Source organism: Spermophilus citellus, assembly GCF_964194105.1.
Source record: "Spermophilus citellus genome assembly, chromosome: 5".
NCBI lineage: Eukaryota > Metazoa > Chordata > Mammalia > Rodentia > Sciuridae > Spermophilus > Spermophilus citellus.
Genome location: NC_138186.1, coordinates 130,153,951 through 130,298,129, shown reverse-complemented (window position 1 = coordinate 130,298,129; position 144,179 = coordinate 130,153,951). Strand labels below are relative to the sequence as shown.

The 144,179-nt window shown below is 34.9% G+C and overlaps 1 protein-coding gene across 1 annotated transcript; it reads right to left on the bottom strand.

The window, feature by feature from the left end:
- Positions 1–65,721: 65,721 nt before the first annotated feature.
- Positions 65,722–134,602, bottom strand: CLVS2 (clavesin 2; the record flags this gene model as incomplete). Its single annotated transcript, XM_081294743.1, has 5 exons — positions 134,032–134,602; positions 120,267–120,441; positions 81,537–81,647; positions 72,672–72,892; positions 65,722–65,809 (listed from the first exon to the last, which is right to left on the bottom strand). Exons 1-5 carry the CDS (start codon positions 134,418–134,420, stop codon positions 65,722–65,724), a joined length of 984 nt encoding a protein of 327 aa, XP_081150869.1. The 5' UTR covers positions 134,421–134,602.
- Between the last annotated feature and the right edge of the window lie 9,577 nt (positions 134,603–144,179).

Sequence of the window (144,179 nt, the reverse complement as noted above, 5' to 3'; positions counted from 1 at the left end):
AAGGAAAGAATTTGTATGGTCAAAAGCATATTGTTTCAAGAAATTAAAATTTTAAGACCAAAGGTGGCCTTTAAGTACCATCATGTAAATAACATTTTTCAGCCAGAAATTTTTCCTTAAAATAGACAATAATATCAAGATTAGAATGCTTGAGAAGTGCTTTTTACATGCTTATCACTAAACAAATGTTTGTTGAAAATCAAATTCACTAAATGAGCATCTATTCTAGGTGATGTCATCAGTCTTCAAATTACAATACTTTGAATAAGCACTGTTCAACAGCCAAATGTAATTAAAGGACAATTCCATTTTCACTAAAATCTCATCCAGATCATTAGAGGAATACAAATCTACAGCATTATTCTTCCTGTTCTGTGAAGTTGCAAACTGAGTCTCTAAATGTCAGTGGCATAACAAGTCACTCTATTATGCACACAGATTCTGTGGGTTAGAAATTCAGATAGGATGAAATAAAGATGACAGTATATGACTTTATCATAATCTGGTTTGGGGCTAGAATCACCTAGAAGCTTCTCATATCTAAAACCTGAATTGCAATGTCCCAAAGATGGGGCCAAGCGGAGACTGTTGGCTGTGGTCCCCCGTTGCTTTGGTTGGCTTCTCATAGTATGACAACTGGGTTCTGAGAGGCAGCAGTTGAAGTCTAAGCAGAGGTTCCAAGAGGAACAGGTGGGAGCTGCCTAGCATCTTCTGTCTTAGCCACAGAGATTGTGTAGCATCCCTTCTACTCTATTGGTGACAGCAGCACAAATTTGTCCAGATTCAGAGGAGTAAACTCATCTCCTCCTCTTGATGGGGTAATGTCAACCCAATATTGCAGAACAGCACCGGGGATGAACAGTTGCAACCATCTTGGAAAATAGTGATTGCAACAATACCAAATTCTCCTTCCTCTCCCAGCTATTTTCCCCAGATTCTTTTATTTTATTAGTTACACTGACAGTACAATGATTTTGACATATCATACATTTGAATAAAATGGGGTATAATTTCTCATTTTTCTGAGTGTACAGGTTGCAGAATCACATTGGTCATACAGTCATATATATATACATACAGCAATACTAGTGTCTATTTTATTCTGCTGCCCTTCCTATCCCCCCTTCCTTCCCCTCCCCTCCCATCACTTCCCAGATTATTTAGTTACTCTATTCCTGTATTAATAGTGAAAGGGTCTCCTAAATTCCTCTTAGTTTGCCTATCTCTTATCTTAATTGCTTTGCTCTTTCTCAGCACTTGATTGTTTGTATCAATGTAATCTCTAAGTTTAGTGCTTACTCAGTTATCTGTTCAGAGTCATGAATGTTTTTCTCCATTTTTTTTTTCAATCTGCAGCATCAAAAATCAAAGAATCCAGCTAACAAAGTAAATGTTATTCTATTCAGTGATTGAAGGTAGGGAAAGAAGTAACTGAATATTCAAAGATCAAATCCCCCCTAGCATACAGGGAAACAGATATTTTAGAGAAGTCATTGCCAGCACTTGTCCTTGCCTGAATAAGACATCAGTGTTGTCAGTAATGCACTGACGTCATTCTTTATCACACCTGAATAAAATACTGTGGCAGCTTCTAAATTTCTCTCTGCTGCCCTCAGTAGACTACTGAACTAAAGCATGATCCCTTACACACCTGGCTTTGGACTTATTACCCACCCCCCAAGTTCTGGTCATTTACTGCCCTGTCATATCTTCATTCTAGAATCTTCCTTTTGGCCTTTGATTCTGACAGTAACTTTGAGATCATGTGCTTTTAAAGTCACAAGTAAACATGGATATTTCTCTGAACCTGACCCTTACATCACTAATGTGACGTGCCCTAAACCCAATTCAACTTTCTTATATCTACAATTTTACATAGCACTTTCTAAAAATATGTTAGGATTTTGGTAAGAATTAACTTATTCCAGTGGTTTTAAAGCCAAATGAATTGTGTGAGTCCCACCCAAAGCCAAATTCTTAGGGTTGGCCTGTAAATCTGAATAAAAATTTAGAATTCATCCAAGGAAATCAAACATCAGCTCCTTTTCTCTGTGCAAAAATGACTTCAGTATTTCAGGAAAGGACAATATGAACATTTCCTCAATGCAGAAAGGATTGGATTAATTAAACTAATTTTTCAGCTGATGATGTTAAGAATATGTGTTTTGGTCCTATTTGATTACTTACCCAGCGCTGCATAGATTTAACCCTCCTGACATTACATCCATTTCTAAGCAGTGCATTTTCCTAGAACTGACAATTTTCTGTCCTTGGTATCATTTTCACATTGATTTTTTTTTTTTTTGTCTCAGCATATACATTAGAATGGCCGTGATGGTTCAAGTTTGATTAACCTTTGCCTCCTGGCACCATCGTTCCCTCACAGAGGCAGTCATATGAAAATGGGTTCATGTGTTTCTGTTAGGTTCAGAATTCTAGATAAGATCCCTCAAATCTATATTTCTCAAAATAAGTTTTTTGAAGGCATGTTTGAAAAAACAAATATAATGTAGTGAAATTTCCTTTATTATCCATAGGGTTCAAAACAATAAAAGAGATACAAATACACTGAGAATATTTCCTTTCTTATTTTACTCATTTTTTCACATCCTACAGATGCCCTCCAGATCTCTATTCAAAGACACTGTAAAATCTCATTTATCACTACCAGCCTTCTCTATTTCCTACTTCTTTCATAGTCCTTTATGTAGATCAATTTAGCCTGTAGGTCTTATTTCCTCCCCCAATTAACCCTGCTCTGGGCCTTGCACCTATCATTTTGTCTACATCTTTTCATTTCATCAATTTGCCCATGAAAACATGAAGAACCAGCTTATGAGATCTTCAATGGTGTGTAAAAAAAAATAAAGGCAGGTAAGGAGCAGATTTCTTTTTATTCTAAGGTGGTTGGTGGACCTGTTCATTAGTAATTTTTGACCCATCTCCCAAATAAGTTTTCTTTGTTATTCACCACACTGTGCTATGCATTTATTATAGTTTTTAATCACAATGTGTTTTGTACATGCTTGCATAAGTTACATGAAGGTTGTGATAATTTTCTTTTTTGCCTTCATAACTTCAATGCTCTGGCAGAGAAGAGAATGAGAGAGAGAGAGAGAGATGGAGATGGCGGGAGGGAGGGAGGGAGGGAGAGTGAGAAAGAACAACTATACCCCACAAAACTTTTGCCCCAAGAAAATCACTTCAAATGCTATAATACATATATATTTTTTTAAAATATAACTTAAAACATGTATTCTTCAGGGAAGTCATAGCCCATCTGACTTTCCTTTGGATTTAACTGATAGAAATCTGTGAACACCCAGATGCTCACACTCTGCACCAATCCTGCAAGATATAAGGAGAAATATCTGATGGTAAAGTCTTATGATCAATCATGTTGGGAAAGTTATTGAGCAGGTGTTTAGGAAGCAGCAACATAGTTATAAAGAATGTAGAGTTTGATGTAATATTTATGGTTGGCCATTTCAGTTGTTTTGATCATGAATGATAATTCTTTCCAAGGATTTTACTGTTTTTCTAATGTTTTTAAATACAAACATGAACAACATATTAAGAAGAAAATAATTAAAATTAAGCACTATTTTTAAAGAACAGAAAAACATAGAAAAAACATTTTACATTCAAACTCCTTAGAGGAAAAGTTAGTTTATACTAGTTGAGTTTATTTCTTGTTCTTCAAGATTCCAACTTCTCATATCACCTACTCTTAAATTTCCAATTGTCACATATAAATGATTTTTTAATCTGTTCTCCTGAGCTCAAACTCACTCATCATTTCCATTTAGGCTTTCTAACAAGGCCTTATGAGCAAAAGGATATCCACCATTGAAGTTCCTTATTCCCTGGGAAATGACTTCACTATCTCTTAATTCAAAATTTAACCTGTTACATACCTTCAACTGATCCAGGCAACCCTGCTATGGAGAGCTTTGCCATTCCTGTTATGACACATGGCACATTATATTACTATGTTTATTTAGGTGGTGTTGGTCATTATATGAGAAGAAAATCATGAATTTTGCTTTAATTCCAGAACCTATTCTAGAATGTTTTTTTAAAAGTTAATGAGTAAGTAGATAATCAAATTAATTCTACTTATTAGAAAATAAGAAAATCCATTCCATTTATAACCACTCTGGGTATAAATGTGTAAATAAAGAAACAAATTTTAAATCCATATACAAAAAGTGTATATATTTATGGGGTGCCATATGATGTTTCTATGAACATATACATCATATAACATTTAAATTCAGGTAAACATGTAAATCTCCTAAGACATAAATTGTGGTTTTTTCATGAAAACATTAGAAAAATCTTTCTTTTAGTTTTTTAAAAAAGTCTACGATATATTATTGTTATCTATAGTATCCTAGCATATCACAATAGCATATCACAATTTATTTCCTCAATCTAACTATAACTTAGTACTAATTAATGAACTTTCCGCCATTCCTCCCACCTTTCTACTTCAACAGCTGTTAACCACCATTCTACTCTCAACTGCTAGTTACCAGAAGTAGGAAGTAAAGAAGAAACAAATAATAGTGAAATAGAGATGACTCTTTGTGCCCAGGGGGTACCTGAATTTAATATATGATTTGAGGTTTTCATACTGAGGCAGAGATAAAAATTTAACCTTCAGGTCCAGGATGAGGCAGGGAACAATTCACATATGCTGGTGACTAAGATTCACTGTCATAGACGGAAAGCATTGTTTATAAAGAACCTTAGACCTAAGGCCAAATAATTATTAAGTAATTGAGTCCACATTTCCACCAACTCAAAAGTGTGTGAATGCCAAATGAAACTTTAAAAAGCTTTTTTTTTTTTTCCTTTTAAATCAGCAATGCACTGGGGTACTCTCAGAGGGAGGTTTCCACAACATACTTCAAGAGAAAGTTATGGTTGAAGATTAATTGCTGGACAAAAATTTTGCAGCATATTAGGAAATTTGACAATAGGAAAATCAGTCCAAGATCTAAAAACCTTGTTAAATTTCGCTTTTGATACTCTAGAATAGAAAATAAGGAAGAGACTTTAAAAGAATATACATATTAAAATGAAATCAACCTGAAATCCTAAAAGTAAAATTGTACATTTTCATTGAATTAAAAAGTTAGAAATGGTTTTAAAAATAGACTGAAAATAAAATTAATGTGTTGAAAGATTAATAAGAACACAGTGCAGTAACAAAAGTAAATGAAAAATGTAAATGAAAAACAAAAATAAAAGTAAAGTACTTTCCAAATGAAAATATGGAAAAACAAGCATGAAAAATTGATTGAGATGATCTGGATGAAAACAGAATGCAATAGAATAGAGTGCAATAAAAGCAGTACATTAAAAAAAAAAGTTATTTCCAGCAGCTTGGGAGCCTGAGACAGGAGGATGATGAATGAGTTCAAGGCGAGCCTCAGCAAGGGTAAGGTGCAAAGCTACTCTGTGAGACCCTGTCTCTAAATGAAATACAAAATAGGTCTGGGGATATGGCTCAGTGATTGAGTGCCCCTGAGTTCAACCCCTGGTAGCAAAAAAAAAAAAAAAAAAAAAAAAGAAAAGAAAATTAAGTAAAACACGGTCACACAGGAATGAATGACTATATATCAACTCAGGTACTCTTGAAATTACAGAATATAATTCTGTAAGAGGAATGAGGAAATCTTAAACTCTACCAGAAAGAGGGGCTGAAGAGAGACTGAGAATGGTTATATCAATAGACTTGTAACCTCTGACTGAGGACAGCTGAAGACTGAAATAGTACCTCCAAGTCCTGAAGGAAAACAACTACCCATTGAATATTCTATACCCATCTAAAGACAATTTCAGACAAATATATTGTGGAAGAGGTGACCATCTAAAAACACTCGCTGGAAGGATGACTCTGCAAAATCAAACATTAATCTGGAAGGTGTGTGTAGCAGCCATGATGAGCAAAGTCTGTACCAAGGGTAACATGTGTAATTTAACTGTTAACAACAATGTGTGATAATAACCATTATTGTAAAATTTTATGCTAAATAAAATCATAACAATACGTCTCTACAAAAAAATTGTCAAGGAAGATACAAAGAGCTCTGTATTTGGAAACAAAATTTTATAAGATATTTCTCTTGAGTAACTTTTGTTAGGTAAAAGTAGTTCAATAAGTGTCCCAAATGACAATTATCATTTGGCAAATTTAGAGCATATACTAGTATGGAAATCATTTAATCCACTAAAGCTTACCTCAAGTAAGATAACCATGATATGTTCTGGAAAAAAAGTATGAATTCTATTTAAATAAGAAAAACAACAGCAAAAGATAACTGTATTCACTTATAATTTTAAAATTTGAATCTATATCTCAAATAAAAATTCAGTTTAAGGAAACGAGGCCTAAGACACATATTAGCCAATTTCAGTATGTTATACTGTAGACTATATGAATTCTGCTCTGATCTGTGTGTGTGTGTGTGTGTGTGTGTGTGTGTGAGAGAGAGAGAGAGAGAGAGAGAGAGAGAGAGAGAGAGAGAGAGTTGAAATAATCAGAGACTTTTGAAATTTACCACATATTTTATGAAAAAAAAATTATAACTTTTCTGTATGTTAATAATAAGGCTTTCAGAGCCTTTAAGTTGTAGTGATGGTCATGTATTAAATTATGTCTTGTGTTTGCCTCAAAATAAAGGAGAGAGAGGAAGTATGTAAGTGAGCCAGGTTGATTCTGTGAGATGTGTTTATTATTTATGTATCTTCATTATGCTACTTTTTCTAATTTCATTCATATTTTTTGAAATTTCCATAATTAAAAGTAAAAACCAATTAGACCTAGCATTTTATAGTGAATATATTTCATGTATTTTATGAAATTTAAGAGCATTCAGTCAGAAAACAACACTTAAAAAGGAATTAAAATTATAGTGAAATTATACTGAGAGTAGTATTCATTTAAAAATTATAAGAGTAAATACTAGAAATGTAAAAATAGTTATGAAGTAAGGAAGGAAAAATAACAAAAGGGAAAAATTATTGCATAAAAAGCCCATAGTAGGCTGGGATGGAAAGGGAGAGAATATTAAGGAAAATGTGGGACAAATTAAAAAAAAAAACACATAAAGGGTATAAAGGTCTAAATATATTTGTAATCACAGCAAATATAAATGTACTTAATATGCCAGTTTAAAAACAGCAATCACACTCTAGATTTTAAAGTTAGTCACAAGTTGAGAACAAGAAGCACACCAAAAACACGAGTTTCAAAAGCATTTAAAAAGATGTATGAGGTAAACACAGTGAAAGAAAACTGGGATAGCTATATTGGTGAATGGCTATTTAATATTATATAATATTAAAAATGCAATTGAATGTAGCACTCTTAAGGATAAAAGAGTATCTGTATGACATGTAAACACTCCATATATAACTATTAAAAACTTTTGTGATGTAGTAATAGCTTGAACTTAGATATGGTTAAAAAATTAGACAATGTAAAAGTTATTAGAACAAAAACAATAAACAAACTTTATTATGAGAAATTTTGACCCTCTTTTTTTTATTGCTAGGAAAGGAACACATTATTGAGTAGAGATTAGAAGTTTCAAATTAACCACATTAACAAACTTGATTTAGTGGACATATAATGAACTCTGAATAAAACCCTTGGCATGCTACAAATAATTTCAAATCTGAACATGTGCTTGGATGCAATGCTAGAGAATCAAATGCACTGTGATATTTCAAGACTAGATTAATTTTGAATAATTCATATTATGCAGACCAGGTTCTCAGATCACAACACAATTAAGTTAGAAACCTAATTTGCCAAGCATAAATAGAATTTCTACTGATGGGAATTTAAAATATATATTTACTGGCAATTGGCATACCAAAGAACTGAGAATGATGAAAATTTAAATACTTAGAAATGAATTTGTAAGAGATACTACATATTAAAATATGTGGAAAATAACACAATGTCAACCAGAGAGAACAGAACAATGTAGAATTTAAAGTTGACTCCACTTTTGTCGCATATAGTTGTGAAAGCTGTGCCTAGCCCAGGTCTAAGTGGCTAAAGAAGCAAACGTGTCTGAAATACAACCACACTAAGCTAGCCTACCATGTTGACTGGATGAGAGATGTCTTTTCTAATTTTTTTGAAATAAAGGTTTCTAGACACCCTGGGGGGCGGGGAGAAGAAGAAGAAGAAAAAAAAAATGACCAGGATAACCTCTCAGTTTCAGGGATCTGTCAAACGATAATAAAAAATTCAATATTGATTTCAATGGTATCAAAGATTGACAGGGGCGAGATAATAAAAATAGCTGAGGAAAACTTTGAGAATTGAATACCATGATACTGAGAGGGAATTAGACTTAGGAGAATTAGCCAGGTATTGGTGTAGAGGCTGGAGGATGAACTTGAGATTACTATAAGTTTAAGAATTCTGATTTGATCATTGTATTTATCCATTTTGCATTAACAAACTATCTGAGGCTGCATTACTTTGTAAAGAAAAGATGTTTATTTTAGCTCATGATTCTAGTGGTCAGAGGTTGAAGGTCTGCACCTTGTGATAACCTTGGCAGGGTCCTGAAGGAGTGCAGAGCATCACTTGACGACAGGAAGCACACCCCTATGACTTTATCTCTCTCATAAAGCTACCAGGGTTCAATCACTATGATTTAGCCCTGATGAATTGCTCTGATCCTAATCATCTCCCAAGGAACTCTTCTCTAAATACCATAGTCAAAGGTAGTTTCTACCCTCTTAGTACATCATAATGCAGGACTAAATTTCAACCCATGAGTTCTTGGATGACACACTCAAATCGTATACAAATCATAGCAGTCACCATTCATTTCTGTCCCACCAAGTGGAAGTGCAAAGAAACGCAGAAGAATGACAGTGTAGTAGCTCCATCTGGAAGAAAACATTTAATTAGGAGATTGACCTTTGAAACCTTTGTTCATGTAACTGTTGCTTCTGGTTTCCAATGCATGAATCTAATGTGGAAATATTTTCAAATAATTTTCCTAAAATAGTTTGGGGTATATAAAACCTTAGGAGAATAAGCCTCATTAACATTGAAACCCACATTGAAAAATCTATTAATTTGCAAAATGTTTAACAAAAACAAAACAAAAATGAAACAACAAATAAGCCAAATCCCCTATGAGCCATAAGATCATTATTGGTGAGTAGAATATAGGCATACTATGGCTCCTGATTAGCCCACATTATACATCAAGATAATAATAATAAAAAAGCTATGGACCCTTTCAAAAGGTTTCTAATATTACCTTATGGTAGGATAAAAATCAGATATTTTAACTAACTAAAAAGTACAGATTTCAGTTTATAAACCCAGTGAAACACAGCAGTTGCTCATTAATGGAAAATTAGTACCTTGAGAGAAATTCTGATCACTAATTATAGAGTACTAAATTCATGAAATTACCTCCCTTGGTAAAATTAAGTTGAAATAATTGTGTCCAACAGAAGAAAATGAGACCACCCTTGCTGTTGAAAATACCACTTTACAAGCTTACTCTCCTTCACCTGTTTTTATTTTCCTAAGTACCTGTGACTGCTAAGCTCATTCTGCCAAAAAAGAAAATTCTACTTAAGAAAATACATTTTAATTTTTTTCATTTTTTATGATTGTGAGAGAACTTTCATATTATTATGAAGTTACTCTCTGATAGAAAGTAGACTCTTTTGCAAGTACCTATAAGAAAGGAGTTATTTCATATTCCTTTTGGTAGTGCAATATAAATCATAGCATGATTAAAAGTGTGAGCTTTAGAATTACACAAAATCTGAGTTAGAAATTGATCTTTGACCTTGGGAAATTGATATCAATTCTTTGGGACTTATTTTAAAATTGGTGGTAAGTGACTTACATATAGGATCATTGCACAGATTAAAAACTCAATATGTCACAATACCTAGTTCATGGTGCTAAATAATGGACACAATGGCAGTAGAGATTGGTCCATTATCCTGGATACACAGTTTCAATAACAAATTGATGTTTAGTATATAAAACATATACATAAGGGAAAATCAACACATGGATATTTTTAAATGGTAATATTTTAAAAGTTTAAAGTATGAAAAAGAAAACTGTTTTAAATGTATTATAACACCATGTTTACTGAAGTGTGGTATATGCATTCTAGAGTTTAATAGAACCACATTTCTTAGTTTATATATTTATCTTGTGCATTTCAATTTTATGAATTTTAATTCTTGCTCTTTCTACATATCTCTCACAATATATGAATATAGATATATTAGAGTGACAAACCACGTATAAAAATTTTGGAATGCTGGAGATTGAACCCATGCCCTTGGGCATGCTAGGCAAGCATACAATCACTGCATATATATATGCACAAACACACATACACATGTATTTTATATATATGTACACATAAACACACATATACATATATTATATATATGTATATAATATAAAATCAATGTATACAAATTATTTTATACTATTTTACAAATATATTAATGTAAATATATATGTACATTACTGCAGATTAAATTATTCATATATATTTATATTCTTATATGTATAGAAATAGTTTTATTTAAGCAATGTGTAAGTATATCTATATTTATAAAATTTCATATAAATCATTTATGTCTTAATCCCTAATGTGAGTATTTGTAAAGAAATTACATCAATTTAAAATAAAATTAGAGGATATATATGGTGAATTCAATGAGTGCTGACTGTCTTAGACAATTTAATGTAGAAAAATTTATAGCAAAGCAAAGTGCACTTTCCATAGCCTAGTTGTGTGAGGGCAATGGAATAAGTTGCTGAGAGACAAAAGAAGACACCTGGAGATGGGATGTGAGGCACAGGGTTTATTGAAAACTCCTTATAGTGAAGGTCCCATGGCAACAGGCTTAAAAAGTAGCTCCTCCGTTTCTCCCAGTGACTTCAATGCTTCTCTAGAAAGTAGTGCCTCTGTCCCTCATGATGCTTTGTCCAGTGACAGCCAGCTGGATGAGCACTCATCTTTCCCACAGTTCATGGCTCCACACTGGTCACTACTAGGAGAGCGATCTTATAGGTGAGGTCACAGAAACAGTGACATCATTAGCTGAGCTTGCTTTGTCCCATTGTTTGACCAGCATCCCAAGGAAAATAGTATGGATGCAAGAGACTGCTTTCCACAGATAATGATAACTTGTTCTAATTTTATATGAGAGAAAGCTGGTGTCCTTCAAGATAATATTTACCTGAACATTTCAGCCCAGACTAACTCTCATTCTTCTCCTAATTTAGCTAAATTCTTGGAGACAGAGAGGGGCATTTCAGGGACATGGTGCTTTACCCTCCTCCTTTTCTCCAAGAATAACATACAAGATTCTTGGCACGATGTTTCTTTACCAGGAGAGCATCTCTTCTGTACAAAGTAGGAGCACTGTAAGAGTGAAAGCTCTGACTTCATACCAAGGAAAGGACAGAATCTGCCCTCTCTGTCTTTTATGTAAATACAGGAATGGTACCCTCTTAGATATATACTGTTCTTCCCTATATGTCAAAATACACTCTACTGTCATGTGTATTGAAAAAGAACAAATAAAAAATGAAATGAAATTTTAAAAATATATGCTATGGGAAAGACAATTAAAAAAAAAAACTTGTAAGTTTAAGCATGAGGAAGTTTAAGCCTGAAGAATCCCTAAGCCAAACTCTGAAGTATATCAAGTTGTCATTTCCTCTTCTGCCTTCTTTCCTTTCCCTTTACTTGAGGCACATTTCTTTCTAAATCCAGTAAGGTGTGCTCGTTTAACATTCACTAATTGAGAAAGCCAGATAATTTCCCTTAACATGTCAACTGCTCAATTGTAATGTCTCACAAGAGTGATATAAATATTCTTCCTACCCCCAAAAAATTCCATTTCTAAAGAAAAACAATTCTAAAAGTGCAATTTAGTATTTTTATCAGTGCTTATATACACATTTTTGGACAGATAAACTTTTTTAGTTTCACTGAAACACTATTTTACAGATACAGTTTATTGATAAAGCCTACTCTAATAATAGCGCTTTTCATAGGTTTTGCTTATTGTTATGTTTTGGATATGGAATGTCCCCCCAAAACTTTATGGGTTGAAAGCCTAATCCCAGTGAAGCAAGGTTCAGAGGTAGGGCTATAGGCAACAATTGGATCATGATGGCTCTGACCAACTGAGGGGACTGTTGGGAGGTGGGAACAAGTCAGGATGGCGCCTGGCATTTTGCAGAGGGAGTGGTTTGTGAAGTAACGCCAGCGAGCCATTAAGGGTGGAGATTCCATATTGGTTGACTGCTGTATCTATTTTATGTTAATTAAGATAAGCTGTGTGGAATGTATAAATACCTCTGTTGTCCTACAATAAACGGCTCCTACTCCTGCTGTATCAATGTACACAAGTTGTTCGTCACCCCCGGGGTTATTTTGCCCAGCCAGCCGGGCTGTGGCACTTCCCTACTTCTGAAATAAATACAGTGGAAGAGATTTGTTCTACTGGGACTGTTCTGGAAGTTTTAGGAAGAGAAAACTCTCAAAAGGTTTTTTTTCTTTAGTGTTTGTGGGTGGGGGGAACAGTGATAATTCAATTTTGGATATAAAACTGTCACCTTCATCTTTAATCTATACTTAAATTTTCCATCAAAGCTTCTCCTCTGAGCCATTCTCTTTATGCTCAGAATACCACACAATTTATTCTTGAGAGAAGATAAAAACCTTTTGATGGAGGACAAGTACTTGTTGTATAGCTGACACTACTCTTTGTTCACATTGATGTTTTCTTCAAAGGCATTCATGACCAATACAGCCAGTTGTATAGCACCACTCTTAAAACCATTCTGTTACCACCACTCTTCTAAGAAGTCAAAATAATTTTTTAATCAAAGATTTCCTGAGGGCAAGAAAATAAATCTTGGTCTATCAGTAGGTTCATCTGAAGGAACACACTATAAAAACAAGGGAAAACTGGAAATAGATCAACACACACACACACACACACACACACACACACACGGCCAGAATTTAATCACTTCAATCTAAGATTTGAATAATGTGATCTTCTAACTTTCTGTGAATCAGTAAAGACTCTATTTACAATAATAATCAATTATTAACAATCAATAAGATTTTATAAAGAAAACCAAGTTAAGAAAATGAGAAAGTAAATAGACATCAGAATAAGGGTCAAAAGTGATATACATTTAGAGCAAACACAAACTTAAATGTATCTAACATGCTCAATTAAAAAGATAATCAAATGGAAATTTTCATCAGGAATTGGAAATCTGTAAATATTATTCAATTAAACTCTAAAATTTAAAAATGCAATAACAAAAATGAGTAGATGTTTAATATCTTGTTGACTGTGTGTTACTGAGTTGGAAAACATGTCAAGAGAAAACATTCATAGTGAAGCATGAATTAAAAAACAATGAAATACATACGAGAGACCTTAGTGACTTACAAGATTGCATGAATAATAACTCTCAAATCAGGGTAGTTAACTTTTGTATCTAAAATGATTTTTTAAGTTTTGGTTAACAAGCAATAATTGTACATACTTGTAAGATATAGTGTGCTATTTTAATTCATGTATATAATATGAACTTATTAAGTCAGGGTAATTAACATTTCCATACCATTGTCATTACTTGTGTTTAGAGTCTTTCAGTTCCTCTTTTCTAGATAGCTATAAAATATATAAAGTAATGATAATTGGAAGTCTGAAGCAAAAGGGTCACAAGTTCAAGTTCAACCTGGGCAACTGAGTGAGACCCTGTCTTGAAATAAAATTTTTAAGAAGAGTTGTAGTAGATATAGCCCAGTAGTACTTACTAATCATGCATGAGGTCCTGGGTTAAATCTACCATACTGAAAAAACAGTGCAATAATAAAAAGTAAAGATGAATATTTGAAGAGATAAATCTGTTTAACCTGATTTAAATACTACACAATATATACATGCATCAAAACATCACATGATTCTCCATTAGTATGTTCCACTTTAATGTTTTTATCAGTCTAAAGTTAATGTTATTTAAGAAACAATAAATAAACCAAGTATACAAAATAGGTTATTGTGAACTACAGTCACCCCACTTTATTGTGGGTAGAACAGTAAAACTTATTCTGGATTGTGATTATCATTACCTAACCTTCTTTTATCCTCCTTCCATGCTATTTAGTTTCTAAGTTATCACTATTATATATTTACATAGAATTTTTAAAATATCCATATATGAGAGAGAACATATGGTACCTGTCTCTTTTTTGTCTTATTTTCCTTAGCTTGTCCTCCAATTACATCAATTTTGCTGCAAGTGACATCATTCTTTTTATGGCAGAATATTTAATTGTGTATGTATACCACATTGTCTTATCTTGGCTATTGCAAAAAGTGCAACAATAAACAGGTGTTAAGATGTCTGAAGAGCACACTTTTTGTAACCAAGTTTTATATTTATCTATCTATATCTATCTATCTATCTATCTATATATATATAAAGAGATATAAGGTGATTCTTAGAACTATCATACGCAATATGCAACTGAAGCTATGGGACTTGACAGAAAACATGCAAATTAATGCCAATTATTAGAACTATTTAAATTATAGGAGAAATTTCAAATAGTCTGAAAGGGGAGAGGAAGGCCCTGCTGGCCATGGTGAAGCACTTCAAGAAGCAAGGTAAGAACTATATTAAGCAAGATTCTCCAAAGAAACAGAACCAATAAAATGTGGTGTGTGTGTGTACAGAGAGTGAGAGAGAAACACTGAAGAAAATGGGACTTTCTCCACATACCTAGCATGCCATGCATCAACAGAGTAGGCGTGGGCTGAGTGATGGTGGCCAGCTGGGGCTATAGCTGCTGCTCTTGGCACTGTTCCTTCCCACACAAATCTTTTCAAATCAGACAGCAGTTGTTAAACTTACAAATAATTCCTCCCAGAAGACCTCAGCTGACACAAATTCAACTAGTGTCACCACCAAGGTGGATGGGCTTGCCCTGCAGTCAACACCCAGTCTCTTGAGTTGCTCCACTGTGGCCCACTGTGGGCTCTCTTCCCCATCTCTACTGTGAAAGAGACTCAGGCCAATAAACATCTGCACCACCTCATCTTCTAACACCCCACCCAAAGGGCAACTGGTGTGGCAAGGAACACCAGGTCTCCATAGAATCTACACCTTATTTAATTGGCCCAGTAAAGATTGAAAATTCCAAATTGGATTGGTTTGAAAAACATGTGGCGGATTTGACCAAATAAGCATAAATATTAAATCTGCTGGAGTTTAATGTACAAGATGAAGACACATCCAAAATTAAGACATGATGTCCTTGAATTTGATTTAAAAATATGCAGTTGTAGCTTAGTGGTAGAGCACTGGCCTAGTATGTGTAAGATACTGGGTTCAAACTTGGGCACCACATTAAAAAAATAAATAGATAGATAGATAGATAGATGTATTGAATCTATCTACAACTAAAAATGTTTTAAGAATAAAAAAACATAAAAATATGGACACATAACTTTACCTTGAATATATAAATAGATTTTTTTTTTTTTGGTATCTTACCTAGAGATAAAGGGTGAGATGTGAAATGGAGATTATTTTCCTTTGGGTCATTAAATCTACAGGGCCATATAACAGGTAATGTAAAAATCTTCCATGATTCTATTTATATGTATGTTACAAGAGAGTTCCAGATGCTACTATAAATCCTTAATGTACTGTTTCAGCAATTTTTCTTTATTATTTTACATCATTAAACATTGTTCTCTTGGGAACTGAGCTCTTTTTCCTCTGAAGCTTTAGATTTGACATTACTTTTGACCTTTTATGTAGTAATTGGTTTGGTATGTGCCAGGGTCCTATCAGATTGGAATCTATTCCAAATCTAGAATCATGAGTACATCTTGTTTATACTACAAAATCAATGGTAGGAATCTGTCATCACTTATCCTCATTCAACAAGAGTGACAGAGTCAAAAAGAAGAATTTTATAGGTTATCACCTGATTTCAAAATATTGCATTCATGATTGCTGGCCATAGTAGAGCAGTCTGAGAATTAAGGTAGGAACTGTATTAAGCAGAGTTCTCCAAAAGAAACAGAAACAATAAAATGTGTGTGTGTGTGTGTGTGTGTGTTTATTCTTCATTGTTAAACTCTTTTCATAAGTTAAAATATTACCTATTTTGAAGGTAAAATTACAAATCTTGAAATTAAAAGTAAAATGTATGAAGAAAGCAAAACCATAAACCAAGAATTTTGGAAATAAACATTAGAAACTAGCTTGCATTAAGTTCACAAAACCTCCCACCCCCAACCTCTGTGCTGGTAATTGAACCCAGGGTCTCACATATACTAGATGAGCATTCCACCACTGAGTCATGTCTCTAAATACCACAAAAATTGTTTACACTGTTTCTATAAGTACTTTTTAAAATATATGGATCAAAATAGCCACATTTGAAATATTTAAAATTTTATGTCTATATTTTTAGGTAGTTAAAACTTGATTCAATTATTAAAAGTATGTTTTGGAATAAACTTTTTACAACTGCCTTGATACACAGAAACCTTTTTTAAAAAATGAATGCTCTGAAAACTTTTGTTTACATGCTCAAACACTGATGTTAATATTAATATTTTCCAGTATCTAATAGGATCACAGTAGTCTTGATAACCCATACCATTTTTTTTCCATCCAAAACAATGGAATAACTAAATAGAACCGATGTGAAGCTATAGTGTGTGTGAATGAGCACTCTTTTTCACTTCATAACTGAATACTAGGCATCTATCTAAATTTAAGTTTGCATATTATGCTTTGGGGAGGGGACTTGTTTTTTTTTTTTTTTTTTTTGGCAACACAGATTGAACCCAGGGGTGTTTAACCACTGAGCAACATCTCCAGCCTTTTTTACTTTATATTTTGACACAGGATCTCACTAAGTCATTTAGGGCCTCGCTAAGTTTCTGAGGCTGGCTTTGAACTTGCAATTCTCCTACTTCAGCCTCCTGAGCCACTGGGATTAAAGCCATGTGCACTATGCCCAGTGATTTACAGTGACTTTTTACATTACAGAATGTATTTACATTGACCTTCAATTGTAAATAAAAAGAAATAAATGTCTGAAAGAGAAACAAATAAATAAATGTTTCATGTAATTGTGGCAATTAAAAAGTTCAAAATCTGCAAGTAGACCAGCAGATTTGAGGCCAAGGGAAAGCTGTAGTTGGAGTTCAAAGGCAGTCTGCTAGCAGAGTTCTCTATATTTCCCTGGAGGGCAGTCATTTTCCTATGAAAGTCTTCATCTGATTGGAGGAAGGAAATCTGCTTTGCTTAAGGACTACTGAGTTATTCTCTTCTATTAAACATCTACACAAGAACATCTAGAATAACATTTGATCAAATATCTGAGTACCATGAACTAAGTTGATACATAAAATTGAACAACACAGGGACCAAAGGCAGAATCTTTGCTATGAGGAGGATTGCCAAAGTAGAACAGAAAATTTTAACTTTGTTTGTTTGTTTTGTTTTGTTTTGAAGAAAGCTTGGATGGGAATGGAAGGGAAAACCAAGCAGGAAATAGATAACTACAAAACAATTGTGTGCGATGTATTCTTAATATATGTGTTTTTTATAATATGAAGACTTGTCATATTTATATTCTTGGATGCTATTCAGTAGAGAGGAAGCTTAATAGTGACACAGCAGTGGGTTGGCGTCTAAAGACCAGACCTATTAAGTACAGGAGAGACCCTGAAACTATCAGGTTAATCCATTTTGCACAGAAAATTAGCATAATTCTTCAGAATTCAAATATATAGTTTATATTTTTTAACATAAAAACAATATACTTAAGCATTAATGGGTTGTTTTGGAATATGTTATTTATTTACTGTATAAGAAATTCAATGATGTTTAGATACAAAGGAAAACAATAAAATAACATTTTATTATTATTTTAGTGGGAGTAGTCTTATTTCAGAACTATATAGGAAAGGCCAAAAAATGGGTTTCCCAAAGGAAACATATTAGGTTGCTCATAAAAACAAATTGAAGCTATCCCAGAAAGAAGAAAATGAGAGATATGGGAATGATGAAATATATCATCATGATAACTTTTGAGTCCCAAAAGGAGTTTTGTTCAGTTGTGTTAAAAGGAAAACTAATGCCATCAAAATAACAATGCAAATTCAAATTTTCATAAAGACTGCTGGCTCTTATATTTTGTGTATTGTTCTTTTAAAATAAAGATTTATGGATTTATTTTAGCATAGAAAAACACATATATTTGTAATAACTATTTTTTTTTTTTAGAATTTTTAATATTTATTTTTTAGTTCTCGGCGGACACAACATCTTTGTTGGTATGTGGTGCTGAGGATCGAACCCGGGCCGCACGCATGCCAGGCGAGCGCGCTACCACTTGAGCCACATCCCCAGCCCTGTAATAACTATTTTAATAATAAATTCAAAAAAAGTAGATAGAATTTTGTTCAATAATTATTTATTGAGCTTTTATTATGTATCTAGAAATGATGATATTCAAAAGATATTTTACATAATCCAAAAAGATTTGACAAAATTTTAGACCTTAAGAAACTTGTAATACTATTGAAAATTCAGGGAACATACTATATATGATTATATTCCATCCAAAATCTACATTAAGTTTTCAAAAAAATATAAAAAGGAAAAAAGATTTTCTTCCTTAAGTGTATGCCATCTAAGAAGAAATAAAAGACAAAAAAAAAAATGAGGTACTAAAGGTCACTATGGTATTCAATGGAAGTAGAAACTTTCACAGGGAAGATGGAGAGGGTTTTATAAGGAAGAATGCCATTTCAAATGAACCTTAAGGATTCAGTAGAATATCAAAAGGGAGAATTCTGTCATTCCACCTGCAGAGGAGAAGACAAAAAAATGACATGGATTAGAGAACAGGAACATTAAAGTTGATGCGGAATTGCACAGGGGCTGAAAGAATCTCCATAAAGGAGTAGTGAATAATAGAGCTAGAATGTTCCCTTGGACTCACATCAACAGCAGCACCAACGGTGTCCAAAGGAGAATATTTTCCTTAATGTGATTGATGATAACAGCCTTCAAATACTTTTTAGGCAAAAGGGTGAATTTGAGTTAGAAGAGGTAGAAGTTTGTAAATGTCCAGTTAGACATTAGGCAGTACAACAGGATAGAATTCAGCCTCATTTCAGAGAGGTGGAAAGGGATAGGGAATAAGAAAGTCAAAAATGTCTACGCCAGTTTGGGAGATTTTTTTTTTTTTTTTTGGTGCTGGCTTTATTTTTCCTTTATTTTATTATTAGTTCATTTTTAGTTATACAGACAGTAGAATGTATTTTGGCATATTATACAAACATGGAGTAAAACTAATTCTAATTAGGATCCTATTCTTGTGGTTGTATGTGACGTGGAGTTACCCTGGTTGTGTATTCAAATATGAACATAGGACAATTATGTCTGATTCATTCTACTGTTCTTCCTATCCCCTCCCTGTCCTCTTTCCTTTTCTCCCCTTTGTCTAATCCAATGGACTTCTATTCTTCCCTTCCCCACCCTCCCTTGTTGTGTGTTAGCATCCACATATCAGAGAGAACATTCAGCCTTTGGTTCCTAGGGACTGGTTTATTTCACTTAGCGTGATAGTCTCCAGATTCATCCATTTACGGGCAAATGTCATAATTTCATTCTTCTTTATGGATGAGTAATATTCAATTGTGTATACATACCATGTTTGCTTTATCCATTTATCTGTTGAAGAGCACCTAGGTTGGTTTTGTAACGCAGCTATTGTGAATTAAGGGGCTATAAACATTGATGTAGCTGTGTCACTATAGTATGTTGATTTTAAGTCCTGTGGGTTTAAACTGCAGAGTGGGATAACTGGATCAAATGGTGATTCCATTCCAAGTTTTCTAAAGAATCTCCATACTGCTTTCCATAGTGGATGCACCAATCTTCAATAGTTTGGGAGATTTTTGTTTTATAATGGGGAAATAGCACTGGATTACCAAAACTCTATTTGAAAGGACATTTAAAAAGTATATTCTGCTATAACCATGTGACCTGCTCTGCAGATAATATTGTCCACTCAGTGGTGCTTGGAATATCTCTATTAAATGACTGAATCATTAGGCAAGACTAACCATGTGATTATTCATTTAATCTATAATTTATGTTTATGGTTTACACTGCTCTCTTCCAGGCTCTGTAATGAATACTGCAACAAACAAAACAGTCACTGTCCTTTTGGAGTTTATATTTTAGTACAGTGGGGCAGACATTTTAAAATAAATGTAAAATAGGCTATGAAAAAAAAAAAGCTTTGTATAAGAATCTCCTGGAACTTTGTTTTAAAAGGATCACTGTGAACAACATTAGAATTTCCCTCTGCACTAGTAGAAAAGGGGAGAATATTTGGCACAAGAGGTGATGGTGGCAGGGACTGGAGACAAAGCCCTGCAAATGATGAGAAATTCCAGATCAGGTTTCAAAGTAGAGTTGACAAGTTTTGCTGATGGGTTGCGTATAAGGGTGAAAGGAAGAAATGAAGGTTGAGGCTTTGGATTGGATAGTTCTTTGTTTTAGAAGATGATCTTGAAATTATAGATACTAGTAGCGTAAATCTCCTTCTTGAGACACAAGAAATGTCTCCAGACATTGCCTGTGTACTTTAGGGGACAAGTTTATCCCCAGAATCACTTTTTTAGATTCAAGGGGGAATTGATTTGAGAGGAAGTTTCAAGAATTTGTTAATAGAAACTGAAAAAAAAAAAAACAGAAAATTCTTTAAGAGGGATTTCTTTAGAAGAGAGAAAAGAAATGGTTATAGCTAGAAAGGAATGTGAAATCAAGGAAGAATTTTGTTGGTTTTGCTTTAAAGAAAGGCAGCATATATTTTTGCTGATGTGAATGAGTCCAGGGAGAGGAAAAGATGATGATTCAAGAAGGAGTGAAGCCCCTGAGTAGGGTGATAGAGGCCAAGATCTAAAGCACATGTGAAAATATAGGAAGGGTATTTATGGTATGATCTAGAGATACCAGGAATAAGTAAGTTCTCCAGAGCAGAAGTTAGGGTCAGAGAGCCCACCCCACAGGGGTGACTTCAGAGGTTTATCACCTGAGTTTGGTTACCAAATAGTGAGCTCTTGGCTTAAAGTAACCAACGATATTTTTCTAAACCCCACCATGAGAGAAGGAGGGCTTCTGTAGATACAGAGTCTTACATTGATCTAGGTACACATTTGAACATCTCAATTGGTGAAAGGATAGTTACTAATATTTTCTAGGTAACATTTTACTTGCAAAAGTTCAGCTACTATTTATATGCATAAATCATTCTTTACTTATTTCTCATATGTATTATATAAAATAAGACCCATATGTGGTAGATTCCACATCTCTTAAATTCTGTTTTATATTCTGTACTTAAAATTATTCTTCATGGCCTAGTACCTGTGTAGTACTCTCAAGAGGGTAAAATGGAATTGTTGTGACCTTGAAAAAAATGAAGAATAAAAGTGCAGTTGGCTCTATTTTGCAGACATATTTGTGTATGTATACACATATTTTATCTCCACTTAAAATTTCATTTTTTTAAAAGTACACAAGATTGCAGCATAATAATGACTATAAAGATAATGTCTTAAGAGATTATTTACAAAATAATTTTAATGAATTTTGTATATACACAAATTGAACAACTGTGGATGTGCTTTACTCTTTTTTGTACATTGTCACTGATTCTGCAGATAGTAGGAGAGATCATCTTTGATTGCATTAATACATTTAGAAGGAAGGAATTTACCAAATGCATACTGTTAATTTTGTTGTATGGTTCAGGTTCACTTGAGTTCATTTCTCCCCTAAGAATAGTTTGTTGAAATGATTCCCTACAGCTATGAACAATTCAGATTATAAAATCTTACAATGTCCTTGCTTGTAATTACAAAGTTAAATTTTTGACACTCTTGAACCTTTAGAATATATACTACGTATAACCAATCTATTTCCATCCTGCTCTTGAATTCATTTGGTGTATTCTACTAAAGGTCAGGAATGTAATACTAATTGGATCAAATTCCCTTAAGCAAATTCTCATCTCCTTCTGATGTATAACAAAATAAAATAGCTTTCATTTTAGACATAATAGAAGTCTAAAAAAATGAAATAAGGACAATGACATTGGATATTTCTAAAATGCTAGAATGATCCTCCTACAGAGATGCTTCTTGTGGCTTTTTTCTTTTCTTTGTGTATGTAAATACCTCTTATCACTTTAAGGCATTTATTATTTTGAGAGAGGACATAGAATTTTCTATTTTATATCTGTATTTACCACCCCTTAATAGTGAATTATAAGATAGGTATAACTGTCTGCTTTTAAATAATGCTTATATCATTTCTACGAAAAGGACAAAAACAAATGCAGAACTTAATTCACCTACCAGAATTTTCCTTTCCTGTTCTTGTTTCTGAATAAAACAGTTAGGAGCAATTGGGATTTCATTCCCTTTTAACATATTTATTGTTACTAAACCTAAAATGAAATTAAAATAGTATGTACACACATGAGTGCATTGCGTGCACGCACACACACACACACACACATGCACATGCACAAATACCCTAAACTAATACACTGACACACTGAAATACATAAGCTTTCCATGAGATATTTGGATTTGATTCAGTCCATACACCCTTGTAATTTTAACACACAGAAATTACATAATGGTTGGTGATGGGATTACATATTAATGCCAAAACATATGGTATTGTCATTTACTCACATACACAAGTCATCCCTAAGGAAGGAAAATCATTCTATAATGAACAGCCACTGTGCTAAGCATCTTATTAGTATTTTTCTGCTTACTTCTCACAATAAAACTAGAGGTTATAAATAGCTCCATATTGTAAATGATGAAATTAAGGCTCGGAATTGATAAACAATTTGTCAGAGATCAATTTCCTAGTTGGTGAATCAAAATTTTAACCCAGGCTTACCTTGCTCAGGAAGTTCACAATATTCTGATTTATTAAAGTACTTCACAAATATTCACTAATTACATATTATGTATCACACATTGTACTAAATTCTGAAATATAAGTGAATAAACCTGATATAATCCAGGTCCTCATAAACATATACTCTACAAGGATAAAAATGTATATTTTAAAAGAAACACGATAGCAAAAATAGTCACTTAGTTCAAATTTTCAAAGTAGTAGTGCAAGGACAAATCCTGACTGCAACTACATTTATTTGTTCTCCATAAGTATTTGCCTGGAGGGTGTTTTTACTAAATTAAATATTAACATTTATAAATCAGAAGATTTCATACCTAAGCATTGTCTTAGTTCAGATTGCTATGATATAATAACATAAACTGGATGGCTTAAGCAACAGAAATTATTTCTCATAGTTTTGGAAACTAGGCTGAGAAGTCTGCAGTTAAGGGGCTGGCAGACAATGGTGTTTGGCAAGGGCTCTCCTCCTGATTTGCAGATGGTGATCCTATCATTGTATCCTCATGTAGCAGAGAGTAAGCGCTGAACACCCTTTTATAAGAGCATTAACCCATTCATTACAGCACCACACTCCTGACTTAACCACCTCCTTAAGGCCCCATCTCCAAAACCTTCACATGCAGGGTTCAAGAGGACACAAACATTCAGCCTATAGTGCATGTGCATGCACGCACACACACACACACACACACTCACACACAGATCTAGATTACTGATTTATCTTTAGAAATGGACATGATCTGTCCTGGGCCAGATTTTCTGCAAAGTAATGACTGTCCAGAACTGAGGAAAGTTTATTCTTCAGATGGCCAGAGGTACTTCAATGCACCACACTCTCTCCTGGCTCTTCACTCATAAACAAAACTTTCCAGGAATTTCAGCTATAATCTCTGATCTAATTATTTAGTTTTGGTAAGAGTGAGGAATAGGGAACATTCATTTCAAATGAAATTACCGCGACCGACTGGCGGAACAGGCCCAGCGGCCTGCCAGCGTGGTAGACACGTCACACCAATTGGAGTAGGGGCAGAACAGAGCCGCCGCCCGTGCCCAGAACAGGCCTAGCGACCTGCCGGCGTGGTATCACTTCACCCCAACTGCAGTAGGGGCTGAGCAGAGCCGCCGCCCGAGCCCACAAGGTAGGCAGACCTGCGACCGACCAGCGGAACAGGCCCAGCGGCCTGCCGGCGTGGTAGACACGTCACCCCAATTGGAGTAGGGGCACAGCAGAGCCGCCACCCACGCCCACAAGGTAGGCAGACCTGCGACCCACCGGCAGAACAGGCCCAGAGGTCCGCAGGTGTGGTAGACATGTCACCCCAATTGGAGTAGTAGGGGCACAGCAGAGCCTTTGCCTGCGCCCGGAACAGGCCCAGCGGCCCGCGGGCGTGGTAGTCACGTCACCCCAATTGGAGTAGGGGTAGAGCAGAGCTGCCGCCCATGCCCGGAACAGGCCCAGCGACCCACCGGCGTGGTAGACACGTCACCCCAATTGGAGTAAGGGCAAAGCAGAGCCGCAGCCCGCGCCTGCAAGGTAGGCAGAATTGCGACCGACCAGCAGAACAGACCCAGCGGCCCGCCAGCGTGGTAGACAGATCACCCAATTGGAGGAGGAGCACAGCCCCTGCCCGCCCTGCAAGGGAGACTTGTCAACTATACAAGAGCAATATAAATATATAGGGGGAAAATTTCAAAAACACAACAGTTTCACCAAGCAGAAAGAAACGCGAGCAGTATGAAAAGACAAGGAAAGAAAGGACCACAAGCAATGCAGGTCAACTCAACTTTAGAAGAGGTAATAGCTGCAGCAGATGGAATGTCAGATAAAGAATTCAGGATATACATGCTTCAGATGATCTGGAGTCTCAAGGAAGACATTAGACAGCAAAATCAGACAATGAAAGATCACTTCGACAATGAATTACATAAACAAATCCAAGAAGCAAAAGATCAACTATACAGAGAGATAGAGGTAATAAAAAACAAACAAACAGAAATCCTAGAAATGCAGGAAGCAATAAACCAACTTAAAAACTCAATTGAGAATACTACCAGCAGAGTAGAACACTTAGAAGATAGAACATCAGACAATGAAGACAAAGTATTTCAACTTGAAAAGAACATAGACAGCTCAGCAAGACTGTTAAGGAACCATGAGCAGAACATCCAAGAAATATGGGATAACATTAAAAGACCAAACTTAAGAGTCATTGGGATACAGGAAGGTATAGAGCTCCAAACCAAAGGAATGACCATCTACTCAATGAAATAATACGAGAAAACTTCCCAGACTTGAAGAATGAGACAGAATCCCAAATCCTAGAAGCCTACAGGACGCCGAATGTGCAAAATCATAAGAGATCCACACCTAGACACATTATAATGAAGATGCCCAGCATACAGAATAAGGAGAGAAATTTAAAAGCTACAAGAGAAAGGAAGCAGATCACATTTTGTGGTAAACCAATCAGGATAACAGCTGATCTTTCAACACAGACTCTGAAAGCTAGAAGATCCTGGAATAACATATTTCAAACACTGGAAGAAAATTGGTTCCAACCAAGAATCGTGTATCCAGCGAAATTAAGATTCAGGATGGAAGATGAAATTAAAACCTTCCACAATAAACAAAAGTTAAAAGAATTTGCAGCTACAAAACCATCTCTTCAAAACATGCTTGGCAAAAAGATTCAGGAAGAGGAAATGGTAAATAACAATGAAAGCCAACAGTGGGAGGTAGGACAGTAAAGGGGGTAAAATAATCAAAGAGGAAAGCAAACTATGTTTAGTAACATAAATAAACAAATATGGCTGGAAGAACAAACCATATCTCAATAATAACCCTAAATGTTAATGGCTTAAACTCACCAATTAAGAGACACGGGCTAGTAGAATGGATCACAAAACAAGACCCAACAAATGCTGCCTACAGGAGACGCATTTGATAGGAAAAGATATACATAGACTGAAGGTGAAAGGTTGGGAAAAATCATATCACTCATATGGACATCGGAAACAAGCAGGAGTGTCCATACTCATATCAAATAAAATAGATTTCAAGCCAAAGTTAATCAAAATGGATAAAGAGGGACACTGCATACTGCTCAAGGGAACCATACACCAACAAGACATAACAATCATAAATATATATGCCCCAAACAATGGTACAGCTATGTTCATCAAGCAAACTCTTCTCAAGTTCAAGAGTCTAATAAACCACCATACAATAATCATGGGAGATTTCAACACACCTCTCTCACCACTGGACGGATCTTCCAAAGAAAAGCTGAATAAGGAAACTATAGAACTAAATAACACAATGAACAATCTAGACTTAGTTGACATATATAGTATATATCACCCAACATCAAGCAGTTACACTTTTTTCTCAGCAGCACATGGATCCTTCTCAAAAATAGATCATATATTATGTCACAGGGCAACTCTTAGACAATATAAAGGAGTAGAGATAATACCATGCATCTTATCTGATCATAATGGAATGAAACTGAAAATCAACGATAAAAGAAGGAAGGAAAAATCATGCATCACTTGGAGAATAAACAATAGGTTACTGAATGATCAATGGGTTATAGAAGACATCAAGGAGGAAATTAAAAAATTCTTAGAGATAAATGAAAACACAGACACAACATATCAGAATCTATGGGACACATTGAAAGCAGTTCTAAGAGGAAAATTCATTGCTTGGAGTTCATTCCTTAAAAAAAGAAAAAACCAACAAATAAAGGATCTCATACTTCATTTCAAAATCCTAGAAAAAGAAGAGCAAAACAACAGCAAAAGAAGTAGAAGGCAAGAAATAATTAAAATCAGAGCTGAAATCAATGAAATCGAAACAAAAGAAACAATTGAAAAAATTGACAAAACTAAAAGTTGGTTCTTTGAAAAAATAAATAAAATCGACAGACCCTTAGCCATGCTAACAAAGAGAAGAAGAGAGAGAACCCAAATTACTAGCATATGGGATGAAAAAGGCAACATCCCAACAGACACTTCAGAAATACAGAAGATAATCAGAAATTATTTTGAATCCTTATACTCCAATAAAATAGAAGATAGTGAAGGCATCGATAAATTTCTTAAGTCATATGATCTGCCCAGATTGAGTCAGGAGGATATAGACAACCTAAACAGACCAATATCAATTGAGGAAATAGAAGAAACCATCAAAAGACTACCAACTAAGAAAAGCCCAGGACTGGATGGGTATATAGTAGAGTTTTACAAAACCTTTAAAGAGGAACTAATACCAATACTTTTCAAGCTATTTCAGGAAATAGAAAAAGAGGGAGAACTTCCAAATTCATTCTACGTGGCCAACGTCACCCTGATTCCTAAACCAGACAAAGACACTTCAAAGAAAGAAAACTACAGACCAATATCTCTGATGAACCTAGACACAAAAATCCTCAATAAAATTCTGGCGAATCGGATTCAAAAACATATCAAAAAAATTGTGCACCATGATCAAGTAGGATTCATCCCTGGGATGCAAGGCTGCTTCAATATACGGAAATCAATAAATGTTATTCACCACATCAATAGACTTAAAATTAAGAACCATATGATCATCTCAATAGATGCAGAAAAAGCATTTGACAAAGTACAGCATCCCTTTATGTTCAAAACTCTAGAAAAACTAGGGATAACAGGAACATACCTCAACATTGTAAAAGCAATCTATGCTAAGCCTCAGGCTAGCATCATTCTGAATGGAGGAAAATTGAAGGCATTCCCTCTAAAATCTGGAACAAGACAGGGATGCCCTCTCTTACCACTTCTGTTCAACATTGTTCTCAAAACACTGGCCAGAGCAATTAGACAGATGAAAGAAATTAAAGGCATAAAAATAGGAAAAGAATAACTTAAATTATCACTATTTGCAGATGACATGATTCTATACCTAGCAGACCCAAAAGGGTCTACAAAGAAACTATTAGAGCTAATAAATGACTTTAGCAAAGTGGCAGGATATAAAATCAACATGCATAAATCAAAGGCATTCCTGTATATCAGCGACAAGTCCTCTGAAATGGAAATGAGGAAAAACACTCCATTCACAATATCCTCAAAAAAAAAAACAAAAATACTTGGGAATCAACCTAACAAAAGAGGTGAAAGATTTATACAATGAAAACTACAGAACCCTAAAGAGAGAAATTGAAGAAGATCTTAGAAGATGGAAAAATATACCCTGTTCATGAATAGGCAGAACTAACATCATCAAAATGGCGATATTACCAAAGTTCTCTATAGGTAGAAATAGAGAAAGCAATCATGAAATTAATATGGAAAAATAAAAGACCCAGAATTGCAAAAACAATGCTAAGCAGGAAGTGTGAATCAGGCGGTATAGCGATACCAGACTTCAAACTATACTACAGAGCAATAGTAACAAAAACAGCATGGTACTGGTACCAAAACAGGCGGGTGGACCAATGGTACAGAATAGAGGACACAGAAACCAATCCACAAAACTACAACTATCTTATATTTGATAAAGGGGCTAAAAGCATGCAATGGAGGAAGGATAGCATCTTCAACAAATGTTGCTGGGAAAACTGGAAATCCATATGCATCAAAATGAAACTGAATCCCTTTCTCACGCCATGCACAAAAGTTAACTCAAAATGGATCAAGGAGCTTGATATCAAATCAGAGACTCTGCGTCTGATAGAAGAAAAAGTTGGCTATGATCTACATATTGTGGGGTCGGGCTCCAAATTCCTCAATAGGACACCCATAGCACAAGAGTTAATAACTAGAATCAACAAGTGGGACTTACTCAAACTAAAAAGTTTTTTCTCAGCAAAAGAAACAATAAGAGAGGTAAATAGGGAGCCTACATCCTGGGAACAAATCTTTACTCCTCACACTTCAGATAGAGTCCTAATATCCAGAGTATACAAAGAACTCAAAAAATTAGACAATAAGATAACAAATAACCCAATCAACAAATGGGCCAAGGACCTGAACAGACACTTCTCAGAGGAGGACATACAATCAATCAACAAGTACATGAAAAAATGCTCAACATCGCTTGCAGTCAGAGAAATGCAAATCAAAACCACCCTAAGATACCATCTCACTCCAGTAAGATTGGCAGCCATTATGAAGTCAAACAACATTAAGTGCTGGCGAGGATGTGGGGAAAAGGGTACACTTGTTGATTGTTGGTGGGACTGCAAATTGGTGCAACCAATTTGGAAAGCAGTATGGAGATTTCTTGGAAAGCTGGGAATGGTACCACCATTTGACCCAGCTATTCCCCTTCTTGGTCTATTCCCTAAAGACCTTAAAAGAGCATGCTACAGGGACACTGCTACATTATGTTCATAGCAGCACAATTCACAATAGCAAGACTGTGGAACCAACCTAGATGCCCTTCAATAGATGAATGGATTAAAAAATGTGGCATTTATACACAATGGAGTATTACTCTGCATTAAAAAATGACAAAATCATAGAATTTGCAGGGAAATGGATGGCATTAGAGCAGATTATGCTAAGTGAAGCCAGCCAATCCCTAAAAAACAAATGCCAAATGTCTTCTTTGATATAAGGAGAGTAACTAAGAACAGAGTAGGGACTAAGAGCATGAGAAGAAGATTAACATTAAACAGGGATGAGAGGTGGGAGGGAAAGCGAGAGAGAAGGGAAATTGCATGGAAATGGAAGGAGACCCTCAGGGTTATACAAAATTACATACAAGAGGAAGTGAGGGGAAAAGGAAAAATAATACAAGGGGGAGAAATGAATTACAGTAGAGGGGGTAGAGAGAGAAGAGGGGAGGGAAGGGGAGGGGAGGGGGGATAATAGAGGATAGGAAAGGCAGCAGAATACAACAGACACTAGTATGGCAATATGTAAATCAATGGAAGTGTAACTGATGTGATTCTGCAATCTGTATACGGGGTTAAAATGGGAGTTCATAACCCACTTGAATCAAAGTGTGAAATATGATATGTCAAGAACTATGTAATGTTTTGAACAAACAACAATTTAAAAAAATGAAATTACCTATCCAAGTTAGTTAAGCAAAATTCTGAGATGAACTCCAAAGAGTTACACCCTTGTTAACCCCATCTTAACCTGAGGTGTGGTCAAAGAATATGCTAAAATGCTACTGCCCTGATTAGATTAGGTTATATGGCAAAGGTAAAGGTATTTTTAAGATGTGATTAGATTCCCTAATCAGTTGACTTTAAATTAGTACAAAGGGTCTTTTGCTTTTTAATAACAAAGGAGTTTCTGTCATTTTAAAGAGAGCCTAGTGTTCAAAGACTGGAAGCAACAGATGTTCTCCTGCTGACCTTAAAGAAGCAAACTGATATGTGACAGGGAATGGTGGATGACATCTAGGAGCTGAGATACTCAGTTCTATGACCCAAAGTAACTGAATTCTGCTAAAAACCAACCCTTGACATTAGAAGTGTACCCAAAGCTCAAATTAGTTCATATTCACACTTATTCCTTAACTGCAACCTGTGAGACCCTAAGCAGAACACTCAGCTAAAATGGGCCCAGACTCCTTAGCCTTGAAAACTCTGAGCAAGTTTGACACACAGCAATAGAAAACCTACAGGTATTTTCTGAACACACAGATGACAATGAAAAGTCACCATGCCAGAAATGTGAGTGGCCAGTTTCCTGCCACCAACACCCTTTTTCAAGTACATGTAAATACACAGTCATGCATTGCTGACTTACCATCCTTTACTCCACTGTACACTGGCCACTCTTCAACTACTTAACTTCTCTACCGTGATGAAGAAAAAAATGCTTTCTTCATAGGATACCTACTTCTATTTAGTGGCTTTGAATCATCCAGGCCTGGCCTGTGGACAGTCCCTTGTCCTTCTTCTCTTGGTTTAAGAATTAAATCCACTTAATTAATTTTTTCCACTCTGCTGCATTTGATTTAGCAATCATATGGGTATAAGACATGAAGAATATAGAGCAAGAAGCTCAGATTCCCTCTGCTTGGGCCCCTCTGGTGTGTGCTGTGGCTTGGGGTTGGGGAGGGGGCACTGCTGGGCCTAGAGGGTCTGCTGGTGTCTGGCAAGAATCCAATGCCATGTTGTATACCATGATTGTGCTGCAGTCTGAAGACCAGGAAGAGATCTAGGAAATAGTCTACACATAAAGCTGACCCATGGAGGCCTTGATGGAGTGGGAAGAACTATTTGTGGGCCAGCTGCCCTCTGAGGACATAGTCATTTCCGTTTCCCCTGGGAGCCAGGAGCCATCAGCTGCTGCAGCCATCCTGGGAAGCTCCTACCCTATCCTCACCTTCAAGTTAAGGAACTGGCCCTCAGAGTGTGCATGAAGTTGTAGAGCTAGATAGATTGTGAGAAAGCTCAAGTGGGAAAACAACTCACATTCCCTGGGAACTTCTCAAGCCAGCAGTGGAAGGCCTGCTCTCACCAGTAGTTGGCCATCACCAGCACGTCTCCCAATTCTGGGAGTCACGGAAATATCTGCTGCCACACAATTCAGGTGGTTATGAATGAACGCTGCAATGTGGGTCACCAATCAGCACCCTGGTGTATCCTTCACACTAAGGAACACACCTTCATGCTACTGTCTGCTGTGAGCCTTCCCTGCTGGGAACTTGATTGCTCCAATGCACAAGTGGAAGGAAGATCACTCATTTGAATGAAGAGTCCAGGTGATATGGCTCAACTTCCTCAAGCACCAGATTCCCCTCAGCCTCTGCAAGAAGGGTTCATGGTTATATGCAGGACTGGATCCTGCCCTACCTGACCCAGCCCACCTTCATGATTAATTTGCTCACCCAAGACCAGACATGGGGAGAAGGAGGGCATTAGCCTCTTGACCTTGAATAGACTCTATCCGGATTCAGAAACACAACCTGAAATGCCTAGATTTCTACAGGAAGCTTTGTAGCCTGCTAGAACCACCCATCTCCCATGTCAAATATCAAGCCTATATGTTCCACCTGGCTGACTTCTTCCTGTTGCCCCATCTCTCTGCCTACCTGGTGACTGCTTTTCCCAACCTCTTGTACTACCTGATCCTGACAGTGCTTCCCTAGGCTCTGCTCATGGTCCTGCCCTCTATCTGAAACCTGCTATGCATACACTTCATCTACTGCTTCCTGATGCAGTCCCTGCAAGGCCTTGAGATGGATACTGACTCCTATGACCCCAGAGAAGAGGTCTCAGACAGGGACCAGCCCTGGATAGCTCCCTGTGGAAACTGCAGTTTCTCCAGCAGCATTACCACCAATATGTCTGATGTTTCTGGTGATATCAACTGGGACCTTGGAGCCCATCCTTCCCCCATCCCAAATAAATGGTTTTATAGAAGATAAGAATGAAAGAATATAGAGGTAAGACACTGTCTGACTTACAAAAGATTGCATTTTCCTGTAGGAAAGGTAAGCAACTTTAATACAATACAAAAAGGGATATAATCAAACATATGGGATGGCATTGGGACACAAAAGGGAAGAATTACTCCTGACTCAAAATATTCTGGAAATATTTCCTGGAGCAGATTATATATGCATGGAAAAATAAATAAGAATTATCCAGCAAATAAAAAGGGGTGAATCAGATAAAAGACTCTTTTAAGTAGTGATCAGAACAATAAAAATGCAGAAGGAAGGAAACACAGTGAATTCAAGCTCCTCCAACTCTGGCTGAAGGGCTAAACCATGCTCCCATAAGCCCTTAGGGGAATGCTGAAAATGAGCTTTTCCTGTTAAGGAGACCCAAATTATGATGACCATTGTGGGCTGTGAAAGAATCTTGACATTATCATTAAGGGTACAAAAAGTGCCGACGCTAACTTTTTGTGCCTGGACTTCAGCCTTACAAGGGAAAGCATAGAGCAATTACTTTTCTGTATTCATTTTAGTTCCTGGTGATACAAATGACTCTCCTGATTTTTCCATTCTCCCTACTTCATCTTTTATTTTGATGGTACTACAAGATCAATGCTCTTCTGATTAAAATATAGACATGTGTAAAAAGCAAGTTTTACATATGAGGAAAATGAAACAGAATTTAACTAAAGGATGAATAGGCTGATTGAAAAGGTTTGTCTGTAATTGAACTGAGATTCTATTCAGTTCTGGGATAAAGCTTCTCCTTGCTTCCCACCTTCCGAGCATAAAACCAACAATATTATTCAGTACATCCTTATGTCCATTTACCACCTGCCCCAATTACCCCACACCGGATTGCATTGAATCTTTCCAGTCTTGCCTCCATGCTGTCCCCATAAAACTTCATTCTATGGCCCTTGCTGGTGAGCCTCTATTGCTCAAATACATCATAAATGTCATGTTGTGACTTTCCCCATGTTCCTCCTTAGGTTTAGTATGCCTTTCTGCACGAGTCTTACCTGGAAAATTATTTTCCCAGGCTTCAAACACTAACACAAAATATCTCCTATCCACAGCTTTCTACAATTTTGTTTTTCATCCCCAACTGTACCCTCAATCAGAAAAAATTGCTTCATCAGTCCTTTCATTGTACTCTGTAATTCCAGCATGTTTCATGCTGTGTGGCAGTCACTTGGGTTTATGCCTCTGTCTTCCTTACTGGGTTCTCAGGCCCTTGAGGGTAAAAACTGCTTCTTATTCATACTCCTATCCTGGCAACCAGATGGGGCCCACCAAATAATAGATGACCAATACGAGTCTGCTGAGTTGAATTGAAATGAGACATTGTCACAGAATAAACAGTGAATTGGGTTCCCCATGTACATCTCTTTTATTTATTTAGATACCGAACAGAACAATCAATCATGCAACAATTTGTAAGGATCACAAAGAAGACCAAAGGAGCCTTGCTCTATAGCTATCTTGCATTTCATAGAAGAAAGAGCAAGTATAAATATGCAAATTACCTAGATTGTATCTTGGTTGTACAATCAAATATTGGTTGTACATATTTATTATAGTGATCTCTGTATAATGTAGATAGTATCACTCTAAGAGGACACTTAAAAGTAAAAAAAAATAAAATAATACTGATTCATATATTCTGGATATTAATCTCCTTTCAGAAGAGTATATGGTGAAGATTTTTTCCCATTCTCTAGGCTCTCTTTTTATGACATTAATTATTTCTTTGCTATGCACAAGCTTTTTAGTCTTATGCCATCCCACTTATTGATTCTTGGCTTTTTCTCTTGAGCTTTAGGAAGTGCTTTAGCTTTAGGAAGCAGTGGGAACAAAATCTACCAAATTATTCCAAGCCCTTGTATAAATAGACTACAATAAATCAAATATATATACACATATATATGGAGATATATATTATATAATTATAATTTTAATGCACAAATTAAAATGATAATGATAATAAAAGTAGAAGGGAGATCAGTAGAGTACAGCAAAGCCAGAAGAGGGAGGAGGAAAGAAAGAAAAGGTATCATATAATGAAATTGATCAGATTATGTTCTGTGCATGCACAAATATGGTGTAATGAATCCCACGATTATATATATAAGCACCAATAGTAATGATGATTCAATTATTACTAAAAGCTATTTTTTCTTTTAATATGTATTAAGTTCAGAAGAAACTGAGACAATTGCCTTATCTCGAATTTCTCATGAACCAAATCATCTAAATCATAATATGTTATTTTAAGTAACTTGGAGGACATCAGAAAGTAATCACTTTTATTATGATACCATATGCAAAACTATAAAAGCATTATTACATGAAATGAAAATTTTTCCAGTCTTAATATATCATGCTAAACTCTAGAAAAATAAACTCTTCCTTAGATTGGGAAAAAAAAAACACAGATATATAATAAACATTTTATTCATAAAATTTTCATTTGTTTGAAGATTAAGGATTCTGAACTCTAAAATTTATGTAGAAAAGAACTACACATTTCGGTGATGCATTTAAGTCCAGCTACTTGAGAGGCTGAGGCAAGAGAATCAATGGACCTCAGGAATTTGAGCCTATCCTGGGCCACATAGTGAAACCCTATCTCAAGCAAACTAAAATAAAATAAAAATAAAAATAATGTAGAAAAATATAAATTAGTATCTATCTCTGATATAATGCTGATATCCACGTGAACATTGTAAATTAAATTTGTGCTGCAATTAATGTCTAGGACAAATCTTTAATACATTTTTATCAAATTTCAGATAAAAAGCAGGTGGACATCTTGGGGATGACACAGATCCACACTTTTATGTTGTAGCCCTCCCTTAACTGTGGGGGATACATTGAGACCCCTAGTGGATGGCTGAAATTATGGATAGTACTATGCTATGCATACTGTTTTCTTCCTATGCATTTTCATAAATTTAATGTCTTTTCTATCTTCACAAGGTACTTACCTGACACTGTGGCTGTAACTTTTGCAATTTGGGATGTGACAGAAAAACTAACACATTTTTTTTTCCTTCTGTACAATTTTATGGACGGATATTAGCAATCTCAGCATATTATTTTTATTTTCACATTGAGAATTTTCATCATTACACTTAAATGAAGTACTTTACAGTGTCAATTTGTCATATCCAAATTGCCAGCATGACTTCTCTTGTGCTTAGAAGCCATTACTAACTAAAATAAGAGTCTCTTGAACATAGACAACATGTGCAATACCTGGATAGCCTATATGATAACTGTGAATGGGTCACCTACACAGCATGTATGTGTTAAACAAAGGGATGGTTCACATCCTGGGTAGAATGAGTAAGATTGAGTGAGATTTCATCACACTTCTCCGGATGGTATACAATTTAAATCCTTATTATTTATTTATTTCTGGAAGTTTCTATGTGACATTTCCAAACCATGATTGACCATATACAATTGAAACTAGAAAACAAAGTCACAAGGAGACTACATTGCCTCAAAATGCTATGGAGATGCAATTGTTTACTTAACTCTAAATCCCAACTTTAGATTCAATTTTCTAAATAGTTTTCCTTGGATGAGATAGGGGTTGGGGGAAGAAAAAAGATCAAGATTTTAAAAATTCTCTAAATTCCTCATTTTAATATGTATATAAACATAACATTGCTTTTAATAAAATTGAATTTTAGAAAACTATTTTTCTTTAAGTATACAGTAGTTTGTACAGACCCTATATTCAAAAACTGACTCATCAAAATAAATCTAAGCTATAAACTGAATACTTAACAATCCTTAACTCTCCAAAGAGAATATCAAAGAACAATTCTAAGTTGTTTCTAGAAGGTGAAATACTCCTTCTTCACTTTTTTCACATGCCAGTGGTACTGTGGGTTGAACCCAGGAATGTTTCATCTTTGAGCCACATCCTTAGTCCCATTTAAGATGTGAGACATGATCTCTGAAAGTTGCCCAGGCTGGCCTTGAACTTGTGATCCTTCCACCTCAGCCTCCCAAATCACTGGGATTACAAGCATGTGCCACTTCACCTGGCTTACCTCTTCACACTTAAATAGTAATTTAGAATTGTATTTAAATATTACTATGTCAAATGTTGAAAGATTATTCCAATTTTAAGCACAGGAAACTATTGCCTTTTATGGTAGTACTAACTTCAGTGGGAGAAGTCAAGGAACCAGCTCTACCACATGGCCCATCTGAAAGGCAATTGACTAGACTGGCCAGGTACTCTGTCTGTTTCTGTTTGTATCTTTGGAATCAAAATACATCAGGATGAACTGCAATACCACAAACTGGTCAATATTTACTCTTACCTATCAAAGTAATGTGAATATTACTTCTGAATACATCCTGTTAAAATAGAATTTACATTGTTCCACATTAATCATCAGAAACTTTGCAAATATCTGTGCGTGTATGTGTATACACACACACACACACACACACATCCATGTATACACATATATTTTATCAAGAGCATATTGTTCAGGTTACATAATTTTATCCTCACTGTAATATGGGGATCATGGACAATGAAAAAGATACCAACTTTCTCAATGTCATTTTCTAAGTAAGTGGTGTAGCTAGATTTTAAATTCAAATAAAATTTATGCTCTAGGTTTTATATAAAACCCTCCAATTTTTATTCTGCATTTAATTAAAAAGTCATGTTTTACAATACACCAAATTAAGGAGATATTTTATCATAGAGCTAAGTTCACTGAAACCTCTTTCACAAGCTGCTGGAGATTCCAGGAATCAGTTATCATAGCCATACCGAGAAGAGATGCCTCAAACTTCTAACCATTTGGAAGCAATGGGGAATTTTGACCAATCCATGGGTTTGTCCACACAATGCAGACATTAAGCTGGGCCCACTAAGACCTGCTGCCAACATACAAGTCCAATCCCCCTTCCACCTGGTGGTGAAGAACCACTTGACCTCAGCATCACTGACCACTGTCACAGCCACCAATATCCACATTGAAGCTGACAATGCTCAACTATGAGAAACGCCAGGACTACACAGCAATTATGAAGCCTTGTTTCCAAACCACAGCTGATTCCATCCTCTCATATAGTCACCTATTTCCAACACAAAAGAGGATCAAGCATCTGAGAGCTGTCTTCCATGTTTGTATGAGTCACTGCCCAGAATCCAAGACTCTCTGATCTTTAGATTATTTCTTGAACTCTCATCTCCACAATGCTCTAAATACTTTTCCTCCACTAACCCAATTTTTCTAGCACTCTCTCCAAAATCTTTCACAATGACCACTGGTATTCCCCTAAATATTTTTTTATCAGTTATTAAAAAATTGCCTTCACTAAAATGTAGGTGTCCTCAGAAAGTGTGATTTCCCCTTTCTAGGTGAGGTTTTTATTTGTTGGTTTGTTTGCTTGCTTGTTTGATTTTCCTCCTTACACCTCCAAAACTTAAGGTTTGGGCTGGGAAGTAAGATCAGCATCCTCCGGATTTCCAGTAGCTCCATCCAAATCCCCCTCTCTGTTCTGGAACTGTGAGTCTCATGTTGTCCTGCTTCACCATTCTTCCCTTCATCACCAATTATCTACCAATCTCCAAGCCCTCCTTGAACACTTTAGCCCCTGTCACAATCACCACAGTGGTTACGGTGAATGAATACAATAGCCACATGGACAAACCATCCAACAATTTTGAATCTGTGTTTCTTGAGCTTCCCAGTAATCTTTTCAATTTTATCTAAGCTGACAGCTCTCTCCGTCACAACCTGAACCCTCTCATCCTAAAAAAACGAATCCACTCCTAAAGTACCCATTCAAGATATCCCACTTGGACTACAGTGTCCCATCCCCCATTCTTTCAGTCAGTTTCTAATTATCTAGCTCTATCCTCTGAAGCAGTTATTCAAAAAAATCACTTAAATCATCAATCTCCATTTGTATTCTGAATGTTTCTGTCCCCCCCATAATTCACACATGGGAATCTTAACACCCAAGGTGATGGCTTTAGCCAGTGGGCCTTTGGGGAGTGATTAATGTCCTTATAAAATAGATCCAATGGAGTTCATCTTTTCCTTACAATATGTGAAGACACAGACAGTGCTGCCAATGAGGAAAAGACTCTCTCCAGATGCTAAATATGGTTTAGTAGTAGAGGGCCCCTGGGTTCAATCACTGGGGTTGGCAGGTGCAGAAAACAGAGAAGTACTGAAACACTTAAATTATACTTGGAGGGTTTGTAGTCTGGTGATGGAGGAATTGGTAGAAGATGCTATTCTACTTTGTTTAGGTTTTAAAACTTTAGTGGAGATTTGTGTTCAAGGAAGGAGTAACAAATCAAACCTAAGATAGCACACTACTGTAGTTCCCATAGAGGGCTCTATTTCCATTAATGGAATGAGAAAGGAAACACTTGTTCTACCCCATAGGCAAATTCAGCTTCATAAGGAGACTGATAAGTGTATCTGGTATAAAAAAAAAAAAAAAAAAAAAAAACAAGAGTCTCCTTTGAGAATTCACATCGTGGTTCTGCTTCTGTCTCACGTGGCCCCAGAGTTCCAATTTACTCAACATGAGAGGTACAGAAAGCCATAATCAGAAATAACATTGGGTTGAGGTTGTAGCTCAGTGGTAGAGCATTTGCCTCCTATGTGTGAGGCACTGGTTTCAATCCTGAGCACCACATAAAAATAAATAAATAAAATAAAGATATTGTATCCATCTACAACTAAAAACAATATTTAGAAAAAGGAAATAGCATTGAAAAGTAGTCCCACATAGCAATCTCCCTGAGAAGACTGAGAGAAACCAAAACCTTACTGCTCTGGAGGAATAGTCCAAACCCACATTTCCAGTATGTCCACCTACAAAAACTCTTTGACATGGTCTTCATAATTGTTTAATAAGCCCACAAAAAACAAATTTACCATGAGTAAGAATTATCAGATACAAAAAAAAGTGTGAAAAGGAAATCATCCCCCTGAAAGTTTCAGACATTCAAACTATCAAATAAAGATCATAAAATAGATAAGCATGACTCCCAATGTATTATTCAACATTCTTAGGAGATGTGTACACTTTGTTTTTTACTCAATGAATTAAGGGCCTGATTATCAACATAAACTTAAAATTTTAGAGAAAAATACTTAGTAGACAATCTAATCTTAGGGAAGGAAAAGATTTCTTAACCTCTGTTATGGTTTAGTTATAAGGACTCCTCCAAATATTTCTGTGTGAGACAATGCAAGAATGTTCAGAGGTGAAATGATTAGGTTATTAGAGTATTAAACTAATCAGTGGATTAATCCACTGATATGGTTAACTGAGTGGTAACTGTAGGTAGGTAGGATGTGGCTGGAGAAAGTGGGTCATAGCCCAGGCCTTTGGCCTTTTTATTTATTCCTGTTCAGAAGAGCTCTTTCTACTTCTTATTTGACATGTTCTGAGCTATTTCCTTCATTCATGCCCTTCTGACATGATATTCTGGCTCACTTTTGGCCTAGAGCTATGAAGTTGGACAACCATAGACTGAACTTCTGAAACTGTGAACTAAAATAAACTTTTCCTCCTCTAATTGTTCTTATCAAATCTTTTGCTCACAGTAACTAAAAGCAACCTCTTCCTACAAATAATTATAAAAGAAAAAATAAATTTGATAACATTAAAATTTAAATTGTCTGTACAGCACAATATACCATAAACAAATTTATAAACTAGAGACTAAGTTATACCTATTTGAAATGAATAAATATAGCAAAAGATTTGAATCTAGAATATATAAGTAACTTCTAAAAATTAATTAGAAAAAAAGAATTCATTCAAAAAATGAGCAAGAGAAGAAGAAAAATAATAGTGATCAGGGAAATGTGAGTTAAAAATAATATCATGATAGCATAACATATCCAAAAATTCAGAGACCCAAAAATATTTGTAATATTTAATGTTGATGAGGTTGCTGGGGAGAGTATAAGAAATGCCACCATTTTGGGAAAGCAACTTGGCAATGTTTAATGAAGTTGGAAACATTAAGCTCCTTCACTCCTAGAGACATTCTCTAGGAAAAGTTATTAATATCTGCTTGCTGAGATTAGTACAAAAATCTTTGTGTTATGGTTTGTAACACAAATAATTGAAAGCAATCTAAATATATAGACAAAGAAGAATGAATTGCCACAGTGTGATATATTCTACTCTAGCATGCTGTACATCAATTAAAAGGTAATAACTGACACTACAGATGTAAAAGGAATTTTTTAAGTGATACCTATATTATGGTGTCACTTTTCTGAAATTTAATAAGGCAAATATTAATCTATTCATAAGACTTAAAAGTATAAAACTATACTGAACTAAAAATAATGATTACCTGGGAGAAAGGAAAAATAGGAATTAAACAGGGATTTGGAGCAGCTTCAAATATATCTGCAATATATTTGTTTTAAAATAACTATTTTTATTTCTTTTAAGTTTTTATTGAGTTGTTTGATGGTATACATGAGTACTTATTTTATTTTTCCTTAATTTTTCCTACATATTTGAAATATTTCACTATGAAAAAGAAAAAGTTATCTGATTTATCATAAAATATTGGATCCTGATAATGAAAAGATTTGATAAATTTGATTCATCCCATTTATTGATTCTTGATTTTATGTCTTGAGCTTTAGGATTCTTTTTAACAAAGCGAGTTCCTAAACTGACATGGTGAAAATTTGGGCCTACATTTTCTTCCATTAGGCACAGAGTCTCTTTTCTAGTGCCTAATCAGTAAATGAGATGAAATCAAACTGAAGCAAAGGAAACAATAATGGGAAGAGAGAGCCTACAGAGAATATCTTTACTATCTGTACCTCAGATAAAGTACCAATATTCAGGATATATAAGAACTCAAAAAACTTAACACTAAAAAGTCAAGTAACCCAATCAATAAATGGGCTAAGAAACTGAACAGACACTTCACAGAAGAAGAAATACAATCACCATACAAATACATAAAAAAATGTTCAACATCTCTAGCAATTATAGAAATGCAAATCAAAACTACACTGAGACTCACTCCAGTCAGAATGATACTTATAAAGAAACAAGCAAAAATAAACATTTGAGAGGATTTTGAAGGGGGGAGTATACTCATACATTACTGGTGAGACCGCAAATTGACACAACCACTGTGGAAAACAGTATGGAGATCCCTCAGAAAATTTGGAATGGAACCACCATTTGACCCAGCTATCCCACTCCTTGGATTATACCCAAAGGACTTACTATCAGCATACTACAGTGATGCAGCCACATCAATATTTATAGCAGCTCAATTCACAATAGCTAAACTATGGAAACAATCTAGGTGCCCTTTAACAGGTTAATAAAGAAAATGTGGTATATATACAAAATGGGTATTGCTCAACTTTAAAGAAAAATGAAATTATGGGAGTTTTAAGTAAATGGATGGAGCTGGAGAATACCATGCTAAACAAAATAAGACAATCCTAAAGAAGCAAAGGCTGAATATTTTCTCTGATATGCAGATGCTAATTCACAATAAGGAGCAAGGAGCGGGGCTAGGGAAGAATACAGGTATTTAGATTAGGCAGAAGGGAATGAAGGGATAGAAGAGGTTAGGAAGAGTAGAAAAATGAATTGGACATTGATAAATATATAGTTTTGTGTTGAAAGAAAAAGAAATACAAGATAAAGAGGCATGCTGTGAAGAGCTAAGCCAAAGGAATGGCTAAATTTTAAAAAAATCATAATGTTAGCAGCATCTAAAAGAATATTGATGGTTATAGAAATGAGATACTTAATATTATAATAATATCTGTAGGATTTTAAGTCTTGCACCTGGGTCTATGCTTTGCCCTTGATATATTTTTTTTTTCTTAAAGCCACTCTAAGGTAGATACTTTTAGTCTAGCCAAATTTTGTGGATGAGGAAACAACCTAGGTGCCATCAGTTTACAAACAGGGTAAAGGTCAGGATCTTGTTGATTCATAAACCTATGTTGATGTCTTAGTTCATTTGGGCAGCTGTAACTAAACAATTAATTGGGTGTCCTAAAACAACTGACATTTACTTCACAGTGGTCTGAAGGCTGAGAAGTCCAAGATCAAGATGCAAGCAGGTTCAGTGTCTGGTAAGGACCTTCTTCCTCATAGATAATGGTCCTCTTAAATCTAATCTCACATATCTAATTAATCAAGTAATTCCTCTAGCACCTCATTTTTTCTAGGACATAAATCACACCATGAGTGCTTTGCCTCCACGACCCAATCTTCTTCCAAAGAGCCAACCTCCTAACACCATCACAGAGCCGGGTAAAGATTTCAACATGTGAATTTTGGGGAGACTATAAACATTCAGATCACAGCAGTCCTTAACCATGGAACACACTGCTTTATACAGGACAGATGTTTCTTTTAATGAATTATAAAATTAACTTGTAGCTAAATAGTCAAAACCTCTCAGCATTATCAACGGACAGAAGAGACCAAAGCTGAAGCCCAACTCTGCTTTGCTTTGCATCATTTCAGGACACCTTGTACTCCAACTCCTGTTTGCTGATGACTCAGAGTGGCTGGCTTTTCCATAAACACGCCAATTAAACCAGAGAAGCAGGGCTTCACTGAGCTGAACCTGGCCCTCAAGGTAGTGCACACCAATCAGATCTATCCTCAGAGGACTCCATAATCAGATCTGGAATGTCTTGGAAGGAGGCCAAGCTTTCTATTCAATAGGAGTAGGCTGAGAGTCAAATGTAAGTAGACAAGAAAGGCTGCCATCGCCGTGGAAAATAACCATGTAGCCCTGGATTGTCGATTTAGCATAACTGCTGCAATGATTCATCTCTGAGTTGATAAACATGTTTTCCAAAGTGAAAGACAGACAGGATGAGGTTCTCAGTAAAAAGGGCATTATTACCGAAAGGGTTGTAAAGAGAAGCTACTTGGCCCACGCCTACACCATGCCAGAAATGAATTTGTACTAGGGACACAGTTTTTCCCTTCTATGAACTACAGACATGGGGGAATTCTGGCAGTTTATTACAGAATGATTGGTCTTTAGCCTTACTTTCTTGTAGTTCATACAGTGACACAGATCTGGAGTTATGTTTAGGGTTCAAACTACTTATAGTAATGGAGGAAAATGTTCTCTGACACATTGATACGGTTGTCTTAATGCTCATGGTGGGCAGGGGCCCCACAGATGCAGAATCCAAACAGGAAGCTGATGTTGTTTACTTAGGAAATAATGCAGAAGGAAATTAGGTATCCAGTAGATTGAGGGAAGTAACCACATGTGGTATTAAATACGTTAAGTTTATAGTTTCTTGTTTATATGTTAATAAAACTCAAGTTCATCATCACTACCATCATCCTAGGCCAGTCAAGCTTTTCTTTATAATTGGAAGAGGGGAAGGAACCTTGTGCTCACCAGTAAACAGACTTACAAAATCACTTTGAAAGGGCAAATAGGCGATGTGTATTTAAAAAGAGGTCACTGATATTTTGAAAATAGTAAAGAGCAAAGTATTGTTCAAAAGAAGACAATATAATAAACACTGAAGAACTTAACAGGAGGCCTGATGGTGGTTCAGGGGAATAACATTGCAAATATTTTGTTAGAGGTTTACCTCTTAGGACTTTTGACATACAAGAGATGTCAAGATAGAAATATGAGTTGATTTGTGTTCATGAGACAAAGAAACTTAAGGAATGAGGGTAAATTCAAATATGTAGGGGGCCTAGACCTGAGAACCTATGAAATTCCAATATTAGAGACCTGGTAGAGAAGGACATGGCATGTGTCACTAGACGGCTCTACCAGAGAAATAAGAGGAAAACTACAAGAATGTGATGCTTGGAAGAAAAAAACAAAAAACAAAAAAACAGTGTTGTCAGCTTGTTGAATCCTGCTGAAATGTCAAATTAGTTTTCTTTTGATTTAGAAATTCATGTGCCATTGGTGTCCTTTAAATGAACATTTTTTTTTTTTTTTTTTGGAATATTAGGCCAAGGGTCAGATTAAACAGGTGACAGCCAAAAACTAAAAAAAAAAAATTGTAGCAGATTTATAGATGGTTTGGTGGATTTCTTCAGTCATATGAATTTCTAATTTGAGGGTGATAAGGAAAAAAGAACTAAGGAATTAATTGCATCTGTGAGATGGTGGCAGAAATGAATATCTATGGAACTTAAATCATGTGAGGAAAGAAATTAAAAGAAAAAAAAGAGGATGATAGATGTAAGAATGGTAGTGTCTTAGTCCACTTGGGCTGCTATAATAAAATAGCTTAGACTGAGTAACTTCTAAACATAATAAACAGAAATTTATTTCTCACACTTCTGGAGGCTGGGAAATCTAAGGTTATGTTGAATAAATACATTGGGAGGCATGCTTACCTATTTTATGATCTTTACTTGATAGTTTGTCTGAAACTTTCAGGGGGATGACTTCTTTTTTACAGTTTGTTGTATCTGATAATTCTTACTCATGGTAAATTTGTTTCTTGTGGTTTTTTTAAATGATTATGAAGACCACTTCAAGGAGTTTTCATAGGTGGAAATACTAGAAATGTGGGTTTGGACTGTTCCTCCAGAGCAGTAAGGTTTTGGTTTATTCCAGGCTCCTCAGGTAGATTGATGTGGGACTGCTTTTCAATGTTATTTTTGATTATGGTTTTCTGGACCGCTCATGTAAATTGGAACTCTGAGGCCACGTGAAACAGAAAGAGAACCATGACGATGAATTATCAAAGGAGACTCTCCTGTTTTTTATACCAGATACACTTATCTGTCTCCTTATGAAGCTGAATTTGCCTATGGGGTAGAACAAGTTTTCCTTTCTCTCTCCTTTAATGGAAATAGAGCCCTCTATAGGAACTACAATAGGGCACTATCTTAGATTGATTTGTCACCCCTTCCTTGAACCCAAATCTTCACCAAATTTTTAAAATCTAAACAAAGTAAAATAGTGTCTTCTTCTACCATCTTCCTCCATCTCCAAACTACAAACCCACCAAGTATAGTTCAAGTGTTTAGTACTTTAATATTTTTTAAGTTTTATTTATTTTTCTTTTTCTCCTCTCCCTTCCCCACTCCTCGCCCCCCGCCCCATTCTTCTGTGGTACTAGAGATTGAATCCAGAATTGAATCTATCACTAAACCATAATCCCAAACCTTTTTTTTTTCTTTTGAGACAAGATCTCACTAAATTTCCAAGGCTGGCCTTCAATTTCTGATACTAGCCTCTGCCTCCTCAGTAGCTGGGATTACAAGTGTGGACCAATGCACCCTGCTAGTATTTTAATTTGTTATCTTGAATATTTTCTTGCTTATCAAGCTATATATTTAAAAGGTTTAAAAATACTGTACCTTTTCAAGTTGTTGTGTGGTTCATATGTGCTGCTATTAGTGGATATTTTGCTCTTCTATTTATAAATATTTCATATCAAATCGATTCACTCAACTTGGTAACTTAGGATTTTTAATTTAAAAAACATTAATAACATATTCTCCTTTTTATAGTTTCTATTTTTTCAACACGTTTATTCATTTTTACTAGTGAGAAATCACATGAGTGGTTTACTAAAGGGTTTAAAATTTGGATATTAAGTTATCAAAAAGAACACTTCATCATGAATTATTTGTTTTCAGAATTCCCACTGATTGTGACCAGTTGCCAAATTTCTGTTGTCATGATAGTTACAAAAATACTCTAGTGAGATATTGTACTATCAAGAAATGCTTCCCATTCCCACCACCTGGGAGTGAGAGTAGAGCCAATTTGACTTTGTTCAATTTGTGCCAATAATATTTCTGTGTCCCATGAAGAACATCTCTCTGAACAGTATTCCAGATGATCCAATCCTAATATCATTTATCTGACTTTAGACAGAATCAGATGATTCAATCCATGTTATTTCTCTCTTCTTACTCCAGAAGGCTCCATTGAGAAAATTTTTTTAAATAAACCAAACTCTATTTTCCATATTTTCTCATCCCTTTCTCTATGTGTCTTTAGTCATTTTAAAATTCCTGTTGCAAATTACTCCTGGGAAATGTTTAGGAGGCATATGGTTGATCTGATCATCCAAGTTAAGGTGTGTTTTAGCTGTTAGTGTTCCCAGAACTCTATTCCACATCTCTTTTGATAAGCCATCTCTTAGAATAAGTACAATGGTAGGAGCAAACAGAGCCAATGTAAGAGAGTTTTTAAAATTAAAGATAGGGATGAGCATAATCATTTAAATGTTTCTAATTCCATGTCTTTTTTATATTTCACTCAACAATCTCTTCCTGATGAAGAAGAGCAGGAGAACTGAAAGGGTCCCCAGTCTTCAAGCAATAAAGATCATAATATGTATCTAAGAAATCTCATTTGTTTATTGGAGAATAGTTCCTCTCACATTTCTTTTTGATGAAAAATTAGAAGCTTTTTTGCTGATGGTCTTCAAGTAGGTTAATTTAATATATACTTTCAGTATGAATCTCTTTGTGAGATTATCAGTTCTTATTTTCAATTCATATTTTTACTTAGCTTTACTTTTGACATAAAAATAATGACTTTCATACACCAGAATTTTCATATCACCATTAGTTTACCACATGTATATAGTACTGTGAATACATGTATATAGTACAGTTTTCTGAGACAGAACCTTTGTATAACTTTTGTTTATTTTTGTACATTTAGCAAATGTGTCAATGTTGAAAGCCACATCACACTAAATGCACATTAGAGTTTTTCTGATAACTATAAAATTACTTAAAATTAATCCCAATAGTAGTAGTTAAACAACATGATGTTTTGGATTATACAAAATATGTATAATAAGATCAATATGTTACATGTTATAACATATATTATATTGCAAAATATTAATTAGAATTCTTTAAAAGGTGGAGTGTCTGGTAAAATTAATTTTCTGGTAATATCAAGATATCTTTAAGTAAAGGAAGAAGTAGCAGAAATAACTTTATGTTAGATATCTTAGTTTGAAATCTTGCATCTACCATTCATTTTTCTGAATCCATTTTCAGGAAATCTTTACTTTTATTAATGTGAAGATTAGGTTAAAAATGCCCTTCTTTCATTAAAACAGTACTTGTCATATAATATGTTCTCCTTCTTCTTATTTATTAAAAATATTTTAAGAGTAGAATAAGTTTTTTATTAAATAATAAATAAGTTCAGTGTTTTAGTGACAGCAATTAATCAATAATACTTCATTTCTTTTCTCTACTGCTAATAATAGATAATGATGAGCAATATTATTTCAACATTTATCATTATTTTGAGAATTTTCTTTGCCATAATTTTCAACGTTGCTTAGTAACACTCATCTCTAACTCTTACCTCTGTCGATTTTAAGTTTATAAAAAAACTAATAAAATATTAACTTCATGACTCTGTCACCATTTTCCAATATCCCATTTGTCCGTTGAAAGCTGCATCTCTGGTTATTGATCTATGTGTTAAGTAATGGAAGATAGGGATAGGTATTCTATAAGATAGAAGACACTCTTCTTTCTTTCCTCTTTGAATGAGATCTCAGGGCCTATTCCGCTTAGAAAAGACAAAGGGATTTGGAGCAAAAGAGATGTCAAATTAATGGTTTCCCATAGCAGTGTCTTCCTTTAAATTATTATTTCTTTGTATTTTATAATTTTCAAAAATTGTATGTATTAGATTCTATTGTATTATAATTAACACTAACAGTTAACACTTACTACTTAGTAAGTGCTTTGCATGTGTCTTATCCACTAATAAATACAGAAACCCTAAATTTTTACAAAGGAGAACAACAACAAAAAACTGGCCTAATGTCTTCTATTGGAAAATGACAAAGATTTTTATGGGCTTGAACTGTGTCCTTAGAAAATTTATAAGCTAAAGCCCAAATGCTTAGTGAGTCAAAGTATGACTGTACGCAGGGATTGGGTCTTTAAAGGGGTAATTTAATTAAAATGAGGCCATTAGGGTGGGACCTAATTCAATCTGACTGGTGTCCTTCTAAGAGAAAATTGGGACATGGGGAGAAACACTAGGGATGCACACATAACCACATGAGGATCATGTGAGGGGGCAGTCCTCTGCAAACAAGGAAGTAGACCTCAGAAGAACCAAACCCACCATCACCTTGACTTGGGTTCCTAGCTCTCAGAACTGTGAATAAGTTAAGTTTCTGGTAAGTCTCCCAGTCTGCAGTATTTTGCTACAGCAGACCCAATAAACTAATTCAAATGACATAAACTCAACAGACAAAAATGAGGGTCTACATTCCTAAGTACTATTCTAGGGTGTTATGGAAGGCATCATGTGTTGTTTTTGTGGTCTTTGATTTTCTAATCAGTATCAGTTGTTGTAACATGTTTGTATTATTAATACCTGCTTTGGGCCATTTTATCTACACAATTATGGATAGTTGTTTAGGAAGCCTAAATTCACCTTAGGTTCTAAGTAACTTCTGTTAGGCTTCTTGTCAGTCCAGAAATGACAAATATTATAAGAGTCCATTAGAAATCTTGTAAAGGACACATCTTGTAAGAGAATCTTGCAAGCCTGGAATACCTATTCCCAAAGTCATACATGATTTTGTAAAGAAACTGCCTTAACAGAAACTGCCTTGGCACTAGAAAAATTAGAAATAGAATCCTGAGTGTTTTGGTTATCAAATCATTGTCCCTATAATCTCCAAAGTATTCCACCTTTGCTATGTGATGATTTAAAGAGAAGGAATTCAGAGGAAATGATACTTTATGTATACTCAGTCCCTCAGAAAATCCTCCCTCTTTTTGCACAAAAGTACACAGGCAGTAGGTGTTATATGAGTGCTTTTGGACTGGAACAGTACATAAATTGTTTGTGAGAGAAAAGTAAATGACTAAGCAAATGCAATTCCAAGGAAATGTATAGGAAATTTCAACTACTATGTATACTTAAATGTGTACCTAAAAGGCCTAGAATGTTCATAGTTAATTCAGTGATTTTTCAGCTTCCTATGCTCATATTTTATTTCTTTCATGTATGATATTTGAACATGTTACACTGAAGCACATGTAAAATATTGCAATAAAATTCCTATATCAGCTGGGTATGGTGGTGCACATCTGTAACCCCAGCAGCTTGGGAGACTGAGGCAGGAAGATTGAAAGTTCAAAGCCAACCTCAGCAACATAGCAAGGCTCTATGCAATTCAGAAAGACCCTGTCTACAAATAAAATATACAAAAGGACTGGGTATATGGCACAGTGGTTAAGCACCCCTGGGTTCTATCACCACTATCAAAAAATAAAAATAAAAATAAAAAAATCCCTATAGCAATATTACTATAAAGTATATGCATTTCTTAAAAATCTAAATTAGGCTTATTATTCCAATGTCTTTATTTGGCTGTAGTTCAAAATTCCTGTAATGGCAATCAATTTGAAAGATTTCTCATACTATTGATACTGATATGTTGATATTCTAACAACTCCTCTCTCTAAACACAAGTAGAAGTGTTATACAAATACAAAAACAAAACAAAACAAAAAACCTTCCTAAATAATGTTAAGCTGGAAAGAAAATAAGGTAATTTCTCAGATGTAACTACAAGACAGATATGAGAATCCAGGGCGAGATATCAAAGACTCATAGCAGTTGTTGACCTGGATCTTCTGCTTATCCTAATCTACCTGAGTTTGGGTTCAAACAGTTATGGAAGGTACAGGGTAAAGCACAGAGCCCTATGCAACTTGGAGCATTTGAAGCACAGAGCAGTGAATGCAAGTCAGTATTACCTTATGCCTTAAATGTGAGCTCATAGCAGGAGGGCAATATTTGATCTCTACCACTTACTGCAAGAAAATGTCAATAACTAGATGTGAGAAGGAGAACTATGAAACATTTTTGGGAAAAAGGAAAAAAATACAGTCCCTAATGAAAAGCCATAGATTTCAAAAATTTTAATATCAAGAAATAAAATAAACAAAGCCAATCACTTAGAACCCAAATTTGGAAGTTTGTTTTTTTTTTAAAAAAAAGTCCACAAAATTTAACATAAAGATCATAGTGGATTCAGTTAAATGGGAAGCAAAGGTACAGTCATGTTTTCAATTGCATTATATAAAGGAGGTACATGACAATAGTAAAAAAAACTACATGTTATTAATATGAGGAATAAAAAGAGATGATAAATAGAAGTTCATCGTATGTATTTTTAAAGTAAAGAAAGTTATAAATTTATGACATTTTGAAAAACTCAGTGAAAATGGTCAAATTCCTAGAAAAAGAAATACAGCAATTGACCCAACTCAACTAAAAACTGAAAATTAACTATTTCTGAAATTGATGAGGATATTCAATTAAGAGTTTAAATATTTCCAGAAGGAAATTACCAGTCTAAGGTGATATTAATTGAGTTCTGGAAACATCCAAAGAAAAGATAATTCCATTTTTACATGAACTCTTTCTGATAATAAAATACAGGTGTGAAACTACATGGCCTTCAATGCAACAACATGAATGAATCTCAAAAATAGACTATTGAGTAAATATAGCAAGCTGTGGGGAAATGCATATGATAAAGCATTACATTAAGTTCAAATATGCCAATGTATATTTTGAGAGGTATACACATAAGTGGTAAACTATGGAAAAATAAAGATGTTTACTAACATAATATAAGACAAGCAGAAATCAGAGACATCATGTAGAGAGTTGAAGAAGTAGGTAAAACATTGATGGATGTCTATACTTCAGACTGAGCAGTGAATACCTGCATATTTCATCTGTTATTATACTTTATATGTACTATAAACTTTATTAGCAATGTCAAATACATTCAAAATGTTCAACAAAAAAAAAATGTAGGAGGGTGGTAAGTGAAAATCTTCTTCCCACTATTTCCCTATTCACCCAATTTCTAACTCCTGTCTTGTGTTTGCTGGGCCAGCATTCCGCAACCAAGCTATAATCCCATTTTTTCTTTCTTCTTCTGGTGTTGGAATCAAACCCAGGGCCTTAAACATGCTAGGTGAGCACTGTACTACTGAGGTATATCTCCAGACTAGAAATCTTTTTATATAGTCTATATTTTCTTGCGAGTACACAAGGTAATCTGTATACTTTTTTATTTCCCTCCCATATTTTTATATAAAATATGACATATTCAATACAATATCTACCTTATTTTTTCCTCTGAATAATTAGAGATTTTTTTTCTATTTTAGTTCACAGTATATCATTTTTTAGACTGTATACTGGTCTTTTGAATAGTTTTATCAATTTAAGCAAATTATAGATTTGTATACTTTTTATGGGTGTATCCATATATTTGGAAAACTTTCTGTTTCCTCAAATACTTTGCTTTTGCAATTTTCCCATGAATATATTTATACATATATTTCTCATGAGTGCACAAAACCTTGAAGTTTAAGTTTTCAGAAGTTCAGTGGTTGGGTCAAAGGATAATTCCATTTGTATTTTTAATAGATATTGACAAATTATCATTCATAGATATTTGTAAATGTACTTTCCTAACACCAATGTAAGGGGTACCTTTTTCCTCAGTCTTTTTGAAAGTGTGTTATCAAACTACTTCCTTAGTTTGAACTTCTATCACTCTCATTTTGAGTATAGTGTAGTGCTTTTCTTATTTTTAGAGTCATTATATTTTCTTTTCTGTGAAATAAATGTTCATAACAGATGTCTATTTTTCTAGTCAGTTTTTCCTTTTCTTATCAATTTCTAAAAGTTTTATAAATACTTTAGATAACTTAGCTCTATGATATAAATCTACAATTTTCCCAGGCTTCCATTTCTCTTTTAACTTTGCTTATGATATTTTTCCATATAGAAAGTTTTAAATTTCATTGAATCAAATTTATTCTTTTTCAAAATATTTGAAATTTGAATCATAGGTATAAAGGTCTTTCCTCCAAGGCATTCTTTCATGGTTTTTTTAATTGATACTTCTGTGTTGTTTATTTTATTTTAATTTGAATTTTTTGAAATATTTGAAGTTTATCATGCTATATGACATGATGTGTAGAACTATACTGTTTTTACCAATATTCATTTATTAGAAAATAATATCTAAAATAGATTACTCTCAAAACAGATATCATAAATGTCAGTTTTAAAGAAGTTCTTTTTTTTTTAGTTGTAGATGGACACAATACCTTTATTTTGTTTACTTATTTATTTTATTTTTTGGTGTGGTGCTGATGATAGAATCCAGTGCCTCACACATGCTAGGGGAGCCTATACCACTGAGCCACAACCCCTGTCCCTATAAATGCCATTTTTTAAAAATTCATTATTATTTTAATATAATATGAATTATGTGACATTAAATACTCAATGTGAATCCAATACATTATTTTTCACACATCATTTTTAAGACCATAAAAACATAGTTGTAAAGTTAGGTTAAAAATCATAGTGGCCAAGAAACCAATGTGCCAATCTTTTGCAAACTCAACAATAGCAATGCTGAGATAATGTCAGATAAAACCTAATGCAAATCTTTTTTATTATCTTGTGACCCAATGAATACAACATATTCGTGCATGCTTAAATTTAAAAAGCATGTTAGAATCTATAGCTTTTCTCCACATTTTTTTCTGTTTTTTTTTTTAAGATTTGAGAAAATCTAATCTTTTAAAATTCTAATCTATAAATTTCCAATAGTGAATCTTATGAAGCAGTGCTTTTTAACTTAATAGAGTAGGGGGAAATTTCTGAATCAACTCTGGGAGGGAATCTCTCCCAAGCAGGACAACAACTCTCTCATACACTGCATTATTCTTGGTGACCTTAACTATAGCAAACCTCTAACTTCCCAACCTTCTACTTCATCCTGCCCTTAAGTCATATCAAATGTAAAGAGCTCATTGACAAAGTTAAGAGCTCAGTTGAGTAGCTGAGATGAGCTGCTCTCTTTCTCATTGGCCAAGTGAAGCCTTTTGGAAAAAGGAAGTGAAAGGGGCACAGAGAAACATTTTACTTGTTCAAGTCAGGGAGCACCTGCTTTTCAACAAGAAAATTGGCCTTATTGAGTGAATATCATTTGGTTTAGGTGTAGGCCTGATAAAATCATGCCTTTTCACTGGACTGGACTCATTCCAGACCCATAGATTGCCAAAATCAGTTTCTAATGTAAAGATTTCTGAGTGTATTAGTAGATGTTTACCTAAGAGAATACTGATGAAGGGTTCTAGCCACAGGAAATGATACTGAAAATCAAACGTGGCCATGTGCACATAGAACTGAGTTGGACAGGAAAAAAAGGCCTGGAGAGGCAGGGTAGAATTATTAAAAGAAATACCAGCATCACCAGATGGGTCAAGACCTTGGTTCTGGTACCAGCATTTCTCAAAGCTACTCGTGTGACTTCTAGCAAGACATGTGATATAGGTCTCCATTTACACACCAGTAAAGTCAAGGAGTTAGATTAATCTCTAAGATTAGAGTTTTCAGCAAGAACATCTATTTTCTCAAAGAAGGTTAAAGCAAAGGACTTTGGGTTAGTGAGAAAAATAACAAAATGTGTTCTTTTGATTATTTGCTTAGGTGTTGATAATTTACCTGCTTTGCAGTCTCTATCTATCAAATACACTGTAGAGTTGCCAAATTTTCTCATAATCATTCTATTTTAAAACATGTATGTTTAGATATTTGAAATTCTTTAGAAATATTGAATTGAATTGTTTCTGCAAACTTTTTTTTTACTAATTTTTAGGAAATTTTCTTAAAAACATATTCATAATGTCAGTTAAATGACAAAGGAACAACTATGAAGAATAAAGTTGAAGACCTTTTGCTGTAAACAAATGCATTTGAATATCATTTTGTAAAATAAGTTGTATAAAATCACAATATACTTTCTAGAGACTGGTCTAAATCTCCAATATACAAGCAAAGGGGGCGGGGATCAATTTATAAAGACTTCATAAGGAAATCAGTTCATTAAAAAGGTACTCTGAAAGGTGTGGACTTCCAGAAACAAGATGCTTTATTATGATCATAGTTGATGCTCTGTGTTTGCCTTTGTAAATCTAATAAACCACTTGCTGGTGGCCTGAAGTGTTCGTTTATGAAAACCATTATGTGAAAAGAGAATCATGCTATCCACCCCACCCCACCCTGACCTCCAGTTTTCCTCTTAATTTAATCATTTGTCACAGGAGCGTATGTGCTGATGAGATTCCAGCTTTATGTGTTTTGTAAAAAACGTGTCAGCAAGGGAAGGAAATCACTTCTTATGCTCACTAATTAACACAGCATCAGCTCACCCTAATATAGGTAGACACTCTAGTTTAGTGATCTGTGTGAAGCCAAATACAGACATTCATGTTTCATGAAGACAGAGGTTGTCTGTTTATTTCATGAGAATTTTTGTGTGTGTGTGGCTTCTCCTAGATGAATGATGATCAATATTCATAGTATTCTTGTACTTTTCCCATACTTAAGAGACTTTACTTGATTTGTTTCTCAAGGTATATTATGATATGACCACTTGATTCAGGACAAAAATTCTCCTTAAATTTCACATACAAGCAGGAAATGATCCTTTCAATACTACCCAAACTAGCACCTTTGGAACCACAATGGTTGAAGCTTTCCTTACCTGTGTTACATATAATGTACCTAAACCCATCAATGGAAATCATAGGTTTGTGGTCTGCCTGTAGAGCGGGGGGAATAAGAGACTAAATCAAAAGAGTAAGTTGTGAAATCCATCAGAATTTTTCAAACCTTTTTTATCTTTTCTGATAGAAAAAACAATGTTTATTTTCTAGTTATAATGAATTAAAGAAGTATAAAATTACCCTAAGAGAAAAAAAAATTTGTCCAGAAGCTGGTACCCCTGGATGACCCTAAAAGAGACTGATTATGATTTGCCTTTGCCTAAGCATCTGCAAAAAATCACCATCAGCTCCTAGAATAAAGACAGGAAACACAGAACTACAGTAGCTTTCCCAAGCTCTCTTAACAGCCTAGATAAGAGAGATTACATTGAGTTTCTTCATGAAAGGGAAGAGGTCAGGTTATCAAAAGGATACATGACAAAATCTAGCTCATACTGTTGGTGAAAATAGTGTCCTATTTTACAGGTGAGAAAACAGTGCCCAAGGTCACACAATGACATTAGTAAGTCTTAAACCCACATAAGGCTCTTTGTGTGTGTGTGTGTGTGTGTGTGTGTGTGTGTGTGTGATGCTAGGGATGAACCCAAGGCTTTGTGCATGCTAGGCAAGCACTCCCAGCCCGCTCTTTATCTGTTTTTAATGTGTTGTCTCCATCAGAATGTGACTTTTAGGGTGACTTTTTTGTTTTGTTGTTTTATTTACTCCTATGCTTGTGACACAGTTAAGTGCTCAATAAATTTGTAAATATGAAAATGAAATAGGCTGAACTCATCACCCTATCTACTCCATTGCTTTCAGAGCAACATCTTAAAAGTGACACTGTATTGTATCTATTCTATTATCCTTAGAAGACAGGACAGTCTTCCTATAGATTTGAAGCTTATATAAATGTTATCAGGTATTTTTGATCCAATAAACAGTAAATTAAAAACAATATTATAACATATCCACATATGTTCAGAGTCAGTTTTAAAAGCATTTTATGTTTCCAAATATTAACATCAATTTCATGTCTTCATACTTTAACATTTATTTACAGTTGTTTGATATGTTTCCTACTGGTAGGAATTTAGCGTCTGATGAAAAAACTGCGTGGACACATACACACCCCTATATTTGCAAATCCAGAATTTCATTTAGTGACATTTTATTTAACAGAACTCCATTCATCCTCACAAATCAGTAAAGACAACAAAATAGTTTCTTTTTGAATAGGAAATGAAATATTATCATTTTAATAACATAATAAACAGTGACCTGGTTTGGAAAAATTTTAAATCCATTAAAAGGGGATGTAATTAATAAAATTCACCAAGGAACATATTCTTAGGATTCAAACATAAAAATAATTATAAAAAGGAACAAAATTCAGCAAAAGAGAAATGAATGGCAGTATCTTCCACGTACTGTGTATACTTGAGCTTGAACTCTTTATTTCTGAAGTGATGCTAAACGCATTCTTAAATGCTGGCAATGACAAGGACATCACAGAGGGAAATGGCTTCCATCATACAGACTGTCAAGGATCAAATAGTAATAAACACAAGAAAATTCTGCCTTTTTCCTGAGCAAGAGCCATTAAACTCTTCTCTAGAGAAGGTTTTCCCAAAGTATCTGTTGACCCTGATTGCCGTGTATTCCTTGTGAATGACAATGCACACAAGTGAAATTGATTATTGACATCCTATGAAATACTCAAGGTGAAACCCCTTAGATCCTAAAGCCACTGAAAGTCTGGTTGACTTCTTAAAACTGTTTTAAAACATCTATCCTTAATCTTCAGGTTGAACTTCCTTCATCAGTACCACCTGCCAAGTCTTTATTTTCAGTGTCTTTTTTCACAGAAGGCTTGGTAGGAGATGAAAACTGAAGGTCTGAGCTATCACATTGAGAGAAAGGCAAAAAAAAAATGTAGGCAAGTAAAAGAAATATAAGGGTTGGTAAGAACAAAAAGATAAACAGTGAAGGATAAAAATCTGAAACCCCTCATCCAAAAATCAGTATCTAGGATATTTAATTAGTATAAATATGGAGAATACAGAACAAGTGGTAAGAAATAAAACTATGGAGATAGGTGAGAATAACAAATAAGACTGTAAAATTCTAAGAAGTATATCTAGAATTAAAGAGGAGAAGGAAGTTGGAAAGCCAGTTAGAATATTATAAGGATAAACAATGCCTGTTATTGTACATCAGAACTATAGATTTTCAAAATAAAAATATATGTGAAATATAAAACCCATTTGATATAAGACTTCTGTTAAAAGGATTTATATACTAAATGGCTCCAACATACATATTTCTAGATCATGGATAGATCTTTAAAACACCAAAATACTTTCCTAATCATCTTGTAATTATGACTCAAAGGGAATGATCATAATTTCCATTCCTTCTCCTCGTCCTTCTCCTTTTCCACATTCTTGTTTTCTCCTTTACAGTAAAGTGACTATATGGCATAGTTTTTAAACTAGCTTCTAATATTGGAGGAATTATGGTCTTTAACTCACAGCAGCTTTTAAATTTGAAATGCACTGGAATATGCAACAAAGAGCAATTCAGTATGTGTTTTTTTTTTATCTCAAAATGATGTTCCACATGAAGATTCTGGTCTTAAAGAATAAATATAAGTTATGTGCATGATGGGTATAGGGCCCAATGACTTTAGAGTCATTTTCAAAGATAAACCTGGAAAACAATGTAGAAGTTAGGCCCTGGGACAGAGATCAGATTTAGAGAGAGGAAGGTATGATTTCTGGTTCATGATTTCATCATTTTCAGAGGCAGGTTTTCCCTTTGAAAGAGGAATAAGATTTTTTAAGTTAAAAAAACAAACTACAAAAGTTCCCCTTAAACCATGTTATTGGTTACTGTATAGTGTAACTTGAAGAAACCAATTAAGATTTTGATGAAATCTTTTTGGATTTGCTACTATGTTCCAGGCACTATTCAAGGCACTGGTAATGCATGAGTAAACAGACTGACAAAAATCCCTGCCCTTGTGGGGTTCATATTCTATAGGACAGAGATGTTAAGTAAGATAAGTGAATGAGCTATGTGGTATATCAGGTGATTAATACTATGGAGAATGAATAAAAGGAGAATATGAACAACTATAGGGCTCTTTCATTTTAAATTAAAAGAGATATCTCACTAAGAAGGAGATAATTGAACGTAGACCTGAAGGAGATGAGGGAATGAGCTATGTAGATATCTGGGAGACATATAAAGACTATAGAAGAGTGAAAGTCTTGAAGCAGAGGTGCATTTGGCAGGCTCCTCGAACATCAAGATTCGCCACAATCTTGAGCGCTTCTTAAGAATAATAAAGGAGCTCTTCTTAAGAGATGGTGTAAGAAAAGTCACAGCCAGGAGAGAGAGGTCTTTAGAAACAAAATATAAAAGTATTTAATACTTCTTTTGTCTCCTATAGGTAAAAATGCCAGCCCAATCAGAAAATACGCTATTCTGCTACACTGGTGCTTAATGACTTCATATCCACTCTCCTCATACACCTTTATAAGGACTTAGGGTTTTGCTCTTTCAAAGGGGTTTGAGAAGAGTATAATGAGTGCTTACATTTTCGAAGGCTTATGTTAGCTAATGTTTTGATAATTGACTCTAGCAGCTAAGGGCAGAAGAAAGGAGAATCTTGGCCCAGTGTACTGATGATGGTTGGAAAAGCTGTCAGTGTGGGTGTATTTTGAAAGAGAGCGACAGTGTGGGTGAAATGGGTGGATGTGATTTTGAGGAGGGATGTTTCAAAAGACTTAGCTCTAGAAACTGTAATGTTGGAGTCAATACTTGGTGAGAGGGAAAAGTAAAGGGAAGCAGGCTCAGGATGAAAGTGGTTTTGTAAGTTTCAAAACCAAGATGTCTTTACACATCCAAGAAAATGGCACATGACAGCAAAAGAAAAGATATTGACCGCCTTCTCCATGAATCCCAGATACAAAGAACATGTAATAATGTTTGAGCACTAAAATATTATGCTTATACTATTTTTAAAAACTTTTAGGTCATAATTTATAAACCAGCATGCAAATATTTCAATCATATGCAGATAAGTAAATTGGGTTTATATTCAAATGATATGGAATTTTTTTTAAAGGCAGCAAACAAAGTATGTGTGGTTCTGACTGATACTTTTGTAATAGTGATTAGGAAAAAAAAGGAAGAAGAGAGCATACTACTTTTTATTTTTAGAGGAAGAAGTGATGCTCAGACATAAAGCATTTGAGTATAATGTTGCTATGGGAAAACCCTCCACACCTGAGCCCTGACTAGCACTTCCTCATGTCTCTTTCCATTGGCCAAACATTGAACACATGATATCAGAAACCCCTGACCTTCTTAAATAGATTTCTGAATTATAAATATTTTCCATTGTTCCTCCTAAAGAAGGAGGTAACAAAAGGTCAAAATGCATCTCTGACTTTGTTCTTGCATTTTCTGATTATCCTGGGTGTGGTCTCACTTGGGATACTTCCCCAGTCCTTGCTCGAAAGCAGCTGTGTACAGGAAAATCCTCTGTGGTTGGGCCAAACAGTGCCATGGTCCACTATAGAGGTTTTTAAGTAAATTCAAGTGTCAAGGAGTCTTTTACTTCATTAGGTGAATTTTCATCCGCAGGTAAATTAACAGAAAGTCACTAAAGATGTAAAGTTGTACTGACTCAGTAAGCATTCTTTCTTAAATCAGACTGAATGGTTTTATTTTACTTAATATTTTTAACCTGTGATTATTTTTAGCAGATTTAAAAAAAAAAAACAGACGTGGATTTTCTTTTCTTTTACTCTATTTTCTCTCTTCCTTTATTCTTCATTTTTTTTTTCAATTCAAACTTTTGAATTTAGTCTCTCATTTAATCTAATAGTTTTATAAAGAGATATTTAAACCTTACATTTTTATTTAATGATCAGGCCTCTGTTATATACAACTTAAAGGTTGACTTCTTCATTCAAATGATCTTTTGAAAATTTGTCTACAAGTTATAGAATACTGAATATTTTTAAAGGAAAAAATACATAACAAATTATGTTTTTCCTCTTAAACCCAACACAAATAATGGAAAACTTGAAGTATCCCAACCTAAATAGTCAGCTATTTCTGTCAAAATAAAACTACTGTCAATATTTAGATGCTTATTATAAATATCCAGTTTATAGATCTAGTTCCTCCAAATTTAACATACACCATATGCAAAATAAATGTATTTTTAAAACTGAAATGTATACTTATTCCAAAATTATATTACATTATTTACAATAGTCTATTGGAATAAAGAATTTCCTTAAAAGATCAAATAGTAAACAGTGTATAGTAGTACATAAATAGTGTATAGTAATAAATAATTACATCATTTGAGCCCAATAATAAATAGTGTGCTTAATATTCTTCAGAAGCTTGTATAACTTTCTCCTAAACATTTTTTTTCCTGGAACCATTGAACATTAAAAAAATTGACTTTTGAGATTTTATATATTTTAAAAACAAACATGAAACCTGAAAAAACACATCAGAAACAAGACAAACACTTTGAATCTCTGTGACATGCATAACAATTGTAGTTCATGGCAATTTTTCATAATGGTTAGAAATTCGTTCATGCTTAAAAGTTTTGTTAAAATTTAGTTCAATTTTAACCTAGGTTAATCTCTTTCACCACAAATAGTAATTCTGACAGTATTGATGTAATTATATTATTAAGGACAGAAATATTTACATTGAGATTTGAAGCTAAATCAAATACTGACCAAATACCATGTAAATTGTTGACATTTTCCAGTATTTGCTTTAAAAGTGCCTTTTTGTACCTATAAGCATTTGGTTTATAATTTTTTATAACATTATTACCATTCATACTCCTTTTTTCTTTGAACTCAAAGCCTTATATGAGTGTTTCAATACACAGAATTGCTATTTTATATTTTTTCCAACAGTATTGAGGAATTCATTCGCCTATTTACACAGAACAGACCTTGTAGAATTACTTTTATGTGGGGTTAACCTCAATATAGTTATTATTAAAACTTGAACTTGTGAAGAAAGACAATATTCTCTAAGTTTTAAAGATTTTGATCTGATAATGTTGGAAAGTCAAGTTTTTCTATTTCTACTTATTTACTGCTTTCAAGTAGTAAACAGTGCCAAATAGTTCCCATAGCATGTGAGAAGCTGTTTTTTCAACAGAGACAAAATAAGACAAATAAATGTTTTCCATTACTGAAGACTATATTCATCCTGGATATTCAGCCAGTCCTCTTCTTTTGTTCTGATACATTTGTATATCTTTCTATTCTTGCATGATGTAATGAAAGCCCTCACAAATTAAAAAAGCACTACTGTGTTTTAGGCTCTGCATCTGTAGAAGAGGTCTAAATAGAATATATGCCTATGAGCCTACTGATTTTAATCTTTCATATATGAAAGTTCAGATATCATACAAACTTGGCTCATTTGATCTTGTGTGTTGAGATTGTTTCTGGAATACCTCCATGGCTGATAGCAAATTTTTATGTAAATGTTGATAGATGCACAAAACAAAAGCAAAAATAAATAAATAAGTAAAAAAGAAGCAAAGAGACATTATCAGCCAACCAGAGAAGGTAGACCTTTAAATAAAACAACAGAAGGGTGTATAGCCTCTCCCCAGGTTTTTCTTGATACAACTTCTTTAAAGGTCCACAGATACATCCAGAAACCTTTAGACTGTTTGTAGAAGCACAAGAATCCTGTGCCTGAAGACACATTGCCATGGCTCTAAAGGTTTCTTTTTGTGAAGAGTCATAAATTTGTTCCCATAGTCTAAAAACAACTCTCCATTATCTTAATGCACTAGAGTGAATTCTGTTCCCTCAGGAATACTGCAGAAACTTTCAATGTTGATTTAACAATGTGACCTAGTTACCAATATTACAGAGAATCTACTTGCTTGGGTTTCCTGTTCATGAATACGTGAATTTTAGTACTGTGAAGCAAACAAGCATCTTATAGGAAAAGACTTAGGAAATGCCTCTGCCTGCACTTATGCAAACTACTATTAAAATGAAAGAAATCATGCATGCCCACTTCAAAACCTTGCTTTGAAAACTCTATTTAATACTTTGTGTTATTTTAACATAGTACTAGTTTTGTAAATAGCATGGGTTAAAGTTACTCTATTGAACTTACACAACAGACTTAATACCATAAGAGGATATTCTAAGCAGGTCCTCAAATATCCTTCTTATCTGTTTTACCTTATAATATTGGTGTAGATATTGACTTTTTGAAAGAGCATACAAATAGAATGTAGACGCCAGTGTCACTGCTTTATCTTATTTTTAAAGAGGCACTTCTTCATAGTTCTTAAAAGTACATTTTCATGATAACCTCTTACTTTTTAACATAGTAGTCAAAACATAGGCAAATATCACTGATGGCATGATAACAAGAATTATTTATTTTTAAATTAGTTTTGGAAGCAGCTTCCCTGAAACTACGGGCAGAAAAAAGCAGTAGCACACAGCTGCCTGTAATCCCAGAAGCTCTGGAGGCTGAGATAGGAGAATCATGAGTTCAAAGCCAGCCCCAGCAAATGCAAGTTGCTACACAACTCAGTGAAACCCTGTTTCTAAATAAAAAATACAAATAGGGCTGAAGATGTGGCTCAAGTGCCCCTGAGATCAATGCCAGTACAAAAAAAAAAAAAAAAAAAGGAAGAAGAAAGAAATTAGAAATCAAAGATGGTGTAGTCTAGCTGAGAGAAGAAGTACATGATGGAGTGTGGACCGGTAGCTGAGTTGTTGACTTTAGTGCTTGCCTAGTGTGATCAAGGCACTGGCTTTGATCCCCAGCACCACAAAAAAAAGAAGAAGAAGAAGAAAAAAAAATTAAATGGACTACTGTACTATTCAATTCAGTGTGATAACTCTTTTTAAAGTCCACAATTTTCAAGTAACAAGACGATTGAAAGAGTGAATTATGGCTCTCAAAGTAGAGAGGCAAAACTACTAGGAGACTAGTGTAGACGTGAGTGTCAATGGGGTACTATTGCAACTAATGTGAAAAAATATAGGGATGTTTATTTACTAGGTTATATAACAGTAGATAGCTACATGATGTAAAAAAAAAAAAATCACATGAGAAGAAAAAAATTGCCTAAATAGCACTAGTTAGATGATGCTGAGGGGAAATGTTTTAAAGTTGAACGAAAATCCCTTGACTAAGCAGCTTCAGAACTGCTGGGAAATGAGTTTACTCACTGACTGAACTAGATATAGCAATTTCAAAAGGCATCATTGCTGTGATTTGTTCATTCATTTTTAACTATTTTACACAATCTAGCCAACTTTCAATTGCTCATTTGAGCAAGATCAGGCACACACATGGCAATGCCAATGCAAAATTTCCAACGTGGGGTAGGGAGAGAGTACAAATGATACTAGTTATTTTTATATATGACACTGACTATATGACAGGAGAAAGAAGCTGACTGTGCTGGTTGACATCTGAAGCTGGTAGAATTCTGAAAACTGGCAATAAAGGGTGCACATTCAGAGAAATTCGTAAGAAAGAACAGTTGATTGCCCTTCTGTACTTCTGTGATTTCTATTGGATTTCAATAGATCGTATTGCCTACCACATGTTTATGTAGTACACAAAGCCAGAACTATAGCATGTATGTCAGGTAAACAAAAACATAATTACATAAAGGGTTGTGTTCTTAGAAAATTGCTGTAGCTTTTAATCCCCCGATCATTCTAATCTCTGTAACAAGGGTGGGTAGAGTTCTTGACAGTCCTTATTCCTTTGCTCTTGATAGGAAGCTGCCATTCCTAAAGTGTCTTTTAATCATGTTAATTTATGTATTTTTATTAATGTCAGACAGTCTTGGTATGTTGCAGAATGTTGTACTGGTTTGATTTTAAGATTGGTAGTAGAATCATAATGGGAGTTTTTGAAGCTTTTGGCTAGAAGTATGTAAAGGTCATTCATTACATGCCTTTACTTATGTTGGTTTCCCAGTTATTGCAGATATTTGTCTTTCAAAAGAACACATCAATGGTAAATTCTCAGTCTCAAAATTCATCGTGATCATGCTGAAAGGGTGATAAAAATCTTGCTTTTTCATGCTGGAGTTTGAGATTTAAAATAAGATCTTAAATGTGCTATATCATAAAACTTTCAGAAAATAAAATTTTAAATAATATACAGATTTTAAAAACAGATTTAAACGATCATATGCTCAGATGCCCTCACATGCTTTCATTATAACCTGGTTGCACCATATTCTTTCAATCTTTTGGGGGGAAAAAAGCAGACATACAAGAACTCTATGACAACTAACTAAAACCAAGAAAAAATAATTAACTTTTTGTTCATCTACACAATGTTGAGACCTATTGTTTGAAGGAAAAACATATTTCAGAAAAGTGGCATATATTCAAAATATATTATAAAGTATATTGTGTGTCCCTTATATAGGTACATTAAAGTGTGTTTCACTATTTCTCATTTTCATTAACTTCAGTAAGGTGATTTTCCAGAGTTAGTATCCCAGACAATTAATTATCTACAACATCTCTAACATCATTAATATGCATGATTTATTTTATAAGCCTGTCACATCAAGGATTTATTAGAGCTCAGTAAAAATATATATGTTGTATTGTGAATATATATATATATATATATATATATATATATATATATATATATTTCAACAAGTGCACAACAATTAGAAATTAGCTACTTATTTATAAGTGGCAAATTTTGTTTTCCAAATTAGATGTCAAAATGCTAGTCACATTTTCTTGGCCAAAGAGTTTTGAAGGGAAACATTTTTAAAGTACATCACATGGGGGAACGAGGGGGTCTTGAATAAAGGACACGTGGTGAAGACAGCAGTTCAAAATTCCACATTTTAAGTGGGGAGACATCTTTTTGCAAGACTCCAGGAATGAACATGAAAGAGTTCAAGTGTTTAGTTAGTTCACCAGCTCATCTGTCATTCTCTGTCTCCAGAATGCAAAGCCAGTGATAGTCCTAGGACACATTCTGTCTGAAGTGAATATCACTAAATAAGACTACATTAATTACAATAATTTCTATAGTTTCTTGTGCCCAAAGTATACTTGAATATTGAGTTTCAGAGACAAAACAAGGAAACTATTCACTATGAGAGCAGAAATATGGCTTCATAGGAAACAGGGCTACATTTAAATTACCTTTGATACTTTATGCGTCTTTTCTGCTTTTTGTTATAGTTCATATCACTGGCTTCAAGTTTTGAGTCAATCTTTCCCAAAGTAAATCGCTACCAAAATGTACAAACTTGACATGAAGATTACATTGTATTTACAAAGAACTTGGCACTTACAGAATAAATTATTGACATTTTTTTTTTTTAAATCCAGCCCAGGGCACCCATGGTTCAGGCAAATGAGAAAGCCTGATGCCTTATTATATATTATGCTACATTAACATGAATAAATAGATTTCCGGCTGGTAATTCCTCCACAGTGCTAGCCCTGTTGCTGAAAACTAGTACCTTCCATTTCTAATCCGTGGAGTGGGCGTGGAGAAGTTATTAGTCCAGAGAAAGCAAAGGTTGCATGTTTTCTTCCTCGTTTTTATCCATGCGCTTTAGTACAGTGGGGTCCACTACTGATTGGGATCTGCAAAGGATAAAGAAAGCCAAGGTCAGTGATTGGTACCAAATAATTACCTGATAATATTCTCTTCTCTGTCTTTTCTTTGCCATTACTTCTCCCGTGGATGTGGATTATCCTCTCCTACATCAAGGAATTTATGAACTGTGGATATTGCAAATTTAGAGAAACACTGATGGTGGTGTTTGGTATCAGAGTGAGGAAACAGTTCCCTCTGGCCTCTCAGTAGAGTAGTGGGAAGAAAAGGATTCTAAATAGATAATAATAGGCCTCCAATCTCCTCGTCATGACTGAACAAGTCTCCTTTTTTGAGACATCAAGAATTTCTAGTGTAGGGCAGATGCTTTCTTATATATTCAAATGGAACGAGAAAACACTACAGTGAAATGATTGTTATTAAAAATTGGATAGAAATGACAGAAGGCTTGATTCCTGCCTTAAAAATACCTATGAAACAAATTCAATGTGAATGTGTTTTCCTTAACCATCATTTTTACATTAAGGATTATATCAACAAAAAATCAGAATTCAAATGTTGCTTTTGTTACAGTTCCCAATAGAATATTCAATAAAATCAGCTTTACTCTTAAAGCTTTTTAAAAAATGATTAATGACTTAAATATATATATATATATATAAACTTAAAAAAATACACACATACACACATATACATACTCTTTTTGAGGAAGCAACACACTATAATTAAGAAACCACATAATTTGAAAACTTCCTTATACCTGCCTTTGATAGCAGGTGGGAATTATATTCTGATTCATCATTAGGAAACAACATGAAAGCAGGAAGGAGGAAAATCAGTGAAACATGCTACAGTTGTGGCAGGATGCTGCAATCTTAATAGCCATAGCATTAAGGAGGCAGCTGCCTTTTAAAATTCTCCTCTGTAATGAATTCTCCCCTGCTGCTGCATACCAGCCAATTGGCTTCTGCTGTGGCAATATGCCTCTTAGCAGACCTCATTAACTTTCCAAAAGAGAGACTATAAGCTAAAATACAAGCACACATGCTAATGAAAATGAACAGCAATGGAACTAATTATCAAAAAAAGAAAAATTATAGGATTAACTCACAAATTATCTCCTTCAGCTAAGTAAACCTAAATTTGTTTCAAAAGTGGGAATGGAAATAAAGGTGAAAGGATTAATTTAAAAAAAGAGGTTTGTTTTGTTTTCTAACTTATTTTCTGCATTTAATCTGAATATTAAGTAGGCATTAGATAGATATTTGTCTCAGAAAGAAAACTGACTGAAGTTTTGTGTCTTTGTGTTTTCTTTTTTTTTTTTTTTAAGAGAGAGGAAAGGGGAGAGAGAGAGAGAGAGAGAGAGAGAGAGAGAGAGAGAGAGAGAGAGAGAGAGAGAGAATTTATTTATTTATTTTAGTTCTCGGCAGACACAACATCTTTGTTGGTATGTGGTGCTGAGGTTCGAACCCGGGTCGCACGCATGCCAAGCGAGCGCGCTACCGCTTGAGCCACATCCCCAGCCCTCTTTGTGTTTTCAAGAGAAAAAATGAGAGAGGAGGAGAAAGGATGAGGAGGGGAAGGAACACAGAGAGGACAGCACATCACAGGGTTTCATGAACAGCAAGATCTCGACTTTAATACATGTGATTTCCATACTAAAAGAACTTCCGTGTTAGGTATTCAAAATGAAGAGTAATGAGGATAATGAAGAAAGCATTTATAGTAAACAGATTTTAAAAATCCCCTTAAGTCATATGTATTAAAAGGTTGAGATCCATATTGATTATATCAATAAGTAAATGTCAAAGCTATTCAGACTGCATAATGCAGACAAGGTAAGTATTTGCAGCTGCCATCATATTCTATTACAACAGATAAAGAAAGTCACACACACATATACACATTCTTTAAGTCTATATGCATCGTGGCTTCTAAAAAAATATTATTAAAAGTTATGGCAATTTTAACAAAATATTTTAAATTATATCACACTTGAACTTAACTTAAATTCCTAGCTTGCTTTCTTCATGACTTCCAGATAACAAAATTGTTGGTTAATGAATGCTGCTTCTAAAGTAGAACAATTCCTCAGCAAGAGGGAAAAAAGCCACACAGTAATGGTTTGCAATTAAAATATTTTTCTGGTATTTAGTTGCCCCATGTATACTGTTATTTAGACTAGATTTGTTTTTATTTTTACTTTTTTTTCATATGGAAGAGGAAGATAGTTTTTGTGGTGTCAGTTAATGAATAGGTTTATTCTAGCTGCAGTGAGAGAGCTGCCTACCATTGACTTATAATATCTCAGGAGTCCCCACACAGCCCATACTGTCCTTTCAATGAATAAATATCCAATAATTTAAATTTGGTTGTCAAATACTCATTTATTCATTCATTGAGCATCCACAATATTGTGCTATACCAAAATGCTTAAGAAGTTAGAATTTGGAGAGAGGTAAATTTCAATTGTAACAACTTCCTAGCTCTGTGATCACAAGAAGGCAATTTAAACATCCTAAGAATTTTGTTCTCTCGTTTGCAAAATGGGGAAAAGATCCTTTACATTAAAGAAGTATAGTGAGGACCCGACATAATAATGCATAAGCCCAGCACAAATTTTTACAATAGTGCTTAAGGAAATGGCTAATAGAACACTGTTGCCCAAGTACTGAAATTAGCATTGCTTCTCTGTACTTAGGCAACATATGGAAGGCATATACCTTTCCTGTGTTCTGTTCTCTTTAATAAAATGGGGACAGGACTACTTTATTAGCTGCTTCAAGAGACGAATGAGTCCCCATACACAAGTCAATAGAAAAAGTTTTGGCATGTAGTAATAATAAATGTTTGATACCATTCAATAAAATCAGAAGCTCATATCACATGACCATATGAATATAAGTACTCACTGCAACTGTTCGGTGCTAGACACTATCCCAAGCATTGGAGACTCAAGGTAAAAGAGACTTCCTAGATCTAAAACACTCAAAAATCTAGAGAACTTGGTATCTTTTCATATAATTGTTCTCTTCCTCTGCAAATGTGCACAGGAGGACAAGTTCGTCTTTTTATGTGTCTGAATAAATACACCCAAAGGAATAATTACAAACAACCTTTGGTAATAGAATTATTTATTCCTTCTCAACCTAAGGATAATATAAAATTGAAAAGGCAAAAGGACAAGGGGAGTTAGAGGGAAACTCAGAGGCAATCCCCTCCTATCCTTGACGGAGAACTGCAAGTCCTGACACAAAGAACAAGAAAATCAAATGAAACAACTTTCATAATGCCATTCTCTTCAGGATTTTGCCAACAGGATTATAAAACCTATACTGAAGGACATCTAAAAGTCTAATCAGCCCCTGTGAGAAGGAAGACACAGGATTGGGGCAATGGATGTGCTGTAAGCCAAGTCTGCAGGGGACAAAATGGCCTAATTACTTGGAGAAGAGAATCAGGATCTAGAGTAACTTCAGAAGGTGGATAAACTAAGCCAACTCTAACAAGATGGTGCGAATCAATTAAAAGGATTTTTTTGGGGGGAAAAAATCTAAATATAGAAAGAGAATTAGGAGATGACTTGATAAAAAAAAAGGGACTTCCCAGTTTCACAAAGGACATTAAGAGTTGACAGTGTGCTGTGGCCACCTGAGAAACAGTGAGAGCAACAGAAGATGCCAAGGAGACCCACACTGAGAACCAGAATTCTGGAACCTCAAGGCCTGTGGTGACACTAAGGACAGATGTCACCTATTCAGTTTGAACACTGAACTTAAAGATAACCACTGACAGACAGAAGTACTCCTTCCTTTACCCGACTGGAATTTAGTGAGCATTTGCTATAAGCAACTCTTTCCTCCAGGCACTGGGGAGTCCTATCCAAAGAAAATAGGATAGACAAAGCCACCAAGACCCCATTAAGCTTACACTGGGGAACTGGATATCAAATTAGATAAAATCAGTCATTTCACAAACCTAATGCTGCAAAAAAAATAGAATAAAATAAATGCAGGAAATTAATAGATTGTAATTAGAATTGGATGCAAATACAGATAACCAAGACCAGGTATCAGAGAAAGACCAAAGACTGGAGGAGGTGACCTCTGACTGGGACCAGCCATTTGAGGATGCAGGAAAAGAGCATTTCAGGCAGCAGTGACAAGGGCAAAACTCCCTAATAGGAATAAGCTGAAGAGGCTGAAGGAAGAGATAGGAGCCTAGGGATCTGAAAGGTAGGAAATGTAGGTTTGCTAAACGAGAGAAGAAAGGAAGGCAGGGGCAGATCACAGAGCACTGTTAGCCACAATATGGGGTTGATTTTATTCATCACATAATAAGTAGTCATTTAAAATTTAAGTCAGAAATAGGAAAGGATCTGAATTACCTTTTAGAAAGATTTTTAAATTGCCATGTGGGTAGTAAATGGGGGCCTAAAAGGGCAGTTAGGAAAGGTTTGGAGGGAGGGGTGCAGGTGAGCAGAGTGTAGGCATGGGTGCTATTGTGGAATAAAGAGAGAAGCAGGCTCACGCAATGGTCCACAACAGTGCATGTCACAGGACAAATGGACAAAGGAAAAGGACTTTATTAACTGGGAAAGGAGGAAGGTAGGGGACATCCATGACACCTGGTCTCTAAATCATTATATAGCTCAGTTCCAAAGAGAGGGAGCTGGTGCCATGCTGTCATGAAGGGGTAGAAAAGCTTTATGTCATCAAGAAGAAAGACAGTATACCTCATAGGTTCGAGCCCTTCTCTGCTAAATATAGAATATGTTACATTGAGGATAAAATATCTGAATAACAGGATTGCTATGAGGATTAAGTAAATTAATGTGAAAAAATATGTAAGTCTCACTTATGGTAAGTACAGAGTGAATGATAGAGTATAACAATGATTATTATTATAATTACTTTTATTAGAAGGGAGCTATTCACAGATAATTACTTTTAAGAATTTTTGCTTATGAAAGTTCTTTGAGAATTTGATAAAGCTTATGTTTTCTCCCCAGAAAAATAAAATGCTCATGTGTATACATACTCATTGATACATATGCCCCCCCAAGATTTTGCACACCCTTAACAGAATCCTTTGAGATCCCATCAATAAACTTTTTAGATTAGGAGAGCATAGCTCTGAAATCAGGAAGTGCTATTCTAAGAGAAGAGAGTTGAGAAGTGAAGAGTTGGTTTAAATATAAGTTTTTTAACTAGTGGGGAAATTATAGCAGGTGAAGTTTCTAACCTTTCCATTTTCTTCAAAGTCTGTAGAGGGAAAGTTCTCACATACACACACAAAAGCAACATCATGAAAGAGACTGGCCTTAAGGACCAGGCATGCTACCAAAGCAGACTTCCATCAAAAAGTACACAGGACATGGTTTGGCATGACAAGTGATATGTCATTGGGTCCTACTTGAAGTAGTGAAAAAAAGTGTTGCTGGGGTGGCAATTCCCATTATTTCTGTGGGTGGGAAGTGAGCCAGAGAAATAATATTTGTTACCATTATTGTATTTTACTCTGAGCTGGTGTAGTATGGAGAAGCCTAAATATTAGGCATTTGTGTGTGTGGTGGGTTTGGATGGAGAGACTGAGCACAGGAGCATACTACAACTGCACTATATCCCCACCCTCTTAATTTAAATTAATTTAATTTTTTGTTTGTGTGTGTGAGACAGGATTTCACTAAATTGTCTAGGTTGGCCCTGAATTTGCCATCCTCCTACCTCAGCCTCCTGAGTTGATTTGTTACATGCATGACTTAGACGTCTTTTTTTTTTTTTTTGCCACAGGATGCAAACTCAGAACCAGTTATGCATATGTGTGCATTTGTGTGTCTTTGACTCCCTCATCCACTGATTGAAAGAAAGCAGACATAAAAGTGCCATGAGTCAAAGCAAGTGATTCAACAGTGAACTAAACCTGTAAAGAAATAGAATGCTCTGCACAGGAAATATTAGACCATTAGACAAAGACTTGGCAAAGATACTGAAAATGTAGCATAAACTTTGAACCTAGTGTCTGAATTGAAGTGTGTGTATGTGTGTATGTGTGTGCATGCACATGTCTGTCTACATGTGCATCTGTGTGTCTCTGTGTGATGCTTTTCTTCAAAGGAAATCTTACAAATCCAATATATTAGCTAAGGAAAGTTGCTAGCACTACAGGGGAAAGGGGTACTCTCCCCACACCCCCCTGCTGGCCTGAGGTACCCCATCAAAAGCCTGGATTCCTCAGGGTATCATTTGAAAACTACCGGATTTGGTGATTTCTAAGAGTCCTGCTAGATTTGTCTATGAATCTGAAAAAAAAACAAAACACTAAGTTGAGGTTACCTTGAATGACTTGACCTTTTTTAAACCAACAGATAATAATTGCATGTATTTATGGTGGACAAATTCTATATGATCTCACTTACAGGGGGAATCTAAGATATTTCAACACATACCTTTACAGAGCAGAATGTGGTTGCCAGCAGTTAGGAAGGGATCATAGGATAAACAGGGAGGCATTGGTCAAAGAGGACTAAGTTTCAGTTAGAGTGGAAGAATAAGTTCTGTAGATCTACTGTATAGTACGGGGACTTAGTTAATAGTAATGTGCTTTATATTTGAAAACTGCTAAGAGAATAAATATTAAATGTTCTTACTAAAAACAAAAGACTTTATCTTTGACTTAAAATTCAAGAGAGTCAATATTAAATGTTCTCACTGGAAAAAAAAATTTGTCTTTGACTTAAAATTACTGAACATCCAATCATGGGGACATGAAAGGTTTTAAAATTACACAAAGAAATATATACATATAGGAAAATTGTATAAAACTTGGAGATAGACTTAGGATGCCTCCCCAACCCATCCCCAGATCACCTCCCAGTCACCTCCCACATACCTCTTCATGGACTTTGGGGAGAGCTCCTTTTCTACTTCCTTCACAGGCATGCTGTAGGAGTCCACGTTGTACTCACTGTCATCGTCATACTCGTGGTCTAGCAGTGTTCTTGCCCATGTTCCCATGTCATAAGGGGGCAGCATTCCTCCAAACTCAGAGGGCAGGATCTCAGGATGAATTAGTTGGTGTAGACTGTTCAGATTGTTACCATGCAGAAATATCTAAGGAGCAAGAAAAGGGTGATAGAAAATTAAATACCATTCCAAATGCTCTGGGGAAGAAGAGCAGATGGGAAAAGAAAATATAAGACTCTCCCATGTCTGTTAAAATATTTAAACCTCTCATCTCCTCTTTGAAACAGGTAAGGCTGCTACTACTGTTCTAATATTTCATATAAAATCCTGAGGTTCAGAACTGTTAGGTAGTTTCTGGAAGATCAGATAATGAATGCCTAAAGAGCTAGAACCACAAATAAGGTTTTCTGCTTCATAGTCCAGGGCACGGGCAGAATAAGATGTCTGTGCTGATCTGCACACAGTCCTGATATTGGCTGTGCAAGCCTGGTGATTCGCACAATGAATGCTGTTAGAACAGACCCTGCTCATGAGGGACTCATCAATTACAGAGTCTGTCTGAGATATTAAGCCCAGAAGCTGTCGCCAGTATGGCTTTCTCTTTATCATCAATAAAAACAAGAATACTGTAACCACCAAATTACTGCTTTATAATGCAAAGAAGGTGCTGTAAATAAAAGAAGTAGATTAGTATCCTCATAATGAAAGGCTGAGTGAGGTTCTTGTCCCAAGGGATGTATGTTCTGCAACTGCCAGCATCCCCTCTTCTAGAGATTTCCATATTTATTGTCCAAACAGAAAGCCCAACAATGGGTTGAAAATGCAGCATTGTATGTAAACATTAATTATTGGTATTATTGTCTACGAAGTGCTCATTTATTAAATGGAAGACTTATCAAGTCACATATTGAAGATTTATTTCTCCGTGATTTGCTACTCCTTTCTTTTTTTCATTTTAACTTCTCTGTTATAGCATTATTGTCATTCATATAAATTTATGTAATATTTAAGAATGATAGTTGATAATTTACACAATAGTTTCATATTTCAGGTTCAAGATAAACAGGGTAGCACATTAGTATTTGCTTTTTGTAATTTTAGAATCAGCAGAAGTAAATACATAGGGCAACAAAGAAAGATTAGTCTACAACACTAAATAAAATCAGAGGGATGGGAATCAACAGTTAGCAAGCATTTTAAATGAATTATGAAAGAGTAAAACAGAAAACAGCAGGTCACTGGCCAAAGCAAGAAAAGCAAGCAGCAGCTATAATACACGATGCTGGGGGCCTACAGTGGTGGAAGGTACCATCTGCCCAGATAACACGGAGTTAATTGCAAACTTCACACCTTCCTGTTCCAGTCTTTGAGCACAAGAGACAATATTTATTTCCAGGAAAATAATATTCTTTCTCTCTGCCCCCACCTCAGGTTCCTCTTATCAGAAATGAAAAGAATTTTCCCAAGAAAGCACCTGAAACTGTTATTTTATTAGGTATGTAAGATTTTTTTTAATCAAGTGCATTTCTTCCTTCAAGTCATGCAAGAGTTACGATACAATAATTTTTTTTTAAAAAATCCTTAGAACAGTAAAAAATCCTAGCACACTGACTTCCTTTCTCTTCCCTAACACTCTGCTATCTCCTCCCTCAGAAACCCTCTCAGCTTTGCCCTTGCTTACACTTTTACTGAGAAAATAGGCCAACCAGAGGAGATCCAACCACCAGCATGTGTGTCCATGTACTCTGCCTTCACTGCTGGTACAATGTGGGGGATAAACCCCACCAAAGCCAAACTCTCCACATGCGCACTAAAATCCATAATCCATCCCCCACTCAGCTATACTTCTCCCAAGTCTCTCTTATCTGTTTCTCTCTCCCACATCACAAATTTCCTCTCTCTACTGGATCTTTCCCATCTGAAAGAAAAACAAGCTAACTCCACTATACCCCATGCAGTCATGTAAAACCTCTCTTGGCTCTGTACCTATCTGCAGTTGTTACCCTACATCTCTCCTTCCTTATGTTGCAGAACACTCCAAAGGAGTTGTCTGTTCATTGCCCAAATACTCTCTTCCAATTTTTCCTAAATTCAATCCAAACAAGTTTTGTCCCTTACCACTATATGAATATAGCTTCTGACAAGATCCTACTAATTGCTAAATACAGCATTCGGTCCTCAAGTCTAAGTAGTTACAGATGACCGTAGAATGCATTTTGACACATCATACACAAATGGAATATAACTTTTCATTCTTCTGATTGTACATGATGTAGAACCACACCTGGAGTATAATCATATATGCACATACAGTAATAATGTCTGATTCATCCCACTGTCTTTCCAACCTTCATACCCCATGTCCTCTCTTTACTCTCCTCCGTCTAATCCAAAGTATCTCTATGCTTCCCTAGCCCCATCTCCTTATTGTGAATTAGAATCTGCATTTCAGAAAAAATATTTGACCTTTGGTTCTTTGGGTTTGGCTTATTTCACTTGACATAATATTATCTAGCTCCATTCATTTACCACCAAATGCCATAATTTCATTTTTCTTTTAAGGCTGAGTAATATCCCATTGTGTACATAAACCACATTTTCTTTATCCATTCATCTGTTGAAGGGCATCTAGGTTGGTTTCATTGTTTAGCTATTGTGAATTGAGCTGCTATAAATATTGATGTGGCTGAGTTACTGTATATGCTTATTTTAAGCCCTTTAGGTATAATTCAAGGAGTGGGATAACTGGGTTAAATTGTGGTTTCATTCCAATTTTTCTGAGGAACCTACATATTGCTTTCTATAGTAGTTGCAACAATTTGCAGTCCCACATTCTTACCAACATTTATTATCACTTGTATTCTTAATAATTGCCATTCTGACTACAGTGAGATAAAAATCTCAGTGTAGTTTTGATTTGTTTTTCTCTAATTGCTAGAGATGTTGAACACTTTTCATATATTTGTTGATCAATTGTATTTCTTCTTCTATTGAAGTGTCTGTTAGTTCTTTAGCTAATTTATTGACTGGGTTATTTGGTGTGTGTGTGTGTGTGTGTGTGTGTTAAGTTTTTTGAGTTCTTTTTATATCCTGGAGTTCAATGCTCTATCTGAAGTTCATGTGGTTCAGATTTTCTCTCATTCTGTAGGCTCTCTCTTTACGTTATTGATTGTTTTCTTTGCTGTAAAGAACCTTTTTGTTTGATTCATCCCATTTATTGATTCTTGATTTTACTTTGTGGGCATTGTGAGTCAGATTCATATAATCATTTCAATAGATGCTGAGAAAGCATTTGACAAAATACAGCACTCCTTCAAGCTTAAAACACTAGAAAAACTAGGGATAGTAGGAACATATCACAACTTTGTAAAAGGTATCTATGCTAAACCCAAGGCCAACATCATTCTAAATGGAGAAAAATCAAAAACATGCCCTCTAAAAACGGAAACAAGACAAAGATGCCCTCTTTCACCACTTTTATGCAACATCATCCTTGAGACTCTAACCAGAGCAATTAGACAGAAGAAAGAAATTAAAGGGATAGGAATAGGAAAAGAATAACTCAAACTATAACTATTTGCTAATGACATGATTCTATATTTAGAAGATCCAAAAAATTCCACCAGAAAACTTCAGGAACTAATAAATGAATTCAACAAGTTAGCAGAATATAAAATTAATACCCATAAATCATTTGCATTCCTATACATCAGTGATAAATCCACTGAAAGAGAAATTAGAAAAACTACCCCATTCACAATAGCCTCAAAAAATATTTGGGAAATCAATTTAACAAAAGAGGAGAAAAACATCTATAATGACAACTACAGAAAAATAAAGAAACTGAAGAATGCCTTAGAAGATGGAAAAATCTCCCATGTCCTTGGATTGGCAGAATTTATATTGTCAAATGTCCGTACTACCAAAAGCGTTACACAGATTTAAAGCAATTACTTTTAAAATCCCAGTGACATTCTTTGCAGAACTAGAAAAAGTAATCATGAAATTCATTTGGAAAAATAAGAGACCCAGAATAGCCAAAATTTTCCTTAGCAAGAAAAGTGAAACAGGAGGCATCACAATACCAGACCTTAAATTATACTACACATAGAGCCATAGTAACAAAAAATGGATGGTATTGGCACCAAAACAGATACATAGACCAGTGGTACAAAATAGAAGACTCAGAGACAAACCCACATAAATATAGTTGTTTCATACTAGAAAACAGTGTCACTGACATACGTTGGAGAAAAGATAGACTCTTCAACAAGTGGTGCTGGGAAAACTGAAAATCCATATGTAACAAATGAAATTAAACCCTTCTCACCCTGCACAAACTTAACTCAAAGTGAATCAAGAACTGAGTCACTAGAACAGAGACCCTGCGACTGATAGAGGAAAAAGTAGGCCCAAATCTCTTCCATGTCAGCTTAGGAACTGACTTCCTTAATAAGACCTCTTGGCTAAAACATTTCCTTCCAGTGTCCTTTGATTGTCTCTTACCTTGCTAGACTTTTCTTACTCTTCCAAAATTTTAACATTGGAGAGTTCCAGGTCTCAGTTTTTGGAGCTATTCTCTTTTTAAACCATGCTCCCTCTTTGGTGTTCTCATTCAATCCATTTCTTTCAGTCAGCGGCTTTACAATATTGTCCATATACTAAAAAGACATCTGGAATCCAGAACTCTTCCTTAAACTCCATATCTGAATTTCCACTCTACTTGATATCCTCATTTAAATGTTTAATGGGGTCCTCAAATTTAACAATTCCAAAATTGAACTCATAAACTTCCTCCCAGATCTTCTCCCTATTTTCAATATCAGTTAATGGTATGATTATCCTTTTAGAGCTTCTCAAACCAAAGCCTTTGATTCATCCTTTACTCCTCTTATTATCTGTCAGCTAATCTTTTTGGTGCTGTTTTCAAAATGTACCCTGAATACAATCACTGTTACCAAGTCCATCCCTATAACAATGACTCAAATTACTATCATCTTGTAAATTGTATTACTGCATTAGCCTCCTGATCAGTTCTCCTGCTTCTACTTATCCAACTTCTCTCCATTCTGAAGATGGGAGAGACCATATGAAAATATAAGTAGGACAATATCATTCCGCTCACAATTCCCACTGACTTCTTTCTCTGAGTAAACGCTGTAAGACTCTGTAAGAACAACTTCTCTGAAAACATCTAATTCTCACTCCCCATAGGGACATAGTGCCTCAGGGCATTTGCAATGGATCTTTGTTCTGCCTGGAGATTTCTGCCTGCAAATGTTGCCACAGCTTATTGTTCCACAACCTCATCTTTGTTTGAAAATCGACTATTTAACATTATAGCCTTGCCCAACCTGGAAAGGATTACCCACTTTTTCTACACCATGTTTTTATAGCATCTTCCATGTATAATACGATTTATTTACATTATGAAGATGCTACTTTGAAGATATGTAGAGAAACAATACCATTGTTTCTACAAATCCAAAATTTGTTGGAAAATGCATATCATATGAAGATGCTCTTTATGAATTTACCTGAGTTTATGGAAAAAGGTTAAATGTGACTAGCTCATCTGGACTCAGCAAAAAGGATGCACTGCAATTGCCTAACTGGTAAATTTTTGCCCTTAGACTTCTTTCTTTCTTTTTCTTTGAAAAATTTTGTGTAGTAACAAACTTTATTTTATTGTTTCTTTTTTCTTATGCTGTTTTTTTTTTCCATTTCAAACAAGAAATCTGGTCCTGTTCGCTTCTTTGCCAATTTTAAGAATTAAATTGAATAATACTTTCAGTACTATTTTGATTTCCTACACTATGCCATTAAAGAGATTGTGCTAAGTGATTTGGAATAGAAAGGAAGAGGGTGAAAAACTTTTGAGAATCAACAAGCAACAGAAAATGGGGTTCACCATATTGAGGAAGAAATAGAAATTTGTGCCAACTACTGAGAAAACCTGCTTCCTTTCAACTCTTGGAAAGTCACAAGGCCATAGCTCTGGCTGAGTGAAGAGTGCTAGTTGTGGGTTGAAGCTGAGCCCTTGGTTTCCAACTTGAACTGGGATGTACCTCTTTAACAGACAATTTAAGAGCAGATGGAAGTCTTAGTTCCAGAAACAAATATTGGCTTGATCAGTGGGGATGTTGGAAGTGTTTATAATGGAAGAGAAGTTTGGTGTGAAAGATTCCAGATCCTGGTCTCGAATTTGAGAAGGGACTTGTAACACCAAAGATTAATATTATTATCAGCCCACCATGTTGGAGGATCAAACTCATATTTCATTTAATTTGATAAAATGAAGAACTAGATGTTTTTTACATAGCTGAGATTCACAATTCTTCTTTAGGTTTTCTTTCACCACTTTTTCAGAACACAGATTTATAGCAACTCAAGTGTGAGGTGTTAAGTAATATTGTAATGTTGAGTCATTTGTAATTCCATTAAGAACTGTAATAATAGCTTTGCATTATGCATTGACTTTATAAGTACAAATTAAAGGCATTTAACCTATAATTATTTTTATATGAAAATTTCCAAGTCATATAATTTTAATTAAAATGGTAAATTCTGGATACCTCATTTCCATCCAGAATAGTACCAGCAATGTAGTCTTCTAGGCATTGCTAAAATTGTCAAATTCAATCACAAAACATGTTGCTTTCCTAGTTTTCTAAACCTGAACTTCTTCAGTGATTTTTATTTTTTCCTTTTAATATAGCAAGATCATGTTAAAATCATGTCAGAAAAAGTCACCCTTGTAGTCAAAGCCCTTGAAATATTTCCCATTTCACTCTGAAAGTCCAGATCCTTGCAATGGACTACATGGCCATATATGATCTGGTGCACCATTGTCCTTCCTATCCATCCTGTACCACCATCCCTCACAGTTAATTTTGCTCTAGCTTTTCAGGTCATCTTGTTATTTGCCAAATGCATTAGACAACTAGACATGTGCTTACCCTCACAATCCCCTCTGCCTGTAACTATTCCCCATATATCCAGATATCCAGTTCTGCTACCTACTAGCTGTGATTCAGAGCAAATTGCTTAATCTTCTATGCCTCATTTTCCTATCTATGAAATGAGAAAAATAACAATTCTTACCCTAAAACATTGTTACAAAGAATAAGTGAGTTAACATATGTAAAGCTGAGAACAGCATGTGGCACAGAGTGAACACTACATAAGTACTGACTAGAATACTTTGTACTAAAAGCCCAAGCAGGTGCTTTGGATAACCTGATCACTCTTTCATAGAACAACCTTGAAAGAGCATTTGTGAGGCACTTCAACATACTTTCTGAATTTTAAAATACCAATAATTTGATTCTTGGTGGTAGAAACAATTCTTAATGTAAATTATAATTGAAATGTTTTCAACAAATTCATACACAGTAAGCGCTCTGTTCACTAATGTTTGATATGAACCCATAATTACTGCACATTCACACTCAAAATGAGGGCTCTGCAACACAGAAATACCTGAAGCACCTTCTCAGTCATTTGACAAACAGGGAGACTTACCTTCTCATAATTGGTCTAGAAGTAAGTATATTTTCCTGTGCAACAAATCATTTGGGAAATGGATACAGCACAAAGAGGTGGGAATAGGTGTAAATATGGAGTTGGGTGATTTGGGTTTTCTTATTAGCTCTACAACTTTACAGCTGTGTAGATGAGATGAGTAAGACCATTACTTATCCATCCTAAACCTTCCTTTCTTTACTCTGCAGCAGAAGATACAGTTTACTAAATTAACTTTTCAGAGTTGAGAGTAGAATAGTAGTTATCAGAGGCTGGGAAGATAGAGATGGAAGAAGGTTGGTTTATGAACATTATTATAGTTTGATAAGAAAAATCAGTTACAGAAGGGTGCCAATAAATAAGAATAATGAATTGTGTATTTCAAAACAGCCAGAAGAAGTGATTTTGAATATTTTCACTACAAAAACATAATAAACATTTGAAGAAATATGTATACTTCTTCTGATTTGAATATTATATAATGTATACATGATTTGGAAAAATAAATAAATAGTTGGCCAATGTTTTTAAAATGTACATATTCAGAGCTGTTGCAAAAATTGAATGAAAGAACATGTACTAAAAGGCATTTTAAAATCTGTATTTAATAACAATGATAAATATATTAGTGTGTATTATACACTGTGCAGTGTTCTAAATGCTTTAAGTAAATTATTATCTTAGTCTTAGAAAAATGATTTTGTTGTTATGTGCTTTGATTATCTCATGTTAGATAAAACTAAATCTTCAAGTAAGTAACATGTAATTTAAAGTAATATTAAAATGTCTAAACATTATAATTCTTTTCAAAATGTGTGATTGATCATGATAATTATTACAAAATTATATCAGATATTGCAAAGTTTATTATATTTATTTCATTGCATATTATAAAATAACAAACACCCATTTGTCAGCAAATACTATTTTAATTTCTCTGTAGACCTTAACTGAAATTAAGTACAGCAATATTAATGTAGTTACTTGGCAAAAATTCTTTTGAACTTTACACTGAGGCTTTCATGTGTAATCAATGTATTAACATGTCCTCTTATAGTATAAGAAAGTAGGAAAGCTTGTTTTTAAATGTTTCTTCACAAATGCAGCATTTAGAATTACAAGGTCTATAAGAATTTTAAGGTGCTTTCTATGCTAAATATTTATGTGACAACCTAGAAACCCATTTTACCATGGCCATTACCATACACACAGTGTGTATCACAACTCATTACATGGGACATATTTAAAAACAAAGAAAGCAACCTACCCTTTTCCGAGTCTTCTCCTTCAGGAAAGGCCGGATCACAGTGTACAGGGCATGGATGTACCAGGGTTGATTGACAAAATGAATTCCTCCAAATCGTGCTGGGAAACTATCCTAGAGCAACGTGGAGGAAACAAAGTCAAGACATGCTTTAACATACTGCAGAGGTTTAGGAAAGGTCAAATTTGTTATTCCACATACTAAAATGAGATCATCTGTGCAGCTAAGAAGAAGGAAGAGCCTTTCCACATTGTAACTCTTGTGCTGAAAATGAACCACTATATAAGAAAGCAAAACCCTTCTCAAGAATGAGTTGTTGAAAAAAAGTCACCACTAACTGCTGTCATTATAGTCCCAGAAACATAAATAAAAAGTATGAGAGATATGTCAAATAATGAATGTATGTTATATAAATATTTTACTTAAATTATTTATAATAAATTTAGTTAAATTAAAATGCTTTATTAAATTTAAATGTAGTCATTTATAATATATATGCTACCAGTTATTAAAAATCACTTTTTTCATTTTTCTCTTACTATATATAAACTTTATTATAAAAATTGTCCTTTCTTTATTTCAACTACATAAAAGAAATCATACTTAAGCAAAACAAAAGCCTAGAGTTGTACTGTAGAAAATCTGAGGATATATTTCATTAGATTAAATGAAAGTAAAAACCTTCTGAGCTGATCCCACTGGGTGATAATGGGCCTCTGCTAAAGCCAGCCTCCTTCAGCAAGAAATGACACAGTGTACATTTGAATCTGAAGTGATGAACAGAGGTATTTTCTTCCTACTTACAACTAATGGGTGTCCCTACCTCCTGCACAATGTGAAGGGAATTCCTAGGGCACATCAACTGCAACCTTTGATTCTGCAAGTAGCTATGCTAAGGATGCCACATCAGTGCACTTAGATGTTGCTACCAGCTCCAACTTTCACACTGAACCGACTGCAAAAGTCTACTCAAAAAACACTAAACCACCAGAACTGTCTCAAAGTGGGATTATAATAACTGGAAATCTTTAGATGTGGGTTATTTTTTATTTATATGATCTCTTGAATAAGATTCTCTGCTCAAAAACATGCATGAATTACTCACCTTGAATAAAAATATTTTGTTTTGTTTAATATACGTTAGAATCCTTAGTGAATTAATGATTTTGTAAACTGGTTTTCAGAACTGATTAACATTTTTTGCAAATACAATTTTTATGTCAGAGACTAGCACACCTTAAAACAATAGTACTTCAAAAAATAAATAGATTAGAATAGCTAAAAATAAAATGTGTCTCTTTTTGGGTAAGTATCTAACTTTTATAAATATGTAGTTTCCATTAAGCAAGAGATTATTATTATAATAACAGAAATGAACCATATAGAAATTAAAACATAACTATTTTAAGTTGTAAAATTTTACACATAAAAAGAAAAGAGTAGCACACCTATAAACAATAAGAGGAACACTAAAACACCCAAGTGACCTCCATTCGGCTTAAGAAATAGAACATTTAGGACTTTCAAGTTGACTAAATTCACATTATTTCTCCTGTTCACATCTTAGAATTTCATATTAAAATTCCTTTGCTTATATTTTATATTTTAAATATTATAAACATAAGCATATAAATATTATATTTTACTTATTGCTAATTATTTTGTTCTATCATTATATTTTATATTTTACTGTGTATATATGTATCCTTAAGATACACTGTTAGCATTTTTAAATAATCAAACTTCATAAACGTGTCACAATACTGCATATATTCTCCTGTTGTCACATAATATTGTTTCTGAGGTTCATTGTACTTGAAGTTATATAGTGTGCAGCTATAGTTCACTGCCACTGCTGAATACTAGACCACCATGTGGTACACCCTAATTAATCTATTCCATCCATGTACATTGTTTTCAGGGGTTTTGTTTTACTATTGCCAGCACTGGTGATCTGAAGACTTCATTCTTGTAAATATTTAAGGGTATACACAGAGTGTTTATCAAGAACCATAGAGTGTGTATATTTCAGCTTAACAAAATCAGTAAGAGAAATTCTATCAGTTTATATCCCTCCTTTCCATAGTATTGTAAGAGAGTTACAGTTGTTCCACATATCATATCTTTCTAATTTTTGCCAATAAAATAGATTCTCATATGACTAATTTGTTAGTATTTGTCTTTGCTCATTTTTATTACTTTCATCATAAGTAACACTTTTATAACAAACATTTTGAACATGTTATATTATTTTGGAATCCTTGAGAGTTCTGAATTATTTGCTGTATCTAGTGACTGTTTTCAAGATATCTTGTTGATGGAGGACTCACAGTGGCTAATATTAATTATCAGGTGTCCTGATGCAGCTGGCTTAAGGAATCCTTTCTCCAGACAAGATCCGTTTTATCTCCTATTATGCACAAGACTTTAGCAACCTATATGGTTATAATTTAGTTTCCCATCCTGGAATTTCTCTGACTGCATTATATAGAAAATTTCAGGCACTTCTGAGGCTATTATGGCCTCAGATAACCAGGGGAGACTGATCATCATCATTAGTTTTATGGATATTATTCTTTTTCCATCTAGATAAAAGAAAGACCTAGTGATTTCTTTGAAGTGTTCCTGTCCACCCAAGACTTTCTTTCAAAACCTTTTCTCAAAGGAAAACCACCTAGAGGAATGTGAACTCAAATGTTCTGTCCCCTACTTCAAGGTTTCCAAGCCTACTTCCTGCTCCTGAGCATCCCACTCCCCAGTACTGTGCTGGCCTTCTTACCTGCCCACACTTCATCTACTCTCCTGTTTTTCCTATAGATTTTCATGTGATCCTTGGTCCAGAGGACTTTTCTTATGTTTCTGAGTTCAGTAATACATCTGTAAATATTTTGTTGTTATATATCCAACACTGTGCTTCTTCATGACAGGAAGACCTCTGAGAATTTTTAGCCTACTGCATTGCCTGAAGCCAAACTGCTTAATATGTTTTAAAATATACTCTTGAAGGAACATTTGGTCTCCTAAACAAATGAATGAATACCAGCTATCAAGGTTATTAAACCAAGTCCCAGCTCAGTGATTCTCTAATGTTGAGAATACATGTAACTTACACACAAAGTCAAGGGCTTTCTTGTACACATTTTTCCATATACAGTGACTGGATCAGTACCAAATCACAGCTTGGGCTGAGTGAAAGAACAGGGAAAGCTCTGACTTTGCAATTAAGAAGATCTATTACAAAATTCTGACTTAATCCACCTTCTCAAGCATCAAAGTTCAAAACAAAAATAACATCATTGGTTCCTTCTTGCCCCACTGTGATCTTCCCTTTTTTTAAAAATCATGTTCCAGGTCTTACAATATTTACTATCTTGCTTCTGTGGAGCTTCATATTTGCTTCCTGCATCATGCCAATGTGATCCAAGCATGATATATGGGAATATAAAAATAAATCAGGCACTGTTGGGTCAGCAGAGTACACAGAACAGTCATCATCTCCATCACATGTCACTTCTCTGCATCTACTTCATGCCTGTGCTCACCATGCTGTTTTATAGCTTGCGGGAGTTGTTCTGTCCCATACAGATGTGGGCTCTTTGAGTGCAGAGGCTGTGTGTTCTATATGTTCTACTCATGCTTAGCTTGGAATCCATGTCCTGCTGTACAACCCTGAAGTTAAGGGACTGGCAGGTCAAACATGAATATCGCAGCCGAATTCTGACAGAAAGAGTTCCTCCAATGACATGTTTGAGGAAGATTCAAACGCTCAAGGAGACCAACAGCCATCCTCTTGGTGCTAAGAAGCTCTTGGGAGATTGTTAGCAGAATTCCGGAGCTGGACCTGCCCACCTTCCACTTTCTAGATGCCACTAAGAAGTAAAAGGCTTTGGGACAACAGCAGCAAAGGTGGGTATACTAGCTCATAGACCTCTAAATCCCACTGGAGTTCTGGAGGAATGTGACCTCAAAACCAAGAGCTCAGGAGCAGTCCTCCTCTCCCATTGCTCTAGCTCCTCCAACAAGGTTTTGAACAATTATGACCTTTAATACATCTACCTGGTTTTGGAATTATCCAGAGAGATGACTGTTTTGTGTACTCTACTGACCCCACCATACCCGATTCATTGCTACATTCCCAGCATCTTGTAAATGCACGTGTGTATCCCAGCACAGAGTTAGATGAATTTAGCTGAATAGAATTGATTCTGACATTTACTATTTAAGAAAATGTTTTCTCTGAGCCACAATTTCCTTACCTACAAGGAACAAAATTGAATGGGAATGTTAATAGCTAACAGTATGTATTACTTACTGAGAACTCCTCACAGATACAAGCCTACCATATTCACTGTCAATCCCACTTTGCAAATGTGGAAATGTTCATGGAAGTAATTTTATAATGTGGCTTAATGGGCAGTTGTCCAGTCCTAAACATCTCTGTATAGTACAAAATAACAGCATACACCACTCTGATCATTGACTCCGTAAGACATACCACTCTGCACTGGAGACAGTGACAGAAAAAGTGTCCCGCAATTAGTGAGAAAAACCTCAACAGAATTTCTACCTTCCCAAAGCATTGGCTAGCTCACCCATTCCAATTTACTTTTTTTCTTTTTCCTTGAGCAGAAATTTTGTGCTAGATGCATAGGTTATTTTGCCTGAATGATTAGATGAGTGGAGGATGAGCCCACCAAGATTCTAAAGTAAGTCAGCATTCCTCCAAGTCCGTGTTGACAATAACCTCCAACAAATATCCTTCTGTGTCAGAAGATGAGATTTAGAAGTACCCAGCAGGCAGTAATGTGAGTTTCTCCAAGGATGAACTTTTAATTCAAACAATCCTAAAATGAGGGTCAATCAAAGCAAATTATCTATTTTTTTCTTTATGGGTACTACAGACACTGAAATTGGGGTAAATATATTTCTCTCTCTCTCTCTCTCTCTCTCTCTCTCTCTCTCTCTCTCTTCACACACACACACACACACACACACACCAACATCCCTACTCCTGAGTGCCCACATCCCAAGCAACCACTATCCTCTAAAGCTGGGTTCCCTGCACTGGCCCTTGTCTCCTGGGCTGCACACACTCCACCTACTCTCCTGTTTTTCCTGTAGATTGTCAGGAAGATCTAAAAGAATTTTTAGCTTACTGCACTGCCTGAAGCAGAACTAATTAATATGCTTTTAAAATATATTCCTGAATGAGCATTTGATCCCCAGAACAAAACTGAATGAACACCAGCTATAAAAGCTATTAAGCCAAGAGTCTTAGCTCAGTGATTCTCAAACTTGTGTACAGTACTGAGTAGATACCAGTGAATTATTCATTTATCTATAGCAAAAATATTTGCTTCAAAAATTGAACAAAAATTGGAGAATCTGAACTACTACCACATTATTCAAATGTAAGGATTAAGTTTGATGAATATAAAAATCATGTGTTACAATAATATTATTACATATTATATCAGATTTGGGAACAAAAATACTCAACAATTTCTGGTACAACCCAGGTACAGTTTATAATCACAAATGATAGCAAAGTGGACTTTTCTATGAGAATTAAACCTATAACTCTAGTCTTATTTCACAATAAGATTGTCTAGGATTCCTAAACAAAGCAGTCATGTTAAGAATTGTTCTTAATATGAACATAGGAGGAAATTATATGTGTAACTCATGCATTCAAAGTTAAATCTATCAAGATTCTATGAATGTTCTTTTCTTTTTCTTCCTTTCTTATACTTTTTTGAAGCACTTCAAACTACTTTGCCACTTCCAACTACTAACAATCCATAATAAAGCACATGTAGTGATAAATTGTAGCAATCATCACCTAGAAATTACAACCTTAAGTCTGTAGCTCTATCTGTAAGGTTATACTAGAGTAAAAATACATAGCATTATTCCTTCATGACTCTTGCAGTGTAAACATAAATCAACTCTTTTGTAGAAATGTTAACTACAAAAAAGCATAATAAAAAAGTCACTGATGTCCTTACCATCAGAGACAGGAAGTAGATTCTAAAGATCTCAGTGCATGCTTTCAATTTTTTCAGTTAAGTTTTAATATAGATGGCATGAAACTCTATATAGCAGTCTTAATTGTGATAATAGTTATTTATTTATAATAGCTCTAGAGATAAAACATATACAGCATCACTATCTCTGAAAGTGCAACTTAGTATAGAGATTAAAAGTGATTACAGCAGCAGCTGATGCAACTGGTATCTTAATAACATCACCATTAGTCTTTTTCAGCTGTGTTTAAATATACTGATTGGTCTGCTGACCACATTGTGTTTTCCTAAATATGTCTTTTGGGGATAGTTTTTCTAGATAGATAAAATATTTGTATACCTTATATTCATCTTTTAGAATTTTGTATTAACTATTTGTGTATATATCTTATTTATCTACTTCTCGATTCCTGAAGAAAGTCAGGTTTGTTCTTGTTCTAAATCCCTGCTCCATTCTCCCACCACTGGCATGTGGAACTGAAAAGAAAGGGATTATATCTGTGATTCTGAGTATTTGGTCTCATTATGAGTGGACAGATAGATTCAGGCAAGTCATTAACTTGCTTTCATGACAGAAACAAAAATTCTTACCCAAACAATCCAAATAGTGTCTTCTGCCAAATCAAGAAGATCCAGCCAGGAAACTGTTTAATTACTAGCTAATTGGAGTGTCTTTTTCTGTGCCCATCTTATAAGTGGTAATGAGCCATACTCAAATGAATGCAAATAACATATTAAAAGCAAAAAATCTTGCCCCTCATATCACACAGAGATAAGATTTTAAATTAAAATCATATTCATGCAAGAGGACACTTCACCTCTATCCTGTTAACTTCTAATTGCTCATTAAAATCTCATACGATCCAGGTAGATGTACAAAAAAGAAACTTGGGGAGATGCAAAGAATTGTGTAAAAGCAATTTTTTTACCAAAAAGAAAATAATTGCTTTGGTACATAGAGAAGAAAGCTACTAAATAACATTTTTTTTACAACCAGGTTATTTAATACTTGGGAGTTTTTCATCAGAAAAAAAAGTGAAAAAATTTAATTGCTTAAAAAGGTGAATAGTCAATCTTTTTACAGGAAAATAAGTCAGTCTCCAAAGACATATGACATTGTGTTTCAAAATAAACACTTAGCAAGGCTTTATACTTGATGATTAATCTCCAAAACAACATACAGGTAAATCACATATTTATATTTCCATCAATCCTCAGAAAACAGTATCTTAATTTTAACAAATCTTTGGAGAAAGCAGTACAAATTTACCATGATGTATTGTTTAAAAGTGACTGAAAGGAGCCAGGTGTGAAGGTACACACCTGTAATCCCAGGGGTTTGGAAGGCTTAGGCAGGAGGATGGCTAGTTCAAAGCTGGTCTCAGCAATTTAGGAAAGCCATAAGCAACTTAAGGTGACCCTGTCTTAAAAGAAAAAAACAAAAACAAAAACAGTGCACTGTGCTCTCCACAGATGTTAAGCTGTTAAGCACCCCTGGGTTCCATCTCTGCTACAAAAAAAAAAAGTGAATGAAATGATACATTCATTTCACATTAATATGTGACTTTATAGGTAAAATTGTTTTCCAAATTTTAATTTTTGAAATATCAATGTATTTTGAAATGATTTGGCCCTCCCCAATGTTAATTCCTAAATTCCAATATGCACTAAAATATAGATAGCATTTAGGTTCTAGTTATAAATTTGAAAACTGATTTTGTAGGTGTACACCTATGTGCTTTACAATGTCTGTCTGTTTTAAGATCCTTGGCAAAACACCAAGTATGGTTGAGACTGTCCATCATGAATACAAGGGTGTGAATGTGTGTTTCTCTTACAGGTAACCAACAGAATATGTTCTGCTTAAAGGCATGCACATCCCTTCTAATATTTCTATTTAAAAAGCCATTTCCCCATCCTCTATAGGTTAATATTTGTCTAAAGAAGACTTCATGGTGCTGTAACCCTTAGAAAATCATTCTTTTGCTGTCATTCTCCTTCTATGAAATTTTGTTCCTGTTATAAAGATGTGGTAGCTTTGCTCTTTTTAAATTTTGTCTGAGATTTGTCTTATTTTTGTTAAGTTAGTTAGAAATAATATTTGAGTCTAATAATGTTGACTGATAGTCTCCTCTATTGGTGACATAAAAGAAATCATAGAGGGATTTAATGGAGGGACATATCTTCTTAATACCTACTAGTAAATTTACGATAAGAGACAGAGGTTTTAAAGAATCCTGTCCTTTAAGCTATGACAGCTGGGTCCTGGGGCAGAGAGAGATGTCTCAAGGACACATTTTGAAACAAAAGTGTTTTTGATTGCATGACTTTGGTAATCCTATAGTCACAATTTATTGTTTGGACAGGAAAAAAATTTCAACTTTCACTCAAGATGACAAGGAGGTATCTTCTTAGACCACTCAGATCACAGTGTTGGTCAGTGATGCTCGTTTATGAAGCTGTATGCCCTGAATAAGAGCACAGGATTGTCACCTTCCCACATTAAAATAAATGAGAGGTCCATGATGTTCTTATCATTATTATAATTCTAATGCTGACTATAATTTTTAATTTTTTTTTAAATCGGAAAAAAAACTCTTAGTATAGTTGGTTTGTTCAAATCTGCAAATAATAACCTTATTTTCTCTTTCACCACTAAATTAACACATGGAAATAGTTAATATAGATCGATTCCATAGGAGAAAAATCACAGTGTTGCTCTGTGTTTTAAATGGAAGTACTGAAATAATCTGTAAGTCTCTTGGCTTCTAGGCTCCAGTGATAAATCACTGTTTGCCAAAGTAAAACCGATACAAACAACTAATGTGCAACATGCATACTCATAATATAACTGAATGGGCAAGAAGCTCTCTCTTTCCTGAGCAGAACAGGTGTGGTGTTCTCAAGGGCTGCTTTTTCTGTCAGAGAAGGTTGAAAACAGATTGGAGCAAATCACAGCCCCGCAGCCTCTACACAAAGACACAGGCTTTTTTAGGACAGTCACTGCTGGTGTGTGTGCCTGACACAATCAGGCAGTGAGACAGCTGGAGAACATGACAGAAAGCTCCTCACACCTCCTCACAATCCACGAAGTGCCAATTTCAATCTAGTGTAACAGCAGGAGAGAACCCAGAGTAAAAACTCATACCACACAGAAAAAAAGGTGACATCATCATGTTCCTAACTTGGGCTCTTCCATTAAAATTGAGTACATAGCCAAGGTATGACATAATGGTTCCATTACTAACCAAAATAGAAAGGGGTGATTTTCTGTGGTCTGTATAGAGGCTTGCAGTCTGTGCTGAGGAAGGCCTCGATATTACTTCAGCTAGGACATTAGTTAATGAATTCTCTCTCTCCCTCAACTTTTATCTGCTTTAGATAACACATATCTATCTATGTACAAGGGCTGATGTCCCATATCTATATGGCCAAAGGGGAGGTAACCAGCAGAATTTCTGCAAGAGCAGAACAGAAAAAGAGCAAATGACAGAGAGAATCAGGAGAAAGTCCTTACGAGGCCACTCCAGTGAGGAGTCAAGTAGCTTCATCAAGTGAGGACTTGGCCAGGATTGTGTCTAATAGTGAGACAAGGCTGTAAAGGTTTGGCACAACAGGATCTGTTACATTCTGCTGAAAGAAATATCAGTCATAAAATATTCCTGAAAGAAAATTCAAAACCTTCTCCTGACCAGACTGTGGCGGAGGAGATAACTTCATTGAAACCTGTGGCTACAGGTGAGTAATTCCCTAGCGTTCCCTCTCCACACATCCGGGAAACCTTAAGGGCCCCTCCCAGCTCTCCCGTAAGGGCCCCTTCCAGCTCTCCCGTGAGCGCGATAGCCAGACCGAGGGAATCAGACGTGGCACGGGACCCGTGGCTCGGAACTCCCGGCTACTGCTCTCACCAGTGCTGACAGCTGAGGTCTCTTGCACCAGCTACTGGGGGCGTGGCTACCGGAGGGCAAGTAAAATTCGCTGAGGATTCTCAGCCCCAAGCTCTACAAACTTAGGGTCTGAGGGAATGGCAAACAGGGAGAGTGTGCCCAGTCATCCATGAAAACAGGGCTCCCGGGAGCAGCACACCTAGCGTGTAGCCAGTATTGTGGTGAGCAGCACCCGTGAGAGGGGCCTGGCTAGAGGAAAAGTGGGGAAGTAACTAGACACAAGAGGAGGCCCTAGGCACTCAGGATTGGAGACTCGCCCAGTCTGGGAGGAGGAGCTGCTACACAGTGAGTGGTTCCCGCGTATTGACAGGAGAAACTTGGCCTGGTGGGCACAGCGCCACCTACTGGAAGAGAAGTTAATCAAACTCTAAGACTGCATTTATTAGTTTTTTTTTCTCTTTTTTTGATTTGGGTTTTTTCTTTCATTTTCATTTTTCTTTCTTGTTGTTTTTTAAATTTTTTTCTTCTAATTTTAATGTTAATTTTTTAATTATTTTTTTTATTTTTTTTAAATTTTTTTTCTTTTTTTATTTCCTATTATTTTTTCTTCTTTTGTCTTTTCATTTCTTTTCAATTTTCTTATTCCCCCTTCCTTGAATTCTACCTGCTTACTCTCATTCTCTTTAGTGACTTCTTCGCTTCCCTTCTAATAACTTTCCTCCCAAGCATCAAATAAATTTATAGGAGTAAACAGTAACTCAGCAGTCAAACAGAACAAGAAGTAACATGAGCAACTTGAAAAAGCAAGGAAGAAAAGGAGTACAAACAATGCAGGATAGCTTAAATATTCAGGAAGACCTAGAGTCACCAGAAAAATGGTCATATAAAGAACTCAAGGAACACCTTAGACAGATGGAATGGAACTTAAAGAGGATAAGAGACACCAAATTCAAGCAGTGAAAGAACACATTGAGAATGAATTATAAACAGATAAAAGAAGAAGTTAAGCATCTTTATCAGGAGATAGAGATTATAAAAAATAATCAAACAATAATTCTAGAAATGAAGGAAACGATAAACCAAATTAAAAACTCAATTGAGAGTATCACTAAAAGAGTGGAGCAAGTAGAAACCAAAACGTCAGATAATGAAGACAAAATATTTCATCTTGAAAAGAGTCTAGCCAACTCAGAAAGGCTGGTAAAAAATCACGAGACAAACATCCAAGAGTTATGGGATAACATAAAAAAACCAAACTTACAGTCATCGGGATAGAAGAAGGTACAGAGATTCAAACCAAGGGAATGAGTAACCTGCTGAATGAAATAATTACAGAAAACTTTCCAGAAATAAAAAAGGAAACAGATATACAAATTGAAGATGCATACAGGATACCGAGCACACAAAATCACAGTAGACCAACGCCAAGACACATTGTTATGAAGATATCCAATATACAGAACAAAGAGAAAATATTAAAAGCTACAAGAGAAAGCAGGCAGATTACATTCAGGGGTAAACCAATAAGGTCAACAACGGATTTTTCATCACAGACGCTGAAAGCGAGAAGATCCTGGAACAACGTATTTCAAACACTGAAAGACAATGGATGCCAACCAAGAATTCTGTATCCAGCAAAATTAAGCTTCAGGTATGACAACGAAATAAAAATCTTTCATGATAAACAAAAGTTAAAAGAATTTGCAGCCAGAAAACCAGCATAGCAAAGCATTTTGAGCAAAACACTACACAAGGAAGAAATGAAAAACAATGACCAAAACAATCAGTGGGAAGTGCCTCAGTAAAGACAGAGGGCGAGGGGAAAGATAATCATGGAGACACAAACTAAATTTTTTAAAAAAAGGATAAATAATCAAACATGGATGGAAGTACAAACCATATATCAATAGTAACTCTGAATGTTAATGGCTTAAACTCTCCAATAAAGCGACATAGGCTGGTATCATGGATTAAAAAAACAAATCCAACAATATGCTGCCTCCAGGAGACACATCTGATTGGAAAAGACATACACAGGCTGAAGGTGAAAGGATGGGAAAAAATATACCACACACATGGTCCTCGTAAGCAAGCAGGGGTGGCCATCCTCATATCGAATAAAATCGACTTCAAGACTAAGTTAATCAAAAGGGATAAGGAAGGACATTATATACTGTTAAAAGGAACCATTCACCAACAAGACATAACAATTATCAATATTTATGCACCAAATAATGGTGCTGCGACATTCATAAAACAAATTCTCCTCAAATTCAAGAATCAAATAGACCACAACACAATAATTATGGGTGACTTCAACACACCTCTCTCACCATTGGACAGATCCTCCAAACAAAAGTTGAATAAAGAAACTATAGAACTCAATACCACAATCAATAACCTAGACTTAACTGACATATGTAGAATTATGTAGAATATATCAACCATCATCAAATGGATATACTTTTTTTCTCAGCAGCACATGGATCCTTCTCAAAAATAGACCATATATTAAGCCATAGGGCAACCCTCAGTAAATATAAAGGGGTGGAGATAATACCATGCATTTTATCTGATCATAATGGAATGAAACTGGAAATCAATGATAAAAGAAGGAAGGAAAAATCCTACATCACATGGAAAATGAACAATATGTTACTGAATGATCAATGGGTTACAGAAGACATAAAGGAGGAAATCAAAAAATTCTTAGAGATAAATGAAAATACAGACACAACATATCGGAATCTATGGGACACAATGAAAGCAGTTTTAAGAGGGAAATTCATCACCTGGAGGTCATTCCTCAAAAAAAAGAAAAAACCAACAAATAAATGAGCTCACACTTCATCTCAAAGCCCTAGAAAAGGAAGAGCAAAACAACAGCAAATGTAGCAGAAGGCAAGAAATAATTAAAATCAGAGCGGAAATCAATGAAATTGAAACAAAAGAAACTATTGAAAAAATTAACAAAACTAAAAGTTGGTTCTTCGAAAAAATAAATAAGATCGACAGACCTTTAGCCATGCTAACGAAGAGAAGAAGAGAGAGAACTCAAATTACTAACATAAGGGATGAAAAAGGCAATATCACAACAGATGCTACAGAAATACAGAAGACAATTAGAAATTATTTTGAAAACCTATATTCCAATAAAATAGAAGATAGTGAAGACATCGATAAATTTCTTAAGTCATATGATTTGCTCAGACTGAGTCAGGAGGATACACACAATTTAACAGTCCAATATCAATGGATGAAATTGAAGAAGCAATCAAAAGAATATCAACCAAGAAAAGCCCAGGACCGGATGGGTATACAGCGGAGTTTTACAAAACCTTTAAAGAAGAATTAATACCAATACTGTTCAAGTTATTTCAGGAAATAGAAAAAGAGGGAGCTCTTCCAAATTCATTCTATGAGGCCAGCATCACCCTGATTCCGAAACCAGACAAAGACACCTCAAAGAAAGAAAACTACAGACCAATATCTCTAATGAACCTAGATGCAAAAATCCTCAATAAAATTCTGGCGAATCGAATACAAAAGCACATCAAAAAAAAGTGCACCATGATCAAGTAGGATTCATCCCTGGGATGCAAGGATGGTTCAATATACGGAAATCAATAAATGTTATTCACCACATCAATAGACTTAAAGATAAGAACCATATGATCATCTCGATAGATGCAGAGAAAGCATTCGACAAAGTACAGCATCCCTTTATGTTCAAAACTCTAGAAAAACTAGGGATAACAGGAACTTACCTTGACATTGTAAAAGCTATCTATGCTAAGCCTCAGGCTAGCATCATTCTGAATGGACAAAAGTTGAAGGCATTCCATCTAAAATCTGGAACAAGACAGGGATGCCCTCTCTCACCACTTCTATTTAATTTAGTCCTTGAAATACTAGCCAGAGCAATTAGACGAAAGAAATTAAAGGCATAAAAATAGGAAAAGAAGAACTTAAATTATCACTATTTGCAGATGACATGATCCTATACCTAGAAGACCCAAAAGGATCTACAAAGAAACTACTAGAACTAGTAAATGAATTCAGCAAAGTGGCAGGATATAAAATCAACACGCATAAATCAAAGGCATTTCTGTATATCAGCGACAAAACTTCTGAAATGGAAATGAGGAAAAACACTCCATTCACAATATCCTCAAAAAAAATAAAATACTTGGGAATCAACCTAACAAAAGAGGTGAAAGATTTATACAATGAAAACTACAGAACCCTAAAGAGAGAAGTAGAAGAAGATCTTAGAAGATGGAAAAATATACCCTGTTCATGGATAGGCAGAACTAACATTATCAAAATGGCAATATTACCAAAAGTTCTCTATAGGTTTAATGCGATACCAATCAAAATCCCAACGGCATTTCTTGTAGAAATAGAGAAAGCAATCATGAAATTCATATGGAAAAATAAAAGACCCAGAATAGCAAAAGCAATTCTAAGCAGGAAGTGTGAATCAGGCGGTATAGCGATACCAGATTTCAAACTATATTACAGAGCAATAGTGACAAAAACAGCATGGTACTGGTACCAAAACAGGCGGGTGGACCAATGGTATAGAATAGAGGACACAGAGACTAATCCACAAAGTTACAACTATCTTATATTTGATAAAGGGGCTAAAAGCATGCAATGGAGGAAGGATAGCATCTTCAACAAATGGTGTTGGGAAAACTGGAAATCCATATGCAACAAAATGAAACTGAATCCCTTTCTCTCGCCATGCACAAAAGTTAACTCAAAATGGATCAGGGAGCTTGATATCAAATCAGAGACTCTGCGTCTGATAGAAGAAAAAGTTGGCTCCGATCTACATATTGTGGGGTCGGGCTCCAAATTCCTTAATAGGACACCCATAGCACAAGAGTTAATAACAAGAATCAACAAATGGGACTTACTTAAACTAAAAAGTTTTTTTCTCAGCAAGAGAAACAATAAGAGAGGTAAATAGGGAGCCTACATCATGGGAACAAATTTTTACTCCTCACACTTCTGATAGAGCCCTAATATCCAGAGTATACAAAGAACTCAAAAAATTAGACAATAAGATAACAAATAACCCAATCAACAAATGGGCCAAGGACCTGAACAGACACTTCTCAGAGGAGGACATACAATCAATCAACAAGTACATGAAAAAATGCTCACCATCTCTAGCAGTCAGAGAAATGCAAATCAAAACCACCCTAAGATACCATCTCACTCCAGTAAGATTGGCAGCCACTATGAAGTCAAACAACAACAAGTGCTGGCGAGGATGTGGAGAAAAGGGTACACTTGTACATTGCTGGTGGGACTGCAAATTGGTGCGGCCAATTTGGAAAGCAGTTTGGAGATTCCTGGGAAAGCTGGGAATGGAACCACCATTTGACCCTGCTATTGCCCTTCTTAGCCTATTCCCTGAAGACCTTAAAAGAGCATGCTACAGGGATACTGCCACATCGATGTTCATAGCAGCACAATTCACAATAGCTAGACTGTGGAACCAACCCAGATGCCCTTCAATAGATGAATGGATAAAAAAAATGTGGCATCTATACACAATGGAGTACTATGCAGCAATAAAAAATGACAAAATCATAGAATTTGCAGGGAAATGGATGGCACTAGAGCAGATTATGCTTAGTGAAGCTAGCCAATCCCTAAAAAACAAATACCAAATGTCTTCTTTGATATAATGAGAGCAACTATGAACAGAGTAGGGAGGAAGAGCAGGAAGAAAAGATTAACTTTAAACAGAGACATGAGATGGGAGGGAAAGAGAGAGAAAAGGGAAATTGCATGGAAATGAAGGGAGACCCTCATTGCTATACAAAATTACATATAAGAGGTTGTGAGGGGAATGGGAAAATAAACAAAGAGAGAAATGAATTACAGTAGATGGGGTAGAGAGAGAAGATGTGAGGGAAGGGGAGGGGGGATAGTAGGGGATAGGAAAGGTAGCAGAATACAACAGTCACTAATATGGCAGTATGTAAAAATGTGGATGTGTAACCGACGTGATTCTGCAATCTGCATTTGGGGTAAAATTGGGAGTTCATAACCCACTTCAATCTAATGTATGAAATATGATATGTCAAGAGCTTTGTAATGTTGTGAACAACCAATAAAAAAATTAAAAATAAAATAAAATAATAAAAAAAACCTTCTCCTTAGGCTCTATAACATTCCTTCTAGATATTAATTAAAAGAAAATTAACATTAATTGGGGCAAAATTTTATGTTCAAGAATGTTTGCTTCATTTTTATGTTTTATAATTAAAAAGTTGGATCAATTTAAACCTACTTCAATGTATATATGAATATTTTATCATTAATATAGAATGTTAAAGAGCCATTAAAATGGCAAGAATTCCTACCTCAAAAAAAATGACCCAACCAGAACATTAGGTTAATAAATTGGGAAAAATTCACTTATTATAAAAAGGAATATAAGACAAAAAGAGTTGGAAAATACATTAAAAGATAAACCTAATTAACTGTGTAATGGAATAATAAATGACTTTTAGTTTACCCTGTACGTTTCATATTTTTCACATGTTCTGAAATGACCAAGTACTACATACATGTGTGCTTGTATATATACTTAGACATGTGTATATTAGTAAAATATTACATCTTTGTTCATACTTGTTCAAAATCAGCACAGAAAGCCTGTGTCTTTGTGCTGAGGCTGCGGGGCTGTGATTTGCTCCAATCTGTTTTCAACCTTCTCTGACAGAAAAAGCAGCCCTTGAGAACACCACACCTGTTCTGCTCAGGAAAGAGAGAGCTTCTTGCCCATTCAGTTATATGATGAGTACGCATGTTGCACATTAGTTGTTTGTATTGATATTGGTTTTACTTTGGTAAACAGTGATTTATCACTGGAGCCTAGAAGCCAATTAATTATCAAGTAAGTTTAACAAATATTTATGAAAGTTACTCAAGGCTGGGAAAGGTAAAGGGAATGTAGATGAAGAGTCCTTATCTTAAAGGAATTTCTATTCATAAAGGCAATCATAACATAAAACAAGGAAAGATGTTTACAAGGTGTTATTAAGTTTAAAAGAGAGAAAAGAATGAGATCAAAAAGTTCGAAGGATAGGGGCTGGGGATGTGGCTCAAGTGGTAGCGCACTCGCCTAGCATGCGTGAGGCACTGGGTTCGAGACTTAGCACCACATACAAATAAAATAAAGATATTGTGTCCACCTAAAACTAAAAAATAAATATTTTTTAAAAAAAAGTTCGAAGGGTAAGGAACACATTCACATAATAGGTAGAGTTTGGAAAGGATCTGGGGCTGTTGATAAGAATCTGGTAGCAGAGTGTCCCAGGAGAAGATCAATAGGAACCATGTCAGGAAGGACTGGGCCACCATTAGCGCTTGGTCACCAGGCTGTTTGTCTGGAGTTAAAAGTAACTGTGAGGAAGTTGTGGCAATGTGGGGGAGAAAGTATAATAATAATAATAATACACATAGTTTTGAAACTACTTGGACAATGCAAATTGGCAAAAACCTTTGTGGTGTATCTTAACATTGGAAATCATGAGAAGAGGGGCATGTTGGAATTGTGCTATAGAAACATTAATTTAGCAGGAGTATGTAGTCTGGAATAGAAGCTGTATTTTAATATTTATATTTTAGTACAAACTGTATGGAGTTATTTAGTTTCAAATTTAAAAAAAAAACTATAGTTTTAGCATAGTCTTTTAAAAAAATGACCAAATAACACATGAGATAGACATTCATACCAGCTAGGACATTCATTAATGGATTATTAACTCCTGCCATGACCACCCACCATTGGACAGAGATGAGACAGTGAAGGTTAGGGATGGATCAGGGTTGAAATGAGACATGGGAACTGATGGATATACAAGTTGAATAGGAGTGTCTTAGATGTCTCTGAATCAAATTTCTTGGAAAAAAATGTGATTTTATGTTTTGACCTGATAGTTGATGAAGATTTTAAAAATTATATACTTTACATTTCAAGTAGAGAGTAAATTTGGAGATGTGAGGCCAAAGCACTAATAACATGCAGTTAAGAAGAGCCTAAATCTTAGTAGTATTAAGATGTTAACTATAAAAAGAAAACAAGGTACATGTTAAAACATGAGAATATCGCAGCTGTATGACTTGACAAATGATTAGAGACAGAAGAGACCTAGTAGAGAAAGGCCATTTTATTCTCAATTAGTGGAGAAATCACTAATTGTACTAGAAAATTATATAGGAAAAGGGTCATATTTGAGGGGAAACATGATGTGCAATGGTCCATAGGCCACATATATGAAGCTATCCCCAAACTGTGATAGCACAGGCTACGGCAGATACACAGAAATCAAAAACAGCAAACATTTAAAAGTGTCATGAATACGTGTGAAGACATAATAAAGTGCTATAATAATCTGTATATTTTAAAATAATAATAATAATACACATTTTTCTCTGGAATTTATGCTCTTGACCAATATGGAACTGGGTAGAGTAAGGAGTTGGAGAGAACAGGTTACTGAAGCCAGAGTGATGATTTCCAATCACTTGCCAGAACATTTTTAGCTGTAACACCTCCTTCTAGAGCTGTGTGGTGTCCATATGGATTGTGAAGCAGTGGATTATAAAGATAGCTTGAGAGGATCTAAAGATGTTCTAGCACATGTTCCTCAAAGAAGCACACATGAACAACAGAAGCTCGGGCTTTGGACAACCCCTCCAACTGGCACTTCTATGAGGATCTCCCATTCAGTCTCTAAACATCTTCTGCAAGGCTGGGGTCAGGTAGGAGGACACCTCGGTTTACCTAATCTTCCAAAATTTACTTTCTCTTATCAGTTAGTTTTACCATAAGAAGGAAGCCAGGGTTCATCTCTGGATCAATATTTCCTTTTCAAAATCTAGAAATACTTAATGAAGGTACCTCTATATACAAAAAAAAAAAAAAAAAAAAAAAAAAAAACTCGTAAATCAATGCCTCAAAGATTTTACTGTGCTTTTCTTGCATTGGTACAAAATTTTGTAGATACTTATCAATTTTGTTTAATTTAAGAACATTTTAATTAAACCACCAGGAAATTCATGTGGCCAGAGTAGGATTCATGTGGCTCGGTATATGGGTGTGCAACTGGGTACTTAAAAGATCTCTTTAGTGGATGTGATCACTGAGCAATATATGCATTTATGGAAATGTTAACAGTGAAAAACATTGATTTGTACAATTAATGTTAAGATAAAAAAGAAATCTACCTAGCTTATCTTCCTTGAAATTAAAGAGCAGAAGTAAAAAGAATGATATTCCTTACCTTTCCACCTACCCTTGATTCCTAATTGAACACAACAATTCTGAAACTAGGAACAAAGATTATTCAATAACCTATTTTCCATAAGATGAAAATCTGACACTGAGGCAATATATGTCATTTTAAACATGGAACTATGTGACTTATACTGGCTGTTATTTAGATCTGTGTCAGTTTATAAAACGCACTCTCTACTCTTTAGAAAAGACAGTATGACAGTGAAATATTACTCAGCATTAAAAGAGAATAGAATTATGGCATTTTCAGGTAAATGGATGAAGTTGAAGAATATCGTGCTAAGTGAAGTAAGCCAATCCCAAAAAACAGAGGTCGAATGTTTTATCTGATTAGTGGATGCTGATCCATAATGGAGGAGGTGGGCATGGGAAGAATGGAAGAACTTTGGATTGGGCAAAGGAGAGGGTGGGGTGGAGAGCATGAAAGGAAGTAGGAAAGATGATGGAATAAGACGAACATCATTACCCTAGGGACATGTATGATTGCACGAATGGTGCGACTACATCGAGTACAACCCGAGAAGTAAAAAGTAGTGCTCCATTTGTGTACAATGACTTGAAATGCATTCTGCTGTCATGTATAACCAATTAAAACAAATTAAAAAAATTTAAAAGACAGTATGACTCAACTGTGAGTTACAATTTTGGTGAATTCTAGAAATTTATAGGACAAAACACAAACACCTTTTCTCCATCTTCAATAGTCTACCCTATTTCATTCATGTAGTTTGTCAATGGTTCAAATCTTGATATATTTTTTTTCCTAACATCAATTTCCCAGCCCTTAAACATGGGTCTTACGTGTCCTCATGTTCACGTGCATATAGGTGTACCCAGTAGAAAGTTTCATTTTAAGGATTATGTATATTCTAAAAGAATACCCACATTTAAAGGGTTATTAAAAAATCCCTTTACATGTAAATTCTAAAAAATAGTTTGAAAAATTTTACTTTTATCTAATATTATTTCTGGCATCTATGTTGTTGACCAGAAACAACAAAACACCAACAAAATGACATACTTTTGTTAATAATGCAAAATAAAACTGTTTTATAAATGTAATCCTATGGTGTTCTTCAAAAGAAATAATAAGAATCTTTTTCCTCATTCAACATTTATTTATTGTGCCTACCATATATTAGCATAATACTACCAAAAGAATGCTGATTCCATCAGATTTCTATCTTTTTTTTAACCATTTATAAAGTAACTGTATCTATCTGTTGACTCATGGTTCTTTTTTACAAACTACTTTATGTAATTAAAGACTCACCAGGAAGTTGCAAAAATTCAAGGGTGTGATTCTCTAGCTCACCTAAATGAAATGATTTACTAGAGTACAGGACCAAACCTAGGAAATCAACATTGATAGAATCTTCGGGGCCTATTTGTATGTCACCAGGTTTGCAAAGACTCATTTAAAAAAATGTTTTAGATGCTAGTTGACCTTTATTTTATTCATTTATTTATATGTGGTGCTCAGAATGGAACCCAATGTCTCACATATGCTAGGTAAGCATTCTACCACTGAGACAGAACCACAGTCCTGCAAACACTCATTTATTAATGTATATTAACGTCTACATAAATTTATCATCTGTTTAGCTCAGTGTAACCACCACCATATTTAAAATATGTACTGCAGTGTTCCATCAGGGAACCAGAGGCCATCATGTTAAGCTAAATAAGGCAAATACAAAAAGACAAATACATCATGTTTTCTGTCTCATATGAGGAAACAAACAAAAAATAGAAGAGAAACTATAAGGGAGAGGAAGGGAACCAGGGAAGGGCTGAGGGCTAAAAATGGGAAGCCAAAGGTGGTAGAAGGGAGGTAGACATGATCAAAGCAGGAAATATGTATCCATAAAAGTATCACAGTGAGATCCATGAAAGTATACAATTAATCACTATTAGTAGTTCTAACAACAACCAAAGAAATGTTGATTCAACAAAAGGATTGTTCATGGAAATCCTTAATATCCTGTCCAATGTATCTGATCCTAACTCCTAGCTCCTGATAACCACTAATTTGTTCTCTATCTCCATGATTTTATTCTTTTGAGAATTTGATGTACATAGATGGTACATTGTGATGCCTTCGGACTGTTTTTTTCTCACTTACCATAATAACAACCTTGATATCGATCAAAATTGTTGTGTGTTTACATAGGGTTTTGGGGTTTGTGTAGGATTTAATTCTTTTTTCTTTCTGTTCCATTGACCTTTTATTAGTTCTGCATGCTAAATTATCTAATGTTATTGCTGCTATATAAATTTGACAAAGAATAATAACAAAATTTACTTATTAAGTATCTAAAATAAAAATATTTTCTAAATATGCTGTTAGAGAAGATAGTTGATTTTTTTTGTTGATTTTGTTGAAAGTTGATTTTTTTAAATGTGGGTATTCTTTTAGAATATACATAATCCATAAAACTAATCAATGACTAATTAACCAAAATCTCTGACGTATATGTAGAAATAATAGGCAATAAGCAAGTCTTTGGTGTTTTTCATTTACATAACCTCTTGTACAAACCTGTCATTGCATGATCTTAATTTTATTCCCAAGGACATGTAGGTACAGAAACCTTAAATTCCTACCTAATCAAGAAGTTGTTAGCCATTGTAGGCATGGGCTTTACCATAGTTTCAAATCAACTTCTTACTCTATTTGATTGTTTTGTTTCACTCATTGATAAGTGGAAAAGAGGTTAAAATTTGAATATTATATCAGAGCTAAGAACAATACTAAGATTGTATGTCACATACTCATAGCAGTGATGCTACTTCATCCACTAATCTATAACTGGCACCATCTTTAACATTTGTCTAATTTTGTGAAAATGAGATGTTTTATTGATGATATATTAATTTAGGGAATATTTGTTGAACCTCATCCTTTTTCCTAATAATTATAAGATACTATCCTGTCATTCATGAATTTCTCCATCTAGCTGAAATAAAATATTTATATTCTCTGTTTGACCAGAAAGATTTTGGTGGCTTACAATGATATGTCAGTTATTTAAAAGTAGGTATTTTTTAACTTAAAAAGACAGCACACATATTTGTCTCTCCTATTCTTTAGACTTCATTAAAAATGAGAAAGAAATATTTAAAAAAATGAATTGTAACAGAAATTGAGGAAAAATATTTACACAAATTGTCACAGAAATTGAGGAAAAACATCATCATAAAAATTATTTCCAAATAATGTACAGTTTTAGATGATAAAATGGTTGACTTCAAGATGACTCATTCCTGCTTTTCACTATGAGAGTACTAAAAACATTAAAACAACATTAGATAAGGTTGTTGGATAACTGGGACTCCACCAAAGATTAAACATTACACAGTAAATTAAAGAGCACAATCTCTTATCTGTCTCTTTTAATATCTCCAAAAGGCAAGAGATGAGATCAAAGATCAGACACAGAAAGAATTGAACAAGAAGTGAATTCACACATTTTTATTAACAGCCTATTTAAAAGTCTATTTCATAGAAATAAGAAAAATTATATACAAAGAGACACTAATATTATAAGACCACACTGTGATGGTGATAAACTATACTTCATTTTTATTTTTTATTTGTTCTTTTTAGCTACACATGACAGTAAGAGTTGATTTTATGAAAATTATACATGCATGGAATATATCTTATTTTAATTAGGGCCCCAGTATTGTGGATGTACCTCCTTTTTTGGACAGAGGGCATTTGCACAGGTTTTTTGGTACTCTGTGTGGCTTGCTAAACATACAGTGTTCAGAGGTTATGAACATTTCACTAACTGAAGGCAATCCTTCTTCAGGTCTAGCAGCAATCCTCAACATTAGGATGATTAATGAAAACTGTTTAGACAGTGCCTTTGACAAAAAAATGCTTCATCAATCTGTTTTAATGCACAGGCTCCTTTCTACCTATGAATTCCATCATCAGGCATTATTTATTAGAAATATCAGTGATGCCACAGTGAATCTCACTATTGTGTACATCCACTAGATTGGGATTTTAATTAGAATAAGTTACAGTCCATGTATGTATACTATGTCAAAATACACTCTACTGTCATGTATTTCTAAAAAAAAAAACAAAAGACAAATTAAAAAATCTTTTACTATAAAAAAAAAGAAATACTTATGATGATATGTTCAAAGTGAACCAATAGCATTTTGCAACTGAGGCCAGATTTTCTGTTTGGCCCACATTTTATCATAGGAGCACCATACTTATGTATTAAAATACACTTTTCTATCAATTCAAAAATTTACCTCTGTATGAAAAATTCAAATTTAATGTTTTAATGTCCTCAGTACTCTCATAGTGAAAAGCAGGAATGACCTTCTATTATTTGGTCTCAGCTAAATTTTGCAATTCTTTTTCCTACTTTGTTTCTTCAAAAATTCTAAGATAAAACCAAATAAATCTACTTGTTAATATCCAAATGCACCATGTACATAATCATTCTGCTGCTCATCCTAATTCTCCCTCAGCACATAATGTTTCTAACAAGGTATTTCCTTTCTTTCAAAATCCTTCTAGAGCCTTCTATGGGTACCTTTTCTTTGACCTGTCCCTAAGATATAATTGCCTTTTTCTTCTTGCCACTTTGATAGGTTGTTTGCACTTTTAGAAAACATTTTACATTTCAAATTAACATAGTAACTGGCTATTCAGTGATAAACTTTTCTAATAGTGGTAAATATTGGCCACACGGGGCTGGGGTTATAGCTCAGTGGTAGAGTGCTTGCGGTGCACACATGAGGCCCTGGGTTCAATCCTCAGCACCACATAAAAATAAACAAATAAAAATAAAGATATTGTGTCCATCTACAACTAAAAAATTTTTAAAAAAATATTGGCCACAAAAATCAAAACATATGTGGAGTGATTATTTTTCTATTTCAATGTCTTAGATAGTTTGAGCGACTATGACAAGAATATCATAGATTGAAGGACTTAAATAACATTTATTTCTCATGGATCTGGGGGCTAGGAAGTCAAGATTATGGTGCCAACATGCTAAGGTTTTTCATGATTTGTTTCCCATGAGAGTGGGGGAGGAAAGAAAGCTTTGTGTATCTGTGCATTAAAATGTTTAATCTCATCATAAGGGCTTCCCCCTTATTACCCAATTTTCTCCAAAAAGCCCCATTTCCAAAAATCATCATTATATTGAAGAACAGCATTTGAATGTATGAATTTCATGAGGACATATTTAGTGCATCTCATTGGGGATTAACCAATAAAAGGTGAATTTTGAAGAAGGCATTCAGAATTATATATGTTAGAAACTATATCATGAGAAAAAGGGATAGAAGAATGGGTCATAATTATTTAGGGAAAAAATTACAAAACTAAGAAATATTGGATAGCTTCAATCATTCAAAAAAATGGACTTTCTATGTTATTTCTATTGTGTATACAAGATGTTGCATTAAGTAGTGTGGCATTAATCTTCTGTTCAAGAGCTGGTACCAAGACCAATGGTGAAAGAGTCACAAGCAGGTTTTAACTAATTTACAGGAGATCCTCTTGCCAAACTCTTAGAGTGGAAAGGGTTACTTTGTGAAGCAATGCCCTGGTATTCTCCAAGCACAAACAGAAACTGCAGAGCCATCTCTTAAGGTTATGATGGAGTGATTGTTACAGAAGATGGTCTGTGTGACTTCTAAGTTCCCTTCAGACACTCAGATCTTAAGATTCCAGACAAGTCTACAGGAAGCTTTTTAATACAGAATCTGACATAGCACAGCACATGCATCTGTGTTGCAGTTCTGCTAAAACTGATTTAGATCTGTAGAGCACAGCCAACAATTCCATACAGAATCACATATAATGCCAAGAAACAGCATTACTATTGGATGAGGAAGAGTACACATAACTTTCTAATATCTCAATACTTAGTTTTGTAGCCATACACACTTAGTTATTATTCTAGAAAGTCTACAGAAAACTGTGTCCAATTGTGAATCTCTAACCCCTAAAAATTTAAAGTATACAATTAACTATTTTACCAATAGTTGATCAGATTTTAGAATAAACACAAAAGCTTTTATTAAACGTCCTATAAAGTATTATACTATTGATGCACTTCTCTGAAAATGCACAGCATGTTAATATGATGAATGCAATTTATCATTAGATGTTGAGCAAATCCAAATATAAACCCTTTCAAGCAAATCTTTTCCACAAGAGATGTTAGCATGCATAATAACTTCTCTTTAAACAGAATTCTAAATCAGGTCCCAAACCATTGTCTTGCCAAGTCTCTAGTTTATTTCATCAGTGAAGCCACATGAACTCTGGGCATACACAGCATGGTAGAGCCCTTCTTGTCTATGCAGAGGGTACCAAGTGAACAAACATACAGGTTTGGAGATCATGTCTGGTGAGAAAGAGCATGCTTTAGAGAGCCACTGTGATCACCATGTAAAGGAGGGACCATTCAGAGAGCAGCTGCGGGCTGCCGGCCCTGCCACTGAGAAAGCCACCCTGAGTCATGGCAGAGATTTAAATGAGGACAGATTAAAATGTGGATGGGAGAGGACATGAACAAAATGTATCCTTCTGCTTCTTTCATGATCACTTGACTGGCACTAATGCAGATTAATGTCTAAGGTGGATCGTGATTCAAGTCTTCAAACTTCTTAGGTTTTCTTTCTTTAAAATATCGCACTCAATGAGGACTAAAATAATGAAAGTATGATGCAGTGAATGGTGCCATATTAATTGTTTTTATTATCCTCCTTCCATGACTTTTTATATTCAAAATACTCAACAATTTTCCATTTTTCATAAAATATGGCTTAAAATAAATATCCCTCCCATTTTTCTCCAACTTGCTAGTCGATTTCTTAAATTTATCTTGCTTTCCTTTCTTAGACAAAGCTTTCACGTAAGATTGCTTGGGTTTTTCATTATATTCACAATGCAAGATACACATTTCACTTCTACATGCCATTGACCCCATGCCATTTCCCCTCTTGTCCCTCCACCTACTGAAGTCCTGTCATCTTTGAAGATTTAACTCAATTTCCAACTCTTTTATGAAGTTTTCTAACATTTTAATCCATACATCACTAACCCATCCTCTGTAATAACCTTAACCAATTCCTTTTTGTAATACTAATTTTTTCATTCATTAAATTAATTTTAATATTACAAGAATACAACAAACAGAAACAATATGTTGTAAAAGTATGAGTGTCTTTATAAGATGTATTCCTTTCCATTATTTCATATTTAACTCACCTATGGCTATCTTATTCAAGATTTTCATAAAATATTTTTAAAGTGTTATTGATGACTATTGGACCAAATTCAACCAAATTCTTGCCTTGACTCAAACACACAGCTGTTAAGACTCGAGGATAATGGGGAAAACCCCTATTTCTGCAGTGACCTCAACCTGTTCTAAGAGTTCAAGCACCTACTATAAAGGCCTTGGTGGCTAGCGAAAACCAGGACTGGAAAGCAGAAAAGAACAAACCATAGATCAATTCCTGGAAGCTATCCACAGTGCTGCTCAGGTCAGCTGGGGGACTCCTGATGGGTCTCTGGTCAGCAATGAAGTCACTTTAACTCTCCCTTGAGTTAAGATCCTCTACCAGTTCTGAATATTCATAAACTAGAACACAGTTCTCTATTATTTACAGACAAGTGCTTTTACATCCCTTAACTAATAATCTATTTCACCATTTAGCAACATGTCAGTATCCCTACTGTGCTGCTGATCTTCTGCTCCATGCTGGGACTCCAGACCTCAGCTACTACTAAATGTAGTCTGCTTTCCAATCCTGCAAAATCCCATCATTGTGCTATGTGGAGCGAAATCTCTCCTAAGCCATCTTAGGAGAGATAATGAGCTGAGCAGAGGAATTTTTCTGATTCCTTTTATTGAAATTAGGTGATAAAGTTTCCTATCCACCTGAGTCACTACTTAGCTGTAACTAAATACAGTTTTTCAAGTGTTAGAGTCAGGTCAGGTCTGCCCATATTTAATTGTTATTTATTTGTTTATTTATTTATTTTTAGTTGCATATGAACAGCATGCTTTAGTGTATTTCTTTATTTTTATGTGGTGCTAAGGATTGAACCCAGTGCCTCACGTGTGCCAGGCAAGCACTCTGCCACTGAGCTACAGCCTCAGCCCAGGTCTGCCCATATTTATTAGTCAAGAATTATAGGTGCAATCCTTGGAATTTTGAAAATAAATTTATTACACATTGCACCCCAGGGGAAAAAAAAACTCTCTAGAGATTTATATAAAAGAAGTCCTCGTCATCATCATCATTATCATCATAAAACTATTTACCCTAGAGAAGAATTAAGGTCTCATAGACCATTTTGCTAAATTGAAAACAGTGACTCTTAACCTTCATTTCTATTGTCTTATGATCATAACAAGATAATGTGATCATAACTAGATAATGACCAAAAAAAACCTACCAAAACCAAAATAGACCAAACACAAGTCCTCCACAAATTTAAATGACAGTTAACAGTGTAAATTCTAACCAGTTTACAACATTACCAAAAACCAAATGAGAGACAGTAACATTAGTAAATCATATTTTTATAAAATTTTGGAAGATAAAAAAATATGTTGTTCTGACTTTTGCTTCCAGGAAAATGTGTTAGTCATATTTTCCCCATTACTCCAAATAATTATAACTAAAAAACCACATCACTATATAAAACAAACTAGCCACGAACCTTGATACCCAAAGACAGACATGATGGTAAGTCCCCTGGGTTTGATTTTGCCTCATATATCTCAGATTTAGAGCTTACATGCAACAGCCTTAACACAAATTTACTCTGATAACAAAAGAACCAGGAAAGGTACATACTAGCAGCACACAAAGTTTTTAGGCAGTAGGTCTACCCTAGCCAAATTCTATAGGTGATATATATATTTGTTTGTTTGTTTATTTATTTATTTATTTATTTATTTATTTGTGGTCTTGTCCCTACCTATACCAGCAAAAAGCTTAGACAGGAATCTAAAGTTACAGTTGCACAAGGCTGCAGTGAAGCATCTCACCTTCTTCAATGTGGTGCCAGAAAAGGCTGAAGAGGAAGTCAGTACTCTTGTCCCTGCTATATCAATATTAACATCCTGTTGGTGATATTGTACAATAGTTTTTCTTATCAGCAAAGGAGACTTGCACAGGATTTTTTTGTATAATTTCTTCCAACTATATCTAGATCTACAATGATCTTAAAAGAAAAATTAAAGGCTGGGGTGTGGCTCAGTGGTAGAGTGCTTGCCTAGCATGTGTGAGGCACTGGGTTCAATCTTCAGCACCACATAAAAATAAATAAATAAAATAAAGTCATTGAATCCATTCACAACTAAAAAATATTGAAAATTAAAATTAAAATTTTAATAAAATACATGTTATTTATAAATCAGAATCATTATGATATGTAGTACAGAGGATTATGAACACAAATATGAAATCCCTGGGGCGAATACATAACATGATCCAATCCCAGATGCATGCTTTAAATGACAAACATGAAGATCCTAAAACCTTTTACAGAGAAATGGTAGGTTCCTACAAAGTAACAAGAGTTTTTTTGAAACCAGTCTTGTTGTCAAAAATAATGGATGTCTAACAACTATGAAATAATGATCTCAAAGTACTAAGGAAAGATTATTCTGGACTCATATTTCAATATTTAGTAACACTATCAAACAAATATGAAAACAGAATAAACACATTGTAGATAATTCAAATACTCTGCAATCTTACCTCCCCTGCATTCTTTTAGATTAAAGAATGCAAAAACAACAACAAAAACCCTTAAGATTTAGTATGTCAAAGACTCAGGAAAAGATACCCAAGAAACAGCTAATAAAGCATAAGGGTAAAATTTTTAAAATGTCAAGAATGACAGCTCTAATAAAAGAAGAGAAAAAATCATAACATAAAGCACTCCTAGAATACTTTCAAGAGGAAACTAAATTGCTTACAGTACATGATGTGATTTAAAACCTAGTTAATAATAATGTAATTCTTCCTTTTATTTATTAATTTCTGACTGATTAATAAAAATTGACTTTTATACATTTTCACTATGCAGCTAAACAATAAGTAAAATTCCAAATGTTTCTTATAGAACTTGATAAGCATTGATAATATGGTGAACCCAATAAATTATATATTATAAAATGTGACAGTGACTCTGTTTTCTAAGTTCACACAAGACCCAAGTGTGAAACTTCTCTCATATAGCCTCGCACTGCACAACATGATTTTAATTAATGATGGACCACATGCATCAGTGGTAGCATAAGATAATAAATAATACAGCCTAAGTGTGTAGTGGGCTATGCCATCTAGGTTTATGTAAGTACACTCAGTGATGTTCAGAAAATAATAAAATCACCTAACGACACATTTCTCAGAAGGTATCCATGTTATAAAGTGACACATGAGCTGTATAGTGGTAGCAAATATTCTTTTCTAGAGGTTTCTGAAGTTAGGCCACCTCATTTTAAAAATGTCTCATTCTCATTTTATGACATTAAATCCAAAATTCTGATGGTTTTTTACTTAAAGGTAAAGCAATAACAATATAACTATAGCTGTTGTGTTAATGTGTCACCTTGATTTGGCCCAATGGTGCCCAGATATATGATTAAATATTATTCTGCTGTCTCCTGAAAAGATTAATAATTGAAATGGTAAAATGAGTAAATTACATGGCAAGTTCTTTTGCTTCTCAGTCCTTCAGACTTAGACTAAAATTTTACTATCATCTCTCCTAGTATCAAGTTGGCTAAATGTAGGTCTTGCCTGGGACTTATCAGCATCTATCTCTCAATAAATATATACCAAATTGGTTCTGATCCTCTGTAGAATCTAAGGTAACACACCTGTCATAGAAATAGTCTTAAGAATTTAGATGAATGTCTTTTTTTTTTTACTTTTACATTCAAGATGTTTGGAAATACTCATCATAGGGGAGTCAGAGTAATTTGCAGAGTTGAGTTCATTAAGTCATGGCTGTTACAGAGATATAGCTATACTAACATAGGTATATAGAAATTGACAGCTCCCTCACTTATGTAAACCCGATAGGGTACATATTAGCAGTGAGTATGAAGAATGCATTGTAGGAAAGGTATATTTATTCCTTTGTACTTGAATGTAGGAATTCAAGTTCCTTGAAACAGTGTCTAATTATCACCTCTTCCTTTCACAGAACAAAAGCAAAATACTTATTAAAGAGCTGATTGATGACTTATCAAAGTTATTTTAAGAAATTAGCACTCTAAAACGTGTCCATCAATGTTTCTTCTTTCTGGAATCATAACTAAACTCCATTTCTTAGCTTTCCTTGTCATAATGAAAGTCGCTTGTTTGAGTTCTAGCCAATGCAATGCAAATAAAACAATGTGTAAAATTCCAGGTCTAGCCTATAGAAATCTATGATGTAGGATCCTCCATGTTTTTCCCCCCTTTCAAGGCAAAGGAATAGAATGGAGCCAAGAAAACTTGTAAACTATATGGAGAAGATGGTAGGGCAAAAATGAGGAAGGAATATGGGACAAGAATCACAAGGAATGGCCCCATCTGCTGCTCAAAAATGCCCACCAGACTTCATATGAGAGATAGTAGAGCCAATGGACACATTTTAGTTTGTGTCTTACAGCAGTTATTATTATATTAAGTACCTATCTCACACTTACCCATATTTTAACATTCCAATTGATTATAGGATTTAAAATGAAATTCAATTTAGGCCATAGAAACACTGTTATTAATTGTGCATCAAATAGTATCTCAGTAAAAAAAAAAAACAATCCAAAGAGGCATTCTTCTTATGAGTTTATTATGATTTTCACAATTGCAGAAAGAAAAAAACTAAGCCCACTGAAACACTTTCCTCAGAGTAATTATAATGAAGGATAAAAAGCTATTTTAATTTCCAGAACAATCTTAAGAGAATACAACAACAGGAGTACTATTCACAGATGAGACAATAACATCACTTACTCTCAAGATGCTAGCAATATGGTACCAAAATTTTAAAATACAATAAAAGAAAAATAACTACTCTAATTGATATTTCCAAAGATGTTAATTAAACATTCATGAGATAGCATTTGGGAAGAGGAACTGACTAAGTATTTGAAAGATAAACATGCCAATTTTAATACCTCTAGTTAAACCTGATGCCACTTGGGTACTAAACTAATTTTTTAAAAGCATAATTGGATGTTCATAGTTTGAAACTCTGATTTGAAGACACTGGAAAAAAATTAGGTTCTGCTGGGAGAGAAGGATACATCAAAATGTATTTACATTGCTGCTAAAAAGCATGAGAGAATCTGTACTCACTTATCTTTTTTGTTCTCTATTTCAGGATATGTCTAAACATACCCAATAAAATGAAATGTAAAATGACTCATACTGGTCCTTCAATTTTTCATTATGGATAATTACTTTCTATTCATTCATCATTATCTCAATGGCTCAGACCAGAAAAAATGTTATTTACTTCTTTCTCTTTTGTGGCTTCAATTATTTGGCTACCTGAAACCAAATGATAAAAGCCTCTTTGTCAGTAGTGGAAAGGGTAGAAGTATTAAATTTTATTGATAATTTCTAATATTCTTTAATTCAGTAAAAATGTGTTCAATAAATCTAGAGCACTCATCTCTTCATTTTTTAAGTTTAACACCTACTTCTTATAACTAGAAAATTTTAACACATTTAGGTGCTAATCAAAGGAAATGAACAATTATTTAAATGCAAGAAAAAAAATATAGAGGTTGGGGAATCAGGAGGTGGGGGGAGGGTAGGACACATTGGAGATGGAAATGATCAAAATATATTACATGTATGTATGAATATGGCACAACAGAACACATTATTTTGTATAATTAGTATGCACTAATAACAATACAGAGAATATACACATAAAAATACGTCTATATGTACAAAATTAATCTAGCCCATTATCAAAGGTTACATGACCCCTGAACTGCTTGCTGAAAATGATACATAAGATTTAGATACCTACTGTCAGATTTTAAGAAAGACTTAAAACATCCTACTTCTGAGGATTACATTTCTCAGCCAAAACACATTCTCACACCATGAAATTACAGAAAATTTAGGTCTTTCATTCATTTTGCTTTAGGTTAAGTAGCAACTGAAAGGAAGCATACTTAGCTCAGACACTTATGCATGTGAAGAGAAAAACTGGTTTGTTTGTTTTTTTTTTTTTTTGGGTTTTTTTTCCCACATACTGCCCTTGACACTGTTTTTCATTATGGTGGTTATTCCTTTCCCCACAAAACATGGAAATGCATGATCCCAACTCCAGGCTGTCTGAATGAATACAGATCACGAATCCATGTGTTCATTTTCCAAGAGACAGTCATGGTTTTCAACACCCTCCTATCCGTACTGCCCTAAGTTTAAAAGGTAGCTTGCAAGCAAGAGATTTCTGCTCTTGTTCAAAGCATTCCACATCTGAAAACTATTGGTGGGTTAACAACCAATACAAAGAACACTGTTGTAAAGCACAGACTCCTTTTGTTTTATTACAAATTTCTAATTTAGTCATTATCACACCAAATCTCTTATTCTTCCTTAACCACCTTACACACCCACACCCACATGCACTTTCAAATCTGCCAAAAATTACAAGTAGGATTTCAAAGACTGAATAAGCTAAGTCTGAACTGAAGTAAAGGAGCTTCTCATTTGCTAGCCTTGAACAGTGATGTTCCAAGTCATTAGCATGTCCTCTGTTTCTGGCACATTTCCCTAGGTGGAACCGGGCTCCCAAAGAGCCTGAGCCAGAATTTGTAGAGGCAGCACTTTTTGCCTTTCACATGAATGATCAGAGCTCTCAGAGCTAACAGATTGTTGGCTGCTGGTAATGCTGGGCCCTTGAGTCAAATGAAAAGGCCAGTGAATTGATTACATATTCTTTATTGTTTCACAAGTTTGACTTATTAAGTGCTCTTGAACTATCTGGCCCTGTATTAGGTACTTTACAATGGCCCTATGTCCAAGGTTTATGTAGCAGTTTAAACCCTTGTTACCGTCAAACCCTTTTGCCAGCAAGCCACATCTTGACTATATTATATACTTTTCAGCAGATGGAGTTTGGGGATTGCTGCGAAATCGTGAAAACAAAAGCAGAGACAGCAGGATAACACTAGGGGAATAACAGATAAATATACCTAAAGGGCAACGAACAGTACAGGTAGGGTTAGGATAAGGGTTTTTGTTTTTGTTTTTTTAATTTACAAATTGGGAGATTCTAGATTCATGGACCAGTTTGTGTTGTGCATTTTTAAAGAAGTTTCCGATATTTTGTAATTAAAAAAAAAAAAAGAGGAACAGAAACCAAAAATATTAAAAGTACATCCTTTCATTGTAAATTCAGAGTCTAAGCTGTGCCAGGTATTTTCAAACATTTCATATTTTAATTGGCTTCCCAGGAAGACACCTTACAGTCTACAAGTCACATTCACTTAATCTTATATTGATTTTCTAAGAAACATCCTGTTTCTATGACTACACCAATCAATTAGCCGCTCATAAATAGCAAGACAATTTTCTCTTTTCTCTCCAATGAAGCCTGAAGAGTTTCTTCCCACAAGAATATCTAATGTTGCCCCTTGCCCATAAAGAAATGGCATTATATTATATTAAAGATGGTTGATGTTTTTCTTATTTTGAAAATATTTGGAGATTCTGCACAGAGAAAACATACAAAATTGCCTTGGACCAAAATGTTGAATGGCTTATCAATCTGCAGTTGTTTTTATAAAAGGTCTCTATGGTTACCAGCAAAAAAATGGCCTTCCCTCCACCTTCATGCTAGATCCCAGAGAATGGGAAGGCTGGTGATCACTCAAGGAGTCTGCTCACTGGGAAAAAGACAATGGTTCTGCTACTGGGTGTGAACAAAGTGCAAAGCCACAGGCTAGTCATGTGTAACTTCTTTAGTTAATACTGCACTATCTATTCCAATAAGGAAATTCCGTTCACATTAATGTGTGAGGATTTGAGATAAATATGCCCGTTCTTTTTCTTAGGAATATACTAGGAATCAACAGAAGCAGCATGATTAACAAATGATATTGGTCTCCGGAGTCAAAAAACCTAGACCTGGGGCTGGGAATGTGGCTCAGGCGGTAGCGCGCTCGTCTGGCATGCGTGCGGCCCGGGTTCGATCCTCAGCACCACATACCAAGAAAGATGTTGTGTCCGCCGAGAACTAAAAAATAAATATTAAAAATTCTCTCTCTCTCTCTCCTCTCTCACTCTCTCTTTAAAAAAAAAAAAAAAAAAAAAAAAAAAAAAAAAAAAAAAAAAAAAAAAAAAAAACCTAGACCTGAGTATTAATATCAGCTGAGAAAATTTGGCAACGCATCTTAAACTCTCTGTGGTTCCATTTCCTGTCTTATAAAATGGGATTGATATAATTAACTCAAGGCTATTTGGGGGATTCTCTAGATCTAATCTATCCTTACTTCAATCAAAGTCCATTCTTCTATACAAAATATCTTTCCACAGCAAAAAAGAGATCAGAACATTTTCCTTTCCCAAACCTCCCTATGTATGGAGAGCACAAGCCAAACTACATAAAGCATTCAGTCGTCCATCCCATGCAACTGGTTCCCAGACTGCTTTTTCAGGGTCATTTCTGGTTAATTCTCAATTCATGCCTTATCCTAGCCACATCAAAACAGATTCATTATGCACTTCCAACCACATTCTGCATTTGTCCAATGTATTTTCCCAAATTCTCCCTACCTAAAGTACCCTCTATCCTTGTCTCCTTAGCAAACTTTTGCTCAATTCTTAATTCCAAGGACACCTCCCCAACCACCACCTTTCTAGTTGAGTTAAGAGCTTCTCTCCCATAAAGCAAACATTAAATTTCAACAGGTAAAATAATATTGTTCTTTCTTTCAGTTTCCAGTATGAAAACATATGTTATTTGGCATCTAGCATGAAAATATCTACATGTTATTTAAACACAGAGAAGTCACAGGGAAAAATTACATCAAAAGAAAAAATATTATTCAGATTCCGAAAATCAATCAATAATAATTCATCACTGAATTGTTAGATAAGAAGCACATATCCAGATAAATAAGCCACCTGAAAACTGAGCTAAACCACATTGACTTCAATCACCTGTTAAGTGCAAGATATATCATTTCCAATACTATAACACTTAAATTTTTAGATGAATAAACATACACATTCAAACCAATTAAGTAATTTGTAAAACTACTTGATATGTGGCAGGGTGCCATCCAAATTCAGATGTGTCTGACTCCTCAGTGCATTCCACTATTCCATATTCTCTCTCACTTGACCTTGCCCTTTGGTCACATGTGGACCTGCAGTAATGGTCCAAGTATCCTTCTACAGGGTCTCAGGTGCTATCTTTAGCCAGGCCACTCAAAATACTCTTTGACTGAGGTTTGAAAAGGAGATTGGTGCATTGTTAGATTGTATAGTCAACTCAAAAGGAAGTCAGAATCTCTTCAAAACAGTAACATCTTATTAATAAAATTAAGCATTAAAATAACTGCTCTGATGCTAGATCTACTTGTAGCCTTTCTTACTTTTGGTTCAACTCTCTAAAATATGTTTTATGTTTACCTATATAAAAATAACATTATGGAAGAATTATGATATAACATTAATCCTTTCTAAATTGCCTTGAATTAAGACATTTACTATTTTTATTTTATTGGAAGACATTTACAATTTTTGTGGTGTTGGTGGTCTTGGTGATAGTAGCTGTTAAGAAAAATAAAATTGTATATTTATCTTTAATTATTTTTTGATGAAGATTCCTTGAAAACTTCTTATTAATGTCCTGAATGAAACATCCAGCTACATACAATATTTCTCACATAGAAAATGCGAAATGAAATAGGGATTTGATTTTTAAAGCTTGACAAAGTTAATTCAGTATGAGACTATGTATGGGATCATACATGTCTTAATGGAATATTTTGAGCAATCCTACAATCTAGGATTCAGAATTACCATTGTTTTTAGGAATAGTTACATAGGCATGAACACAGGCATAGATATACAGTATTAGACAATCAATTTTAACTGTAGAAAATTTGAGTTAAAAGGTCAGTAACATATAAAATTTATTTCCTGGGAAAGCTCCCTTTTTAAATTGCCTCTGGACTGGTGATCAAGAGGAATTAGACCTGTTCATTCACTCCACTCTGGAAGAAAGGAAAAGAAGACTAAAATATTTACAGGGAATAGAGAGAAGGCAGGTCCCTAGGTGCAGCAGAGGTCCACATGGGAAGAGTATCATTTCTCTCCCTACATACAAGCACTGAGGTTTAATCTGACTGCAGCTTCTCCTGTGCTCACACTTAAAGCAACTCTGACAGTGGCCCTGGCTAATGAGAAGTTCCCAAGCATCTCTGAGTCATCAATTTGTTCTTCAGCAACGATGTATCACACACTATTAAGTAAGTCTATAAGTGGGCAAGTTGCAAAATAGCAGAATATTAGATCTATCTTTGAGGTGCTTTTAAAACCTTCTTGGGTATAATGAGTTCTCCAGCCTGTCTCACAGCTGAAGGATAGGCTGCTCCTAATGCAAATATAGGTTAAATAAGGATAACAATTAGGCAGGTTACCAAATATGTTAAGTTACTGTTAGTTTCTCATTCCTGTGACCAAAATACCTGCTATAAACAACTTAGAGGAGGAAAATTTTATTTTGGCTCAGGGTTTCAGAGATTTCAGCACATGGTTAGCCAGCCACCTCCATTGCTTCAGTCCTGAGTTGGGAGAGAACATCATGGCAGAAGGGCATGGTTGAGGAAAGCTGCGCAGCTCATGGCAGTCCAAAAGCAAAGAGAGGGAGACAGAGGTATCAGGGGCAATAGACCCTTCCAGAACATAGCCCCAGTGACCTACTTTATCTATCTGGGTTCCACCTCCTTCAGTTTCTCCACCTCTCAGTAGTTCATTCAGCTCTCAATGAATGAGGTCAGAGCCCTCACAGTCCAGTCATCTCCCCAAAGGCCTACCTCTCAACATTGCTGTATAGGGGACCAAGCCTTCAACACAAGAGCATTTGGGGGACATTTCAGATACAAACTATAAGGAATAACACAGCTGATGAGAACCAATTTCTTTTACAAACTGAAGAACAATTTATTCATTACTGACAAATAGCAGAATTAGGTCTTATTCTACATGACATACATATTGCCAAACATGCTTTATTCTGCGCCCTCTCTCAGCCCTTGTTAACTGTCTCTGTGGAGTTTTTAAAAAAAGGTGTTTTTTTAAGATAAGAAAGGGGAAAGGCAGACTCACCAAGAGCCAGTCAGGAAACTTGCAGTGGGAAAAACTTACGTTGAAAAGAAAGATCAGTGTGTCTTATTCAGTCTGGAGGCAGAACTCAAACTGTGAATTCAATTTGGTTAAGATGTCCTGCCGCCTGCAGCAGTGGCCCATTGTTAGGGGTTCAGCAGTCATCAATTTATGTGCCAGAGACACAGTCAGAAATTACTATGGAGTGAAGATCTGGATTATTTGGACTTATTCAACACAAAAATGCCTAATACTTTGACATGATGAATAATGCATATATAATTCATTAATTTGAAATAAGAGATAGTATCAGTGATGAAAATTAGAAGAAATAACTGTTAACTCACAAATTTCAAGAATGAGTTAAAAATAAAGAGAATAAACATGGAATAATACCACTCAAGTGAACTTGCAAATCTTTCTAGAAGCTTAAAATCAATTCCATAAATATTATACACAAAGTAGCATATAGTAGAGATTGAGCCAAATGACATCCTAAAAGTCAAAAACTTGACAACAGCAAGATTATGACAGTAAATTAGGATCCAATTCCTTTTTTATTATCTCCAAGTCAATAATCATTCCCTAGAAATGCACCATAATAATATATTCCATGTAAAAACTCCTCCCACCTAAAAAAGGAAAAAAAATAGGTCTAAAGAAATAATTCAAAATGATAATTTGTGTGCTTTTGAAACAAAATCAACAAAAATAATGTTGACCAACTTTAGGCAACATAAAGATGATGCAGACCCTTCCCTGATTCATTAGATTATATGGAGTAATAAAAGATGCATTTAGTTAATTAACCAATAAACACAGAAAAAGAAAAAGAAATAAAAACCAAGTCTCACTATCTAATAATTCAAATTAAAAAAGTTACATGTCTTGATTATCTAGATAAAAATCTCAGTCCCTCACCTATATGTTTAGACATAATGAAGGCTTCTAAAAGGCTAGCATCCTTCCACTCATCTTTTAAAATCCTTTTGTTCATTAAAATATTTGTACTTAAAAAATCTATGCTTTTTGTTTTTATTATTCTGTAAGCTATTTTGCATTTGAAGTCACTGGATAAGAGAAGTCAAACATGGGAGAGTAAGGCACAGTAACTGGCATCTCCTACCTGAAGACCTTCAATAGCTAATCGCAGCATGCTTGGTGTAAGTTTAGAGGCTTGCTTGAAGGTGAAGTTACTCCAGTCTATGATCAAAACAAACCCATTGACTTGAAGCTCAGGATCTTCAATCATGGCTTCTAAAGAAAGTAAGATGGCACGCAGAATATCCACCAGTGTGTACCTATCAGTAACAGAAAAGTACTCAATTAGATCTGACAACTCTTGTAGAATCTGTGGAAAGCTTTTTTTAGCACACTAAAGAGTTCCTTTAAAATACCTCAAAAAATCTCAAGGAAATTATTTTGCCTAAAAAGCTTCTTTTAAGAAGTTTACTTTATATAAGCTCTGGGGACATATTAGTATTTAACATATATTCTATTTAAACAAGTAGCAATGATTTTGAAAATACTACAGTTTTTTTTCATACTTTGTAGTCATGTAATTTGCAGCTAGGCCTTCCTATGAGTTTCTAATATCTCATTTCAGCTATCCCCAAAAGTAGGCATCATAGATTGGAACAGCATAAGAATGCTGTGATGCTGTGGGTAATTCTTACACTTCTTATATATCAGCCCTCCATATTCTAGGGATCCGCAACTCTAGATTCCGTGTGTTGAGGATAGAATTTGAAAAAAAAAAAAAAAAAAAAAAAGAAAGACACTATGTCTGTACTGAACTCATACTGACTTTCTTAAGAAATACAGTATAACAACTATTTACATTGTAAGTTATCAAGAGATATTTTAAATAGAGAGGAATGAAAGTATACAGGAAGAGGTGCACAGATTGTAGGCAAATACCATGCCATTTTACATAAGAGACTTGAGCACCTGCAGAATCAGTGTCTGCAGGGGATCCTGGAGCCAATATCTCAAGGATACCAAGAGACAACTATATTTGAAAAATTCAAGAATGAGATCTGAAGGAATTTCATCAACAAGAAAAGTGTATGAGATCACTATGGATAAAAGTATCAGCAGTCTTAATTACTTGTGTTAAGTTTGCATCATAAAGATAAAAGAAGAGAAGATGAGAGAGACAGAGAAGGCACACAAAAGCATAGAATCATAAAATCATGGAAATTTGCCTCTTTAATATAATTCAAATCATCCAAATTTAGAGTTGGATCTTTATTTTTTCCTGCCTTGCTCCTTAAGACAGTATCAGACACATTCTAGAAGCCCAATAAGTGCACTTATTCCTGCAAAATAGGACTAGACTGGGGAATAAGGAGACTAGTTGTAGACTAAGAAACTGATTAAATGAAGACAGCAGAAGTAAGAACAAAAATAAGAAGCCAAATTTGATAGGTTTTTAGTCGTAAAAAATAATAATTTGATATTTAAATAGATGTGGAGAGTAAAATTGGGGAAATAGTAAAGAATAACACACAGATTCTAGCTTCAGAGACTGAGTAAATATTAAATCATTAATCAAAATCAATAATGCAAATAGAGGGTATTGTTGGGGATGTCTTACAGAGTTTTGAATAGAAATTGTTGCATTTGATAAACAGGTAATATACCGGAAAGATACATTAAGTAAGCATCTGGAAAAATAGATACTAAGCTCAAAAGAGAGCTCAAAGCAAAAAAGTTCTAGAATCAAAAAGCTGAAAGATCAAGGAAATAAAGTGGTTAATGCAGTCAAAGCTAAGAGATATATAAGATAATTATTCTAATAATACAATCATTAAGAAGTCTCTAAATTTTAAAAGGAGTCAGAAAATTTATGGACAATGGTAATAATTTTGATTTTTTGTATAATCTATATTTTAAGAATTTTTCTCCTGAGACAGTCAGGTGAAGACGTCCAAGAAAAGCTTACAGAGAGAGATCTGCACCTTGGGGAATAAGTGGGATGGGGTGGAAGGGGATCAGGAATAGAAATCACCTGTATTTAGAGGAAGTGATATACTCACCAAGGAGACAGTATGAGATGGAGGTATTGAAGAGGGAGTAGTTGTATTTTTCCTTCTAAAAATATTTGGAGGTGAATGAAAAAGTATGATAGTTTGGAAAGGAATAAAAAAAGAACATTGGAGCTTTAGATAATTTCTCAGCTTTTCATTTCCCAGTCTGTAAAACTATCGTTTGGAACAGAATCTTTAGGATTCTAGCATTAACCAAGAATAGGGCATGATAAGACTTCTAGATGGCATCTTCTAGATGCCCTGCCTGTCATTAGCTGCATGGCCCTTGATGTACTATTAATTTAAAATTCTGAGGACCAGTTCCCTTATTTGAAAGGATAGTGGTACCTATGCCTATCTCACAGGGTGGGAGGTGGGAGTTGGAAGACAAAGAATCATACAGATAATTCTGATGAAATAATCTGCACAATGCTAGGTATGCAGGAGGTATTCAGTGAAAGTTGGCATATATACCTAACTTACTTTGGGTTGTTGTAATGGTAGCCCTAGATATAGTGCCTAGACTAGGCAGGGTATAATGAGAATTGAAGAATATTTTCCTTAAAAAGTTAACTATGATTTTTAGAATAGACTATTAATTACTATTTTAAAAGACAATAATCAAGAGATTATTTTTAACCATCCCTGGTATTACAGGCCAAGGGATATGGAATCCAAAACTATTTCTTGAATACATAAGGTAATAAAACTTTTTATAGAGCTCTATTATTTATTTGTTATTAGTGAAAAGTATATGACATAATGCCTTAAATGTCACTTGATGGCTGGCCTACCTTCAAAATGGCCTGCATGTGTTATAACCTAAAGCCTATAAACCTACAAAGATGGATAAGTTGAAACAGAAAATTTTAAGTTAAAATTAGCTTTTAAAATCTAAAATTAGAAATTAGGTAAAAATTAGACATTCCCTCCAAATCACTTTAGTTTCTGAAATTCAAACTAATATCATTCTGGGCCAGGGTTGTGGCTCAGTTGTAGAGCACTTGCCTAGCATGCATGAAGCATTGGGTTCAATCCCCAGCACCATATAAAAATAAATAAATAAATAAACAAATAAAATAAAGGTAATAAAACAATAATATCATGCTAAAGAAAATTAAAAATCAGAAAAGTCTAACTTAGGATGTTTCCTCATTATGAGACTGATTTATTCTTCTATTACCCAGAAGAATATAAAATTGCATTAATATCAAAATACCATAAAATAAAATATGAATCTTAAACCAGTTTTGGAAGGATGATGCATTTGTATCTAGTAAAGGTAAATCATGATACCAGTAATGCTAAAAACAAGAGGCAGTTTGTTTAAGGAATACACTTGAAGTATAGTTCTTTCAAACTACATCAAAATCAAGGATTATAATATATAATTTATCTATATAAATAAATATATTTTTTATTTATTTTTATTTAAAAATATATTTTATATATAAATTTGAATATATAAATAAGTATATTGTAAGTAAAAATATATTTTAAGTAAAAATATATTTATGTATATGGATAAAATATATAAATTACAAAAATTGTATATTATAAATTATACATATAAAATGGGTTATAAATTATTATGAGTTATATATAATATTATAAATTATATATATGCTATATATAGAGATATATAATTATCCTAAAAGAAGTAAAATAAGGAAAATTTCAAGATCACATGGAAGAAAATCAAGTTTGCAAAGTTTTCAAGAGAAATTCTAACCATTTTTTTAATTTAATAACTTGTTCCAAGAAATCTAAGTGATCTTTACAAAAATCATTTGAATTTATAAGCTTGAGAAAGTAAAAACACCTTATCTAACATATTCAAAGGGCAGGCCAACACCACTCTTGACTTACTCCTGTCCTCTGTTGTCAAACATGTCATATTATTACCATTAGCAGCTCAGCAGGCTACTCCTTAGAAGAACATGATTTCACAGGCTCTTGCCAAAGTCTGTAAAATACCTTCCAAAGAAATGTAGCATCTATGAATTTATTTCTTCAGGAATCCTACAATTGCTCTCCTCTTTAAATTATTTTAACTGTTATAATTTGGAAATTAGAAGTTACTATAATGAAACATGTTACATATTAATGTTTGGTATTTATACCCAAATTATATGAGTTTCATCATTGCTATTCTTCCCTTGTGTGTTGGAAGAAATCCTCTTAAACACACACACACACACACACACACACACACACACACACACGAAAAACAAAACTAGCACATTGTTGCAGCTCTTGACTCCTGGTTGTGCTCCCCAAAATAGCATTAGCTAAAACTTGAATTTGTAGAGAAAAGGATGCATAGCTCATAGTAAGAAGAAATCATAACACAAGCAAGGAATTTTACAACTGACATCTGACTATGTAGACCACTGTCCCTGAATTAAATCAAAGTTGCCATAATATGTTTAAAACATATGGAGAATACTTTGACACCAGAGCTCCTATTTATTCACTGTATACTCAGAAAACATCTAATCCCTCTTGAAATTTTATAGTTATAAAACCAGTCTGAAAGATACAAAGTAAAATGTGTTTTTTAACTTAATCAAAGTCTTTTTAATATACAACTTATCACTATCCCAAATACAAAGTGAAAATGAAACACTTGCCTATTTTTCTAATATCAGGTTGTCTCTGAACCTTGAAGAAGTTACTGAACCTTGCTAAGCCTCCACTTCCTCTTTTCAAAATGGAAATTGTAGTAGTTACCTGCTAGAACAAAATGTGAAATATAGTCCACTGCCTATCACATAGAAAATACTTTAAATGTTAACTTCTATGATTTCTATAATTATATAATTGTATCACCTCATATTCTACAGTTGCTTTTGTACTTTTGAACCATGTATTCTCTTTTTTTTAAAAGAGAAAGAGAGGGGGAGAGAGAGAGAGAGAGAGAGAGAGAGAGAGAGAGAGAGAGAATTATTTTTTATTTTTTTTAGTTTTCGGTGGATACAACATCTTTATTTGTATGTGATGCTGAGAATTGAACCCAGCGCATGCCAGGCGAGCGCGCTACCGCTTGAGCCACATCCCCAGCCCTGAACCATGTATTCTTAACTTTGCAGACTTGTGAGAATAAAAATTAAATAAAATAATATATGTAAATTTTTTATCATCAGTTGGCATATAATATAGCCAATGAGTATATTTGCTATAATCATAGCTGTTGAGACTCTACTATTTGGTTCCATGACATTACAATTTTTTTCCTCCCACTTTCTGGATACTCTAGGTCTTCCATCATTGGTTCCACTCTTTCTTCAATCATCCAAATGCAGAAATAGACCTTGATTTCCTCCTGTCACCAGGTAGTACCTCACAGAGTTCCTGAATCATGCACTTTTCCCACTGGCCAATACACGAGTGAATGTCTCACCTGTATGCCCAGAGACAGTGTCACTCTTAAGCAACACACTCATCCTTCCAGTTGCCACTTAAACATCAGCATAGTAAATGTTACTTGAGATATTTCATATTAATGATACTTATCTCAGTACTTCCATACTCACTTCCCCTCTGAGATTATTTGAAATGATCAATTAATGAAGAATCATTCTTGGATATCCCCATTCCCTTCTCCTTCTGTGTATTTTCACCAAGTTCCAACTACTTTTCTTTTTATTTCATATCTCTTTGGCCTCCAACTCTTCTTTGCCAGTAGTCTCAGGTTCATTGCCTAATATAATGGCATTTCTCTTTTGTTTTTCTCCCCTTTATCTTGCCAACACCCTACTGTGATATTAATCATCCTGCACATAACACTGCTCCCCCATGACTCTTCAAAACCCCACCATTCCCTTAATAATTATACCTCTTACCTTGCACATCCATGCATATTCCCTCTAGCCTTCAAGGTCTTGTGACATCTATCCCCCAGCAAACTGGTACACTTCTCTACTGTTCCTTCACTTCAATCTGTTAAGGACACCTTTCCTTTTCATTTTCCCTAAGTTCTACCTTTCTCTGGGTCTACCTCTGGCATGCTCTCTTGTGTGAGATTCTCTCCATCTGATGGGGACCCTTTCTTTCTCAGTCTATGGCTGCAGACATGTAAGCTTAGCTTAAAAACTGAGTTTTACTGTTTAATACTACTCTCTGTCCTCATTGCCCAATAGTGTACCCAGAACACTATAAGTAGACAATAATATATACCCTTTTCCAAGGGTAAAGGCCACACTGCTTTACTTCCTCCCACAAAGGATATCAAAGTGCCCTATTTGGCATCATTTTTTTAATTTATATCATTCATGTATGGCTTTTCTCTCCACCCAAAGGACAAAGCAAAACACCTTCTTGGACTGAGGGCAGACAAGACCTTGCTATGCAGCAGTACTGAGTAGAAGAACACAACCTGCAGCCAGGAGCCCTGGCTAGTAAAAGAAGTTATTGCTTAAAGTGAATTCAGAAAGTACTTTGAAAACTTACTCAAGCACATTAGAGCAGCTTCTTCTCCTGTTTCTGACCATGCAATTTTTGGTGGTTTCTTGGCCTAGGCTTCCCTCCTGGTGTTCACAGCACCTACTCTCTCAACACATTTTATAGTCAGAGCAAAGATCAACTGAAATCACAAGCAGGTCGTATCCTTCTACTCTCCAGTCTTTTCAGCATGACAGGGAAAAAGGGAAAACTGGCATCCTGGCATCACATACAACAGCACAACAGCCAACAACTTCCCTTTGTCACTAAATCAATCAGCCATTATTAAATTCTTCATTAAGCCTGCCCAGCCCCTCACTCTTCATTAAACAATATTTTCTAAAGTCTAAAGCATGTCTTGTTGGAAAGGTGCTTGGGAGAGAGACAAAGACCTTTATTAATACCTCAGGGTGTGGTTAGTGCCAAAGCTGAGGAACCTTTCTAGGTGTTTTATACTACTGTGTTGTAATGATAACACCTCTATGGGGTAATAGCTTAAGATTTCCAAAGCAATTTTAAATGCATTGTTTTAATATCAAAATAATCACCAAAGTCCCTGGGCTGGCTTTCTTCCTACTATTAAACAGATGAGTATATAGCATCTCAGAGAATTTATACAGTTTGCCCAAAATCACTAAGGAAGAAAGAGGGAGCCTAGATTACAAGCCATGTCTTTCTGACTCCATGTAAACCAGGTCTCTGTCCTATCCCCATTGTGCCCCATACCTAGAACAGTTTGGTAAATAGCTGGTCTGCTTTTCCATTTCTCAGTGGCATAATATGTGTGTCAGAAGATAGGTGATCAGGAAATCGATATCAAGGTGGCACAGTGGCACTGTGCTGGGCACTCTCCAGCCAGCACCCTGTTGGGACTCTGGTGGAAGGAAGCACAAAGGCATTCACAGGAGTCAGAATAGGATGCAAAGCAGCTAAGTTACAAACCTCAGAGAAATAGAAACTCAGATTTTCATCTGCCTGGCTTCTGTTACTGAGCACAAAAGATTACCTGTCTGAGCCTTGCTTTAATTTTACTGCTGTGGGAACGTATGTGAATAAGAACAAGAGAAGCACTGGAAATGAGACATCTGCAGATAAAATGTCATTCTTTGAAAAAAATAATTGTACAACTATTGCTACAAAAAAAAAAAACCTTAACATTGGACTGAATTTTACTGGAATAAATAAGTTCATCAACCTTTCTTTTCACGGACAGATACTCTATGCAAGTGTCTGTTAGTAAAGTCTTTGCCTTCAGAAAATATATTCTTACACCTTAACTTTTGTTCTTAGTTATCTATATTCTTTTGTTTAATCAAGATTTTTTAAAGCAGCCAGGCCTAGTGACATACACCTGTAATACCAATGACTCAGGAGGCTGTAGCAGGAGAATCACAAGTTCAAAGGCATCCTCAGCAACTTGGCAAGGCCCTAAGCAACTTAGCAAGACCCTGTCTCTAAACAAGAAAAAGGATAGGGATGTGGCTCAGTGGTTAAGCACCCCTGTGTTCAATCTCTAGTATATATATAAAAAAAATTGAAACCATAGATTGGTTTTCTTTTTTTAGTTATCAAAGCTCAATTTTTATATAATTACATTTAACTGTCTTTCCCTTGATTTATTTTTGATAACTGTCTCTACACAAAAGAATGTGACAGATTCACTTACTAGCTTAGCAGTTGAGTACTTGCTATAATACAGGCTTCAAAGTGTTTTTGAATATGTGAATGAATAAGTGAATGAATGAGTGAATGAATAAAAAGGAACAATAAAAAGTTAGATTCAGTTAACCACACAAGTGATGAGTCCCTGCATAACTGAGAAGTCCACAGCGTCACCTATGCTGAGAACTTCCAGCTCTGATCCACAGTATCCTCTTAAAGTATATGCAATCTCCCTGGTGAAAAAATAGATTTTCATATTTTTTCTTCCCAAGGAGATTATATGTCTCTTAACAGTACAAAGTTTGTGTTGTATCTCTGTAATACCTGCTAAATTTCTAGGTATATGGCAAATATTCAACTAAAGTCCATTTTTTTAATCAATTCAAATGAAATAAATATTAATTGATTTCTGTTATTTGATGTCATGATGATCCAAACTGCAGCAGTATCTTTTGTTTCATAACACTGATTATTTTAATCACTATTAAAATATACGCAACCCTGGATTAAGTTAGAAGAGCTCTGTCTTTTCTCAAAATGGGAAAAAATATATTAACTTGGTAAGAATAACTTGTTAATATACAAATTGTTTGCCCAGTTTTTAAAATATCTTTAAATATTTGTTTAGAGGCCTCCTTTTGGGGCATTTAGATAGCCCAAAATACTTTGCTCTTCTTCAACCTTGTTTAAAGTTGCACATTTGAAACATGGAAATAGCCTGATTTAGAATAAACCTAATCAATTCCGTACTGAAGGTTGGCCCTCCAGTTTTTGCAGTTATTTCGGGATTATTTCACTAATTACTACATAGTTGCCCCAATTTTTAAAAATTGTTTTGTAGTTGTAGATAGATAGAATGCCTTTATTTTATTTGTATATGGTGCTAAGGATCAAACCCAGTGCCTCACACATTCTAGGCAAGTGCTCTGCCATTGAGCTACAGCCTCAGCCCTAATTGCCCCAGATTTTAGAGACTATTCTTTTCTTTTTTTTTTCAGAGATTTTTCACAATATTCCTCTAACATTTCTCAGGACAACTGTCTTTTTTTTTTTTTTAACCTCTCCCATTTTCCCAAGGTCTGTACTAAGAGAAGAGTTTGGAATAAGTGGCAATTTCTAGAGAAGTTGTTCGGGAGCCTCCCTACCAAAGATTCTGTTGGGATCCAGTGGAATGTACACCTGAAACTTCTACTTTAGCCTAATGGAAATCTACCCATCACACAATGCAACAATTCCTCAAGGATTTTGAACATAAGGATTCCTGATCCTGCCACTAAGTGTGACAATGACTTTATAGTTGAGAAATGGTTTAATACTTTAACAAACTGAGACAAGAAATCTTGAAAAATCAAGCCAAACAATAAATTCTCTTCTTTTAAAAATTGTTTTAAAGACTACCAACTGTGAGTAATTCTACCTATCTTGTTTATTACCCTTGACTCTTTTAATCCATTCCTTTTCATTTTAATCTCATTTAATATTATTCATTTTAGCATACTTCCAGAGAAAATAAAATCTTTGCAGTTGACATTAAAGTAAATCTGCATTTTCTATGGTTATTTTTTAAGTGGTAAGCCATTATTATCAAAATCATCATTTTGAACATTGACCACACTATTGAAAGATATGAGAGCATGATCATAATTCAAACTGAAACCTCAAACACCTGTCATTTACATATTTTAATTTTTATGAAACACTGATTACTAGGCAAAAACATACAAGAAAATGCTTTCTAGGCAAATTCCAGGATGAGTTAGAGGATCACAGCAATGTCTGACCAGCAAGTTTTAAGCCCCTTCCTGAGTTTCAATACTGTGATAATCAATGTTCATTATGAAAACCAAAGATAGTGCAAGGTGGTGTGTGCTTTCTGAATTGCCACTATATTAATAATCACTTTAATTCTAGCTACATTTAATTATTTTCTAATAACTATTAACCAAATCCCAAATAAATGGTTGTTTCTTCTACTAAAGTATAGGGAACTATTTTGTAAGTCTAATGAGGTCTATAGAAGTAAAATACTACTGGCAGCTAACCTATCATTTACAGGCCAACTCTCAGGCTGCATGTCATCTGTAGGTTTCAGGTAACCCAATTTCACTCATGAATATTCCCAGTAATTATGTGTCAGTGGATTTCTACTTCTCAGTTATCTGCTCTTATGCCTTGGGGCCTAGACTGCCATCTCCTTTCACTCCAAACTTCCTTTTCTCAAGTGGTGCTATATCTTCTAGCTTCATGGTCCATTATCTTCACACTCTGTTGATGAAATCAAGTGGACAACTTGGAGGTATCTGCTGAGCCCTAAGTAGGGCATTGTCATTTGGGAAGGAAATATAGCATGTGATGCACTGAGAGTCCCTGAATTCTAATGATGCAACGTAACCATCAAATTATAATTTTGTTGTGTTTGCTTTTGTTTTCAGATATTATGTTAGACAACCTGAAAGGAAATAAAATTGTATGAATTTCTTCCAAGGTACAGAATGCTCAATGAATGTTACAAATCATCTGAGCCTGTTTTATTTCTTTTTAGAAGACCACAGAACACAAAACATTTTGACATTTCAGTATTTCTTCTTTTTTTTTTTTTAGATTTGTCAGAAGGTGGGGATACTGTAAATATTTTTATTTTACCTTAGTCTTTCTTATGACTTTATATCTCATAAAGATTTTGGAAAGGGTCCAATTATTCATACAATCTAAAACTATCTTGCACTATGTTATAGTAGAAAGAGACACTATTTTATATTTACTGTTTTCAGTGTCTTCAGGCACATAAAAAAATTGCCCTACAAATTTAATATAGCAAAAAGCATGTAAAAGAGAAATTTTTACTTAGAATTTATTTTAAAAAACTGCATAACTCTTAATTTACCTCAAATATTTATTGAGCACCTATTGTAGCTCAAGTGCCATTATAAATATAAGAAATGTCTTTTGTTACACAAATTAATACTTTTGGGTGGGTTTTCAAATATTTTCTTCAAAATTTATGAAATCTTATTTTTTCTTTGTACTTAGGAATTTGGAAATTACCTTTTTTCTAAATAATAATTTTTCTTCGATTTCATTTCTGAAATATCCCTATATAATACTATTTTTTTAAGTATTCAACTCAACGCATGTGCTCAAAATTATGTTCAGCTGTACAGTTTTCTTGAGAGATGCAGGTGGTTTTGAACTGGCAGGATGAGGACAAGGAACACAGCACTTAACTTACACAGCAGGGGAGAGTAAGATGTAAGGAAATCTGTTACCTAACCTAACAGCCATGGTTAAGTAAGCATGTAGAAAAGGTAGCGGCAGCTTCTGTAGGAGGCAAGTTAGAGAAGCCTTGAGAAAGGGTGGAAAAAGAGGATTCATACTGAGAAGGGATTGTAGGACTCTGACACTACCAGAGATGCAATTGTTCCTCCAATTTCAGGGCAGGGATCAACACAGTTCTTGTGCACATACTCTAAAGATAAAGATTTACGGAGGCTGCCAAAATGGCAGAACTGCCCATCCAGGAATCCCTGTCATTTGGTATAAGTGGGCTTGGTATGGGGAACAAGTAGGAAAAGGGAGGGATTTGTTAAAAACAAACAAACAAACAAAACAGAAGGTAGAAACAACTGAAATTTAGGCAAGCTCTAAATCACTTGCATGTGATTTAGATGTACTACAGTTTCTTGGTATACTACAACTTCTTGTTTATACCTGTTCCTTTCCAATCACAGAAACAGAATTCACAACTATTAGTCTATAGGTCCTGACAGGGTGTTTCTATAGGACATAACTTCTCACATTTTAATTTTAAATTCATAGTATTTTCATATTTATAATTTTATGGAAATTTAATAAAAATGTTCTACATGTCTATCAATATCCCACCTATTGTAGATTTCCAAAGAGAAAAGGTTTGTTTAGTTAGAACGTGTCCTTTATAGAAATGCAAGAGATAGACAACTGAAACAGTTCCTTAAGTATATCCAGAATAATCTTCTTTTCATATAGAAGAGAACTATAAGTGACTTTCATCTTAATTATCCTAATAAATCATTATGAATGTTAGTTAACTTATAAAATAGATGAAATAGTTCTGATGTATGTATATGTGTCTTTGAATAAAATCTGCCTCTCTAGGGATATTTGTAACAGACTTTAAGATGTATTTAAATATAAAATTTCCATAGCCATCATATCACTAAAGCTTAATAAAGTTCTAAATGAATTGTAATATGGAATATTAGGTTCTTTCTCAAAGTTTTCAGTTTTGCTATGCAATCATCATTTGCATGACTTCATAATGCATTTAGATGAAGAAAAAAAACACTTCCTAAAGAAAACTTATAGTTGTTGGATAGAATTTCATAGTCCTTTGATGTTTTCCACATGATAAAAGGTATAGTAAGGTCTAGCCAAAGTAAAGAAAGCTCCATGCCCTTCAATGGCTAATTTTATCTACGAGTTTCTTAAATTTATGATTCTTCAGGTAGTATTTTGTCTCCATATTCACTTTAAAAAATAAGAATACCTCTCAACTTGGAATTATAGGGGAAAGTAACCAATCAAATAGGAAAACTGTTAAAAATCAGTTTTATTTATTATGTTCTAATATCCCAAGAAATTCAGAAGCCCACCAGAAATCCATAAGTTCTATAAAATCTCTCACTAATTGTAAAACTCATTACTGTTGCTCCAGATGTGGTTTAAATCAACCAGATGTACCCAAACTCATTATTCACAAAACTAAAATACACCAACGTTTTAACAGCCATCTTCTTATGATATTTAGCTTGGGAACATTTCCAAGTTCCATGAAATACACTTATTTAACTTTGAAGTTAATTGAAACTACCTTATCCAAGAAGCTTTTATAATTTCTTCTATCTTACAGCCTGGGAAATGAAACCTGATTGAAGAAGTAAAAGTGTCGTTGCTTTTTCCCCATAATAGTGTAGATGAAATGCAAATATTATTTCTCCTCTACTAAACAGCCAATGAGCTCAAAAAGCCTACCAACTGATACATCCCAACATTTTCCACTTCTTTCTAAAAGATGAAAAATTACATCAGACAGGAAACATATTCTTCAGATTAGTGGCAGGTGTAGAACAAGCACACCAGTCAGCCTTTATTTTCAGTGTCGCTAGGCATGCTCAGTGACAGAGGGTGCAACTCTTCCTTTTCACTGAAGTGACACACATCATATTACACCTTTATCTACACATCACCAAGCAGAAAAGTTCCTAAGCAATAAAACTACCTGCTCTTGCTTGAGCACCGGACTATTCTTAGAAAATAAGAAATAAAGAATACTAAAGAGAGAGGGTATTGATGACAATTATGATGTTGATTGTCTTAAGTTTAAGAATTCCTTTATGAGGAAGGAGGAAAAGTTGTTTGCTATAATTACTCATTTTCCCAGACCAGTAAATTTATTCAGGAGGTGAAAATTTTGTCTGCTTTATTTAGACGTTTAGTGATTTAGATTTCTATGTAATAAGATGGTTCAGGAAACACTTAAAGCTGCAATAGGAAAACGGGTGTTAGTGAACTAAGAGTTTTAAAAGTAAAAATAAAAGGCCTTCTCTCTTCCCAGGGTGCACACCAAAAACTCATTTCTTAGTCCCAGTTTCTCTTTTCTCCTAGCCCAATAAACAAAAACATCAAACCTGAAAAAATATGACACCACTCTTCAGGATAAATTCTGGAAAATGGGAGGGAAACAGGCTCATGCGCAAGTTTGGATTTAAGATTTACCTGCTCTGATCCCAGTTGGCAGCAAAAAGGACTAGAATCTTCCTGCCATAGTGGTCCAGATTGGCCAAGCCCCCAGGGAAACCATCTTTCAGCGCCTGCTTGATGCCAGGGTCAGTGGCCTTGAAGCTTTTGAACATGTCCAGGTTCTGCTGACGATACTCAAAGTATTGGGCCAAGAGGCGGAAGGCCTCAAAGTGATGAAACTTCCTCGCCCGCAAGAAGCGTAAGATGAAAGCATCATCAGTGCGCAGGAAGCCAATGTCCGGTCTAGTGATGACCATATCCCTCACCTCCTGGATGTCCTGGTGCAGCGTGTCTGGGTTCTCATTCAGTTCCAGGCGAGCTTTCTCCAGGGTCTCAGGGGAGAGACCAGCTTGTAAATGAGTCATTGTTGTGTTGTTCCAGAGCCTTTGCTCTGAAGCTCTTGTTGACTGTCCCACAACAAACCTGGCCTTTGCCACTTCCACACTCTGGCCCCAGACCTCCCTGCTGCCTGCTTCTCCTTTACAGGAAAGAATTGATCTTTGTGATTAATCAAGTACCCTGTTGCACTTGCTTTCTAACAGCTTTACTGTGGAGGATATAAACTTTCCCCCAAACCCCGAAAAACAACGCCCTGTTTAGTTCCCTCTTCTTTAAAGAAATGTGGACCTCTGGAGGGCCCTGCTCCCTGCTCCTTCTGGTCCTTTTTCTCTGAATGAAACACCCCTAATCCCACCTAGCACGAGGGGTTCTGATCATGGTGCGGTCCTCTTCTCTTGTCTTCCAAGATGTAATAAAAACAACCCCCACGCACATCTCAGCCCCCGCACAGTGATGTTTCTGCAGTTCCTACTGAAGGATGCGCCTGCCAGGGATAACGATGGGAATTCTGATTAATAATAAGGTGGTTCTTCAGCGCTGAGATCCAGGGCGGGGAGAGAGTGTCTTTGCCAGAAAGAAAAAGAGAGAAAGAGGGTGGAGGAGAAGAGCTTATTTCCCCCTCTGCTTATTCAAAGATGCTATTTTTAAAAAGACATCTTTGTGGGATTTTATTTTTTTATTATCATGATGATCCAATTAGGGAACACTGCAGATAGTGCACCTTCCTTCTGCCCCTCTTAGGTATACACCGTGATCTCATGAGGCACCAGGAGAGATTTTGGTGGCGTTGGCACCAGCGTGGGCTCCCCCGCCACCCCACCCCACCCCCAACTTCTGCCCTCCTCTCTGCCTTTATTTTAAAGGACTTGCCATGGGGATGGGGTGGGGAGGGAAGGTATCTCTCTGGGAAGGTGCATGTCAAAAACAGGGGGGTGGTGAAGGGAGTTGTGGAGAATGAAATAAAAATGTCTCTATCTTTTCTATAAACCCCAAAGCAAGAAAGAAGAAAGAGCAGCTGGCTCCTACCAGCAAACCCGGAGGCGGGGACGCTAAGCAATGCGGCACTCCCTGGCATCCATCAGCCCAGGCTTCGGCGGCGGTGGCGGCAGCGGGGGCGACAGCAGCATCAACTCCTCTCGGCGGTATGGAACGAACAGAGAAGAGGGGCGAGAGAGGGGACCTGGGCCGAAGACTCACTAGGGAGTAGCTGGGGCTGCATCATCTGAGGGCAACGCGCTGCCTCTCAGCAGGAGGGGTGGGGACGGCAGAGCTAGGGCCACCGCTGTCCCAGGTCCCCGCCCGGCCCTGCCATTTTCGCCTTCGGGAGAGAAGGGAGGGAGGGGACCCGAATGCCTGGATGGAAAAGGCCACGCAGGCGGCCGCTGCCTTTGTGCACCCAGAGCCGCCGGGGCGGTGGGCGCGGCAGCCGCCTCTCCCTGCGCGCTGGGAGTGACCAGAGTCCGGGGCACCCCTCCGGGTTGCTGCTGCGGCTCTGGCTGCTGCTGCTAAAAGAGGACTCAGCTCAGCTCAACTCCTCTCCAATTATCCCAGCACCGAGCTCGCTGCGACGTAAGCGCTCAGCTCGCGCACGCACTCAGCTCTTCTCTCCCTGCCTCTTTGGGAAGGATGGCAATTTTTGTGGCATTCAAATATCCCAAGCCCCAAGTTTATCTTGCTCCAGGTCCCCACTCCCCAGCAGACTGCTGGGGCGGGTTTTGCCTGGCGAGGCGAGGTAGAAACGCCTTCCAGCCTCCCCACGCCCCTCTTTCATCCTTTGTGTGCAAGACCCCAGAGTGTCAGGGCGAGTAGCTCCTGTAGATGGTAATCCACATTGACACACATTTTCTAGTTCCTCTAGGAGGTAATTTTGATGAGGAAGGAGTACAGAAACATTTTGTACTTTCTGCATTCATTGTAAGCAGAGACGTTTGATTTAATAAAGAAGATCAGAAAGGTTTCAACTCATTGTGTTGATGATTAAGCCTCTGGAGAACTTACATAAAGTTTTTCAACCATAAACTCTTATCTGCTAAATTCCTATTGAAGAAGATGAAAATGAGCACCGGGACCAGAAAAAAAAATAATAACACAATTGTCAACGAAGGAAAACATAGGCATTTAACTCATTTCTGATCTCATAAAGGCAAATATTTCTAGAGCCATAATCTTTCCCTCAGTTTTATGCATCTGTATATCAGAATCACCCTAAATGAAGAGTCTTTGTGTGTAAGGTGGCTGTAAATGAGTTTAAGAAATATTTTTTTTTATTTTCAAAGTACAGTATATATACTGTCACTAAGCCTAACTCCTGGCTTTGCAAATAGTAGGATGGGATCATGAGTTTAAGTTAGCTCCATGCAAAAATATTTAATTAGCACCTCTATATGTGGGTCATTATTCTAGAGTACATGGATTGGAAGTGGTATTGAAGATTTTTTTAAAATTGCATTATTTGTCAACTATTAGAACCTTCAACTTACAGACATACTTGTTTTCTTGCTATTTTCCTGAAGATGCTATAGAGAAAAAAAAACTTGTATGGCAGACATACCATTTCATTAATTAAACTCATGCAAAGTGATGTAGGGATCAGAATAAGAGAATAAATTACACACATATACTAACATGCTCATTACTCATAAGGAATTTGTAATTGGTTGAGTTTTGTTTTGTTTTGTTTTTGAACCAGGGACTGAATCCAGGGACATTTTACTACTGAATCACATCCCCAGTCCTTTTTATTTTATTTATTTATTTATTTTAATTTTTAGACACTATGTGGCTTGAAACCTTGGTAAATTGCTGAGGCTGTTCTCCAACTTGTGATCCTCCTGCCTCAGCCTTCACAGTCACTGGGATTACAGGCATGTGCCACCATGCCCAGCAGAATTTATGTTTTAAGTAGTGGTGAAAAATAAACCATATAGATATGTGTGTACATTATATATAAATGCATGTCTTGTGTGACACTATATATAGGTGTCTCTGAGAATCTATCCCAGATTGGTTCCAGGACCCCCTGAGCTAACAAAATCTACAAATGCTCAAGTCCCTTATATAAAATGGGCTAGTATCTGCACATAATCTAAATTCAATCTCCCATATACTTTAAATCATCTCTAGGTCTCTTAGAACACCTTACACAATGTAAAGATATGTAAATAGATTTTAGACAATGTTTTCTGGGAATCATGACAAGGAAAAATTTCTGTACATGTCCAGTTCAAGTGGAATTTTTCTCCAAATATTTGTGTTCCTTAGTCCTTAGTTTGTTGAATCCAAAAATAGAGAATGCATGGATTCAAAGTATATATATAATAATGCCCCACATGTAGTGGTGATATATATATATATGTCTTTGCAAATAGTAGGATATATTATATATATATATATATATATATATATATATATATATATATATATAGAGAGAGAGAGAGAGAGAGAGAGAGAGAGAATATGGTTTGGAAGTGGTTTTGAAGATTATATATATATTTTTTTCTCCTTCTAGGACTTTATATGATTATGACCCTCATAAGCATTCTGAATGCAACATGAACCATAAAATAATCTGGTTGGTTCTCATTTCAAAAAGTTTGAAGAATCATTTTGGCCAATATGTTAAAAAGAAAATTTCTATCTTATATCAACTCTATGAAGAGGTTTTAGCTATCACCAATAATGAGAGACAATTCTCCATTTTGTTTCTGCAGGTCTACTAAGTTTCCTTTTTTCCGGATTATCTTTTCAAGGATATATGCATAATGAATAGCCTTGGAAGAGCCTTGAAAGATAGAGATAATAGTACCTCCATCCAGAATGAAGAGAGAGTTTATTTATAGCACTTGAAGAGGGATGTTTTCCTACTGAGCAAAAGGCAAGCAGGTTTATTTGAATCCCTGAACTTAGAATTACTCCACTGTAACACCACCATTATGTGTACAAGTGAATCACATGATTCTCTTCTCTTAGCCTTGTGGAATTGGAGCTGAGAGGCCAGTGCACAAAGCGTTGATGTTGTTATTGCCTGCAGCACCTGAGTGAGAAAGTCCTTTATCTCTGACCCAGGAGTTTGACATATTCTACAAGCATCCATGAAACTACAGCTTGTAGGTAAAATTAAAACTCAGATCCTTCACTGTATTTAAAAACTATTGCTTAAATTTGTTTTCTGATATGGAACAATTAGACTATGTTTTTTAGAGGAATTTGCAAGATAATTTAAATTTGTTGGTCCATGATATGATGTAACTGCATTTAGTAACAATATGTTTATTATAACTTGCTAACAATAGAATTGTTTCAAATAACTTTATTTTAATATATAAATATATGATAGTCTATGTCCTGTAATGGGATTTTTAGAATAGAGCAGTTAGGTAGATATAAAAAAACTTTTTATGACATTGGCAAACTATTAGTCTCTTTTTCCAATATTATACTATTATCTTTTCTCTACTAGTACTTTTGAAATTAGTTCTGGAACCAAAATAAACACAAAGTCATCTATGAATTAAACAAGGTATTTATCCGGAGGACATCAGTGCATTTGATTCCCATTAAATATTAATTTACCTTGCTAAATGAATGCAAAGTAATGTAAGAACTAGAATATGAGAATAAATTAACTAAACAAAAGGATTAATTAAAGCATTATTGGAAAATAATTAAATCAAGAACTTCAGGTGTGTTCAAGCAACTGGAAAGAAAAGTCTGCTGAATTTAAAATGGATAGAGTAAGTAGTTGGTGTTTTAAAATATTTTATTGCATTTATTGTATAGAAAGAGGCACAATGAAAAGGTATACAGTTCAATTACATATTCTAAAGTAAACACTTGTTTAAATATGTATCCAGGGTAGGGAATAGAACCTTGGCAAGAAAGAGAAAGCCCCCATTGCTATCTCTTCCTAACTATTGGCCATGTCTTTCCAATAAGTGAAGTCACATTATCTTCCTTTTGAAATTAATTCTTGTTTTTATTTAAAATTTATAAGCTAAGTAACCAGTGTAGTTTTTCCCATTTTTGTACATAAGTCAATAACTGTATGTGATTTTTTGATTGGCCTTTTTCCTTCAATAATACGTGAGATTAATCCATGTTGCTACTTGTAGTTAGTTAATTATTATTTAGTGATGATGCATGCTATGCAATTTATGCACATACTAGAATATATTTTTCCTCAGATGAAGATTTGAGATTTATAAATTTGGGCTGTTATCATTCATGATGTATGAACAGTCTTATATGCATCTCAGTACACAAAGACTTACTTAGGAATGAAATTTGCTGGATCATATGGCATAAGCATCTTTAAATTTAGTAAACAATGCTAAGCTATTTTCCAAATGGCTGTACTATTTCACTCTCCCACCCCCACAGCAGATTCTGAGTTTTCACTGTACCACATTGTCATTATTTTGCATTACTATCTATAATTTAAAAATTTAGGGCTGGGGTTGTGGCTCAGTGGTAAGAGTGCGTGCCTAGAATGTGTGAGGCACTGGGTTCGATCCTCAGCACCACATAAAAATAAATAAATAAAATAAAGACATTGTGTCCATCTACAACTATAAATATTTTTTAAAATTTATCCATCTGATTTCAATTAAGGATATTGCATTATGTTTTTAGTATCTATCTGTTTTCACAATTAGTATGAGTTTGAACAAGTTTTTGTGATTTGGAGAGGCACTTGTATACCTTTTGTGGGAAGTGTCATTTCAAAGCTTTTGCTCATACTTAAAGGGGGTTATTGTTTTGCTATTGTCTTGTAGGAAGTATTTGTTGTTATGTGTATGTTTTTTATAGATTCTGCATCTATCTTTGTCAGTGGCATATGTTGCAAATGACTTTCCCAGTCTTTTCTCTTGCCTTTCACTCTCTTTGCTATGTCTTTTTTAAACAGAATTGTAAATTTTAATGAAGTTCAAATTTTCCTCTATGAATGGTGCTTTGGGGGATTCCTGTTTTAAAATCTCTAGTTACTCTGATATCCTTCAGTACACCTTTGAGAAGACTTATGGTTTTTCCTTTTACATATAGAATTGCAGAAAATCTAGAACTGTCTTTTCTGCACAATGTGAGAAATGCATCAAGTTTATTTTCTCTATGAATATAGAATTCACTTAGCATATTTATGGAGGCTACTTATCAAAAAGACCCACCTTTTGTTTTTCAACTAGAAATATGGGCAATCATTTTCATAAAATAATTCATCATAGATACATGGATTTTAATTCAATATAATTTTTAAACTCTACATCATTTTATATGTCCTATAATCTTCAGTGGTTCTCTAAGCATGGGCCACAAGCCATCAGTACCAATAACACTTGTTAACTTGTTAGAAATGCAAATTCTCATGGTTGACTTATTGAATCAGAAATCCTTACAAAGAAGTAGGAACTAAAAACATTTTCTGTCCAGACTAGACCTTTGAGTAATTCTATTTTGCCCTTAAGTTGCGATAATTGCTCTAGATTTATCCACATATTTATATTGTATATTGGTCCTTATTCCTTCTTATGTCTCTGAGTTTTCATATAGAATTGTTATTCATTTACTTGAAGAACACTTTTTAATTTGTACTTCAGTCCAGATCTTAGAGTTATAAATTTTTTGTTTTGTTTGCTGAGATTCACTTTGTTTTACTTTCACTCTTAAAGAACATGTTTGCCAAATATAAACAGAGATTTTATAGATTAGCAGCTATTTTCTTTTAACACTTTAAATACTTTATTCCATTTTTTTCTGGTTTTCCTTATTTCTGCTGAAAACTGTCAGTCTTTTCATTGTTCCTTTGAAAGTAATCTCTGTCTTCTCTGTCTTTCTCTAGCTGACTTTATCTTCTCCTCCATTTTCCAGAAGTCTTCATTAATTTTTTTCTTACTTTCCTCTTACTATTACTTTATTCTTCCATTAATTTGTACATTTTTAAAATTCTGGTTGGGTCATATACTATGAATCCTAGCCCCTATTCTAATGACTTTTATTTGTTTTGGAATGATCTAAGTCATAATATCATCAAATATTCATTCAGTTTCATTTTCTTTCTCCTCTGCTTCTGGAATTCCAGTCATATAGAATTTATATCTTCTTACTGTGTCTCTGCACATCTTATAGAGCATTTGCATTTTCCATCATTTTTTCTTTCTTTTATTTTCAATATTTTATATCTAATGTGCTTTCAGTTTATTGAACCTTTCTTCAGCCTTTTCTAATCTGTGTTCTACCATTTTGCTGTCATTTCATTACATTCTTAATTTTAATTATATTTTTCTTATTTTAGTATTTCAACTGGATATGTAGAGACATGTCAATTATGTTGTAATTGCTAATCTTAGTTTTTTTATTATCTTCATAAAAAATATAGTGATTTTCAAGTCCTTATTTATACCAACATTTGGGTTCCCAATGTATGTAGTATATTGTTTATTGTTTTATCTATTGCTTCTGCTTTTCATGAGCATTATATTATCTCCTTGAGTGTCTAGATATTTTTTATTGCAATGATGTGTCACTTACTGGCACAGATACTTTCTGAGAAACGTCTTGTTAGCTTATTCATCATTGTGCAAACATTATAAACAAACCTAGATGGTACAGACTACTACACAGGTAAGTTATCTGGAATAGCCTATTACTCCTAGGCTACTCACCTGTACATCCTGTTACTGCACAGCACAGCCAATTATAACATAATGGCATATATTTTTGTATCAAACAGTAAAAAGTTACATAAAAAACAGTACATATGGTTATATAAGATAAAAAGCCTTATATCTGCATAAAGCACTTACCATGAATGAAGTTTGCAGAACTGAAAGATGTGATGGGTGGGTCTTTTGAAAACCTTTTAATTTTCTATTTTTTTTTTACTCTTTTGTAATAACACTTAGCTTAAAACAAAAGTTTACCGTTATATAGAATCTTTTGTTTGTATTCATATTCTTTGAATCCCTTTCTGCTTAATTTATGGTTTTACATTTAAAAATTTTTGTAAAAAAAAAAATAAGACACAAGTAAACACATTTAACCAGGGCCTACACAGAATCAACACCATCAATATCATTGTCTTTCACATTTACATCTCATTCCACTGGAAAGCCTTTGAGGGACATAACATGTATGGAGCCACCATCTCTTAGGATAACAATGTCCTTTTCTGGAAACCCTCCTGAAAGACCTGTCAAGGTTGTTTTATAGTTAACTCGTGCGTGTGTGTAGATAGATAGATACAGATATATGAAAAGATGACAACACACCAAAATAAAGATTTAAGTATCGTGTATTAAATATAGGAAATAGTCACATGGCTTTTTATTATCATTATTGAGTACATAGTATGTAACTGTATTTGCTTTGCTTTTGTATGAATGGCAGTAGAGTAGATTTGTTTATATCATCATCACCCCAAATTATATAGGACTGTGATATTACAATGGATACAACATCACCCAGTGATAGGAATTTTTCAGCTCCATTATAAGTTTATGGAACTGCAGTCATATATGAAGTCCATTACTGACTGAAATATCATGCGGTATGTGACTATTATTACATTTGTCCTTGCTTTTGCAAAACTATTTATAGGCATAAATTGAAACATTGGATGATTTTATCTACCTCCAAAGAGTTTTTATATTGGATTTTATCAGTCACCTGGGAACACTACCATTCATGGACAATTGGGCACTAGATTTCCTGATCAATTTAATCCACTGTCAATAATGAGATTATTTAGAATTGAACTGCAGTCTCATTGAGGGTAAATATATTTCTTGCAGGGGACTGTTTATGTCTCCCTAAAGCTCATACATTGAAACTTTGTTCTTAATGTAATAGTATTTGGGTTAGGGCTTTTGGCAGGTAGGTATTTAGAACATGAAGGCAAAGCCTTCATGAATGGGATTAATTCCCTTGTAAAAAATACCTCTGAGAGCATGTTTGCCTTCAGTCATATGCAATTGCAACAAGAAGATGGCCATCTGTGAACCAGAAACAGGTCCTCACCAGCCACTGAATTTCCTAGAGCCTTGACCTTAGACAATCCAGGCTACAGAACTGTGAGAAACAAAATTTTGTTGTTTATGAATCAACCAGTTTATGTTTTGTTTGTTATAGCAATCAGAATGAATGAAGATAATATAATATACTTCTAATATACTTTATTTCAAATACTGTCCCTTAATGGACCACTTTATTTCTACACCTATCCCATAGATCTTCAAAGATTTTAAAAGTGGTGGTCAACTTCTCAAACTGTAAGCTGCTCTTTTCCAATCATAAAATACCTCTAGGAAAAAGTAGTCCCCAATTCTGAATTTACCTCCTCCAACCTTCCTCTGATTCTGTCTTCTTGGCTTTCTGATAGCTTCTGGTTGGGTTTTCTTTTATTTATTGTCACTTCTAAATATCCTCAGCAGAAAGGTTGATCTCCAAAATACTTAAACTGAATTTATTTCTTAATATACTTTGGAATAATTTAAACACATTTCCATATTTTATTGCTGATAGACATTTTTAATGTCAGAGATCATAATTTTATGTCTACATCTACATCCTTATATGTAATTAAAAGATAAACTGTTTAAAACACAAACTGTTTTGCCAGAAGAAATAATGTCTGCATTATACTCACTACTAGTAGCTCACATGTTCATAACAACAACAAAACAACAGAAAGCCCACAAAATTTTGATTTAAGCATTAAAATATAATTCTAGATATTTCCTTCATTATTTCTCGAATGGTCATTTATTTCATTACCTGCAAGTTATCACTTA